At 46.6% G+C, this 104,349-nt stretch overlaps 1 protein-coding gene across 1 annotated transcript; it reads left to right on the top strand.

Moving 5' to 3' along the window:
• The first annotated feature begins 15,688 nt into the window (after window positions 1–15,688).
• Window positions 15,689–88,545, top strand: ONECUT3 (one cut homeobox 3). Its single transcript, XM_066636390.1, has 2 exons — window positions 15,689–16,778; window positions 88,253–88,545. The coding sequence occupies exons 1-2, from the start codon at window positions 15,689–15,691 to the stop codon at window positions 88,543–88,545; spliced, it is 1,383 nt and encodes a 460-aa protein (XP_066492487.1).
• The last annotated feature ends 15,804 nt before the right edge of the window (window positions 88,546–104,349 follow it).

The following is a 104,349-nucleotide window of genomic DNA, read 5'->3' on the forward strand; positions in this document are numbered from 1 at the left end:
TTGAGGGCCCAATCCTCTCCAATTTTCCAGCTCTGGTGTAGCTACGTTGCAGTCCCGTAGTAAGGGAATACATGTTCCCACACCTTGACAAGCTTCCAGTGACTGCCCCTCCACAAAAAGGATGCGGGGCACACCCCACTGACACACCAGCAACGGAAAATTGGGGAGAATTGGGCCGTTAATTGGCGAGCACCATATGGATCAAGTTCTTCTATTCGTACATTAAAAAAAAAAAAGTAGCAAAAAAAAAAAAAAAAAAAAGAGAGAGAGAGAGAGAGGTCCTACTTAGCACAAATAGTACTCTAAGGCCGCTTACTTAAGAGTAAAGTCCCACTGGAGAGCATAACATGCCTAGGAAGGGGTTAGGAGGCTGGGATGCTGCGTTTGTTTTCATCGGAGTCTGTTCCCTCACCACTCGGCTTCTGCGTGGCTTGCTCCTGAGTAAATGTGTAGAGGAGGATAGGGCTGCGGGAAGGGAAAGGAGGGGGAAAAGGAAACGGGGGGGGAGGAAGGGAGGGAGACCACGAAAAATGACCGAGAGAAAGGAAAACTAGAAGGAAGAATTAATGAGGAAGGAAGGAAGGAAGGAAGGAAGGAAGGAAGGAAGGGGTGGGGAGAGAAAACGTGTCTCTTGAGTGTGCAAGTTTACTCAGAAGTAAATCCCCTCCAGGGGGCAACCAGGTGGACCCTCAAGTAAAACGTGCGGAGGGAATCCAGCCCGAGCCCCCTCGACCTTTCCAGTGGCAAAGAGGGTGTGAAAAGTCTGGAAAGCCCCGCCTGCCCCTCTTGGCCAAGATCGACTGGACTTTCTCAAAAGAAAGCGCCCCACGAAGAGGCGCCTGGACCTGGGTCGGCAGCCCTGGAAGGGGGGGGGAAGGTCTCCTTGTTCCCAAACTTCCTCTAAATCCTCCACACAACTTTTTTTTGGGGGGGGGGAAGGCTTGGGGTTTACACACAGCAGTGAACAGCGAGCTCGTGAGAAGGCGAGAAGTGGTGGGAAGCGACAGCAGATTTAGAGCCCAATCCAATGCCTGTCTAACTCATGAGCCCCATAAGAGTCAAAGGGGCTTACTCCCTGGAAAGCGTGGGTAGAACCGCAGACTTAGATTTCTGGTCTGGGTGGACTCTTTTTTTTAAATGCAGCCCGCGTCTCCCCGGGGTTGGAAGGCCCCACCAAACCCGACTGCGATCTTCCAGTTTCTTCACCGCTCTGTTCTGAAACAAAGTTCCAGAGCTCTGGGAAGGGGGACAAGGCATCGACCCCCAGATTTGGGGGGGGGGGGGAGATCAGTCAGATCTGAAGGAAAGAAAAGGACTAACGTGGCAATGCCTCCCTCCCAGGGGCTGTGTGAACCTGTCGCTCCAGTCCCACCCCAGACAAAGAACCCAGGACAGAACCGTGAAGGGGGGGGGGGCGTGTGGGACGAAGGCCGAATCGGGTCCCACGATAGACCTGGAGATGGATCGCGACTCTGGGGAGCTTTTGGGGAACTCCTTGGGGGGGAGTCTGTCTGTACTCTCTCGACTGGGAAAATTTCTGGTGCTTGCCCACCAGTGGGACGAAAACCACACTGACCAGTTCGATCTGAGTTGTTTCTCTCTTCCCCCCCCCCACCAAATGGAACCCCACGAGGTTTCCCCACCGACTGAGAAGCGACCACACCGAACGCGTGTCCTGCCAGAGCCCCTGATGTCGTGTGAACGAGTCCGGATCTCTGCCTAGTTCTCCAGCGACCGTCCAAGGGCCGGTTCCCGAGAAGGGAGCCGCAACTGGGCGACTTTGGAAGAAGCCAAGCGGGGATCGGGCTCTTCCAGGGAGGGAGACCCCCACTTGCCGTGTACTTTTCAAGTACTGCAGCACTTTTCTGGGGGTGGTTGGGAAGCCCTCGGTGGAGACGCACAGCGGGGCGAGTCCTTCTGGATCTCCCTGCCTGGCGTCCAGGTACCACCCTCCATGGTCTTCCCAAACTCATTTTGATGGAAGCGAGAGGAAAAGGACATGGAAAGGGCCTTGCTCCTATTTGGTGACGCTCTGCTGCACCAAGAGAGGGGGAGCAAGGCGCTCAGGCTACAATCCCACGCCCACTTTCTTGGGAGTAAGCACCATTGACTATAATGGCCCGAGTAGACATGCCCAGGGTTGGGCAATAAGGGCCCGATCCTATCCAATTTTCCAGTGCTGCTGCAGTTGTGCGTATGGGCTGCGTCCTCCCTTCCTTTCGGAACCATGGGGGGGGGGGCACAAAACGAATGCCTAGAATGGCTCCTAAGGGGAAGGGCCGCTTGCACGCCGCGGTAAGGCTCCCCGCAAGACTTAGAGCTTTGCACCCCCTCTAGCTACGCCACTCTGAGAAGGAAACTTGACGTGTTTGCAAATTGGGAAGCCGCTTTGCTCGTCCCAGAAGCGGCCCAGGAGTACCCCACTAATATCGTATTAAAGGGAGGAGATTCTGTATCTTTACTCCTTGAGGAGGCGAAGGGTCGGACTCCCGGACTTTGTTGTGTAGGGGCGGGAAAAGCTCCCACCCCCGCGGCAGAAATGTCAACTTTTGCAGAGCAAGGAGCAGGGCCCTGCCTCGTTTATGAGGACATTCAGGCTGCAATCCTATTCTCACTTACCTGGGAGGAAGGCCCATAGACTATAACGAGGCTTACTTCTGAGTTGACATGGCTAGGATTGGGCTCTCAATCATATATAGATGGGGCGGATCCAGCCATATTTGGGTCCCAATTCCAGTTGTTTTGACTAGGGAGTGAGCCCTGTTGGTCTTCCTTCTGAGCCCAGTGTTTTAAGAGGGCAGCGAAACTCATGTTCATTTCATCCCCGTCGCAGCCACGGGGAGAGGGAGACCTTCTTCCCCTGGTCCGGATCGTGCCCTGTTGCCATTTCTGCTTCAGAGTGAAAGTGGCCCCCCCTCCCCACCGGCCCTGAATCATTTCTGACATCTACATTGTGTCCTCCTCCTTATGGGGGGCGCTTCTACAACATAAGGGGTGGGAAAAAACGGAGGGAAAGGGGATAGATCTCCGCCCCGAAGCAGTTTACAATCTACAAAATTGTTTTTAATTGTGTTTATGTTTTTGTATTCTTTTTTTATGGGTCCCATGGGAGGGGAGAGTCGGGATACAAATGTAGTCAATAATAAAATAAAATAAATTAAAGAATGGAAAGCAAGGGCAAAACTCTTCCACGTGAATCATCTTCCACTCCTGGCACCCCTAGGAGTGGCCACGCTGGCTCCAGTCTCGGGTGGGGAATTTCGCACATATCTGTCTGTCTGTCTGTCTGTCTGTCTGTCTGTCTGTCTGTCTCCCTCTTTCTTTCTTTCTTTCTTTCTTTCTTTCTTTCTTTCTTTCTTTCTTTCTTTCTTTCTTTCTTTCTTTCTAAACAATTTCGACCACTTTTCTGCAGAGCAACTTCAGATTCTGGGCTCCAGTCTCACTATCCATCAGCACCCCCGCCCCCATCCTGGTCTAAGGCTTTCGCCATTACCTGCATCTGAGGTTCATTTGGCTCAGAAAGGGGGCGGCGGGAGGTCTTCGTGTTGAGACCCCCCCATCCCAGCTCAGAGACAGCCGCACTATTTAGAGGGGGGGGGGAAACACCTTCGCCACGGTTTTCTCTCCAGAATTCGAACCCGATTCCAAGACACGGGTCTCCTCCAAAGGAGCTTCCACCCCCGCGTTTCACGGGCTGAATTCTTGCGTTCTGCGTGTTCGCTCCGGGGTGAACCCGGCTGCGCTTAGTGGCACTGAAGCCCAGGGACTGCGGCGGGTGGGGAGGCAGGTGAGGCAGTGCCTCCCTAGCGGAGTCCTTCGAAAAGCGCCCCAGCCCTTGGAGGTGCTCAAGCACTCACAACCCACAGGCAAAGGGGAATGGGTGGGAGTAAAGTAAGTGGGTTATGAGTGCTTGAGCACCTCCCACGGCGGCAGCGCTTTTCGAAGGACTCCGCTGGGGAGGCACTGCCTCACCTGCCTCCCCACCCGCTGCACGTCCCTGCTGAAGCCGTAAAGGAGACCGCAACTTTCTCCCGTCAATGACCTGTTCGTGGACGAAAAGACCTGCACGAATCCCCCCACCCCCAGTTTGCAAATGTGGAAAAAACAAAAGTGGAAGCCAAGCCCAGCAAACAGAATTAAAAAAAAAACAAACATCCACAGAAATTCAGAGCTGCCCCATCCTAGGCTGCCTGTCCAGAGGAGCATCATTGAGGGCTTCTGTAGGGAGCCCAATGACTCCTGGTCATGGGGGCTGGTTGTCACATCGGCAGGTCCAGAATCGTTCCAGTTTTCTCAGAACCACAGCCTTCCCAAGAAGAGATGCTGGGACGTGAATGGCACGAAATCCCCAGACTTCTCGGGCTCTTCTTCATCTCCAAAAAGTAATTGCATGGAAAAGTTTGAGAGGGAGAGGGGGAGGGGGGAAAGCTGGCGTTTTCTCTTGTCTTGATATACCCCACAAAATTAGATATAATGGAGAGCTGTGATGCCCCACATTCATTGTATGAACACTCGTGTGCTGACACTCATGTGCCCGTGAGAACTGTAACATGGATAGCTGTGTATATAGATCTAGGCAGGTTAAAATCTAACACGTCCATATTATTGGTAATGCACTATGAACATTCATGAACATACATGCTTAGGCATGTTCACGTTAATTATTCCACCGAGACACATATAAGTAGATAGGCTCTAAAAGACTATTTGAAGGGCGACGCCCAGAGAGAAAGTCAGGCATGCTAGATTTGCACCCAGAGGAAAAAATTCGACTTTATTCCGGTTTTAAGTCAACAAAGACAGACCTGACTGCGCTCTTGGCCCGCCTCATTGCTTTCGATGAGAATTAAGTACCCTTTGATTCCCCCCTCCCCCCATTGTGTCTTACTTATTCTCTCTCTGGTCGATCCATAACCAACTTTTTGCATCTTTTTAGATTGTGAGCCCTTTTGGGACAGGGAGCCATTTAGTTAGTTGATTTTTTTTTTTCCTGTAAACCGCTTTGTGAACTTTTAGTTGAAAAGCGGTATATAAATACTGTTAATAATAACTTAAGCCGAAATCCTAGAATTTAAAAAGTCTTACACCACCAGCCCAACTATAGTCACTGAAATTTTAAAAGTCTTACATCACCAGCCTAGCCACGTTTACTTAGAAGTAAATCCCACGAATGTCAATTGGGTTGAGCCTCTTGCAAGTGTGGGTAGGGGCAACTTTGGATAGGGTCTTAAAATTCCCCATCTGGAAAGCAATGGATTTGTTAACTCGACTTTTTATAACCAAACTCACACTCCTGTATTTACATGGAAATAAGACACCCCCGTAGACACTCCCCCCCCAGGTCCCAGAGCACGTTTATGAGGAAGTAAGTCCCCTTGGAATTCAGCGAGACTTGCTTCGGAGTACGCATAGATCAAACCAGGGTTCACACTTTTGGGAAAGCAATTCGGTTTTGAAGTCCCAATACTCCAGTTTTAAGCCGTTTCTGCCCAACGTTGCGCATACGCAACGCCGTCAAATGTATACACCTGTGGGCTGGGCAAAAGAGGGTTTAACTCGAGGATAGAGTACATTTGGCTGCGAAGCCCCGCCTATCATTAACTTGACACACCCTTAACAGCTTCCTTTGTTAGTCATTCCTGCAAATATCACAATGATATCCCTCTCTCTGGTCCCTTTTTGTAAATACCCAAGACCCCTACCCTAATTCCCGACCTAATTAAACCTACCTTGAATGTTCTGGTTCAATTTAAATACTTATCTTTAAAATAATTGGGTGGGGGTGAAGTATTACAAGAGAATCCTACTTAATCCAGTTAGATCCACGCCCATTCGACGAGAAAGTTTCAAGGCTCTAAGTATTCCTATTTAGCTCTGTTGCTATAATAATAATAAAATTTATGTGGTACTTTAAAGCATGCCATTAACAATAAAAGGTGCCTGCCCCGAGGAAACTGCAATTGCAAGAAACTTCACGCGATAGATATGTTTTACGCCTTTTTTTTCTGATCTTGTCTTTTGGGGATTGTTGGAGTGTTCAGCAGCCGCGTGTACCCTATTGCACCCATTTCTGCCCGGTCCATAGGAGTACGCATTTATCTCTGTTGCGTATACGCAACGTTGGGCAGAAATGGCTCAAGGGGGCGTATTCACCAATTTTTTTTCCATCTTGGCTTTGAAAGTTTAATCCCCCGAATGTTCTGCATGGAGGCAGAGACTCTGAAACTGCTGAAAGTATAATCTACTTCTTGTTGCTGCTGCTTAATGCTACTAGTGATTATAGTTGTCGTCTGGGTATTATTTTATTATTATTAATTCTAAGAGCAAAATAAACTCCAGAGGCTGGAGGATCTCCCTCGACTAATTCCACCCCCAAAGTATTTCGGCCACCTTCAAGCTTCTCCAAATAATTCCCAGCCACTTGGAGAAGCTGCCCTCCAGCCCACTTGACTCTTTGGCCCTGGGCTGCGGTTTCCTCGAGTAAGCAGAGGCGCCGAAAGATATTTTCCCAGAGCATCTATCGATTGCCCCAGCAGAGAAAACAAATCTTTATGTGTCGGGAGGTGAAGTGTTTATGATAAATCTGTGGAGTAGAGGAAGGAGATGAAGAAGGTAGAGAAGGTCAGGAGCTCAAAGAGCTCCTTGCGTCTTGTCTTGTTCTTAAACCTCCTTGTTCCCCTATTATTTCCATCTTCCTCTTTTTTTCCTTCCTTTTTCTTTTCTTTCACCTGCCATTTATATCTTCCTTGTTTCTTTCTACTTCTTTAAGTTATCTTGATTCCCCCCCCTCCCCTTTCCTTAAGGCATCCCAACTCTGCCATCTTTTGGATACCAGCCTGTCCTCAGATGAAAATGGTGAAAAATTGTGGGGGGTGGAGGGGGAAGTGTCTTTTTCACTTTCCTGTGAAAGTGTGACCTTTCCTGTAAGGAGGACAGGTGGTGTACACAGCCCCCCTCTAGAGATGAGTTCTTGGAACACACTAGAGACAATATGATCTCAGATATAAACAAGTTCAAGGCTCATCAGTTTTGTGGAAAGGCTGGTTTTAGGGAATATACCCAAGATTAAAGGTGGCCAACCTTTCAACTGGAGGATCTCCTGGATCTTTAACGACAGTGTAGAGAATTTCAGCAGGTTCAGCTTGTCATTTGTGAGACGACAAGCTGCACCTGCTGAAATTTCCTCTTCTACCCAATTGTAAAAAGGACCAGAAGCCCTAAAGTTAAAAAGATTTGGCCACCCCTGCCAAACCCCTGCAAGATGATTGCAGCCAGTTCTATGATGCAATTGATAGGCAGAAAATTGTAGTTATTTCTCTTTAAAATCTGAAATATCTACAAACTCTGGGCACAAGCTGGAAAGAGAAACCCAAAGATTGAAATCTTTTCAATCTCAATTAGCACAGAGATAAAAGAGCCAGTTTATCTATCTTAGACCCTGAAATGTATTGAGTCTGGACTGGAGGGAATTCTCAAAGTACACCAAAATGACAACTCTCCAACATAATAATAATAAAATAAAATAGCTCAATGCAACCTGATCCTTATGCTTTACTCAGAAGAAAGTCTCATTTAATTCAGCAGAAGTAGCTCACAGGTAAGGATGCATACAATTTCAGGATTACCTGGACAGTTAAAATTTGAGCTGATTAGCAATTAAAGCTTGCAGGCATTGTAGTAGTAAAACAAATTACGCTTTGAGACTGTACAGTTAAAAAAAGAGTAAAACAAACTCTGAGCATGTGCAGAATTCCTTTCCCCAGACTACTGAGTGACCACAGCCAGTTTCCATTCCACTGCTTGAAAGTGGGGGGCCTTAATGAAATCCATGACCCTCAACCCTTCCAATTTCACTCAAATTGTGGCTAATTCAGAGTCTTCTAGAAACAGTAGCTAAGGGGGCTGTTTCAAAAAGCGGAGACCCCTGGTCCCTCTATAATTCATACAGGTGTTTCATCTATCTTGGCTGATGGCCCAAGGCCCTTCAAGAAGTTGAAGTATGGGGCTGCAGCAATAGAAGTACTTCCAGGCAGAGAATTCTGGGAAATGTTTTAGCTCCAATGGGGTGTGATCATTTCCCTGCTGAGTTAATCCCCTACCACCACTATTGCTGCTGCTCTGACTCTAGACAACAATATGGTGGTGTTTAATTTGAAATGTTAACCATTGTTATTTCTCGTTATAATTTGAGTGGTTGGTTTTGATGATGTTGTGAGCTACCTTGGGCCTTTTGGGGCGGGGGCTGAAAGGTGAGATTTACATTAAATTAAATTTAAATGGGTAGATCAGAGGTGAAAGAGGTTGTTTTCTTAACAAAGTCAAACACAAGGCCCAGCAGCACAAGAGACAGCAGTAGGTGTGTCATGGTACAATGCAGAAAGTGAATGAGTACAAGATCCGAAGAGATGAATACGATCAACTGAATACAATCCAATCAGTCCAGAGGAAGAAATTGCAGGAGAAGAAGGTGGGATATTTGCCATGCATGAGGACTTGGCCCCACATGTGTATGGGTTGGATGCAGGGAGCTGTCCAGCAAGAGCTACTGTATAGAGCTGTCCACCTCCAGGCTGAAGCCCAGATTTCTACAGAGCACAGTCACAAGGAGGTTGCACCAGAAACAATCAAATCCTGACCAAGTGCTTTTATGCTCACTGATTTAGGCTTAGCAAATAATGCATGATACAGAAACCATGGAGAGACAGGCTTGTGTTTGGGGATCTAATGATGGCCAGTACATTCAAGGCACTTAAAACAGGAATTTGCCTTATACTGAATCAGACCGTTTCTCCATCTAGGTCAGTAAGAACACTAACACAGACTGTGTTGGGAAATGAGGCTTCTCCAACTCATGACCCTGAGCATCCCAGCCCAAGACAGTAGCCCATAGTCACCTGTCCAGCTTCACACAAGTCCTAAAACAATGCCTAATTCATGAAAGAGAATCTCTCTCACATGATGTAATGGTGGTGCCTGTTGGCTTAGATGGCTTTAAAACAGGTTTAAGCAAAAGTCATGCAGGGGAGAAGGCTATCAATGGCTATTAGTGATGAGAGTTAAATGGAACCTCCACGTCCAGAGGAAGTACACCTCTGAATTTGCCGGGGAACAAACTATAGGGGAAGTTTGCTGGTTCCATACTCTGCTTGTGGGCTTCCCAAAAAACACTGGCTGGCCACAGTGGGAAACAGGATACCAGGCTAGCTAAATGTTGGAGCCAGCAGGGCTTTTTATTCTGTTCTTTGTCCTCCCCATCTCTCAATCAGAGCCCCTCGGGGATTTTCCCAGCATGCACTACATCTTGCATTTGAGTCTTACCTGTTCCTGGAGTTGAAGTTGGGCAAGATTGTGGGTTCTGCTAGCCGTAGCCTCGCAATAGAGACATTTTTGGAAAATGGTCAGGTAGGACGCACTTCCTGCACCTGGGTTGTTAGAGATCCTGGATGCCCCATCATCTGCTTCCAAGCCAGGCTGACATCAGGCCCGTATGACAGGGAGTCTCATAACACTTTCCAGGTCAGAGGGCATGGCTTCCAGGTCAGAGGGCATGACCTCCAGGCCATTCTGTGGCCTGTTGTTTTTTTTCTTGTTTTTTTTTTTTTTTTTTTTAAGAAAAACGAAGTATTGCCCAGTTCTGACTAGAAAGCACAGTGTCTAATGTGTGGGACAAAAGGTTGTGACTCAGTGCAGAGGGATGTTTGTGTGCACGAGATTCTTGATGTCACATACTCTAGAGTGGAGCCTTGATATTCAAAACAAAGAACAGAATAAACATAAATATTATTCTGTTAATAAACAAAGAACAGAAGCAAAAAGATGTGTGTATGTGTATTTGAGACAAAGGGGGATAGTGTCAGAATAACTCTTGGAAGTTTAGTTTCCAACTTCCCAACTGGAGTACTTTTTTGCATACCCAGTTGGTGGTCAAACTGATGCTGGACTGTCTGTCTCTAAAAGTACCCCCTCTTTTTACAGCTGCACTGCAGTGTTCATTTTGCTATTGCCGGAACTGCCGTTGATACAAAATCAGGGCAGTGATCCCTATGGTGCAGTATTGTTTACATTGAGTGGCAGTGGCTCTCCAGGGTTTGGGACAAGGACCTTTTCCACCCTACTTACAGATACTACCAAGGATTGATGCTGGGACCAAGCACACAAGGAAGGGACACTTCCACTTACCTACAGCTGCATGAAGCTGCTTTCCACGGCCTCAGCCCAGTGGGCCTTCCAGCTTAGTATCCTTTGTATGACATTGACTCTCTGTGGTCTCTCTCTGTATTCTGTCTGGAGCTGCTAGGGAAGGAACCTGGGACCTTCTGCATACAAAATAGGTACTCTATAATACTGCTGTCCATTGTTGCTCCCTCACCCACAGTGTACAGGTAATATCACTTGAGGCAATCTGCAGACTCAAGTGGGAATAGATTTTTCTTAGTATCACTTTGACGTGTAGTTGCTCCCAAAAGGTTCTGTGAATTGTGTATGGTGACGATGGCCAGCATAGGTGCCTAGAAAGGGATCTGAACAATTCATGGAGGGTCTATCAATGACTATTCGTCATGTTGATTGACATTTGGCTTCCACCAAATGCCTGTTTCTAGGGAGTAATAGTGGGAGAAGGCTATTGGTGAATGTATGCTGCTTGTGGGTTTCTTGGAAGCCTGTGGGATGCAGGATGCTGGGTAAGCCAGACTTTTGATCAAATCCAGATGGGCTCTTATTCTGTATTGTAGCTAAATGAAACTGAGAGGACTGCTACCTTCAGATCTGCTTTCTGGAGACATTTTTGGTTGACCACTGTGGGAAGCTGGATGCTGGTCTAATAGGCCATTTGTCTAATCCAGCAGGGCTTTTATTATGTTCTTAATGTTTCATGGAAGAAGAGTAAACCATCCATTCACACAGAAACCAGGTGTGTTAGGAGAAGGGCTGAAGGGTCTTCTTCTTGATGCACTAGATAGCATTTGCAAGGAAGCTTTTCTGATGGAGTGGGACTGTGCAACTGAGCTGGCCTGAAGATCAGGGGAAACTTTAGCACTTGATCCTGCTAAGGGGTTTGTAGATGCAAGAGCACAAACATTACCGTGTAATATATGAATAGGATGGGAGCTTTAATGGTGGCTAACAGACACAACCCTGTGTCCTACCTCATCAAGAAAACCCCACTTCCTTAGAGAACCACAGTTAACCCCTTCCATCCTCCATTGTTCTATCTGAGCTTGATCTCCTCTTCTGTGAGAGAGCTCCCCCCACAGCATCAATCCAGCCCTCTCCACCCCCACCCCCAAAGCTTTAGCACATTTCCTTGCCTTTGCGTAATGACATTTTATTGATTGAACTGGAGCAACGGGGTGTCGCTGCCCAGTGGAAAAGTGAACGAGCAAGCATGGCTCAATTATATTTTATTAATTACAGAGCCGATGGTCTTCTCAGCAGAGTGGCATATGCAGGCGTGTGCACACTCACATGGGGGGGGGGGTTCAGCCAACACCATAGAGAATGAAAGATATGAAAGATGTACTGAAGAACCAGCACTACCTCAGCATAAAAAAGGAGGCAGCGGTGGTTGTTTTTGCACTAAAACAAGGTCTTTGTTTCTCTTCAGGGAAAAGGAGAATACTACGACTTTATTTCTCAAATGAGAAGTTGCCTCATCCAGACAAGACCCTCATGCTGTAGCTAAGGGCTGAGATAGACCTACATTTCCTGCTGCTTGATTTTTCCACACATGATCATTTATAGGCAAAGGAGAGCCAGAATGGTGTACTGGTTCAGGAGTTAGACCTGAAAGATCCAGGTTTAAAATCTCTGCTCAGTCACAAAGCTTCCTGGGAGACCCTGGGCCAGTCACTATCTCTCAGCCTACCTACCTCACAGGGTTGTTGTTAGTGATGAAAATAAATTTTGGTTCTTGCCCTGACACACTTATTGACTAAAATCAAAAGGCAGGAATCTCTGGAGTTTTTACCTTTTCTTATAGATGTTACAAACAGATCATTACTTCCTTGCTGTCCTGGAGTGACTCCACCCAATCAGGTGAGGTTTAAATGCCCTTAGAACATGTTACAAAAGCAAATTAAGAACAGCACCTCTTGGGTTCTTGGCCCTGTCTTTCCCAAGTCATTCCCTAATTAGGAGATCACTCTGCCCTGATCATCTTGTGCCCCAGCATCCTCCCTTATCTGGAACGTTCCTGGAATGTTCTTGGCCCACAGCCAGCTGAGGCCTTGTTCATAAACATGTTTATCATAAAACCATTCTTCCACGCAAGCAGGCTGAAGCCACGGGCTGCAGCCATGACACAAGGCCTCCATTTCATGCCTGCATAGTTATGTTTATTCCTGGCCCTTTAAATGGGCCCAACTAGCCTCCATTAAATGAATATAAGATTGTGACTAGAAGGTTGCCATCCAACCATAAGAGTGTATGGACACAAGTGAAAACCACTTATTTTTCCCACATGACAAAAGGAGGGAACTATGTACACCACCCCTGAACTCTTTGGATGAAGGATAGTATAAAAACGTGGAAAATAAATCAATAAATGAGGCAGAGGAGGGAACTGGAGACAGGGTAAACAAAGGAGGGGTCTGTTATTATTTCATGAACATGTATTAAAGCTTTGTTGTGGTATGTAAGATCTGGCAAGACCTGGAGAGGCCCAATCTTCTGCTGGAGTCATCCAGAAGCATATGGCAACAGCAGAGATGATCAATGGCTAGAATGGCTGCATGGAACTTATATCAGAGGCAATATGCCACTAAACTCCAGCTAATGTGGAAGAGCAGCAGGCAAGGGTTATTGCCTTCCTGTCCTTTTCTTACTTGTGGGCATCCTCAAGCCTACTTGTTGACATCATCATCCTCAACCCTCCTCCCTCACTGGAATAAATGGATTTTCAGTTTGATTCAATAGGGTAAGATTCTTCAGGACCTGTGACAGTTCCTAGGGAAGGCAGAAGTTGTTCTGCTAAACCCCTGACCACCGCTGGGCCCTTATATCCTAGAGCAAGGCCTAATGGTGAATCTCTCTCTCTCTCTCTCTCTCTCTCTCTCTCTCTCTCCCCTCCAAAACATTTTAATCCTGATGTCCACAACATTTCTGATTTGTAAATATTTCTTCTAGAGCAGTGTTCCTCAACATTTATCCCCTGCCATACAACTTTGCCTGGTCCACCAACTGGAAGTACCACTGGTAGTAACTGGCAATGATGACGTTGCCAGTTTCTTCTAGATTGAGAGGCCAGACACCATATGACAAACACTAGTAAGAGGGCTTTTTCAAGTATAGGAGGAGTGCATGCTGGAGCTCTGCCCACTGGGTCTCAAGTACCACCAGACACCACCTGAAGTACCACCACTTGTATAAGTACCACTGGTTGAGAAACACTGTTTAGAGAAACAATTTAAACCAGGGGGTATTGGAGGAAAGAGAGAACTTCTGGATATGCAGATTGAGAACCCAATCTTATCCAGTTTTCCATGGCAGGTGCAGTGGTCCCAATGGGCGTGTGCTGCATCCTTTGGTGGGGTAGCAGTCAGAGAGGCCATCTGTTTGCTTATCTGTGGGCTGCATTGCAGCTGCACTGGTGCTGGAAAGCTGGATAGGATTGGGCCCTTAATGGGCTCAGTCTTGAAGATCATACTCCCAGTGTATTTTCTGACCAGGGCCCCTCTGCAGTGTTCATTCAATTATACCTGTGACTTACTGAGGAAGGTACTGAGGAAGGCCAAAGTGTCTCACTGAAAGAATGTAGAAGTGATCTGTGTTTTGTCACTTATTTATATGGTATTTGTTTGTGGGGACCCTCACACACAGAGATCTTGGTCTGGCCTGAATGGGTGATCATTTGGGAGCCCCCTGTATCTTGTCTTGAATTCACTATGGGGGAAAGGTGAGAGATGATTGTAATAAATAAATAAATAAATAAATAAAATATCTCCATATTTAAATGGGACAAGAGATGTGTGTGATTATTTTTTTCTGAAATAATGGAGGAATGGGTGGGAATTGCAATGGATGTGAGGCCAAGCTGTGGCTTGCTTACATTCAAGATGCTAGAAATCAGAGTGGTGAAAGCCACCAAATATCTTACATGACAATGACTGCTGGACTGTCATTTATTTGCATAAGCCTTAAGAATGAAGGGGACGATGAGGTCTCAAAGGAAATGATGCTTCAGTCTGCCAGGGTGTAGAAATATATACAGAAATGTCATGGTGCAGATGCTTTTCCCCTGCTGGAAATGGTTACAGAGATTGCCTCTGAGCATGGGCAGAGATTGAAGCTCAGGTAGAATGAAGCTTCGGATCTCTTGGGTCAACAAGGTGGAGTGAGCTGTCCAATTCAGCTCCACCAGAGCAACCTCTTCTATCAGGTTCTCCTGGAAGTTTTCCATACAGCGTCTGCAGTCCATAGGAAAAGGGTTAGCTCCCCCTCCTCCAGCCCTGTGAGCCGGGAGATCGATGATGGGGGGGGGGGGGGAGCTGTGGTGGAGCGGGAGCCATCTCTCTCTCTCTCTGCGCCCCCTAGGCTAGTTGCAAAGCAGGGGTGGGGGAGGGGGGTCGGTTTGGACCACTGGAGAGACGGGGCGGGAGGGGGCGATCCCCACAAAGACAGGCGCAGTAGCAGACCGAGGTGTGTGTGTGTGTGTGTGTGTGTACTGAGGGGCGCTCAGCCTCCAGGGTGGACCTGCACAGGCACTGCCCCCCCGTTTCCTTGCCTGGATGGATAGACCAATAAAGCAGAAAGGCCCGTGATAGATGGAGGGAGAGATTAGAGGCGATGGAGTGTCGTGATGCATCGCTCGGTGATACAGTCCCGGGCAGAGTCCGGTCGTGGAGGGGGGGGCGAGGTGGGCGCGGACGGACAGGGCTCCGGGCGTCCACGTCGGGGCAACCTGCCTGGTTTCAGAGGAGACCCCCCTTGCACCCTACGATCTCTGCCCCCCGAGCTTCCTTCCCTTGCCCCCCCCGCCTTTGTCCTCCCTCCCTCCCCAGGCAGTGCTCCTTCCTCCTCCTCTCTTGCTCCGACAGAGCGCCCCCCCCCCAAGGCTCCTGCTGAGCTCAGCCTCCAGCCACCATCGATTCACGGTCGCGGTTTGCTCGCCCCCTCCCGCTCCCTCGCCCTCCTGCCAGGGCTCCCTCCGGCCTTCCCGGGAGCGGGGAGGAGGAAGCCTCGTCGCTGGGGTGGGGGGGGGGTCAGAAAAGACCCTGTGCCTGCCCAACCACCTCCTCAGGCAGGGCTGGCACTGCAGGGCTGCCTGGCTGGCTGCTGGGACCACGTTGCCCCGGCCGGTCGTGGTGGTGGTTGTGGGGGGGCGGGGGAGAACAAGGCAGCTCCGGGAGCCGTGACGTCAGGGCGAGCGGGCGGGAGGCAGAGCGGAGAGGCAGAGCCGCGATTCGCAGCAGCCCCGCTGAACGTCGGAGGAGGAGGAGAGCGAGCGGGGGAAGCGGAGCCAGCCAGCCAGCCAGGCAGCCAGGGCGCCCATCCCCGCCAGCCCGGACAGGAGGCGACTGGCCGGGGAGGCAGCTGCCGGGGCTGCGCGTCGGGGATCGCGGGGTCTCCGGAGATGGCTGGCGGCCGGGACTAGGGAAGGAGGAGGAGGAGGAGGAGGCAGGAGGGAGGCGGAGACCAGGAGGAGGCGGGCGGGCGGGGAGAGCGCCTGGCAGGGGGCGAGCGAGCAGCGATGGAGCTGAGCCTCGACGGACTGGGCAGCCTCCACCAGGCGGGCGAGCTGCTGAGCCCCGCGGGGGCGCACGGCCGGCAGGCGCCCCCTCCTCCTCCCCCGCCGGCCTCGACGGCGCACCGCAGCCTGGTCTCCTCGCACGGCCGGCCGGTGTCGAGCATGGTGTCCAGCATGGCCTCGATCCTGGACGGGGCGGGCGACTACCGGGCGGCGGAGCACCCGCTGGGCGCGCCGGCGGCGCTGCACCCGGCCATGAGCATGGCCTGCGAGTCGCCCTCGGGGATGAGCACCTACACCACGCTGACGCCGCTGCAGCACCTGCCGCCCATCTCGTCGGAGAAGTTCCACGCGGCGCACCACCCGCACCACGCGCACCCGCACCACCCGCACCCGCACCAGCGCCTGGCCGCGGGCAACGTGGGCGGCGGCTTCGCCCTCATGCACCGCGAGGAGCGCGGCCTGGCCGCCTCCATGGGCAACCTGTACGGCCACTACCCCAAGGACATGCCCGGCGCCATGGGGCAGCCCCTGTCTCCGCTGGCCAACGGCCTGGGCCCGCTGCACGGCGCCCAGCAGCCCCCGCTGGCGCCCTACGGCCCCGCCGGGCACCTGCCGGCGGACAAGCTGCTCTCGCCCGGCGGGGGCTTCGAGGGCCACCTGCTGTCCCGCGGAGAGGAGCACCTGGCCCGCGGGCTGGGCGCGCCGGGCATGCTGCCGCCCCTGAACGGCCTGCACGGCCACGGGGGCGCCCCGCACGGCCACGGCCACGGCCACGGCCCCCAGGCCAACGGGGCGCTGCTGGGCGCCGAGCGGGAGCGCAGAGAGGCGGCGGCGGGGGGCGCGCAGGCGGCGGAGGAGATCAACACCAAGGAGGTGGCGCAGCGCATCACGGCCGAGCTGAAGCGCTACAGCATCCCGCAGGCCATCTTCGCGCAGCGCATCCTCTGCCGCTCGCAGGGCACCCTCTCCGACCTGCTGCGCAACCCCAAGCCCTGGAGCAAGCTCAAGTCCGGCCGCGAGACCTTCCGCAGGATGTGGAAGTGGCTGCAGGAGCCCGAGTTCCAGCGCATGTCCGCCCTCCGCCTGGCAGGTAGGAGCCGCCGGCACCGGGGCTCGGGGGGGGGGGGGAGGCAAGCAACAGCTCCGCACGACAGACACGTGTCCAGGCGGGCCAGCGCCTCTGCGGGGCCAGAGCCAGGGGGTGTGCCTGGGAGACACGGGTGTGCCTGGGGGGCGCGAGCACCGGCCCCGGAACTCTCCCATCGGCCCCAGAGACGCTTTCCAAGGCCGCCCGTCCACACGTGCGCGTGTCCGTCATCCGTGTGAGTAAAGCAGGCGAGAGGAGAGATCCGCACGGAGCACACAGGCCCCGCGCACCGTTCTGGCGGGTCGATTCTTATTAGATTACTCCCACCTTCTCACTCTCTTTCTCTGTCCCTTTCGCAATGATGTGTTGTAGAATTTTTTTATTACTGTAGCACGAGTGTTTTAGTATGAGTATTTATTACTAGCGGGAAGATGAATATAGTAAAACTGCTCGTTAACGTAGAGCTGGAGGAATGAACACAGCCCCTGCCCCCCACCCCAGGATTTCAGTCTAATTCTCTCTCTCTCTCTCTCTCTCTCTCTCTCTCTCTCTCTCTCTCTCTCTCTCTCTGCCCTCTTTCGGGGGTCCCAAAGACAGGTGTAAACACGGAGGTGGCAACTCTCAAAAGCAGAGAGTTGACTAAGGGGTGACCCGGTATGACCTGGTTTTGTTAGCTAAGCTCCCTGCTGAGGTTGGTGAGGCTCACAGACAGATCCGTCCCAGTCTCTGGGTTTGGAATGCCATATCCCCAGACGTATTCGTATGTATGTATGTATGGACATAGTCGAGTTTCACATTAAACGAACAAAATTTGATATCCTGCCCCAAGGAGTTTACAGTGGGAGATGACAAAAGAAAGAGGGAAGGGAGAGAGAACGGTGGCAAGGAATCAGTGTGTTTCTGGAGCTATAGACCTCTGTATAGGCAGAATGCCTCTATAGACAGTCTCTCTCTCTCTCTCTCTCTCTCTCTCTCTCTCTCTCTCTCTCTCTCTCTCCTTTGCCCTCCTTCCCCAGCTCTCTCTGTGTACAGGTGCACGGTATAGATAGATGTCTCTCTGTCTGTCGGGCACCAGCCCCTTAAAGGCGAACTGTCCCACTTTCAAATGGATTAACCCATTCATTAATCCAATTAATAAATAAAGCAACAAGGAGACCGATCCCCGTCCTACGAACCTGCAGCATCTAGATCTGGGATTTAAGTCAGTTTCATGGTGTGTGTGCCTGTGTGTGTGTGTGAGAGAGAGAGAGACAGAGAGAGAGAGAACCGATGACACAGGAAAACTGCAGTTCAGGGAGCCAGGCTTCTTCTTCACAACCGATTAGTCGATTAGTCCGTGTGGAAGGATTAGTCTGGCAGCAGGTGTGGGGGGGGGGGGTCTTTCAGAAGGTATTTCAAAGAGAATACAGTATAATTATTTTTTTAAGAAACCAATAACCTATTTAAAATCTCGCAGGGCTTCTTACAAATGGGGGTTGACCCCCCCTTTTCCTTTTGAAAGCAGGTTACGATATTGATGTGGATTCTGCAGCTGTTTTCTGCAAGACTAAGTGAACACAGTTCACTGACGACACCCTCTTTAATGTCTGTAGTTGGGGGGAATTGATGAGCCTTGTGTTATCAAGCCCCTTGGAAAAACTGTATGTGTGTGTGGGAGGGGGGGTCAAAGCCTGTTCATTCAACAGATCTTGTCTCTTGACACGCAGGATCCATTGAAACCCCCAAGGCAAGTTTCATCTGGCTTCCCCATGCACCCCGTGGGGCTTTTCGCGTTCAATGCACCCCGCGGGGTTCTCTTGTTTACCTGTGGGGTTTCCCACCCATTCAGGGAAGAGTTCCCATAAGAAATGGTCTTTTCAAAGCCCTGGTGGGCCGGAACAAGCGTGGCCTAGTCATCTACCGGCCTTCCAACAGCGACCCAGTGGGGAGGCTTCTGGAAAGCCCAGAGGTACCGCTCGGAGGTGAAGGCCTTCTCCTGTGGTTTGTCCAAAGCTCTGAGGTATATTGCCGCTGAGCGTGGAGGTTCAATTAACCCTCTCCTCTTGCTTGTTTTTGTATCACACCTTTGAAGCTGGTGGCCACCTCCACCTCTTGAGATCCAGAACTTACTGACTGAGTTAGGGCCCAATTCTATCCAACTTTCCAGCACCGGTCCAGCTGCATTGCAGTCCCCAGGTAAGGGAACAACTTTTCCCATACCATGAGGGGGCCTCTGCGGCTGCCTCCCCACCACAGGATGCGGTACACCCTCCATTGGCAGCATTAGGCCCTTCCTTCCTTCCTTTCTTTCTTTCACACACACACACACACATCCCACCCTGCGTTGGCTGAATAGGTCAGAATCAGCTGAGCTCGCTGACCCCTTCCCCGCCTCCCCCTTCCGCGCAGATCAATATTATAGCTCCTTCATTTTACAAATGGCGGCGCTGATCAATTATCTCTAACCAAGGCGACGCTTTCCATGAAGGGCGACGATCAGGCCAGGGGAACATCGTTTTCCGAGTGTGAGGCAGCCCATTGGAACTCCCTGCCCTGTTAAGAAGCTGGGAGAGAGTCGGAGGGACCGGTCGTGCTTAATTCGAATCCGAAGGAACGAATCCGAATTAAAACCTCACTCAGCTGCGATTTTCTGGTAATTTCGAAGCGATCAGAGTCCATCTAGCCTTATGGATGTGGGGAAAAAATTCCTGGAAAGAAACTGACACGCTGGAGTGACGCCCCGAAGCCCCCAGATCCCAAATCCGGTTTTGTTTTGAAATACCAGTTTGCCTGGCACCGGAGTAACTGGAGAGGAGAGATTCCGATTCCTGAGTTGCTCCCTGTTATCTGCTCAGGAAAAAGATGAATTGCTCTGCCGGGTGGGAGCAAAGTCCAACCTTACCTTCCGTTTCCAACGGGTGGTGAAGGCCACAGCCCTGGCCTATTGTTCGTTCCCAGCATTTAACATTCGGGGATAGGCTGCCTCTGAACGTGGAGGTTCTGCCTTGAATTATCTGGCCAGTGTCTGGCTCCTTAGACCTCTTTTCTCCCTGGCTTTGCCACATTCCCCCCCCCCCAGCTTCCTGAGCGAGGAGTCGCATCTTGAGGCAGTGAGTTCCACAAGTCATTTTTCCTGCCGGAAAGACGCGCTCCTTTTGACTGCCAGAACGTTTTGCCTGGTTCATCCTGAGTTCACCCGCAAGCGAGAGGGAGACACATTTGCTCCACATCACGGATCTCAGGCATGCCCAGGGAACCTCACAGGCTTCAGCCGTGTCGACCGTGCTAAAAGGACCACAATCGTCTTAAAGAATAACACAAAAATAACGGTGGCGACACGTGTGCTGAAACGATCGACAGCGCAGGTGGTGGGACGAAGGGACCTGAAAACTGCACCTCCGTCTTCTAGGGTGATCGCTAGTATTCGTGTGTTGGCATCAGACGCGGGCCAACTCTGCAGGAGTGTCGCGCAGGGTCCAATGCCCACACAGACGATCTAAGACACGTGTGCATCGCATCACCTTCCGAGCAGACCGTGGTATCCGTTTTGGATCTGCGGGTCTTGGTAGGTCTGGGGACCCGAACATCGGCTGGCGCGGAGGTGATCGTGAGATCGGTGCTGACAAGTGGGCGCTGGGCGTGTAAGTGCGATGTGTAGCCCGTCCTACTCGGATGTTAAACGTGCTTCTGAAAGAGTCTCGCGGGGAGAATGGGTCCTTTCTCCCCAGCTCCCTGTCTTTTCTTTTCATTCTCTTTCATATTCTCTTGACCATCCATCCATCTTATTCCTTCTCTCTTTCTCTCTATGCGTTTATCGCCCACACCCACCCGGTTCCCCCCCTGCACTTCTCTCGGTCCCACGTGGCTATATCAAGGTGTACACATCGATTTCCCCAGCCCCATTAGAACCGTGCGGACAACCACACATGGCTTCATTAGAATGAAATGCGGCAGCTTCTCATCCCTCAGTAGGCTTGCCTCTGTCTCTCTTCTCTTTGGTCTCACTAAAAACTGTAGTGTCCTCCGGGCAAGGGGCTACCTGCTGCTGATCTTGCTAAGTACAGCACCGTGCACGAAAAGGCCACCAGAATGTAGAATTCTAGGCAGGATTGTCACTCAGTCTATCCTATCTATTGCCTCCACATCATACATACCTCCATTGAACAGGAAGATAGCAATGGTTCCTATGATCCTCAGCTGGCCTGAATCTTCACCACAGGTGTTTATTATGATTATTGCTATTGTGATATCATCATCATCATCAGTGGTTTGCAGGGGGGTTGTTGTTAATAACAATAACAATAATAATAATTTAGCAACTACATAGTCTTTAGTCAGGTGGTTTTAGAAAGTAGTAGTAGTAGTAGTAGTAGTAGTAGTAGTAGTAGTAATTTCATAGACATGATAACAGTTGAACAACTGAAATGAGCCACACTGTTAGAAACATATTATACAGCAATATGTTACCAGTTCTTAAACCCTTAGGTAGATTTCAAACTAGTGAGCACCAAAAAATCCCAGTCTAAATATCTGGTGGGTTGTGCACCAAAAAATCCCAATCTGGTGGGCTGTGACACCATGATGATGACGATGGTGATGAAGGTGATGATTCATGTGGAAATCCTTACTCAGTTCAGGGCTATGTAAACTATTGTTACAATAATATTAATATTAGTGTTAATAAAATGTGTTAGTCACCTTTCCACAGGAATTTAAAAAAAAATCAATACTCAAGACTAGGGGTCTCTAAACCCTAGCCCAGGGGCCAAATGTGGCCCGCAGCAAGCCTCTTTCTGGCCCACCTCTTGTCCCTTGAAAGCCTCTGGCCCACTCAACTGAACATGACCAGAACTGTGCTCTGATTGTGCCTGGAGGGTATTCTGAGGGCCAGAGAGGTTGAATGATGGAGCCCATTTATTCATCTGTTCCATCTCTAATTTATTTATTTAAATTTTATATTTAAATTTTTTTTCCAGCCCTCAACACCATACCAGATATTTGATGTGACCCTCTAGCCAAAAAGTTTGGAGACCCCCTGCATAAGACAATTCAAAATGAAAAATATACAAAGCTACACCCAGTCACAAAAGTCCCATCAGTTTCAATGGCAGAGTTAAATACCTGCTGACATATTTTCCATGGAAGTGAATGGGCTGCCCAAGTCCTGCACTTTTGTGTAGAACAGGCTTAGAACAAACCAAAACAAATGGAAAATGGGGGTGCGGGGTCCCTAAAACCCTAAAACCCAACCACTCCACCGTTTGTCCCAAGCATGCTTACTTGGAAGTAAATTTTGGTGCATTCAACAGGATTTGCTCCTTGGAAAGTGTGTTTAGGACAGCAGGCCTTTAATCTGATTTTAATAGTCTCGGTCTATCTATCCATCTTCAACAATCACTTAAGCGGATCAATTCTTGTTGGCAACCTTCAGTCTCTAAAGACTATGGTATCGCGATTCGGGAGTGACAATCCCTTCCACACTGGGAGCAAGTGTAGTGTGTCCCTGGTCTGTCTCCTTTCTTTGCCTTCCTTCTTTGCCTCAATCTGTTGGCAAAGTGTCTCTTCAAACTGGGAAAGGCCATGCTGGACGCTCAGAGGCCAAGGCTTCCCATCTGTTGAGGTTCATTCCTAAGGCTTTCAGATCCCTCTTGCAGATATCCTTGTAGCGCAGCTGTGGTCTATCAGTAGGGCGCTTTCCCTGCAGAAGTTCTCCATAGAGGAGATCCTTTGGGATCCGACCATCGCAGGCGTCTCTGTTTCAGCAGTGTATACACGCTGGGGATTCCAGCTCATTCCAGGACTGTGTTGTTTGGAACTTTGTCCTGCCAGGTGATACCGAGGATGCAGTCGGAGGCAGCGCTTGTGGAAAGTGGATCAATTACCTTTCAGTATCCTTTCTTTAATTACCTCGTCATCGGTGCAATCGGGGTTGGTTAATGCTGGGATCCTCACCGTTTCAGTGCAGATTTATGGGCAAAAGATGGGGCTAGCTTGGCTCCGTGCAGGTGTGAGAGCAGCAGATGGCTATGGAAAAACCAGGCTTTTAATGCTGTTTGCCTTTACACCAGCTGACAGTTTGGGGCATGGGTAAGACAGACGTAGCTGGGGAATACATATCTCTGTGTCTTGTATGGTGCTCTGTGATTCTTACCAAATATGGGCCATGTTCACTGTGTGAGACAGGGCATCATTGTGTTACTGAATGTGCAATCGGCAAGCTGAAGGGTGCTTTACCAAGCAGGGCTCTAGTCCTTCCCCCTCTCATGTTTCTCCACTGCAATGGATTATCTTCTTCTCCCTCCCAAGGACATATCCAAGGTTGTGGGGAAGCAGAAATGCATCTTTGTGGGGGAGAAGGGGAAGCAAATGTATATTTAGTGTGCTCCTTAACTTTTGACTGGATTCACACAAGTACATCCATCCCATTCTATTCTTGATGTCTGGCAAAGGAGTACATTGAAAAGCATGATACCACACTCATACACACATGGGTGTGAACCAACGATGTAGCCGTGGCATATAGTGCAGGTATACGTGTATGTACATGTGCACATACATAGAGCCTTCCTGCTCTCTCCCTCCTCCCAACTATTTTCCTCCCAAGAAGATATCATGGGAATTAAACCCATGGAACTCTCTGCCTCAAGATGTGATGATGACCACCAGTTTAGATGGTTTTAAAGGGAGGATATGACAATTCAGAGAGAGAGAGAGAGAGAGAGAGAGAGAGAGAGAGAGAGAGAGAGAGAGAGAGAGAGAGAGATCTCATAAAAAATAGAGAAACTAGAATGATATAATTCTTGTACCTGCTTTCCAGTGACAAAAATATGTATCTGCTGGTGGGAAAAGGTGAATACACAGGACTACCAAGCACCCAGACTTGCTTTTTCTTACACCGGTAGTATCTTCTTACACCTAGTGTGGAGACAGATCTGCTGCCCCCAGACTCCCAGGAGTCCAGAGCAGTGATTTCTCTACAGCCAATATGTCTGGAAGGTTTCTGGGTTAGGTGGTGTATTACATTGGTATTTTGTTCTGAATTAAAGAGGGTCCAGTAGCATGCTTACACTTGGAAAAATGGTACTTTTAATTTCCCATTTTCAGAGAAGGCCACATCTTGCATCTCTGCATGAGTCAGAAATCCAGGCATACGTCCTGATTGGAAGGAGCCCAATTTATCCTGGTAAGCCAAGATTTAAACAAAATAGCTGGCTAAATCCCCCCCCCCCATTGTTCACTTTTGTTGAACCTTGTTGTATTTGATGTCTGATGCCTACATAAATTATAATTGAAAAAAAGAACACCATAACTCAGTGTCTCCTGCAGAGATGAAAGAGGCAGGCTTCTCTGAGAACAGGTTATGGTGTTGCATCTCTATATTGGAAGTAACTGAATGACTAACAATGCAATCCTGTACCCATCTACTCAGAAGTAAGTCCCATTCAGTTGCATGGGGTCTACTTTCAAGTAAATGTGTATTGGATTTCAGCCTGAGTCACACCCAAGGACACAACAGAATCCCTTTCTCCAGGGCAGACTGTTTGGAAGGAAGTCAGAACACTGACTCACACAGAGATGGCAAGAGCATTTTCTTTACTCTACTGCATCTCTGCACTGTGGGTAACTGAATGATCCAATGCCACCCAATACAGAAAAAAAGACACCAGGCCTGGCTGGTTGGAAGGAGTTCAGGTCAGAGCAGTAACTCAGGCAGAGATGCAATGAGCATCCTTCTCTATGGGCGGGTCAGTGGGAGATTGCTAGGTTGTAATATCAAGCACGCATTTGTTTGGAGGTTAGTCCCAGTAATTTTGGATTAAAAGGAATTCACTGGGTTTCTATAGGAAGCAGCCTTATATGGAGTCAGATCTTTGATCTATCCATTCCTCATAATCTCCACCCAGTAAATCTTTCCAGGTTTTCAGAGGAATCTTTCTCTACCTGGAGATGAAAGGGGTTGGCCCTTCAACTTTTTCTCTCTGTATTTCAGTTGAGCTATGGTTTCTTGGTATAAAGAGGTTTATACTGAATCAACTGATTGTCTCATGCAATCTAGTATCACTCACTCTGAATGGCTGGGGATCTCCAGGGTTTCAGGGGAGAGTGATCTTTCACTGTCCTGCGTATTTCAGTCTGGGGCCTTCTGAATGCAAAGCAGCAGGCCCCCTGCTCCTCAGCAATGACTTTGCCCACTTCCTTAGCACTTGTGCAACTTCTCCATTTCAAGCAATTTCAGCAGCCAAGCCTTGGATTGAAGCCCATGAGTTCATCAAGAAGTCCAGGGGATTGGCACATCCAAAAGGCATTTACTCCTTTCTAATTACAATTGGGCGTGGGCCATCTTCCCATCTAGGAGGCCAATGGCACCCATCCAATTGGCCTCTTTCAACATAGCTGGCATGGAGACACAATAGAGGCATTGAGAAGGCTTTCCCCAGCCTCTGAAAATCCCTTTGCAAACTCCTGTAAGAGGACCTGGTACCCCTGCCCTGCATATAGGACACATCCCTGTGACAGGAAAAATGTAACATATGAACAGGATCACCCCCCACCCCATTTGATTGCGAAAGGATTTGCAAGGAATTGAGGTGGGAGGGTGAGCAACAGCAGGAAGGAGCCAGCAGCCCTAAGAGCAAAATGGAACCTGCTTCCCCAAGAGAAAAGCTTCTGGGGATTGTAGGATGAGGGACCAGAGAGGAATAAATATGCAAAAAATAAATGCTACCTGGCATTTCAGGCCATTAGTTATTTAATTTTTCTCTGTAAACTGCTTTGTGAATTTTTAGTTGAAAAGTGGTACATAAATATGGTTGTAGTAGTAGTAGTAGTAGTAGTAGTAGTAGTAGTAGTAGTAGTAGTAATATTATAATAATAATACTGTAATAATAACAATAATGACCATATTTCTATACCACTTCCAGCTATATTATTATTATTATTATTATTATTATTATTATTATTAAAAGCTGTATATATATATGGTCATCATCATCATCATCATCATCATCATCATCAATAATAATAATAATAATAATAATAATAATAATAATAATAATAATAATAATAATAATAATAATATGGTGGTCATAAAGTAAGAGCATGACCCCACTGTCCTAGCACAGAATTCACGAGCACCTTGTACACACCTGCACACACAAATGCACACCGTATTTGTGTAGGAAATTAGGTGAGCTTTTAAAAACGGATATCCCGCACTGTCCATGCTGTCGGTGGGTTGGGGGGACGTGGTCTTGGCGACATCAGAGGGTCTTTCTTCTAAGTGTTCGTGGGCCACATCGGGGCGACGGTGGCTGAGGGGGGCGAGTGAGTGACAGCCGTGGGTCAGCCGCAGGAGGCAGGGAGGCTGGAGAGCTACCGCGAGGGTGGGAGGCTTTTCCTGGGTGCTTTCCACGTGCTTTTCCCGGGTGCGTGTGTGGGAAGGGTCCCTGTTGCCCCACTGCACCCTCTGGGGGGCTCCTATCCCCGATCACGGCCCCCCCGCGCTCCCGCCAGGTGCCTGGGAGATTATTTATGGGGTCCGGGCGGTCCTCCTATGTATTGAGAGTCGTTCGGCGGGTGTTTAATTAGGGAGGGCGAGCGGCGTCCTTTCGTTCCAGTCGATGCCCTATTGAAAAGCCGTTAATAGCATGCAAATGGTCCCCTCTGCCTTTACAAGGCTCGCGAAATAAAGATTTAAGCGCTCGCCACAATTGGCTCCTTAAGTGCCCCCGTTGTTCGCTCTAATTGAGCCGTCCCCGTTTTATTTCCCACTCCACCAAATAAATAATAATTTAAATGGGGGCTGGGGGAAGGGGGGGGGAGAGAGAGAGACCCAAAAGAAGGCAGGGCGGGGGGGGGGAATCCTATGGTCACCACTGGAAATCCTGGCTGGTTCCTCTGGGCTTGTCCCAGATCTCAAGACCCAGTCCATTTCCCAAACAGACTGGAGCTCTCCTGCGTTCGCAAACTGCTGCTGTCTTCTAGAAATCTCCCCCCCCCCAACATCCTGTCTAGTTACTCTGAGCAATTTACACTGTTCCACTGAGTAACTATTACACTGAGGGCCCGATCCTATCCAACTTTCCAGCTCCGGGGTAGCCACAATGCAGACTCTTGTTAAGGGGACACATGTTCCCATTCGTTGAGAAGGCCCCAGTGACTGCCCCACGGCCACAACTGCACCAGCACTGGAAAACTGGAAAGGATTGGGCCTTGAGAGCCTAATCCCATGCATGTCTACTCAGAAGTAAGTCCCATTAGAATCAATGGGGCTTACTCCCAGGAAAATTTGGATAGGATTGGGCTTTGAGTCACTTACTCAGTGGTGCAGCTCCGTGTTGTTCCGCGCCGTCCACCCTGAGTAGATACGGATTCAAGGCTGTTTTGACCAGAGTCAAAACCCGAAATTCCTTCCTGAAAGGTCTCCACTGCGACCCTAAACGGGTCTGATCGTAAAGACAGGGCGAGGCTCGCAGCCCGAAGGAAAAATAAGCGAGTGCGTTCAGTAGAAGTGAAGCCCCACCGGTTTTGCTGGAAACGGGGGCAGAACAGCGCGGGAAGGTCCGCTGGATCCCGCCCCAAAACCCGTCTAAGCGGAGAAATCGTTTGAAGATCTTATTTCCTCCCTCACGAACAGAAGCAGCCACACTTCTGAGTAGAACCCCTGAGTAGTTCTACTGAGTAGAACTGAACCCCTGAGTAGATTGTGGGGAGGCTTCGTTTTAGATCCTGAAAATCAATCATGTGAAATTGATTGCAATTCTTCTTTCTTTCTTTCTTTCTTTCTTTCTTTCTTTCTTTCTTTCTTTCTTTCTTTCTTTCTTTCTTTCTTTCTTTCTTTCGGACATTTACAAAATCTTTTTGGGCCTTGACTGAAAGTGCAGGGATGAAAATAAATCACATAGCATTAAATAACACTGGAGTAAAAATGTGTGCATTTGGCTTAAAAAATAGACATATATACGGTAATTAAGCCTTCAAGTATATGAAATATCATGACAGGCTTCCTGTATAAGAATTATTAATTTCTAGATAGATAGATAGATAGATAGATAGATAGATAGATAGATAGATAGATAGATAGATAGATAGATAGATAGATAGATAGATGCTAAAACAAGCTTTTTGTACTGTCCAATTCAATGCTTCTTTACACTGTTCTATGGGATCTACTCCTAAGTAAGTGTTGATACACTTGAAGACTGAAATGTTAGCGTTTATTATTACGAAAGTCGAATTTATTTTTAATCCGGGCTGTTTTGGCATTGTGAATTAAAACTACAACCCAACACGAGTTCAAAGAAAGAGAATGTATGGGAAATCCGCAGAAATTTGGCAGAGCGCCCGAACCCCATTTCTAGATCTCCCTGCCCTCCTTTACACTACAGTGCAAAGAGAGATACCGTCCCTCAGAAGGGATGGTCTCTTTCTTGCTTGCTTGCTTGTCAGGCACAAGATTTCCATTGTGGTTGCAGATACTTTTCCACGATCTCCAGTCACCTGAATTGGCCAAACCTATCCAGCAGCCCCCCACCCCAAATACTAGGCGTGGTAAAAGGCAGCAAGTCCGTCTGAAATGCGAGGGAATGGGGACTCTGCTGAAGTGTTGCATTCAGAAACAATCCGCGTGGACTTCAGCCGGACCTGAATCCCATTCTGGCGGTGCTGTGGCTTTTCAGTTGGCTGAGTCCTCTCGCATTCTGACTTGGCTTCTCATGTTCTCTGCTAGCCTTAAAACGATGACATTTCTGTGGGAGTCCAAAGGAACGTTAAACTCACTTGTTGGCAATTATGGCAAAGGGCAATCAGTGGGTGTTCCCCCCCCCCCGGCATGTGGGGTGGGGTGAGGGTTGGCGACACCGTTCTCAGTGCGTCCTGGGTGCAGAGGGTCAAATGTCCTGAGTTCTAGTCTCAGCCATAAAGTCACCAAGTGGTCTGGTAGGCTGTCGTCTAATCTCACACAAACGCAACAATCTGAGAGAGAGAGAGAGAGAGAGAGAGAGAGAGAGATTCCTCCCTCCCTCTTATGCAAAGGCTGCCATGCTATGCACACTTACCTGGGAGTAAGCCTCATTGACTCGAATGTGACTGACTTCTGAGTAGAAAGGCATATAGTGGTCTGTGACTTCCCTTACAAGACTGGAGTACTTCCGGATCGCATACTCTGTTATGTGGCTTTTTATGGACTTCAGCAGTAACAAACCCATAATGACAATGACGGAGCCAACTACGTTGAGACTACTCTTGACAGGACGAGATTCGGATCCAAAGTGGTACCCAAGGAAATCAGATAGATGTCTTTCTTGGTTAATGAAACCTGTCTGTCTGCATCTTAAGCAGGCCTGTGAGTAAGCCAGAGGAAGACCATCTCTCTGCGTCCCCGGGACACTTCACACGTGCGCACGTGTCACTTGGTGACCCAGCTGGGAACGTGTGAACTCAGAGAGCGATGGGGGGGGGAGGTCAATATGAACGGAGAGGGGTGGGAAGAAAAGGAGAGGACAGAAAGGCTAACGGAGGGGAGGGAAGACTTTGGGAGACGGTGGATAGATGGACAGAGTCCGACAGACAGCGAGGAGCTAGATGTCCAGATGCGGGGGGGGGGGGAGAGTCGGGACGGGGACGGACACGAACAGATAATTCCTGTGTGTTTTCTCAGAGATAAAATATAGAACGGAGAAATATGGACATTTGTGGGCGCTGCAGACGGATTTTATTTCTAGACCGGCCTAGCAATATGCCTTGTGTTCGCTTCTGTTCATTGGCCCTCCCATCCCATAGCCAGGGTGACCAGATCCGATGGAGGACAGAGTGCTATGCCTTTAACCATTGTCTAGAAGAGGGAATTTGGGCAGGTGCAGCTTTTGAAACCCTACCCTGATGAGCTATACTTGCCCAAATTCCCCCTTCTAGACAATGATTGAAGGTATAGGCACCCTGTCCTCCTTTGGATCTGGTCGCCCTGCTTGGCAGTGAGTCCCACCGATCCCAATTCTACCGTTTGTTAGTGCCGGCTGAAATGCCCCCTTCTTCTCCCGCCTCCCGCCCAGATAAGTGAGCGTTTGTTCCCTGTTTCCCTGTTCGGGACTGCACTGCGGCCCCCTCGGCGCTGGAAAGTTGGCGAGGATATACACACACACACACACACACACACACACACACATGGACCCCCGACGTGACCAGAAAATAATGCCCCAGAAAAGGGCGTGAGCTGGCTCCCCAAAGGGAAATATGGTCTATTGAAAAGATCCCATAGATGGATCAAACGGGGGGGGGGAGGGTATTTTAAAATACTGATTGTCACTCCCGAATTGGCCTTTTCAGCCACATTAGACGCTGTTCCAGAACCACCTTTCGGAGCGCGATACCAGAGTCTTTCGAGACTGAAGGTTGCCAACAATGATGTTCCTTAAAAGTCGAGTATGAGTTCCTTAAAATTCTTTAAAGTATGAACTGTGATCTACTCCCCTAGGGCGCTGTTGCCTTCAACATGACTTCTCTGGAGTAAATGGGCCGTATGCTGAGTGAAAGAGAGCTTCTGTGTTGTGTTGTGTGTGTAGTAGTAGTAGTAGTAGTAGTAGTAGTAGTAGTAGTAGATTATTGCGGCTCAATATAGTCCACGAAGAGAACAGCTACCAGGCAAGCATGGCTTCTCGTGGGCAAACCCAGAGAAAGCTTCGGGTCTAAGGAACATGGGCTGCATGGATGAGGGAGGGAAGGAGAGGAAAAAGGTTAGGAAAGAAGGAAGGGGATAAGAAGCTGCTAGCCTGAGAGAAGATTAAGGGCAAGGAAGGAAACGGGAAGCCAGGGAGAAAGAGGGCAGGAGAAAAGGGGCCAGGCAGGAGAGAGAGACCCAGATCGCGAGGAGGGGACCCCAGGCTTAGAGGGAAGACACGGGGGGGGGGCGGGTGTGCCGGAGCCCCGCTTTGCTGGCTCTCCCCTCCTGCCCGCCCCCTCCTCTCCCGGTCCGGCTCCCATTCGCCTGATTGCATTTAAACGCGTCATTATGCCGAGCGGGGCTGGGAGGCGGGGCTACTGGGCCGCTCCAATCCGCATCGATCGCCATCGCCAATTCATCACCGTCTCCCGCATCGATCCTCGGCTTTCCTGGGACCGCGCTTCCATTCCTCGCTCCCTGCCCGCAACCTCTCCGAAGGCGGCTTCGGGTGCTACTCCGGAGTCAGGGCCCGAGCCTGGCCACATTTACTTGGGAGTAAGCCCCATTGACTGTACGGGGACTTACTTCTGAGTAGACAGGCATAGGATTGGGCTCTTTAGCTGCTATCCTATCCATACTTACCTGGGAGTAAGCCCCACTGACTATAAGGGGACTTACTTCTGAGTAGACAGGCATAGGATTGGGCTCTTTAGCTGCTATCATATCCATACTTACCTGGGAGTAAGCCCCGCTGACTATAAGGGGACTTACTTCTGAGTAGACAGGCATAGGATTGGGCTCTCAGACGGCTTCTGAAAGGAGGGATCAGTTGGGCAAATGCAGCAGAGGTCCGAATGGTTGTGTGCAAACTATTCCCAGTCCTGGCCACCTAGCTGCATGGCGGTGGGCCTTGGCTACTCCTTGGTGTTGGGAAATGCACTCTGCATATGCTCTGAGACTAAGCAGCAGTAGAGGAAACAGGGTCTGCAGCCAGGGTTGAGGTACTGAAAACTCAAGTGTTGCCCATCCAGAGGCCTTGGGTAGCAATCCGAAATTGGTAGGTTGTGTGTGTGCATAGAATTTCAGCTGGTGGGAAAGGACCAGAAGCATTTTCCCCGGAACAAGTAAGGGCCAAGCATTTCAGGGGCTGGACCATAAGCACACCAGTGCAAAGTCCTCCTGTCTGGGTCTGCTGGATTGTATGAGAGCCAAATCTGAATCTTCCTATGGTAGAGGTGCCCTCACCATTTTCACACTCTTCTCAGTCTGTGAGGTCCAGGCGATTTATGTACACAGAAAAATAGATACACATTAAAAATAAATACCTCAACGTTTCTCCCTTGCCAGCCGTAAGAATTCAGATGCAACCACCAGCTTCCTTCTGCAGTGAGGATTCCCCTCACGCAACTGCGTCTAATGTATTTGAGTTATTAATACACATTAGGGTATGTGTAGGTTATTAATGCATTAATACAGTTAATAATGTGTTTTTTTTCTACACGTGTGTGTGTGTATGTATGTATGAAGTCACATACACCTACTCATTGAAGGTTTGACTTCAGACATCTGCTGGACTCAGTGGCGTAGCTAGAAGGGGTGCAAAGCACTAAGTCTTGAAGGTGCCTGAATGCACCATGCCTCTTCCCTTTGGAGCCATTCTAGGCATTTACTTTCATTTTGCTCCCCCTGACTGGTATGGTTCCGAAGGGGAGGGGCTGCTTGCACAGCATGTTCAGGCACCTGCAAAACGTAGTGCTTTGCAGCCCCTCTAGCTATGCCACTGGTTGGACTAGTTAAATAGCCATGGTTGCTGAAGCAAAAATAAAGGAGAGCCCTCTGGCTCCTGAAGGCTTCATCCATTTATTTCAGTATAAGTTTTGAATTTAATGCTAGTATACGCAAACTTATTTAAAATTGCCTGATTTTGAATTGGCACAAATTTTTCAATAACAGTATTGAAATTTACATTGAAATCTCTCTCAATTAACAGTAGTGCTAGGTTACTCAGGCCGCAATCCTAACCAACTTTCCAGCACTGACATAAGGACAATGCAACTCCGAGGTAAGGGAACAAATAGTGCCTTACCCTGAGGAGGCCTCCATGACTGCTCCCCGACTGCAGGATGCAGCACATGCCCCACTGGCACAGCTATACCAGTGCTGGTAAGTTGGTTAGGATTGCACCCTCAGTCTTTCTTGGCTTATTTTAGATCTCTGATACTTTTTGATTAATTAAAGTTTTGAGAAACTTCTGTCCTAACTGGCAGTTGAAACAGTGATAGTTAAAAAGATTCTAAATGCCCAAACAAAATTTTCCGCCGCTAAGAATTTTATGCCCAGGGCAACCACCCCTCTGCCCCCCCACACTATGCCACTGAACGTTCTGGATCCCAAAATGATACTGTCAAATACAAGACAGCAATAAGTAAATGTCAAACAGAGATCAAGGTAAAACTTTTAAAGTCAGACTTTCAGCTTCTGTCTTCCTTGGCAATGCACCATTGTGATTGAAATGAACACTGCAGGCCAAGGTGACAATTCCAAGAATGCTGAGGGTGGTGGAATTCTCCATGCAGTGACAGAGGCCAGAGAATTAAACACTCCTCTGGGAATATGATCTTTGAGACTGAGCCCATGGAACGTTCAGGTCTTAAGTCTATATATATCCAGAAGCTCTCGTTTTTGTCTAATATCTCCAGGTTAGAGGTTTCTAGAAGAAATATTTGCCAATCAAAAAGGTTGTGGCCATCAGAATTAGCATGTTTTACAACACGCCATTGAAGCATCTTTGTTGTTGACTTGTGGTTTCTAAAGCCTGTCATCGTTTCCCCTCAGTGTACTGGACGTGGGTGGCATCCAGGGGTGCTTGCATTCGATAATGTCTACAATAGATCTTGCATGAGATGTTATATTGAATAGAGAAGGTTTTACCAGTTATTCTGCAGACTCTTTGGAATAGGGCAGAAAAAGTGGGTAGGCATTTTCCCAATTTGACACAGCAAGTCTGAGGCATTTCTTCAATGCTAAAATGGGGAAACAATTTCATCAATGATGGGAAGGGCATCCATATTTCCCTGTTTGTGGTGTTCAAGTTCTGCATATGCTACAAGGGCCACTGTTTGTCTAGGTGTGCGTGTTTCTTTGTGCGGTAGTTCAATGACAGAGCACATGGTTCGCAAGCAAAAGGCCTGAAATTCAATTCCAGTTATCACCAGTTAAATGGATCTTAGGTGGCTGGCCTGGGAAATGGACCTCTGTCTTTGCCAGAAACCTTGCAGAACTGCTGCCAGGCAGAGGAAGTGATATTGGGCTGATCAGTGGTTTTTGACCATTTTCATGCGACGGCACCCAAAAAACAAATAAAACATGAGGCTGGGGACCCAATGCTGGTCCTGTCACCCTCCCAGGAAACAATCCACCACACAGGCTTCAGAAGGTTGCAGGATGCAGATAACATGAAACATGCATGGTGCAGATACATGAAAGCACCCTGCAAATGGTGTGAGGTGTCAGTCCTGCTGCCCGTGGATAAGCAAATCCTCAGGTAGCAGGAATGGACTGTATCAAGACTCAGTTTTGTTTAGGCAGTACCGTTATTGGATTGGATCCAAGTCCTCTCTTGCACAGGCTTTCAAAGGTTGCTGTCACTCCCTCCCGACAAAAGAGGCTTCATGACCCCACTGGGGTCCTGAATCACAGGTTGAAGAACACTGGGGTAGATGAACCAATGTGAGGACTCCGCAGAAGGCAGCAAGATGTATTCACGGGGACATCCATGACTCAGTGGCAGTGCATGTGCTTTGCATGGAGAAGGTCTTAGATTCTATTGTTGTCATTGCTAGTCAAAGGAACTCAGGCTGGGAAAGACCTCTTTCTATCTGTGGTTTGGAGGATCTGCTCTTTGTCCAAGGAGGACACATAGCTCAGTGGGAGGGCATCTGTTTTACTTATTTTTCACATTTTTATACCACCCTTCTTCTATGGATTTCAGGGTGGTATACATAGTTTCTCCCCTCCTTTTGTCCTCACAACAACCCTGTGAGGTAGGTGAGGCTGAGAGGCAGAGACTGGCCCAAGGGCACCCAGGAAGCTTCATGGCTAAGCAGGGATTTGAATCTGAATTTTCCAGGTCTAAGTTCAATTCCCAAATCGCTACACCATCTTGGCTCTCTGTTTTGCAAATTCCAGGTTCATATGGATCTAGCAAGACCAAGGGTCTCTTGAGAAGGCAGTATCATGTTGTATGGCAATCTGTGGTAGCAGTCAAAGAAACTTGATCTGATGTTGTGGGGATCCACTCAGTCTGGATGGGAACTGGCTGAGAACCCCATCCCCTTGGGGGTTTATACCTGAAGATCCCCCAACACCGACCTTCATAGTCAGGACCAGCTCAAAGCTTTCTGGTGCCTGCGGTTCTGTTTCAAATGCTGCCCCACTTTTAACCTGGTGATGGACCAGCCTCTTCTCCCCAGTTCCTCTTCTACTCTGTTCCTCTTTTGCTCAGGGGGCAGGGGGTCAGAATCCCCAGGGCCTGGGCTTCCAGGGTGTTTGGGCCATGACAAACTATGCAGTGCAAATCTATTACAAAATAATGTAGGTACCTCAGTCTCAGGGCTGCCTTTCTACTACAGCTTTAAACAATTTTCAGTATACATTTAAATTTAGGAAGGGGGGAACCCCATCAGGCATCTTGCCCTGGGCCCAGTGCTAGGCGTTGGTGGCCCGGCCTCCTTTTTCCAGACAAGGGAGTGGGGGGAGGAGAAGGAGCAATGGGTGAATGGAGGTGGGCATCCCCAGCCAATCTGCTGCCTGAGGTGATTGCTTCAGGTGACCTCATGGATGGGCCAGTTGTGTTCACAGTGCTCAGTGGTGGAGAGTTTGCAAGGAGTGTTGCTGCCTTCCAAAGCAGGATCAGCAGGGGTGGGAGGGGTAAGGGAAATCCCACCACAGTCAATCTGACAACCTGGCAAGTAATTTTGAGACAGGGGAGCCATCACATGTAACTCTGGGACAAATGTTCTCTGGGACACCTCTGGGGAATGAGGCCTGGGACACTCAGCCATCTGTCTTGCTGAAAACCTGCCTCACCTAGATAGGAATGGTTTTGCCCAGTTCATTGTTTAATATGGTTCATCTGGCTTGCCCTGTGCTAAATTCCATTCCTCCTGAATCCTGCTTAATTGATTTCACAATTAGACCATGCATGTGCATTTTGCCACAGTTTTCTGTTCATTCAGGTCTGCTTAGTAGCATGCGCATGATGTGCATTGATAAAATACGGCAAAAAAAACCAATCTGGAGCACTCAAGAGACTTTTTGCATTGTGCTTGATCAATGCACACAGGTGCTCCTGAGCATCTGTAAAAATAACATACATGCGAGTGAACACACACACAGTCGTGAGACAACCATATGTTCAATAGCACTGAGATGGCCTCCAACAATGCAGAGGAAGGTGAAGTTACCCAAGTATTTCAATTGAACAAGCAGTGTAGGGTTCAGCCAAGACAGAAGTATTATGCTTGTTTTCCCAACCTGACCAGACTCTGTGCCACACTGGAGCCAAGATGGTTGGCTCCATCTTGGTTGGCCGTCTCACATTGGGTCTGGCCCCCAGCTTCAGTTACACCAATCTTCATCACTAACTCCTATTGCCAATTTGGTTGAGTGTCTAGGGCAGCCAGTTTCAACCTTTTTCATCTCACAGTGCACTGACAAGGCACTAAAATAGTCAAGGCATGCCACCAGTTTTTTTTGACAATTGACAAGGCACATCACACTGTGGGTGGGGAGGGCTCACATCCCCCAATGGCCCTACTCATAACGTACCCTCCCCCAAACTCCTGCAGCACACTTGTAGACCATTTGTGGCACACCAACCAGCAGCAGTGGTGTAGCTAGGTCATTTGACATCCAAGGCCCATACATTTTTGACACCCCCATCCCCAAATGACAAAATTAATCTGGGCTTCAAGTCTGGGCAGGAGTCCAGGTCTTCCCACCTGGAAGAGATGGCTCCAGAGGGCAATCAGAATGGGAACCCAGGTCTACCCAGTAGAACCCAGGTCTACCTGTCCAGCAAACCTCAGCCCCAGAGGCTAAAGTTCAACCAGGATCCCAGGTCTACCCACCTGGACCCTGGAGTTAAGAGCACTCATGCCTCTCTCCAAACACAAACACGAGATCTGTCCCTGACTCAGTGACATACTGCACCTGCATCTGGAGGTTCAATGTAGCCATCATCGTTAATAACCACTGATAGACTATAATCTATGATGGAAGCTTAACATTCACTTTAAAAGTCAGTTAAGCCAGTGACCAAAAACACCAAACCTTCTAGTGTCATTACTAGGGTGGGTGTCACCCCCATTTATTTATATATTTGTTTTACTATAGAACAGTACAGGTCACCCAACCAATCAGTAACCAACCAAAATACAGTGGCCAACTGGATGACACTCACAAAGCTGAATAGGAGTTTATTAGCTCTGATACATGGAAAAGGGAGCTGACATCTTATTGGTTCCATGCTGTGTCATCATATCACCTGATTAGCTCTCAAACACTCAGACTTATTGGTCAGTTTTGAGTTAAGGAAATCCACTTTTTGTGGCCCAAAGCAGTTGTGTTTTTATTTTCTGGTTATTTGGCTATAGCTTTAGATAGAACAGAGATATTTCAATGCAATTTATTTCATTGCATTCTACTATAAATTACGCATTGGATGGTCTATAACATGATGGTATTATTCCTCATAACTGCAATTTTGGTCACTAGTGGTGTCATCTCTCCTGAGGGTGGCACCTGGGTTGTCCTGACCTCACCCCCACTAGCTACACCACTGACCAGCTGCACACTGGTTGAAAATGCTGGTCTAGGGGCATTTAGTGAGAAGATGCATACAGATCTTACACAAGAAGAGCCCTGCTGGATCAGGCCAAGGGTCCATCTATCCTGCTTTGTGGATCTCATCGTGGGAGCACACAAGACAACATGATACCTTTATCTTGTTGCTATTCTCTTGCATATGGCATTCAGGGATACACAATCTCCACAGACAAAGCTGGCTCCAGGTTTCAGGGACCCCTTAGCAAGGTGGTCTATGATGGGCACCACCCTCTGTGAATAGGTGCTCCTAAGGTTCATGAGGGGTGTTGTCAGGGTAGCAACTGCAGTTGTGAGTCTTCCTTGGCTTGGTGATTCCCCCCCTCCCCACGCCAACAATGCCCTGGTTGTAAGGGCATTGTTGGGAGAATGAATCATCTCACTGCTGGCTGCTGGTTTTCCCCCATAATCCCCTGAAATGATGCTAGAGCCAGACCTAGTCTGCTCTGTGCCATATGCTGACCCCAGGCCTGTGAATAGGGGAGGTTCCAGAAATGTGGGAATAGACTAGTTAGTATATTGGTAACTGGAGACACTGGTTTTGCCCATGTAGCCTTGGCAGTGAATTTAGCCAACAGGAATAAGGATGTTTTCACACTCCCAGCCATGCATGAATATAGGACAGAAGGCAGAAGACTTGGGGGGGGGCGGGCGGGCTGATGTTTAGTGGTAAAGTTCCTGTTTTTCAAGTGCCAGTTCAATCCCTGGCATCTCCAGGTACAGGCCAAAAAACACTAGTTCATGTTGATTACTGAGCTAGGCAGAAGAATTTTCTGGCTAAGGCAGCTGGCATAAACCAGGCATTTTGACCGTGAAAAATACCCTTTATTGGGTTAGTTTACATTCATAATTTAACATCCTAGCGGGAAAAGGTCCAAAGATTTGCTGTGGCAGGGGATAAAGCAAAAAAAAAAAAAAAAAAAAATCCCTTCCTCATCTTGAGGACTAGCGTCATGTCAGGCAAATAATTCATATATAAATATGTCTTTAAATGCTAGTCTTAAAGACTACATAAACCATGATGCAGCATGATGACAAGTGACACCGAATGCCACTGGTGGACAACTGTTCTTCAAAACTGATGCCTGCTTTAGAGCAGGCAGGGAAGCATTGTTACAATAGCTTTTTCAGTATGTTTTCAAAATGAGATGGGAATAATCTTTAATTGGCAGGATCAATGGGGATGTATGTGGTACCAGGCTGATATAGATTTGGACAAAGGAGTTTGGGTGGATAGGGGATGAAATTCTGCTATTGAGCCAGGACGGTGTAGCCATTCAGCAGTTGGACTTAAGACCTGGAAAATCCAGGTTCAAATCCCTGCTCAGTTTCCTGGAAGGCCTTGGGCCAGTCAGTATCTCTCAGCATCAGCTACCTTACAGGGTTGTTGTGAGGACAAAAGGAGGGAAGGAACCATGTACACCACCCTGAGCTCCTTGGAGGAAGGCAATATAAAAATGTGAAATAATAAACAAGCATACATAAAATATTGGTTTAAGAAAATAAGGAGCAGCCTCCAAATCTTCAGGCACCTGAGGTGGTGTGCCAAACGTTGTCTGCTCCTATATAAGCATCCTCCCACCCCATGTCACCCCTGCCTACCACCACCACCTCACAAATTTGAGGAGGAGGAGGGACTGGGGTCAAAGAGGAAGTGGAGGAGAGGTGAGTGATGGGCTCTAGAGCATCTCCTCTCACACATCACTTCCTCTTGCTGTGTTTCCTTCTGTTCAAATCTTAGTGAAGTGGCAGCAGTGGGCAAGTGGGTGGTGCCATCATGCTACAGAGCCAGAGGGCAGAGGTGAGGTCAGCTGGTGGGGCAGATGCCACTCTCTGACAATCCACTATCTGATTACCTCACTTTACCTTATTGTGTGCCCAGCCCTAATTGGAAGGAACACAGAAGTAGTGATAGAATTCCTTGTGGCTTCTGCACCTGCCAACATAGCAGCAACTGGTTTCATTGATATATCCCAAGGAGGCACCTTCCAGATGTTGGAGGAAATCTTAAAAAATTGGTTTCCTCTTTAGGGGGGAAAGCAGAGTAGCTTCAGCAGCAGACCCCCCCCCCCCTTGCTGGGAATCAACCCCAGGGAGCCTCCCACACCCAGCTGACTGCTAATCAAGAAAGACAAACGACAATGGCTGGTTGAAGTTGCAAAAGAAAGTCATTTACTCACGGTTCCATAGAAGCATATGTTACAGCATCTGATTATGATCAGAGGTTACACTAACTTAAGATAACAAGGCCATAAAGCTGCCTCGTCCTGCGTGCCATGTGGTCAAGATGGCGTCGCCAGCAGAGCCTTGCTATGACCCATCTTGTCAGGTCAGTGTTCAGTGAGGAAGAGGAGGGCAGGAGGGAAGGGAAGGATATAGGGTCTGGGCCACACCCCCACATAGGTCATCCAAAGGGGACAGGTAAAAGTGTAGGGTCACTGGGCCATGGCTTAACCCTTTCAGGACAGTATCCTGCCACCTCTGGACAGCAGACAGAGTTGCACCAAACTCCAACACCAGACACCAGGATACTCTCCACCACTCCTCCACTGGAGGTAAAACGGTCTTCTTCAAAGTATGGATGCCACTGTGTCTTCTCACAGTAGAATAATAGAATCATGGAAGGGGCCAAATAGGTCATAAGAACAGGGCCCGCTGGATCAGGCCATAGGCCCACCTAGTCCAGCTTCCTGTATCCCACAGCAGCCCACCAAATGCCCCAGGAAGAACACCAGATAACAAGAGACCTGCATCCTGGTGCCCTCCCTTGCATCTGGCATTCTGACATAACCCATTTCTAAAATCAGGATGTTACACATTAAAAGAGGTCATCTAGTCCAACCCTCTGCCTTAGGCAGGAAATCCTCTTAGAGCATCTCCAGAGGTATTTGTCCAGCCTCTGCTTGAATATCTCTAGTGAGGGAGAGTCCAGCACCAGTATTTCAATGGGAGGAGAGGAATTGTGCTGTCTTCACATGCTCAGAGGCACTCTCACCTCCAATGGATGTGCCTGCACTTCCCACAATCCATGGTATGGGTTCAGGTTCCCAAATCTGGCTTTTAAAAGAGAGCTTGTACCTTGAGAGGGGTCAATTTTCCACAAAATACAGGTTTGAGGTATAGGAAGAAGGATTTTTAGGAAGAAGGCTTTTTGGGTCACTATTATCCTCCTTGTTCCCTCCTCCCTTCCTCTCCACCTCTCCTTTTCCCTCCCCCTCCCTCAGTGTGGCAATTTTAGCTGCAGGATGCCTGCTTCCTCCCCTCTGCCTCTCCAGTTAGTTAGGCTATTTTCCCACCAACAGGCATTTTTTTAAAGTGCATTCTCCAGAGGGTGTGTGTGTGTGTGTGTGTGTTGCATTATTTGTTTGTTTCTGTATTTCCCATTTTAAAGCAAGGGAATGGGGGGGGGGACGGTTTGGAGAGAAAGTGGGGGGGGGGAATCAAACCTATATACTGCTAGATGAATGAATAGACCAGAAATCTAAAAATCAGCCAAGCGATCGATTCCAAGCACAAAACAGCAAGCAGGGATATTGACAAACACGTCTCCTCGACCCCCAGTCTGGGAAGGAATAAAACGGGGGGGGGGGAGAGAATGGCTGTTCGGAAAAGGACAAAAGGAAAAAGAAAGAGAGAGAGGGGCTATGGTGGGGGGATTTTAACACAAACACACATAATATACACACATGTATCTCCTATGTGGGTTTGTGTGTGTGCATAATTTTAGGTGTACACACACACACACAGGGAGAGAGAGAATGTGTATGTGTATATGAAATAATGGTTTCTGTTTGCATTTATATGTTATTAAAGAGTCAGTAATATATTGTGTATATGTATGTGTGTGTGTATTTATGAATATATTTGTTTGCATATTATATATCTGTATGTGTGCGTGTTGATATATGACTGCATCTTACGGATGCTTATGTGAGGGTGACTGGCACTGAACAAAGTGGGACATTTCTCAGTAAACATGCACAACATTGTGCTCGCCCGCTCTCTCTCTCCGTATGTGTGTGTGTGTGTGTGTGTGTGTGTGTGTGTGAGAGAGAGAGAGAGAGAGAGAGAGGGCGCAGTATGATGTAAGAAAGTTGCTTGAATAAGGTCCAAGTAAAAGATGCAGCATTAAATAAGAGGGAGGGAGAGTAAGCTTGTCCACCCTCCAGAGCTTTCCTGTTAGGCAGGTAAAATAAATTCCAAGGATATCCACATCCATAATTCTCTCTCTCTCTCTCTCTCTCTCTGCTAAAGTTCTTTATGGGGTACACTGGGAGAGCGCAGAAGAGATAGGAGGGCCAGTGACAGAATGCCAAGCCATTCTGTTGGTTTTATTTCCTTCTGATCCGTGCAGAAAGACACAAAGAGAGAAAATCCAGTGTATATAATATATGGTGGTATATTTAAAAATAGCAGTGTGGTATTAGATGCCCTCATTTCTTCCTCCCAAACATTATCTGGTGTGCTCCCTGGGGCTATCTGGTGTGCTCCCTGGGGCATTTGGTGGGCCGCTGTGAGATACAGGAGGCTGGACTGGATGGGCCTATGGCCTGATCCAGTGGGGCTGTTCTTATGTTCTTAACATTCACTCGTTCATTTCTCTCTCCCCCCCTCCCTCTCCTCCTCTGTCTCTCCAGTTCCACTCCCCCCCCCCCAGTTAATTTATGTTCAGCTTCACGAGAGCTACAGTCCTACGGACTTTATTGCATTACACATAGTCTTAGCTTCTTTTATATGTTGGATAGTTTTATACAGAATGGGTGGACGTTTCTAGCCCTAAATTCAAGAACAATAGAAGCTTCTGCCAGCAACTCTCCCGGTTTCCTTGCCTTAGTACCCTCAGCCACTTGACCAGTTTTATTGGAGAACAAATTTTTTTTAAGCTGTATGGACTCTAAGGAGATGCTCCTCTCTTCTATGTTATACGCCTGCCTTTCTCCTGCTTGAAAGAGAGAGAGAGAGAGAGAGAGAGAGAGAGAGAGAGAATGTACAGTTTCTACCGTAAATGCCCATATAGAGGAGCCCTAACTGGGGGATCCCTTTATTGCTTGAAATAGGAACTACTAAACCAAACTTCAGGAACCACCAGTTCTTACCTGTCACGAGTGGGGGTGGGGTGAGGGAGTCTTAGAAACAAGAAGCAGATACAGGTAGAACTGTGGAGCCCAAATCCTGGAATTGATGTCGAATTTTTTTTAATAGTTCCATAAGTCAAGGGACCGCAAATTCTCCCTCCCTCCAGACCCACGCCGTGTTCTTACAAGCACACTGACTCGAAAGAAAGCCCCACTGAAATCAATGAGGAATTAACTTCCAAATCCGAAATGAAGTGGTAGAGACCTGAGCTGTAGAGAGGACTGTACCACTTTCTGCTGCGCGGGAGAGCATAGAGTGGAAGGATATTTTGGGCAAAGACTCTGACCCTGCAAAGCAGCAGATTAGGGAGGAAGGTTCGACCCCAACCCAATCCTTGCTGTACTCGTTTTCATTTTGAGACTGCCATCTAAACGGGTAGGGGGTCCACTCTGCCCCCTTCCCAAGATGCTCGTCTACCGCTTTATTGCCCTCAGATGTCGCCATACCCAAGTAAAGCTGCAATCCTCGGTAGGGATTCTTTCACGTAAACCCCATGAAGTTCATGAGCCTTACTTCCGAGGAAGACCTAAAATGCCTAGGTTGTGGCCGGTTGTGACTAGTATCAACGCACACTTCGTTTTGCAAAATTGACGGTCTCTGCCCCGAGGAGCTTCAGGATCAATAACAATGACAAATACAATTAAATGAACCCACTACAAACCCACCAAGTGGGGAGGCTGGAAGGATCAGACAGCGGACAAGACCAAAATGGGTCGGCTACTATTTTATCCACACTTTCCTGGGAGTAAGCCCTGTTAACGACAATGGGACTTACTTCTGAGTAGATGTGCATAGATCGGGCTCTCAGTCTCTCGCACTGCTTTCGCACGAATTGCCCCAGATTAAAAGTTTTCTCCTGGGTTTTCCCTGCTGTGGCTTTTGGCAACCTGAGGACCTTCTGATGTGGAACCAAAGGGCAGGCGTGAGAAATCTGTGCATTCTGGGACATGGGTTGTATGGACAGACCATCAACCTTGTGATAATAGCTCCTTAAGCAAGGAACCCATTTCTTCCCAGCCCACAGGGGTACACATTTGATCCCTGTTGCGTATATGCAACATTGGGCAGAAATGGCTTAAGGAGGACATAGAATTGCAGCTGTACAGTAGAATTTATGACCTGGTCGATCCTCCCAGCCAAGCACCCCACTTGGTGGGGATTTGGTCTATAATGGGAGCTATGGAGAGTGGGTTTGCCCTGGGTTCCTTTAATTTTAATCGTTATTATTATTGATTTAGATTTTTTTTAGCCTAAAACTGGGGTACACTGGGAAATGTTGCATGTGTACAACATTTCCAGGAAGGGCAGAAAGACAGGGGCATTTTGAAAACAGTAACACATAAGTTTGTGACACCTTGAGGATTAACATACTGTATATATTGTGGAATAAAATGGTACCCTTGTCTTGGGAGTGGGCTTTGGCAAAACACCATAAAACAACAACAAAGAAATAGAGAAATAAGATGAAATGGATTAGAGCTGGTCCAGTTCAATGTGTGAAATGATCTCCTCCGCATGAGAGGTGGGTATATACTCTCACTTCAGAGGGAACAATACAATCAGGCCTGCTACAATCTGGAGTCCATTAATCCACCAGATTACTCATCACAGAGGAAAATTTGATTTTATTTTGCTTTAATTAAGTTTGCGTTTGCCTTATATTTAGGCCCTTCTCTCCCATCAATTAAAACGTTTCCATCAATTCAAGGAAGGTGTCCCCAGACTAGGTGGACAGCAGAGGAAAATTTTTTAAAGTTACATTTTGTTATTAGGGTGCTTATGAAAGCCCCCCCCCCCAAGCAACATCTCAGAAGAGGCATTCCCTCTTGAGTGTGCAAAAGGAGGAGCGAAATTGGCCAATGCTGTGTCAGAGAAGGCATGCCCTCTTGTGAGTGAGAAAAGGGGGAATGCCTCTTCTAAGATGATGCCAGTTTGAAAAATATATGAAAAATCATTAGTACTGTTACTTGATTGAGGAAATGTTAATTAATTTGAGTATTGGTTATCATTCAATATACATAATTACCTTTCTTTCCTTGATTTTTAAAACAACACATCTACAGCATGTGTTGTGGCCAGCATCATGTTAGAAGAGGCATTCTCTCCTGTGTGTAAGAGAAAAGATGTGGGTGGCAACCATCTTGGAAGAGGCATTGCCCCCTGAGAAAGAGAGAGAGAGAGAGCGCACATACCATCTATTTCAGTGATTCTCAGTGGGGCACATTGAGCCCCAGGACCCACTTTTTAGAATGAGAATCTGTCAGGACCCACTGGAAATGATGTCATGACCAGGAGTGACATCATGAAGCAGGAAAATTTTTTAACCATCCTAGGCTGCAATCCTGCCCACACTTACCCAGGAGTAAGACCCATTGACTATCATTGTTAAAAGAATATACATAGCTTGTTAAAAGTACAGGTCTGTAACATTTCCCCAAATGCAGTCACATACCATGGTAGCATCAAGTCTAATATGTTAAAAATAAAATATTGAAATGAATGGGGACCCACCTGGAATGGGCTTGAGACCCACCTAGTGGGTTTGAGAAGCACTGGTCTATTTTATTGCATGTCATTTTTAGTGAAACCAAATAATTCCATATCATTTGGAAAGGGAAAAAAAGAAAAATAAAGAAATTAGATTTTGGACCTACAGTTTGTTCTGTTCTGTTCTCCGTATATCACAACAGAAATATGGTCAGCAATTTAATGGATCACCCATATTTCTTAAATACGAGTACCCCAAATTTCTGCAGGGAATTTTTCCCAACTAGAATACAGCGCTCTCTCTGCGAATATAGCATTGGCCACTCTATTTATTTATTTATTTAATTTATTTATTTATTTATTGCGTGGATGTAAAGAGATCTTGTTTCATGTGCATCTTGCAATTCATCAGAAAAACGGCCTCTTTCTAAACAAGCAGAGCCAGAACGGGAGATCCGCTTGAACGTGTGAAGGCTGCAACCCTATCCTTGCTTTCCGGGGAGTAAGCTCCATTGACTATCATGGGACTTACTTCTGAGGAGACAGGCATGGGATTGGGCTCTCAACCCGCTCCTCCAGCGAACCACAGAAACCGAAGTACTTAACTGTAATAAACAGATTTCCTGGTTACAGAAGGAGGGGGGAGGGCTCGTCCGTCCGTTTCAATCCCCAGTCTTCGGTTTCATTGGGTCGTTGGTGGGATCAAGGGATTTCTGAACGGTTTGGTAATTTGAGTTTAGGGATGGCTTAAAGGCGCAATGGATTCATACGTGCGTTTTTTCATGGGACTTTTCATCGTCGTGGGAGTAGGGACAGGGGAAAAAAGAGAGGGATTTCTGATCCCCCCCCTCCCCGTAACAAACAGAAGACTTCACTTTCCAGATTGATGAAGAACAGGGAAGGGAAAGGAAGTTTAAATGGATGGCAGAACAGAGAAAGAGATAAGTTAATAAACACGGGAGATGAAGTTTCTCTGCGTTTTACGTGTTTACTTCGCTCTCTCTCAATCCAACAGTATGCCAATGTACTTCTACAAGAAATTGACAACTATACTTTTTTTTTTTTTTTTAAGGGTAATTACCTTTACCTTGTTGAACCAATGTGTATGGGGGGGTGGTTATGTTGGATTAGGGCAAAGGGTTATTGCTCTTCCACCCAGGCTGCTGGCAAACCAAGGCACAGAATAAAATTCAGGCCAAAAATTATGACTGAAAAAGGAGTTTACTTACAATCTGATGCAAACTTACACTTTTTTACTCACATCAAGAGTCTGAACACTGAAAGACCAGGAGCCCTAAACAGCTGCAGATGCATGCAGGTATGGTAAAAACAATAGCTAAAAACAGAGACTAAGATACACTCTTCTGTAATGCAAAAGTCAGCAAACAGGAAGCTATATATACACAAAGAGGAATCAGCAGAAGACACAGGCTTTACAATGACCATTAAACGGACCGCATACAATTTCACGTCAAAGAACTAAATGCTCCCTCAACTGATGAATACTGCCCAGTGCTGCTGTTCCCCAACAGGTTGCTGTCAGCGCTGGTCATGTATGGAGTACAGCAAGGACTTTCAGTGGTTGGAATCCCAACAGTCCCAAGTCGAGAAGGCTCTGCCTCCCCAACCATCCCACATCCCTTACAGCCCAATTGATTTTAATGGGACTTACTTCTGAGTAGACATGTATAGGATTGGGCTTTTAGGCAGGGACTTTCCTAAGCAGTGCTTGTGGGGTTATTTAATCAGCATTAATCCTACAATGTAGATGCTGAACCTTCTTTTTATAGGCAGGGGTAGGGCCAGCGTGGCCAGTCCTTTTGAGGTTACTATTTCCCCCCCCCCCCCAAATCAGGTCGAAAAGTTATTCCACTTGTGGCGATTTCGGGCCCCACCAAAATAGTTCTGGAAGCAAAAACCCCCCCAGGCAGGGCCTAGGAGAGGAATTTTCTCAGGGGGTACAAAGTTTCTTCTGGGCCCCTTCCCAAGGGGGGAGGGGCAATGAGAGCAGGCAGACCAGGGAGACAAAATAGGGCAGGGGGAGGGTGCTGGCAGCCAGGTTTTGGAGCCCAGGTCTACCAGGCTTCTTGATGCAGAGCCCAGGTCTACCAGACCATGCGGCAATGGCAGCTAGATAAAGTAATATGGAAAACCAAACACACTCCTAAGTCTCTCTTAAATCTTTGGAAATATAGAAAATCTGCTGGAAATATAAAAAATCAACCGCAGAAAATTAGCATCATATTTAGACTCACACTAGAACAGACCAAAATGAACTTCTGCAGCAGCTGTAGCCCCACAGCTGGGTCGCCGAGCTTCTGTACACTCCTTCATGGTTATGGGATCCACCAGCCAGAGGGCTACTTTAGCAGGCCAGTTTCCTCCCAGATCTGACACTGTGTGAAGGAGGGTCATGGATACAATCCTAGGCCCAGCCTGGCTTGCAGCAGCAGTTGACACTGCATGCTGGTAGTGCACAAACATCAAGCGCAAGCGCAGTTCAGGTAAGATAGGAAAATGTCAGATCCCAGAAAATTCTGAGCCCCCTTTCTGACTCTGGGCCCGGGTACAAATTACCCCCTTTACCTAGGCCCTGCCCCCAGGCCATATATACTGGCACAAACAGCAGGCTAGATTACCTTAATCTTTCTATTATCTGCCCACTCATTCACACCCCCTACCCCTTGAGTAGCTGCTTGCTCAAAGCGGTGGTGTTGCCCACGCCTCTGTATCTGAGTAGCCATTTGGTGGTGAGTAAAAACCAGTTTTCTTGTAAAAAGAAACGGGCACCAGACCAGTCAAAAGATGCTCAGAAGTCCTTTCCGCTTCCCAGAGCCCAATCCGAGGCACGTCTACTCGGAAGTAAATCCCATTAGAGACAATGAGGTTTACTCCCACCCAGGTAACTGTGGATTGGAGGATTGCAGCCTTGCAGGAGGAGCCTGGGCGTGTCCACACGGGTGGGGCCTCCTCACCCATGCATAGAACTGCTGGAGGAGGTCCCACGGAGTTCAGTGGGTCTTGCTGCCTGTGGGTTTAGGAGAGCCGCCTTGCAAGAATTCGATCAGGAGTTATTCTTAAAATTAGTAGTATTTGTATTGCTGCTGTTCACCTTTAATATATACGACCAGTAGTATTCGTAGTAGTAGCGATAGTATCAACTCTTCTTGCAACTAGTAGAGGAGGAGTAGTGGTCTTGATCACGTACTAGCAATTAATAGTAAGGTCATCTTCTATTGGCCTCTTCTGGCCTCTTCTCACTCATCTGTCTCGTACTTTAAACCTTTTCTGCCCCGCCTTGCTCAGGGCTCCGAGGAGGCTGAGATCGTGCTAAGAGCCCAAGTCTATGCATGTCTACTCAGACGTAAGCCCCATTATAGTCAATGGTGCTTACTCTCAGGTAAATGCGGATAGGATGGCAGCCACAGAGCCCAAGCCTATGCGTATCTACTCAGAAGTAAGTTCCATTATAGTCAGTAGGGCTTACTCCCAGGTGAGTGTGGAGAGGATTGCAACCTAAGTGTTCAAAAGGTTGCAGGCCTTTCAGGAGCGACTAAAGAAGGGGATTCCAGCCCGAGATCACTGCGGTGGTTGGTGACATGGGCCAGTCTGCAAGAATACAGCGCCGAGCACCGTCAGAGTAGCAAGAAGGGCAGTTGCAGGCGAGCGCCGCGAGGCAGTGGCGTAGCTAGAGGGGGAGAAGAGCCTTAAGTCTTGCAGGGGGCCTCAGCGCAGCGTGCAAGAGGCCCCTCTCCTTTGGAGCCACTCCAGGCGGGGGGAGCAAAACGAAGGGGCAGGTAGGAATGGCCCCGAAGGGGAGGGGCCCCTTGCACGCTACGGGGAGGCTCCCTGCAAGACTTAGGGCTTTGCTCCCCCTCTAGCTACGCCACTGGCACCAGTCGTGGTCATTACGGCCGTAGACCTTCAGATCCTGATATTTCAGAAAGCAGAGGGATCTGCGTTGGTTTGATTTATGTCCAGACGCATTGAATGAGCGGAACGAGTCTCCGCCCTGAGGAACTTACACAGTGGAGAACACAAACCGCCTTTCAACGTAAGGGAGGCAACAGAGGGAGATGGAGGCTGGGAGGAAAGGATGAGTCGGATGGGGGGGGGGAGTGCGCTTTGGCTTGGATAAGGGGCCAAGATCTGATGTCATTTGGGCTGGTCCTGGGAAAATGGTGTGATGCCCACCCCAAGCTGATGCCCACCACGTCGTGCGCCGTGTTTTCTTGGGAGTCCAGGGGGGCTCCTTTCCTCATAAAAGGCAGGGAGAGGATCGCAGCCTTTTCTCGCCGGCTTTCGGAAGGGCCGTTCAGACGTGCAGGGAAAGCAGGAAGAAACTGTGAAAGGCCACCGAGCAATCAGTGAGGGCTGCTCTCCTCTGCAGCCTGCCCCCGGCAGCCGCCCAGGCTTACTCGCGAGTAGACACGCTGGGACCTCTGCCAGTGGGTCGTGTCGTGTCTGCCGGCGCTGGCTTGGCTTTCCTTCTCGATCCTCTGCCTGCAGATTTTGAGTTGGTGGGAAGGGGGCTGGAGGGGGGGGGCGGTTTCTAGGTAAATATTTCCACCTGGGTCGTCGAGCAGTCCAAAGAAAAAACCAGACAAGGCAGGACGACTCTCTCAAGAAGTGTGTGTTGCTTTTGAAACCGCTTTAAGAAAATGTGTCCTTTCCCCAAGACTGGAAACCGATCCGGATTAAATCGAGGAGTGCCTCCAAATTAGTTTTTTCTGTTTACACCACCGCCCCAGGGATTTAAAATAGCCACCGGCACCGAACTTCCGTGGGCTGCTGCTTCTCTGCGACCCACCGGACTTGCCCTTCCAAAAAATGGGGATTTTTTTAAGCTAAAGAATTAGTCATGGTACAGACCAGGGACCGCACTCCCTCCTTCCTCGCTCTGCGCGTGGGTTGTGGGTGCCTTACAGGTGGTGGCGCTTTTCGAAAGACTCTGGTGGGGAGGCACTGCCTCACCTGCCTCCCACCCACCGCACGTCCCTGATACAGACTTGCACCGAGGAGAGAGAAAAAACAAACCCTCGCCATCCTGGGCTAATTTACTTCCAGGCGCATTAATTATAAATAGAAATCTCCCCCCCCCTTTCAGCAGCCCCATCTATTAGCGGGACTTAATTATGATAAATAATTAACGGATAAATCTTTGCGCGGCGATTCCAGAGGGCTTGTCAAATTCATATCAGGAGTTTCCATTTAATTCTCTCCGGGCGAAGTAAGAGGCCGGTTTTCTGCCTGCTTGATCCGGTTAGTTTCAAGTCAGAGCTCTGTCCACCCTCCCTCCCTACTCCCCATCCATCTTTCGTTCTTATATATATAGCAGCCTCATCCAGGCTCCTTACTATTCCATTTAACCTTTCAGTCGAATACTACACTACTACTATTACTGCTGCTACTACCACCACTACTACTAGTAGTATTAATATTACTTCTTAAGGACCTTAAAAGATAAGATGCTGTATGAGCTAAATACAAGGAAAAAAGAACACTGTTCAAAAATCTTGCAACCTCCTTTCATTTTTTTCATACTCTGTTCTTATCCTCTTTTCTTGCCTTACAAACTTTTCTTTCTCTCTCTCTCTCTCTCCCCCTCCCTCCACCACTTTCCAGCTTCCGCATAGCCAGTTGCCCCTGGAACCTTAAGGGAGAGATAACAGAGATGTGAAAACTTCTCTGGGTGACCTTTGAATCAATTCGAAAAAGCTCATTTAACTGATAAGTCCTGAAAGCCCCAGAACTAATTTGAACATACATCTATTAAAATCCCATTGCTGGTGCCGGAATGGGGCTGGAAAGGCTGGCGCAAGGTTTAGGCCCCGTCAGCCTGTCTGCTGCTCCTGGCCCAGGCCTTTGGGCAGAAACAGTCAACAAAGAAATGACACTTTTACTTTGCAAAAGGGGGGGAAAAAGAGAAAAAGAAAATTATGAGGGTTAAAGGAAACGCAGGGGCCTCTCTCCTGTTCCAACTTAATGGAGTAGGTTGGGCCAGGGACCATTCATTTTCCCCAGAATCAGAGAGACAGAATATTGGATTTTAAGTAAATCCAATACGTTATTATTTAAATAAGTTTTAACGGGGAGGCTGGGTGCAGCTGAACCGAAAGCGGTGATGTAAGGAGGATCTTTCTAGAAAAAATGTTTCCTCTCAGGCAATGGTCAGATAGTTTTATCCTACTTAGCATTTAGAGGAACATGTGTGGAGTACTTTTACTGACTCAAACCTCAGGTCCAGCTAGCCATCAGGGGTCTCCAAAAAGCCCACAAGCAGGGCACAAAGGCAACAAACCCTCCCCTCCCCACTTTTTCTCTGCATCTGAACACAGAACTTCCAGGAAGCTACCAGAAGAACACAGAAGAGCCCTCTGAACCAGATCTAGTGCAAAATTCTGCACCAGTGCTCTGATGAAGGCTTCTAGTGAGCTCACAAATACAACATGAACAGCCCTCCCCTGTTATTGGATCCATGTCAATTGGTATTCTCAGGTAGACTGGCTCTGAACATGGAGGTTTCATCTTCATAGGCCAACATACATTTTGCCGTCTTAAAGGTGAAATCAATTCCTGGGAATATTTGGGTGCAGATTCCAAAAATGACATCTGTTTTGCCCTGTCATGTCTAGTTTAGGAGATATAGCATACTTGGTTGGCAACCTTCAGTCTCGAAAGACTATGGTATAAGCCTACAGCACCTGGTATTCCCAGGCAGTCTCCCATATAAATATGGGATATAGCATAGCCTTGTTAGTAAATTGTTCAAGCAGCTTCCAGCTGCTTGAACCATTCACTAATGAGGCTATGCCATATTGCCAAAACTAGATGTGATGGGGCAGGGGTCTCCAAACCCTGGCCCAGGGGCCAGATGCAGCCCACAGCAAGCCTCTATCCGGCCCACGGCCAACCTCCTGTCCCCTGAAAGCCTCTGGTCCACTCAACTGAACATGACCAGAGCTGTTCTCTGATTGCATCTGGAGGGTGTTCTGAGGGTTAGAGAGGCTAAGTGAATGAGCCCACTCATTCATTTATTCATTCATCTAAGTTCCATTGTTAGGTGAAAATCCCCTTTTGCCTTTTACACCATCTAGTAATACAATCTCTAATTTATTTATTTAAATTTTATATTTAAATTTTTTTCCGGCCCTCAGCACTGCACCAGATATTTCATGCGGCCCTCTGGCCAAAACATTTGTACACCCCTGTGATAGGGCAAAACTGATTCACCCCAATCTGAATAAAGCCACCATACATTTTGAAAAAAGTTTTTCTGACCCTGTTTTGCAGGCCTGTGTTATCATTACCCAAACTTAAGAAGGATCCTGCTGGATCTGACCAAAGACCTAATCTAGTCCCCTCAGTGTTCCAACATAGTAGCTAACTAGGTTCCTCTAGGAAGCCCACAAACAGGACATGAAGTCCACCACCCACCCCTACTGTTTGCACCAAAAAGATTATGTTTCCAAGGTAGACTGTCTCTGTGCACAGAGGCTCAATACAGCCATCACAAAAGGAGCTCTGTTGGATCAGGCCAAAACACTTCAGACATTTTCTCAGAAATCCACACCACAACCCTACAAGGTAGGCCAATATTACAGTCAACCATACTGTAGACAGGAAGTTGAAAGATTACAGTGGTTGGCTGAACTTAAACCAGAGAGATCTGTTTCCAAATCTCTACTAAGCTATGACCATTTAAGTAGGTGACCTTGGGCTAGTCTTTCTTTCAGTCTAACCTACCTCACCGGAAGGATAAAAAGGATAAAATAGAATAAATAGAATACACATCACCCAGAGCTCTTTGGATGAAGGGTTGAATCTCAAGGTGATTCATTCATCTTTATAACTAATAATGATAATCAATGAATAATAATAGCAACCTGTAATTATTAATTACATATTGTATTTAAGAGGATAACTACCCTAATATTATAATACACTCTGGACACCCCACTTCCTAGACATGCATTCTTGAGAGGCCCACATTGTAGCTGTTCACAATGAGGCAGATATAGGTCAATAGCAAGGTAAGACAAGTAATTTCCCCAACAAAGGCAAGCATCTCAACCAGACAACCTAAGAAGAGCCCTGCTGGATCTCGCCAAAGGCCCATCTAGTCCAGCTTCTTATATCTCTCAGTGGCCCACCTGATGCCTTTGGGAGCCTACAATGTACCTGTATCCAGTTGCTATTCCCCTGCATCTGGCATTCAGAGATAGTCTACCTCTGAAACCTGGTGGTTGCACACAGTCATTGTGGGCCCAATCCTATCCAACTTTCCAGCAATGATGCAGCCGCAATGCAGCCCTGAGGTAAGGGAGCAAACATTCCCTTACACTGAGGAGGCCTCAGTGACTGCCTCTTCACCACAGGATGCAGCGCACACCCCATTGGCACAGCGTCACCCCTGGAAAGTTGGATAGAATTGGGCTTGTGACTTATAAAGGTGTTTGGAAGTAGTGGGGTTTTTTTTACTCAGAAGTAAGCCCATTGTGTTCAGTAAGGTTCTGATCCTATCTTATTCACCAGAAACAAACACCTCTACTTATAAACTGTGATGCACTTTTCCTCCGCAAATCCATCCAATCCCATTTTAAGGGCACTTAGGCCAGCTGCCATCACATCATGCTGTGGCAAGGAGTTCCACAGATCAACAACCCAATCCAATACACAATTAGGATGCCGATAGTAATATTTTAGTATGGAGGAACAGGAATTCTGCTATTGCAAAACGTCTTCAAACAGTGCATGGAGCACTCTGTCGATGGCCATTTTGAGAGCACCGCTACAAGAGGCAGCTGTGCTCCCCATTTGTCACCAGACCCTATTGAGGTTGCCAGAGCAAGTAGGGCAGTGACAGAGGAGGGGAGGGGTGACACTGGGTGGGGGAGAGGGGGAGGAATGAAGGCAGGGAGGCTATGGAAGGGGGTGGATCCATCAGCAATGGTGTGTGCCAGATCCAATCCCCTCCATCAGCAGCCTCCCTGCCCCCTTTCTGTTTTCGAACATGCACCAGATAAAGAGGTGGCGCAAGTCCAAAGAGACCGATTGTGAAGCAGGAGGCTTATGGAGGGATAAGGGGATTTAAATCTCCTTTCCTCTTCAAAGCTGCCTCCTGATTTGCCCCTCCCATCCCTCCCCACTGCAGCACAGCTCCTTTTTGGTGCACCAGTGGGGTTGTGTGCATGTGGAGGATAGGATTGGCATTTACATGGCAGGTTAGGTCAGCTATAGTAGAACAAACCAGCTGTGGGGAAGGGAGTTGGAGCCAAGCTGGAAGCTGAAAATGGAAAAAGCCTCTCTTTTTCCTGTGGTCTGAAAACCTCTTGTGGTTGACCACAAGGGGGATCAGCATTCAGCCAGGAGGGTTCACTGTTTGTTTCTGCAGATTCGAACACTTTTCAAAAGTCTCTTAGGGCGCAATCCTAACCCCTTATGTCAGTGCTTTCCAGCACTGACATAAGGGCAATGCAGCTCAGAGGTAACAGAGAAAACATTCCCTTACTTTGAGAAGGTCTTCGTGAGTGACACCCGACAGCAGGACGCAGCACATGTCCCATTGGCACTGCTATGCCAGTGCTGGAAAGCACTGACATAAGGGGTTAGGATTGTGTCCTTAGTGAGTTTGGGTGACACTTCCACCAGGATGTCTTAGCATCTGTGCTGTTCCTGATCTTTGTGAAGGATCAGGGCAAGCACAAGAACGGGAACGCTTGCCTGGAAAATGATGTTTTCCCATCAACAAAACCACAACTTTCAGCCGCTAGGAAAATGTGGTTTGATCCCACTCACTGTAGCTTGCACATCCTCAATGGTGACATTGTGTTATAGGGAACCCAGTGGTGTCTCTAGAACAGCGCCTGTCACATCAGGGGCAGGGAGTGAGACAAATCTCCCTATCTCATGTTCCCAATTCTTGTGCCATCTTCTGATTGCTTATGAAACACTTGCTGTGCGGTCCAATGCATGCATGTTGAGAAGCAAGGCCTACTTAGTTCTATGGGATATACTGTACTCCCAAGGCATTGTGAACAAGATACAATGTTGATAACGAAAGGTGTAATAAAATGTAGCATTCAAACAGCATCTGTTCAACATTCCAACCTTGGATGCTGTAGTAGACAAAGGAATTTGACATGGGACTGCCATTTGCAGGGGCAAGTATTTTTGATAGCAGGTAATTTTGCCCAGATAGGCAGTATTGGATATACTGCCTGTACACTTGATCACAAACCAGGGTTCATTTGTCACATAACATGTGGACTGGCCATAGGGATGCTTCTAAAATTCTCTTTGTCTGAATTTCTTCTTGGGTTTTAGAGCTTCAAATCACACTGAAGTGGAGCTGATGAATTAGGAATGCTTCACTTTTTTTAAATTTTACACCCTAAGTCTTACGGAACATAATAGGCTTACTTCTGAATAAGGTAAATAGCACCATTTTCAAACACCTCCAACAATAAGCAATCCAGATTGCTTTTTTGCAGTGTTTTATCAGTGGGCATGTGTATACTGGTAACATAGAGGAGAAGAAATTCATAAAACCTGCAGGCAATTACACACAATCCAATTCTAGAATTCATTTTTAAAAATTATCCTAGTTAAATCAGAATTGAGGAGAAGTGGAATGCAGAGCAGGGCTACATACCTAGACAAGCCAGGAATGGAATGGGAGCAATCTGGCTTTCCTGACTTTTAATAGACCAGCTGTAATGGGTGCAAGGGGAAATTGCATTGTACGAGTCATAGCGCTGGGATGTGTGTATATATGGTGTGTGTGTGTGGGGGGTGTTTCCGTGGCCACTGCCTTCCACTGCAATTATTAATGACCTAACACAGAGTCTGTGCCAGGAGACGGGCAGGATTTGCTGATTGAATGAAAATTGGAAAACCCGTTAATACCTCAAGCGATATAGATCATCTCGAAGAAGATTTAAGCTCAGTCAGGGAGTGACTGATGTGTTTTAACACCTTTTGGATCTTTAAATTATATCTATCATAAAGCCAAAATGGAACTTGCCTTTTTGAGGAGGGGGTGTGGAATCCAAGATGGTCAAATTCATATACAGGCTTAGGCCTGAATCTGTTACTGTGAGGGTGGGTAGAAGGTAGATTGGGATCCACTGATAGATACCTAGGAGAGTTGTAATAGATCCAGACTGGATTTGAGACTTAAATGGCCTCTGTGGATGATCTATGCTGAGAGTCAGAAGAATAGTCCATCCCTCTTGGACCATTCAGCTGCTTTCTATATGGTTGATCATGGTATCTTCCTGAACTACCTGACTGGGATGGAACTGGCAGACTCCATTTTGCACTGCCTGCAGTCCTTTGTGTAGAGGAGATTTCAGAAGATGGTTCTTAGAGACTGTTGTTCAGCTCCTTGGCCATGATTCATGAGGTCCCACAAGGGTCTGTTTCCCATCCTTTATAACATCTTCATGAAACTGCTGGAGGGGGTCATCTGGGGATTTGGCATTGAGAGCCATCAATATGCAGATGACACCAAGCTTTATATATTTATTTTACTTATTACATTTTTTAATCCTGCTTTTCTCCAGGGTGGGCATCCAAAGTGGCTATCTGTGCCTTCTCTGGCTTGGGGTGTGTGTGTGTGTGTGTGTGTGAGGAATCTTGAACCAGAGCCTGGGGTCAGTGAAGGACTTGATGTAGGCAAACAAACTGAAATGAAATCCAGTCAAAGCAGAGATAGCCCAGCTGGCCTCCAGGATGATATGTCACCCTGTCCTGGATGCAGTTGTGCTCCCTTTGAAAGATATGATATGCAGTTCTCCTATACTCCTATTTGCTCCTAGCTGTCTACATGGTGGCTGTTCTCAGAGTGCTTTTGCCCAGCTTTGATCCACCAGCTGTAGATGTTGCTGCCTGAGACAGATCTGACCATGGCAGTCCATGGCTTATAACAGGGGTATCAAACTCATTTCATACAGAAGGCTGAATAGTGCTCATTGCACCTGCTGAGAGCTGAAAGTGACATCTTTAAACAGGAAGTGACATCATTAAGTAGATGATGTCAAGGAATAAGCACTTTGTTCTCAAGTAGGAACTCATCAGTTGCATATGATAGAAGGAAAAATATGCAAATCTTGATCATATTTGCAAGGTATGGAAGAGCTTGGAGACAGCTTGGTCACCTTATCAGCAGCACTGCTTCTACCAATGTCACTTTGCAGCTCAGCAGCTGAGGGATGCTGTATGAAGTGCCTTTGCAGAAGCCACACTGCTAAAAGGGTTGCTCTGGGAGACCCCAATTATAAAGGGTGGCACTTAAAGCCTGCAAGCTTTGTTTGACCGTGCCCTTGAACCTCTCCATTGGAATATTACAATGCATTCCACATGGGGCTGCCCTTCAAGACCACTTGGAAACAGCATCTAGTACAAAACACAGCTACTTGGGGAATCAGTGGGGAGGGAAGGGTTTATTCCCTCCTCCCTGTGCCACAGCTGAAGTCTGAGTTGAACCCTGCCCTTACTACCTATGGCTATTTTGGAGGGGGGGGCACTTGCAAAATTCCAAGGATGAAACTCTGAACAATGTCTCGCTAGGCCTTGAGTACCAGCTATCCTACCTGTTTGGTGAAGGGGAAGGAGCCTCCCCATATCAAAAATACTAAATTCCTTTTGGATGGATCATACAGTGCATTAGAGAAAGGAGCCTTAGTGTTGCCTTTAAAAATGACCCTCATATGGAGCTTTTTTTTCTGGTAAAGGAGCCATAAATCATGGGAAGTAGGTGATAGATTTCCAATCAAATTTCTCTTTCCCTCCCCCTGACTCCTGCTCCAGGATTTGTCCTCTTCCCCCCCCCCCCATCTCAACTTCTGGTGGGTGGAGAAAAAAACCAGGACGGATCATTGATCCCTGAAGCTGTCGATTTTATTGAAACCCCCAGGAGTAGCTTTTAAGTACGTGTTGGATGTTGCTGCTGGGCTGCTTTGATTGCAACGTGACCGGCTGCGTGAAAACTCTGCGGGGGGGGGGGAGGAAGCTGATGGAATTGAGGGTGAGGGTCCTCTGCATGAATGATGTGGAATGACGAGGCTCCAGTATGCTTGTGGGAGAATTGCTGGATCAGACAGCAAAAGGGAGGGTCTGTCGCTGAGTGACAGAGCATCCTCTTTCTATGCTGAAGGTCTCTGGTCTTAGTGCCTCACATCATCTGGGAAAGACCAATGGAGAGAGCTTCTGCTGGTTCAGTATTGGCAATGCTGGACAGACTCAGTGCAAGTCAGCTTCATAGGTAGCATCCATAGCTCAGTGGAAGAGCTCCTGCTTTTTGTGTAGAAGCATGTCCTTGGCAGCATGTCCAGGTAGGGCAGAGAAAGGCTTCTGTCTGACTGGCAGCAGGAGAGCTGCTCCCAGTCAGTGCCTGACAATCCTAAACTAGATGGACCAAAGAGACTGACTGAATAGAAAAGAGCTTCATGTGTTCATTTGTTCCTTCAGCTCTTCCAACAGCTGAAGGCCTCCCCATCTGTTGTAGGACTGTAGTAGAATTGAGGTGCAGTTCGGAGGTTCAGTTCAGAAGTTCTGTTCTGTACTTCATAAACAGAAGTAGAGCTGGCCCGTCCACGAGGCCGACTGAGGTGGTTGTCTTAGGCAGCAGACTGTCAGGGGTGCTCAGCTCCATCCACTGGACCGGACGCATCCATGAGGCAAACTTGAAGCGGCTGCTTCAGGTGGTGGATTGGCAGGAGATGGTGCTTGCTTCCACCAGTCCTCCTCCTTCCATGCTCTGGATTTGAAAGAAGGAATGGAACAGAATAGGAAGTGTGAAGGAGAAGAAAGTGTTGGGATAAAACATTCCTTCCTTTTTGAATCGAAGGAGCAGAAGGAGGAACAACAGCGGTGAGAATGGCTGTCACAGTAGCCGTCACCGCCCAGAGTGGCTCCAGTGATGAGTGGGAGGGCCGGCTTACATGGCACATTGCAGCACCTGCAATACTTACCACACTGCCCCCTCTATAGCTACGTCATTGGGCTGTTACCCCACCAGGTTAGGGAGGCGGTATTTGGTGCAGTACTTCAGGCACCTGGAGATCTTGTGCCAGCCCAGGACAGAAGTCCCCACTTTTCAATTCCACCTAAAAGGATCTCCGGTGGCAGGGCTGCGAAAGGCCCCTCATAGCTGGAGACCCTGGAGAGTTACTGTCAGTTGGAGTAGACAGCACTGGGCTAGATGGGCCATGGGTCTGACTCAGCAGAATGCTGCCTATACCCGCATTAGCTCAGTGATACAGCACGTGTTTTGTGTGGAACGGACCCCTATTCAATCCCTGGCATCTCCACTTAAAACATTTGCAGTCCGCAGAGCTGGGAAGGGCTCTGGAGGCAGCTGCTTGATGCTGAAGCCGCTTGATGTTCCACTGTAGGACATACACTTTGCATGCAGGGGGTCCCAGGTCCAATCCTTCGCAGCTCCTGTCTGAGAAAGGCCTTGTTGTATTTGAGACACTGGAGGGCTCTTACCGTTCAGCAAGGCTTTGCTGTGGGGTAAAGGCTCCCTTGGGGTCTTTCTGCACATGTACATGCTTGCTGCCCCTGCCCTTACTCCTGGGCTCAGTTAACTGCAGACTGGGCAGCAGCGATGGGAGTTCTTTCCTATCCTGCTCTTCCTATTCAGGCTTAATGGCTGTCAGCAGTTGGCCACATGGGCCTCTGGGAGGGGAGCCAACTGGGAGGCTCACAAGTAGTGGACACCCTGGCCGCCTGGGAGTATCCCATGGTCATATTGACCTCTGGTGAGGGGAGAGAAGAGGAAGCTTCCAGAGGTCAATCAGCTGCGAGCACAAGTCATGGCAGCTCTTTAAGTCTCATTTTGAAAGTCTGGAATTCCATTTTGACTCCTGATTTTTAGAAGTCTACATGCAACACATGGAGTCAGAACACAATTTTCAAAACAAGATTAGAGGCACTGCTGTAACTCATGCAGGAGCTGCTTATGGGTGTAAATCATCAGGGGGTCAACCAGGTGGGCAGTAAGGAGCCAATGGGCTGTTAGCCAGTTCCTGACCTGGTCAACCTCTGACTGGTCAACCCTGCCAGTCACAATTGACAATTATGGACTGATTCAGTGGAAGAGGAACTTTGTGCGTTCATGAGCAATAACCCTCAGCTACGAGCTTCTTTTATATGAAGGGTCCATAGCTCAGTGATAGAGCACATGCTTTGCAAGCAGAAAGGGTCAACTCTTATCATCTGTGTTTCAAAAGGACTCATATGGAAGCTGGCTGGGGTATCTGGGAACCAGGGATGCTGCCTTCTATTGCATCTGACCATTGATCCATCTAGCTAGGTATTGTCTATAACAGGGGTGCCCAAACCCTGGCCCGGGGACCACTTGTGGCCCTCGGGGACTCCCAATGCAGCCCTCGGGGAGCCCCCAGACTCCAATGAGACTCTGGCCCCCCAGAGACTTGCTGGAGCCCTTGCTGGCCCGAAGCAACTGCTCTCAGCATGAGGACGACTGTTCAACCTCTCACCTGAGCTGTGGAACAAGGGCTCCCTCCACTACTTGCTGTTTCACATTTGTGATGCAGCAGTGGCAGCAAAGGAAAGACCGGCCTTGATTTGCGAAAGGCCTTTTATAGGCCTTGAGCTATTGCAAGACCTTCATTCATTCATATAAGTTCCATTTCTAATATATTAATTTATGTACATTTATTCAAATTTGAAATTTAAATTAATTCTTTCCCCCCCCAGCCCCCAACGCAGTGTCAGAGAGATGATGTGGCCCTCCTGCCAAAAAGTTTGGGCACCCCTGTTCTATAATGACTAGCAGAGGTCAGGCACTGGCTGAGGTTCACGTTCATCAGAGGGCCCACCTGGCTGGGTTGATCCTGAATCCACACCAGTAGGAATGCCCAGCATGTCACCAGGAGGTGGATGGGTGGTGCCACAGGAGCTCAGTACAGGGTTATGCACTGGGACCCCATGACCTGATGCTGGCATTATCTGCCAGTTACTGAGCTGACCTATCTTCAAAGTGCTTGAGGTAATTGACTCAGGTGGGTTTGTTTATTCATTTATTTACACATCTTTATAGCACCCTTCTTTGAAGGACCTCAGGGTAGTGTACGTGGTTCCTTTCCCCCTTTTGTCCTCACAACAACCCTGTGAGGTAGGTTAGGCTGAAACCCTGACATTTGCTTGGCCATTGCTTTTACTTAGTTTTCATTTTAAGAGTCCTATATCACCTCTTGCTCACACAAGCCCAGGAGAAGGTGGTTAATAAAAATTTCCTAAAGCCCTATAGTGCAAGATCAAATAAATTAATAGAGATAAAAAACATGTCAAAATTAATCTCAGACTGAAAGTGAACAATATAAAAATTGCAGGTGTAGAAGTAAATTGAAACCAAGAGCAGGGTCAGTAACACAAATATTGCCTCTCAGGCAACTCTTGTGAAAGACAATGCACAGTATAGAAATCCTCAAGAAACAAGCAACCAGCACAGCTCAAAGGTTTGACAAGGCAAAATGGTCTCCACTACTTTCCTTAATGTGAGAGACAGGAAGTTTCTTACCCCTCAGGTAGCTGTTTTTCAAGGTTCTGCTTCCCACACTGAGAAACTGGAGCATGTCACTAACACAGGAGCCTATATTTTGACCGAGAATATTGTTCCCCTGATGACAGTAAACAAAGAATAGGGTTTCTGGACATGCACAGAATAACATTGAAAGGATTTGTCTATCCAGTGTTTCTCAAACTGTGGGTTGGCACCCACTAGGTGGGTCACCAGCCAATTTCAGGTCCCATTTGTTTCAATATTTTATTTTTAATATATTAGATTTGATGCTACCATGGTACGTGACTGCATTTGGGAAAATGTTACAGATCTGTACTTTTATGGGACTTACTCCTGGGTAAGAGTGGGTAGGATTGCAACTTAGGATTCTTAAAACTCTTTCTGCTTGATGATGTCAAATCTGGTCATGACATCACTTCTGGTGGTTCCTGACAGATTCTCATTCTAAAAAGTGGGTCCCGATGCTTAAAGCTTGAAAACCACTGATCTGTACTATAGGCAGAGCTGGTCAAAGCCCTTCAGCACCTGAGACCAAGCTCCCCTGCTGTGCAAAGCATGCCACATTCAACTTTCCCTGATCTTTGTCTTCTCTTTTTCCAGGCACCACTCTTGTCTTCCTGCCAGTTCCCTTCCCATCAGCCCTTCAAAGACCAGAGAGGCTGGAAAAAAGGGAGAAGAAGTGGAGAGAGGAGCCAAGACTATGGCCCAGAGTGACTCCTCTCTCACTCCCCCCCCCATCAGGATGGCAAGCAGGAAGCTGAGCATGCCAGGGGGATGAGGGCAGCACATCCTCCCCATCACACTTGCCCTCCTGGCTTTTCCAAAGGCAGGGAGAGGAAGGGGAAGAGAAGTCACCCTGTGCAATTAGCCTTGGCTTCTCTCCCCATGGGCCACCTTAATGGACTGCTGCAGGTTTACAGGGTCTCATTGTAGGACCAGGCTTGTCAATAGGTCCGAAAATGTTGCAGAAAGGAAGAATTCCAGGGTTCTTCCCAAGGTGAAATGTCTGAATATTCTCATGGGAATTCAAATGAGTTAGATGATGAAATGGCATGGGGGGAGGGGGGTTCCTGCCCATCCATAAGGCAGATTTGAACAGGTTGAACAGGAATTAATTGCTTCCCAGAGTAGCTTTAGGTTATCTTTATAAGCCCCTTTCTTTTTAATTTAAATACCACAAATGGTATCACAGGAATTCTGGGAACAGTTGCTGGGGGAGGGGGGAAGGAGAGAGAGAGAGAGAGAGAGAGCCTACCTTCCCACAATGTGGCACAATGTAACTTTCTGTACATTAGGCATAAATTCCACAAAACCAAATTTTCAAAAATGGCAGATTGAAATGGCATAGCATAAAATCTCATAGAGCTTCCCCTCACCCACTACTGTTCCTTTCACATCAAATACAATATCTTTTAAGAGAGGGAGTTGAGTTACCCATGAGCCCTACTGAAGCAATCACCATAGGTAGCACATTGATGGAGGGTGCCCACCTCTGTCTGCCCATCTGCCTCCACTGGCATTCCTCCTCTGCTTCTCACTTCCTGGATTGGAAGGAAAGAGGGGGAATGGATCATAAGAGGAAGTGTGGAGGAGAGGAGAGTGGTGGGTTAGAGCAGGGGTGCCCAAACCCTGGCCCTGGGGCCACATGCGGCCCTCGAGCCCTCTCAATGTGGCCCTCAGGGAGCCCCCAGTCTCCAATGAGCCTTTGGCCCTTTAGAGATTTGTTGACGCCTGCACTGACCCGACGCAACTGCTGTCAGCTTGAGGGCAACTGTTTGACTTCTTGTGTGAGTTGTGGGGTGAGGGCTCCCTCCACTGCTTGCTGTTTCATGTCTGAGATGCAGTAGTGGCAGCAAAGGAAAGGCCAGCCTTGCTTTGTACAAGGCCTTTTATAGACCTTGAGCTATTGCAAGACCTTCATTCATTCATATAAGTTCATCTTTAATATATTCATTTATGTAAATTTATTCAAATTTATTCAAATTATAAATGTAAATTAATTCTTTCCCCCCCCCAGCCCCCAACACAGTGTCAGAGAGATTATGTGGCCCTCCTGCCAAAAACTTTGGACACCCCTGGGTTAGAGCATCTCAGTCTTCTAGCCCACCTCTCACCTCTCCTCCATACTCCTCCTCTCCCACTTTGTTTCCTGCTTCCTTTTCCAATCCAGGGTGTGGGAGGAACAGAAGCGGATACATCACCAAGTAAGGGGGGGTAGCTTGCAGCACATCATGTCAGATGCCAAGGGGTCTTAGGCCAGCATTGCATTCAGTTTAAGTCCTGCTGGATCAGACCAGCTTTCTAACTACATTGTTAGGACAATCGGTGATGAAATGTGAATGGTGATCTCAACAAATCAATAGGCAGAAGCTTTGGGGCAAACCCTCAGTGTCTCATTTTGGGGAAATCTTGTGTTGTTTGTCCTTGTTTCTGTACTTTTGTAAGCCACCTTGGATATCTTTTCTGATAGAAAGGCAGGGTTAAAGTGCTCAAAAGAAACAAATAAATGAATATCAAGTGATGCTGAGGAACCAACAACCTCCCACATACTCCTATATATACACCTGCCCATTTACTTCGTTGCTCTGCCAGGCCCTGTTTTGCCAAGATCCTGGCACCAAACCCTGGCCAGCAAGCTTCGAGGAATGCTCCTCATTTGCATTGCTCTTGTGAAACAATCTGTGTCATTTTTCTTTCTGGCTGGCGGTCGAGGTTCTCCCTCGCCCATTAGCTGTAATATCTGTTAAATATTTCGACAGCTTAACAGGGAAATTGATTGTTCCTTGTGCCAGAGAGGATTTTGATGGGGTTGAGAAGATGTCAGCCACGCCAGACTGTGCCAAAGCACCTGGAAAATGAAATTAGAGTATATTTGAAATCCCATTCCAGGCAGGGGACTTGCACTGGGTTTATGGATTTTTTTTCCTGCAATCACTCTTCCTCAGGAATTGTGGGAACTGTAGTTCTCTGAAGGTGTCTGGTTCAGTACTGGGCTAAAAGAACCAATGAGCTGATTTGGGCAAAGGCAGTTTTATATGTTGACCATCCTTCAATTCATCAGATGAATTACAAAGGATTAACAAACTACAAATAATCTATGACACCTTCATTCTTCTTCTTATTAGTCCCAGAAATGATCATTATTAGGTCATTTTCTGACCTTTAAAGGTGTCATCATCATTCCCTGCAATCTGCCTCCTCCATCATTGTTGGTAAAACTGGTTCTCCCAGCGCGCTCCCATAATGACTGTGTGTAACCTCTGGGTTTTAGAGGTAGCCTATCTCTGAATGCCAGATGCAAAGGAGAGGCAACAGCATACAGTTGTCTTGTGTGCTCCCGGAGGCATCTGGTGGGCTACTGTGAGATACAGGAACCTGGACTAGATGGGCCTGATCCAGCAGGGCTCTTATTAAATTCTTATGTACTCATATGATTCAGTTTGCTGACATTCCAGGCTGTTAACCTTGATGCTGATTTACCAAATACAGTGGAGGACAGAGTGACTATAACTTTAACCATTGCATGGAAGTGGGTACGATGGCATGTTGAGGTGCTCAACATGGAAGGGTTTAAAAAGCTGCATCTGCCAAAGTTCCCTCTTCTATTCAATGGTTAAAAGTATAGGCCCTCTGTCCTCCGTGGCATCTGGTCACCCTGCTTGTTTAGCACAGCGGTTATGAAACTGGCAGCCCAATCCAATACATGTTTACTTAGAAGTAGGTTCCATTGTGTTCAATTGGGCTTATTCTCAGGAAAGTGATCTTGAGTTGTGGATCAAGACTTCCCACACTCATATCTTGCTTCTTAATTTAAAAAAAAAAAATCAAATACTATGTTTCTATCCAAGTATAATTGTTTACTATTAAATAAACTGAATATAGGCATGTAGCCCTAAAATAAAACTCCAAAATGGATCAGTGATCTACCAGACACACTGAGTTATAAGAGACTTTTCTCTTTAAAAAGACACAGAGAGAATATGTCTTTCATTTCAGATTGTTCATCTGAAGTTAAGAAATTTACCCAGCCCAAGCTGGCCCAATAGTGACCTCCATCCAAGTATAATTGTTTACTATTAAATAAACTGAATATAGGCATGTAGCCCTAAAATAAAATTCCAAAATGGATCAGTGATCTACCAGACACACTGAGTTATAAGAGGCTTTTCTCTTTAAAAAGACACAGAGAGAATATGTCTTTCATTTCAGATTGTTCATCTGAAGTTAAGAAATTTACCTGGCCCAAGCTGGCCCAATAGTGACCTCCATCACCTTCCCAACCTGCAGGGCAGCCACTGTGGTTTGGCTATACCAGCGCAGGTTAGGATTGTGCTCTTAAGATTGTTTAATTTAATAAAGTATATTTTGCTTTGTTTTATGCAAAATTTACTTCTAACATGTTGGTGTATGATTAATATTCCTTAAGGAGCCATGGCTTGCTTGACGTAAGTAACCAGCAAAGATGTCCATCAAGCAGTATTCTGTAACATGGTCTAAAATTATTTATTTATTAAAAGTAAAGTTGTATAAGTGTGGTCTGGTGGTTGAGCAGTAAGGCTACTGGAAGAGTGCTAAGCAGGAATGGTTGTGGTTGGTTTATGGATGGGAGACTGAAAGCTGATAAAAGGCTAGAGTCTCAGAAGGTATACCCAGATGCTGGGTATGATGACTACCAGGTGAAGGATTCCATCTGGAAGAAAAGGGTTCTATGAGCTTCCCGTAGAACAATTATTGTAAAAACTCATTTGTACTCTACTATACAGCTTTGTAAGCCACCTTGGGCATTTGCTTCAGCATGGGAAAGGCGGAATATAAATCTCTCAAATAAATAAAAATAAAATAAATTATACAAAGTATCCCCCTCCTACATACTGTAAATTGTTTTGCTTTAAATGATGTGGTTCTGTGGTCAGATTTGCACCGTTGTTTAGGAAATATATGAAGAAGCATCAATGGGAACTTGATTTCAATCATTGATTTAAATCAGCCTTCCATTTTTTTATTTCAGTCATTGATTGAAATCAGGTTTTCCTTCTTCTGGTTTAAGTAATTGATTTAAATTGCCTTGCTTTAAATTAATTAACTCTGGTGCTGCTCCTCCTTAATTTCAGTTTTAAGGAAACAAATTTGTAAAACACTGGAATTTGATCATGCATAGTTGGGGATGGCTTTAAGTTCCTTCAGCCCCCCTGTCTTCTTCCTTCTACCTATGTTACCCGAACACTCCTACCTATGTTACAGGTGCAAATGGATCAATCCAATGTGCTGCATGTGACTTTTAAAGCTTAAAGAGCTTAGGGTTGATTCACCCTAAAGTTTCCAGGCAATTACTTTTATATTAAAATTTGTTGGCCAGATCACAGTGGAGCCTCCTCGTTTAGATGCAGTCTATTTCTAAAGGCTAAAGACTAGGGGCAAGCAATAGGGAGGGCTATAGCCATTGGTCAGTGGCAGAGCACAAGTTTTACATGCAGATGGTATCTGTTCAGCCTCCAGCTAAAGGTTCTTGAGTAGCCAGGATAGGAAAGAGGAAACCTGAGGAGATGGTCAGAGAGGACAATATTTAGCCAATAAGGTAGCAGTCATAGTCTGTGAAAAGTGTCTCATCCTCCTGTCCAGGTTAGGCAGGCAAAACCATTTTGGCCAAGTGCAAAAGTCTATTTAGAGGTTTCTAACTAGCAGTAGCAGCTGTCTGGATTTTGAGTGTTGATGCTGCCTTGGCACTGGTGCTGTCTAGTTTGTGCCTGTTCCACAGTCCATAATACTTGCTGAGTTGTAATCTGAAAGTCAACAGCTTATTATCCACAGCTCCAGGGTTTTTCTCTCCTCCAGAAGAGAGGAGGAGACTGCATGACTGGGCATGTGTGAATTTTATACTGAGGTCTACAAACCTGAATTAGTCAAATGAGAAAACATGGACTACTATAATTACACTCATACAGTATGTCAAAAATCAACAGCGAAGAGGCTCAGCCATTTAACAGCCCAATCCTGAACTTCCTGGTGCCTGCTGGAGCAGCAGCACCAAAGCAGCTACTGCTATATCCAGTGGGTGCTGGGAAGTAGCCGGAGGTCTCCTCGGGGGAAGCCAGTGGGGCTTTTCAACTCTGCACTGGGTATTTTGTTGGCGCAAACTTGAGAGACTCTGTATTGAGTCTTCTGGCTCTACATGGAATTCAGAATATGGTGGAACAGATCTCTGCTGATCCCACCCCCCCCTCCTACCCCAGTTTCTCCCCCTGCCCTCATTCCCTCTCCCTTCACCCCCCAGAGGCCACACCACTGCCTGGTGGTTGCACTTACCCCCGACAGCGGTGTGTCCTTTTCCTGATGGCACTGTGACTGGTACCTGACTGGCGCGGGTCCAGTGCCAGTGCTTCTTAGTTGCTGGGTGCCGTAAACATGCTTTATAGCACATTTATGGCACCCAACACTGGTGCTAGGATTGGGCCCTAAGGCTGCCCATAGTTTTGGGAATTGCACAGTTGTGGTGCCATCCCTGAAAAGGCCCTGTCCTTGATACCCACCAGCTGATTTGGAATAAGTGGTAGGTCAGGCAGCAGGCCGAGATGTAATGCTTTGTAGATTCATGTAACATGATTATTGTGCATGTGCTCATGGTAGATGGGCTGAAGCTCAGTGATAGTGCACTTGCTCTGCATGTGGACGATCCCAGCTGCAATTTTTGGCAGTATCTCCAGGTAGTGCTCAGAAACATCTCTTCTGGAAACCTCAGACACTGAGCTAGGTGGACCAATGGTCTGGTACAAGGCAGCTTCCTCAGGGCCTATGAGAGGGATTTTATCAGGGGGTACAAAGTTTATTTTGGGCCCCTTTGCAAAAGGGGAGGGGTGAAACAGAGCAGGGGAGGGTGGAGATGGGTGAGCAGAGTAGGGGCAGGGAGGGGTGAAGCAGGGTGAGAGGAGGGTACAGACAGCTGGAAAAGTCTTTGGAGCCCAGAACTACCCACCCATGTAGCATCTGTCCCAAGCACCCCCAGTCATGGTAGTGTCCCCAGAATCCCATATGGACAACAAGTCTGAGTAGATAGGAAAATGTCAGATCCCAGGAAATTTCTGGGGGCCCTCCTTTGGCTCCTGGGCCCCCCTTTTGACCCTGGGCCTGGATACAAATTACCCCCTTTACCCCCCTCTCCTAGGCCCTGAGCTTCCTATATACTCATCTTACCAGTTGGAAGAAAACTCCTGGAAAAATGGGTGTTTTCCCCAGTGCCAGTCTTCTCTAAGGAAGTTTATAATTAGTGAGCCAATACAGGTCTGAGCTGAGAGGAGTTCGGCCATTGCTGCAGGCCATTAGCTTAAATGCAAGGCCTCTTCCGCAGAGCAGCCAAGTTGAAAAAGACGCATTTAATGTTCCTTAACGATCAGTTAAATACCAATAATTCTGCATATGTATTCATATATGAGATCAAAAATAGTCCAGCGTGGGGACGGAGGCTGCATTTCAAAGTGCCTCTCCTTGCCTCTAATTACACTGACATATTTGCAGCACTTGGCCTTGGGATGCACTTGGTAGATGAATAATAAAAAAACCCCATCGATCGGCCCCTCTAATGAATAGCTTTGGCTGAGGGTATTTCTAGCTGGAGCCCTGTGCCATGCGCAGATTTATTGGGAAGACCCAGCGTCTGGGGCTCACACTCTCCCTTGCGCCAAGAGGAAATGTTTTCCCATCAATCTCGCTTGTGGGGTTTTGAGCCAGGCACCCGGGGACAGTATGAAACCTCACCCAGCCCGCCAGCGGCTCGTTATGTGGTCGAAGTGCTTGTTAGGAGGCGTGAATGCACGGCAGGCATTTTCCATGCCAATCCTTGTCAAGTTTATTGTTTCTGGACACCAGCAAAGGTTGACGGTGCCAGCTCTAATCACACTCATTTCCTGCACCTGTTATACAGCAAACAGCCAGTGAGCCAATTTAGCCAATCTTTTTTTTTTTTTGGCCAACTGGAGCACCCCAGGATGTGATTTGTGAACAAGCCCATTCTGGAACAAGATTCTGCAAAAGCACCCAACATGTGAGAGGGATAGTATGGCTCTTTTGTAACATTTCAAGGATCACTGCCTCTTCAAATGCTTTTTAAGATGCAACACCTCATCAGGATGTGGTGGAAGGGGTGGTTGTCCTAAGCTCTTGAGATTCCTCAGTGGTTTGCAAGAAAAAAGTGGGTCTACTGGCCAGGGGTGTTGGAGCTTCTAAGAGGAAAGATGAACATGTTGGAGACAGTGATTTCGATGACATGTGGGTGTCACAATGGCGTTTAGAAAATGGTGCGCAGTAGAAGGAAAGTAGTTAGAGAGACAATGTTCCCCCACTCTTAAAACTCTAGAACTTGGGATCATCCAATAAAAGTGATTGGTGGGAAATTCAGGGTGAGTGAAAGAAAGGCCTCCTTCATTTATGAATGTGCTGCTAGAAGATGTTGCGATAGCTGCTTACTGGGCAAAATCCCCCGCTAACTGAGTCACTTTTTTGAGTGGTGCACCTCTTATGTTCATCGGGGGAGAGTAGCTATCCCTTTTCACCCCAGCACAAGGTCTTTTCTAGTGGCTGTCTGCTGGTGTTCCTCAGCAACTTTTTAGACTGTGAGCCCTTTCAGGACAGGGAGCCATTTAATGACTTGTTTTTCTCTGTGAACTGCCTTGAGAATGTTTTTGTTGAAAAGTGGTATATAAATACTGTTGTTGATGATGATGATGATGATGATGATGATAATAGCTGTTATCTTGGTTGGCCTCGATAGAGGATCACTTAAATCGATAGAGGAAGAGAGAGTTACTGAGGGCAATTTGTGATGATAGCTTGTGACGATAGCACCTCCATGACCAGAAGCAGACTATCTCTGAATACCAGATGCTAGGGACGAAGGCTGTTGCCTTTGTGCCCTGTTTCCCTGAGCCATCTGGTTGAAACTGTGCAAGAAGTAGGAATGAATGCCAGACTCGATGTATCTACAGTCAGATCCAGCCATGCTCTTCTTATGTTTGTATATTCTTGACCTTTTGTTGAGCTGTGCTCTGCATCCTTCAAACCGTTTGCCTTGAGAAGTGCTTCAAAATTCGCTCTGAATTTCTCATGAGGCAGAATTTTGGTCTTCCACTCTACAGAGGAATATGTCCTGAGTGTGCCCTGTGCAAAAATGCCCTCATTTGTAGGATACACGCTCCAATGTTTAAAGGGAGCAGGCAATCTGCAGGGGAGCAACTGTGTCATTTTTTTTGACCCTGAACATGAGCAAAACGGCACGGCCAGACCGTGTATCGACCCAGAGCATTTTTCCATAGTGCATCCCAGCTTTTCTTCCCGCTCCCTACAAGCCAGTCACCCATTTGCATCTGCAGCAGTCCCCCCCCCCATTTGCTCTCTCACCTCGTGCCAGGTATAAATTGAGCTGTCACACAGATCTCCAGGTACCCTCTGGCACCCGATGTGGACTTCGCCTGCCATGCTGTGTTACTCTGGTAGTTTATTAGAAGCAATTGGCTCTTGTCGTATTAGCTGGTGCTGACTCTGAAGAAGATATTGGGAGTGAAGGGAGAAAACAAGAAAAGGGGATGGATGAGAAAGAAAGAAGTCCTGTCTTTTTTCCTTCATTAGACTCTTCTCCTTCCTTGTTTGCTTGAATCCACTATCCCTTCCTTCCTTCTCTGTATCCGTTAGCATGTCCTTCCTTCTCCTACCAATTACTGTTTCCTTCCTTCCTTCCTTGTATCCATCTCCATTTCCTTCCTTCCTTCCTTCCTTCCTTCCTTCCTTCCTTTTTCGTGGATGGCTAAGTTGCTTTCAAAAGAGGTGAAAATAGATTCACAGACAGACTCAGAAGCATTTTGTATTGTCTTACATCCTAATTTGCAGAGTTCAGAGGAAGATTTAATTTGCCTTGCTGCAGACAGTCTGCTTGGGAGAGCACGCTTATTCAGGACACGCCGGCTGCATACCAATAACCTGGGAACTGACATTGCCGGTTTCCACTGCTCCGAGGGAATCAATTCCCACAGCCAGACTCATGGGTCTCTCTACCCCAGTTCCCTGTTCCCGACAGAGGCCACTAAAGAGGATCAGAGTCATCAGGACTCCACCTTGAGATCCTACTTTCAAAAGAGGTCAGTTCCTCTGCCTGAAACTTCTTTCCACACGTTCCTCTGTTGGGCATTGAGAATCCAAAAGCTTTTGAGTAGTTCTGCAGTGTTATCTGGCTGGCTGGCTATAAACACAACTGGTTTGGAAATGATGTGATGCTGCCTACATTGTGGCTTCAATGTCCAGACCAGGGTCAGGCAAAGACTTCTCACACCTCAGGCAATTGATGTGCTAAATGCTGCCCCCTTTCCCAGATTCCAATGGTGAACAGAAGGCATCAGGTTCAGAGAAGCCAGAAGGACCCTCTACAGACTCCAGATAGGCTCCAGGGTAATGTGGAGGCCAGGAACCTGTCCCCGTTTGATAACCCAGAGTGCCTTCAGGCAGGGCAGGAGGAAAAATCCAGCTCCAGTAAGGGAGGAAAAAAACACCTTCTTTCATGCCATGGGAGTTTCTACAGCTTCCTTAAGGAGGCAGGAAGGTGTAGTGATTCAGGAGTTGGATGTAGACCTGGAAGATCCAGATTCAAGTTCTCGCTCAGCCATGAAGCTTCCTGGGTGACCTTGCATTTAGTCACTATTTCTCAACCTAACCTACCTCACAGGGTTGTTGTGAGGACAGAAGGAGGGGAGGAACTATGTACACCACCCTGAGCTCTTTGGAGGAAGGGTGATATAAAGATGTGAAAAATGCAATAAATGATGAGCAAGGCACAGAAGCTGGAGGGAGCCTGTAAGTCTGCTGAGAAAAAAGGAGAGCCCTGACCTGTATAATGGAAAGCTAGAAAGGAAGTCTATCTCCCCCCCCCAGGTGTTGAAATAGGTGTAGAGGCCACCCCTGCTGGGTACTGAGACTGTGATACCCCCTGCCAGCAAAGGGGCATAGGTTCTGCTTGCTCCAGCAGGTGGGCAGTAGGACTGGGGAGAGGCAGAACCAGAGGAAGGAGAGATCTGCAGGGTCAACTCATCTGCAAAGCAACTCTTCTCTGTGGTTCACCTCCAGCAACCAATATTCAGAAGCACACAGCCTTTGTACATCGGGAGTCCGTTCAGCTTTTGTGGCTAGCACCACTGCTAGACCTCCCAAAGCCTTGCTGAATTGAACCAGTAAGGTCCATTTTGACCAGCACCCTGTTTCCAGAAGGGGCTGGCAGATGCTTTCAGAGACCCTATAAGCAAGAAGTGAAGGCCACAGCCTCCTCCTGCATTCAGAGGTAGACTGCCTCTGAACATGGAGGTTCCATTTAGCTATCCTGTTGCTAGACTTACTTCCATGAGTCTGTCAAATCCCTTTATAACAAGAACCAGTGGGGTACCTAATGATAGTGTAGCCCAGTGCCAAGCTCAAAATGTTGCCCTGGAAGTGATGTCACAACTGGAAGTGACATCACGCCTGGGTTTTTTAAAAAGGTGAAAATTGGGAGGAACCTCCCTCAAGCAGTTCACCACCCACTTGCACTGCTGCCTTCCCCCAGTCAATGGCATAGCTAAGGCTGCTACCTGGGCTCAAAGAAGATTTTGTAAACCCCCCCCCCCGCATGATAAAATCAATTTAGTTAAGTAAATAAATAAAAAATTATTGGTTCCATGTTGTATCATAATAGCATTTCATTGGCACTCAGAACCATCACTCATATGTCAGTTAGGAGTTAAGCAAATCCACTTTTTGTTCCACAAGACAGTTGTGTTTTCATTTTCTGGTTAATTGGCCATAACTTTTGATAGAATACAGATATTCCAGTGCAGTTTATTTCATTGCATTCTGCATTAAATTACCTTTCCAAAGATATATAACATGATGGTATTATTCATACATACCAAGATTTTCACAATTTTGGTCACTAGTGTCAAGTTCAGCTTGTTGCCCCCCTAAAGCTTGATGCCCAGTGCAACTGCTACCCCATGCCCCCATTAGCTATGCCACTGACAAGAACACCATACCTCTCTGATGAGTGGACTTTTCCTCTTAGTTTTGCCCTGTGGGTTACACATGTAATTCCCCCGCAAGACCCCCCATTCTAAACATAGATGGACCGGCTCACAAGAGCTGCTTGTGCCAGCTATGCAGCCACCTCTTGCATCTGTAATCAAGAAAGGCATCCAGGGGGATCAGCTGCATGGTGGTTTTCAAGTCCCTTGCTCTGAACAAGCTCGTAAGAAGTGTTTATGTTAACCACAAGCAGAATGCAGCAATGCCATAAAATACCCACAAGATGCTCTCTGGAGACGACCATCACTGTCTCTAGCACAAATATATCAGGAAGCCAAGGGAACAGAAATAAATACATGAAAACAGTTCTTTTCCCTTTCATGGCATCTTTAGAGGTGCTCTCAAAATTTTCCTCATCCAAATGCCTCCCTGGATTTTGAAGGTTCAGATTATCAGGTCTTGTTTCCTAAGTGGAGCCAAAAAATTTGAAATCAGCCATTGTTTCCGCTTTGAAGATGTCTGAATGTTATCCCCTGTGCTGAGCACACACAGTCTGTCACAGCTTTCAGTTCCTTCCATTCTTATGCATTCTTCCCCCTCATTGATAAAACACAGCAAAAAAGCTACAGTGATAGGACTGTATGCACTGAATTGATCAGATTCTTTTTGGGTGGTGTTTTGCTGATGTTCAGGCTCTCATTTAGTGTTAGATTTTTGTTTTTTACTTGCATTTTAAAGTGAATTTGTATATTCTTACACCATTTTTGTATTGCATTTTTAATTAATTGTTTTCATTTTTAAAAGCTGAAACAGTGGAGGCTTCTGAATGAATCAGTTCCACTTAGGAAATGAGACCTTGTTGGCCACCCTTGGGCTGTGTCTTACAGGAAAGGCAGCATATTTAAACAGACAGACAGACAGATGTGCGCACTGGTAAAGCACCATGTGCAAAGGCTTGATATGAGACACAGGATCACATCAAGATTTCTGTGTGTGTGTGTGTGTGTGTGTGTGTGTGTGTTTAAGCCATTTCTGCCCAACATTGCATTATATGCAACTGGGACCAAATGTGTATACCTGTGGGTCAGGCAAAAATGCGTTAAACCAATGCTCATGTGAGCACCAGTACTTGATAAAGGAGGGGGAAATGTGTGAAAGAATCAAGGCAAACTGCATATAAGCAGCACACTATGCAAAATATAGAAATAAAAAAACAAAACAATGGAGGATGCCCAATTTATAGGTTTCGTGGAGGAAAGATCAGGTTATTTGAAACTCTAGAAGCCAGGGAGATATTTAGAAGAAGGGAACTGCAGAAGCATCTGTATTCATTTACACCAGGAGTCTCCAAACCCCGATCTGGGGGCCAGATGCGGCCCACAGCAAGCCTCTTTCCGGCCCATGGCCAACCTCTTGTCCCCTGAAAGCCTCTGGCCCACTCAATTGAACAAGACCAGAACTGTGCTCTGATCTTGTCTGGAGGGTGTTCTGAGGGCCAGAGGGGTTGAATGAATGAGCCCATTCATTCATTTATTCACTCATCTAAGTTCCATCTCTAATTTATTTATTTAAATTTTATATTTAAATTTTTTTTCCGGCCCTCCACACCACATCAGATATTTGATGCGGCCCTCTGGTCAAAAGGTTTGGCGACCCCTGATTTACACAAAGATAGTGGTTTATTTTCATTTTTTTTTAAAGGTCTTAATATGGATACTTCTTTGTACTTCATAAGATCTAAAGCAACGTTGTCAACATAGATCAAAGCTGGCACTCACTTCACCTATTAGGTCCCTTCCATGATTCTATGATGCAGTGACAGCCACTAGCTCAAACGACCATTACTGCAAGAGGTAGTATCCCCAGACTTTCCACAACATGTACCTTACAGAACTACCGTATCATAGAGCTTGAGGGAATCCTGGAGGTCTTGTAGCCCAACCCCTTTGCTCAATGCAGGCACCTGCGACAGTATCCCTGACATTGGCCCTGCAGCCTCTGCTTGAAAACCTCCAGCATACAATGTGATGGTGATAATTAGCATGAGTGGCAAATTTGTGGAAGATAACAGGCCTATCAACAGTTATGAAAGCTGAATGGAGTTTCCATACTGAAGATAGTGCGCCGTTGAAGACTGGAAGCTGGGAATCAAGGGACAAAATGGGGGCGATTGTTTCCTTCATGGTTGTGACCATCCCAGAGGCATCTGGTGGGCCAGGATTGGAAACAGGATGCTGGACTAGATGGATGAATCCTCAAGCCAATGCAACAAACCTATACTGCTGTTTTTGAATATTAGTGTGGAGAATGGTTCTATCAATTGCTGTAAACTGGGATAATTAAATAAAGCCTCCACATGCAGGTGCTGTCTACACTTAGTTTATAGCTGGGGAACAAGGGTCTTAGGAAGACTGTGGCATTCATGCCTTCCTAGTGCACTTCCCTGAAATTGGTGGTGGCTCCAGCTTTTGGGGGATCCTGAGGTAAAAGCCCTGTGAGGACCCCTAATGGCATGCCCCTCCCCATTCTTTGAAAAGCACATGTGCACACCATCTAACCTTGGGGGGCAGAGGGCCTGGGTGTGTGCCTGTGGGCCTCTGGCACATGTCCCACACAGCCTCACCTGTGGAGCGATCTCTGCTAGAGGTATCAAGCTCAGCAACGTTGATAACAAAATGCTGGACAAGCTGGACCCTTGTCTCATTTCTGCAAGACAATTCTTATGTTCATCTCCCAGGCAACCTGAGCAGTGCTTGAGTGAGTGTGTACATGATGTTGGCACATGAAACCATAGTGCCACCCAGTGGCCAGCAGAAATTACCAGGAGGGTGATTTTTTGCACAGATTTTTTGCACATTCATGACACCTGGAGGGCGATTTTTCGCACAGGTGTTTTCATTTTATTTTTGTGTGATGAGGTGTTGGCATGTGCTTAAAAAGTGTTGGCCAAACTATATGTGACATTAAAAGCCTATCAATCACAGATGAGTATCAATCAGGAAATGGACTGGTGGTGTCCCTTTTTGATGCCCAAAGCTAGTCGGGGGGGGGGGGGTTTGGGGGTGGAATTTGGCTCAAAATTTGTGTAGAGCTGACAATTCTGATTGAAGCTGTTCCTGGATATTCCCCCCTCCCCTGCAACATGTTGCAATGTCATTTAGGTTGCAGTCTTACACACTCTTACCTGGGCAGAAATCCCCATGAACAAAACAAATCTTATTTCTGAATAGACATGCATAGGATTGTACTGTAAGTCAAGGAGGCCTTGTAAAATCTCCAGGAGTGCCTTCAGTAGTCAACTGGAGTTCAGTGCAGATTTCTGGAATCTCCAGGCCAGCCTCTGAGTGTTGGCAACTCTAAATTTGTGCCTGATGATGAGGTGATGGATTGAACACTTTCCCCAGTGCTGTTTTTGGACCTCACATTCCAGAAGTAATTATTTGCCCCCATGTAGCTATTTGAGAAAATAAAGGGGGGGGGGCAAATAGCTGCTGTGGGGAGATGCCTCTTCTAAGACGGCATTCACCCTTTGCAGTTTGTAGATCTTATTCTGAATAACATTTCTTAAATATGATTTAAATACCATTTCACTGTTATTTTAAAACACCATTTTAAGTATTGTCAGCATTGAACAAAATGGTTTGGTTTTTGCCCAAAACAAAAGTTGCCTGATTAACTGAGGGCCCTTTTAACCAACCAAACTGGTTTTTAATCAGTTAATCTAACAATTGATTATACAGCATGTCAATCCATGGCTCTGCCCACTGATGATTAAAATCATGTTAGCAATACTATTAATTAGGAAGGTGACTTAGGGCCCAATCCTATGTGAACCTAACGCTGGCACTGACCTCCAACGCTGGTGCTGCAAATGTGCTGCAAGGCACATTCATGACACCCGGAGAAGGCCCAGTGCCAGATGGAAGCCGCTTGGAGCAAGTTAAGAGCTCTAGGTGGTGATAAGGGCTTGGTGGTGGGGGGAGGTGTTCTGGGGAGGGAGGGAGAGGGCAGGGAAGAGGGAGTGACCAGCCCAGGAGGAGAAAGTCCCCTTCCCCCCCAGGAGACCTCTGGCAGCCTCGGCAGTGCCACTGGATACAACAATAGCCATTTTGGCACTGCTGCACCCGGCTGCTGCGCTGGGTATAGGATTGGGCTGCCACATGGCTACACATTTCCTCTCTTGGCTGCTTTTATTTCCTGTTTTTAGCCAAAGTCAAGGATTGCAGCCATGCCACAGGGTCCCAGTCTTGGGTTTATGATCCACTTCTGTTTTGGGAAGGGCAGATCTCCTCCATTATCTTCCTTTATTATTTTATAATTTTGTTGAGTCCTTTTAAATTATGGTTCAACTAGGAAAATCCCTAATTTAATTCCAGAATTAGAGCACAAAGAGCTTGCTGCAATATTCAGTTCATTCAAAGCCCCTCTCCCCATGCGCACTGTTCCTGTGCGCATGGATAAAATGCTGCACCAAAGCCGTATTGATGTGAGCATCTGGATGACTGCATTAAGCGTTTTTTGTTTTGTTTTGGTTCAACTGATAAGCACTCCTGAATGCTGGAAAAAACACCACACAAAAAGACTTCTGATGCTGTCCTACAGACGATCCCTTGAAGATTCCTTTTTTGTGGTGTTTTACCAATGGACAGAGTTGTGCATCATTCAAGCTGAGAAGGAAAAAATTGCACTGGACATCGAGTGCCCTGTTCTGTGCTCTAAGGCAGTGGTTCTCACATATTTAGCACCTGGACCCACTTTTTAGAATAAGAATCTATCAGGACCTGCTGGAAATTATGCCACAACTGGAAGTAACATCATCAAGCAGGAAAATTTTTAACCATCCTAGGCTGCAATCCTGCCCACACTTACCCAGAAGTAAGTCCCTATCATTGACTATCATTGTTAAAAGAATATACATAATAGCTTGTTTAAAGTATAGTTCTGTAACATTTTTCCAAATTCAGACACAAACCATGGTAGCATCAAGTCTAATATATTAAAAATAAAATAGTGAAATGAATGGGGAACCACCTGAAATTGGCTCGTGACCCACCTAGTCGGTCCCAACCCACAGTTTGAGAAACACTGCTGTAAGGGTTTGATTCTTCACATGCTCACTGCAGCACTGACTTTCTTTGTCAACACAAAGAAAACCTTTGCCATGTGTGTTCCCTTTGTCCCACTTACAGGACAGGCTGTGTGTAATGAAATCCCCCCACAATCTTTTGTGCTTGTTCCAAATCACCAGCACTTACGTGAAAGGGGCGAGTGGAGGGGGGAGAGAAAATTACAGGTTGTGTAGCAAGAAGGTTGAGAAAAACAGGAAGGTTTGCAGACAATGGAGGCATTGCTTGCCTTCCAATCCTCCAGCATGTGGAGAGTGATCAGGTATATTTAGTGAGATGTTAGGAAGAGCTCACGCAGGGAGAGATAATCGCCCCCTCTCCACAGCAAGCCCCTTGATTGTCCCTATTATACACTCCTTCTTTTAGAGGTGATTCAGTAGGGACTTTTTCTTCTTTTTTTTGTATCTTTGGTTTTTCTTTTGAGACACCAGGCTGCCAAGGGAATTGTGTGTGTGTGTGGGGGGGGGGAATCATTACTCGTCCCAGGAGATTTTGCAAAAGCACACCCAAGAAGGTCATGCACATACATGCACTTGTCCAGAGAGCTAGTTTGGCTTTGTGGCCAGCTAAAGGATGCAACTGTACCTCCTATGAGAAGGGGTCAAGCAGCTTCATTGCTTGGAGAAAGTCCCAGGTTCAAAAGAGGTGAGCACCAGGACCCCAGGTTTTCTACCTTTCAGCTTGGAGGGCATGTTCTTAATCACAAAGTCCAAGAAGGTAATGACTTAATCTGAGGGACAGTATGAAGCTGACTCCCACTGAGTCAGATCATTGTTCCAGCCATGTCAGTATTGTCCAGACCGATTGGTAGATGCTGTCCAAGGTCTCAGGTAGAGAGAAACCTTTTACACCCCTGCTACCCTGAGACCCTTTTCAACAGGAAATTGAGTTGCCCACCTTCTAGGAATCATCATCGACCTCTAGGTAAGTACTGACCACAATCCTGAAGAGTTTAAGAGGCTCTTCTTGGCTTAGCTTATAGCACAATCTTATATATGTTATCTTGGAAATAAGTTCCACTGTGTTCAGTCAGGTAAATTAGAATTGACACTTCCATGACATGATATCATGTTGGGGGAAAACAGAGCAACCAGGAACAGCAATAGTCAGAGTTGGCTGTCTTAAGAGGAGAGTAGACCTGAGTCTACAGGCAGAGCAGGGGGTCTACCACTGACCTAATAGCATTAAATGGATTGCACAGATGTGCAACTATATTTACCAGGCTAAGGCTGAACTTCTAGCACATGCTTCAGGTCTGACCAATTGAAAGGTTTCAGATTATCAGCCAATCACAGAAGTTGATGTTTCATACCCCTCAGGTCTCTGAGCACATGCAGTTCACAGCAGCTTAAGTGCCTTGGGCCCAGCCCAACCTCTTATATCCCAGGCACCTCCCAAGCTGGCATAAAAACCACCATTTCCATTATCACCATAATGGAATGGCCCTTTCCATTACTAGCTCAGTTTTGCCTACTCTGACAGGCAGTGGCTCTCCAAGGTTTCCGACAGGGGTCTCCAGCCGTACCTGGAGATTCCAGGAAACAGGCATGAGATTTCTGCAAGGTAAGCGTGTGCTCTACTACTGAGCATGTGCTATTCCATACCCCAAGGCTATGTGGCAGTGATATCATGCAGAACCTGACAAAGAAAAATTATCCTAACTCAGTGGGCTGGGCTGCTGTCAAGACTGCTAAACAAATGCGTTGAAAAGTTTGGAATGCTATCGGCCTTTGGCATGCAGCAATGATATCATCCACACTTGCCAGGGCCTAGTGCAGCCAGACTGGCTTAAGAAAAGCTGCCACATGGGCCTACCTTATCCGGTTGTTGTTTTATTGTACTAATGTATTAGAGGTTTATTGTATGTATTGATTTGATTTTGAAAATTTAGGTGGACTTAGACCTGGATGATCCAGGTTCAAATCTCCCCTCAGCCACAAAGCTTCCTGGGTGACCTTGGGCCAGTCACTTTCTCTCAGCCTCACCTACCTCACAGGGTTGTTGTGAGGACAGGAAGGAGGGGAGGAGCAGCTGTGTAAACCGCTCTGAGCTCTTTGGAGGAAGGGCGGTATAAAAATGTGAATAAATAAATAAAAAATCAAAGCAGTTAACAACAATGTTAAAATGACACGTTTGTAAATATGGATTTATGACATAGATGTAGCATGTATTGGACATTAGGCTCCTGGATGAGGTCATGGCGCCACTGGAACATGGTAGGATTTAGCATGGCTTGGTCTAATGTAGCACCCATCCAGATTCGGCCAGAATCCACCTTTGGACAACTTGACTGGGTTTTTGTATAACTTCTACACTCATGTAAGTGAAGTGGCTGGAATGCAATTTTGAAAGAATACCGTATAAATGCTACTTATTATTACATTTCTCTAAAGAGGGTAGCCTTTGGCGTGCATGTAGAGAGGAGAGATGCGGTCATTTCCAACATGCACACCCCCAGATGATGGCTGCTGTTGCAAGATCAAGCCTGCCGGGGCAATCATCTATGGGGGATGAGAAATATGAAAGAGCCCCATCAGTTGTGGCTTTGGAGAGTCTCTGTCTATAGATCCAACTACAGCTGCTATTGATTCCTGCTCTGTGGAACTGTAATTATATTGAATAGCAAAGGGGCATGTTAAGCTGCTTCTGCATGAAGGATGCTTAAATAAATAAATAAATAAATCAGAACTGAAGATTTTCTTTCAGATTTGCTGTCATCCTGCTTAATTTCCAGATTGAGAGGAATTCACAGCCTCTTCTTCCTCTAGAAAGCTTTGGTCGTGCCAGATGTTTGGGAAGTGGCAATGGTTTTTCAGTGGTATGGGGAAAATGCTTCGTGAAACTCACTTGTTATTACCTTGGGGGCTCGATCTTAGCTTCCCCAACGAAATATAGCCCTTTCCCAATTTCATAGTTTTAACAATGTCCATTTAATAGTACATTATTTTAAATATTTTAACAATAAAGGCCAGAGAGGCCTTAATGATTCCGTGGTAGAATGTGCATTTTGCATGTCAAATGTCTCTTTGAGTGTAAAGGAACCACAGCAGGAAAGATCTGTACCTGCTCGAGACCCTGGAGAATCTCTGCCAGTCAGAGTGTAGGCAACATTGGATTTTATTGACTAATAGCCTGATTTGGCATAAATAATATTCATCATCTAAAGCTTTGCATGTAGAAGATGCCAGGTTCCATGGCACCCCCAGTTTAAAGAAATTCAGGTAGCAGCTCCAGGATTACTGGAGAGATGTTGCAGCTCAGAGGAGAAAATATTGGTCTAGACCAGTGATTCTCAACCAGTGTGCTGCAAATGATCCACAGGTATGCCATGGGAGTTTGAGGGAGGGCCATTTATTAGTAGGGTCATTGGGGGATGTGAGCCCCTCACCAGCAGTGCAGCATGCCTTGTCAATTGTCAACAAACGGATGGTGCGCCCTGTCAAATTTAGTGCCTTATTGGTGTGCTGCGAGTTGAAAAAGATGGAAAATCATTAGCTAGACCAATGATCAGGCCTTATATTAGGCAGATTCAGACACAGTGCTTGCTGGAGGAGGGCCCGCAGCTCAGTGGCGGAGTGCCTGCTTTGCATGCAAAAGGTTGCAGGTTCAGTCCCTGGCATCTCCTGGGAAAGGGGTCAGGAAAGGCATTTCTTTAGTTAGGACCTTGGAGAGCCGCTGCTGGTTGGGGAAGAGGAGAATCAATGGTAATGCCAGTGCACATCCAAAAAGGAAATCTGGGAGCAGGGCTGGAAAAGACCTTTGTCCGCCTTAGTTAGGACAATACTGCGCTAGAAGGTATTTTCCAATAGATATTTAAAAGATTGTTACTAAGAATAATGGGTTCATTCTCCGCAGACTTCAGAGGCAGACATGTGTGTGTGTGTGTGTGTGTGTGTGAGAAATCTCAGCAGGCATCCATGAAAGAAGCCTTAGCTTAGTGATCAAGCATATGCTTTGCACTGAGGGGTAGCTTCAATGTAGCTTCATTCATTCTGTGTAGCTTCATTCCCCACACCTGCTTAAAGTTCCTATCCATCATAGAACTCTTGTATCACATCTGGTCAGGCCCTTTGTTGTAGGCAGCTGGAAGGATGAGGATTTGAACCAAGGTCTTCATGGAAAAGGTGTCTTTTGAGAGGAGATTTCAAGAGTTCAAGCGGTGGTGTCACATCGGTGTTCTTGGAGGGGAGTTTCAGGCATAAGGGAAGCATAATAGAAAAGGCATTTCCCCTGGGGGCTGGGGATAAGAATAGGCCCTCCGTTTGGCTGTACTTGTCGTAAGAGGCGACTAAACAGCCACCGGGTAGATGGGACTCTTGAGCCTGGTAAGGCAGCTCATCTGAGAGAAGGAAAACTCTGATCCCAAACCTCCACTGCCTTGTGGCTACATCCAGTTATGGAAAAGGCTTCAGGAGTCAACCTCGAGGCAAAATCCAGAGCCGGAGTCCCTGAGGCAGTTCATGGCTGAACACAGTCATGTTCTGACAACTCCTGCGACGCCGCTGCAACCAACCGTATTGGCTTCTGCCTTTCCATTGGACCATTTCAGCGACGTGGAGAGGGAGGATTTGCTGCATGTGGATTTGCATGTGGATTTGCACAGCCTATCCTCCATACCTACTTTACCCAGGCTTTGCGCACTGGAGAGGACACTCTGTTCCAGAACCACCATTCAGAGCACGATACCAGAGTCTTCCGAGACTGAAGGATGCCAACAACAATAGAAAAGGCAGTTAACCAAGTATGAGATCTATGGGACTGTGGAAGAGGGGAGTTCCAGAATAAGGGAGAAGCAAAGGAGAAAGGGTGGAATCAGTTAAAGGAGCAGGAAATCTGTGGGGCTCTGGGGAGATGTTTCAGACACAGGGCAGTAGATGGTCATTTAAGGGCATGGGAGATCTGGGGGCTCTGGGAGGATTGCAGGTTTAGGGGACAGAAAGAGAGAGAGAGAGAGAGAGAGAGAGAGAGAGAGTCATTTGAGGAAGCAGAAGACCTTTGAATGACTGAGGGTGGTGGAACCTGAATGTTATAGGCAGGGATGTGTTGGGATAAGGGGTGCAAAACCATGGAGGGATGGCTCAGAGACTTAAAAGGGGCTGAACATTGCCACAAGGCACTTTTCAAAATGGGCCCTAACACTGTGGAGCACATTCAGCCACTGAACACTGGCGAGTGGGAGCTGGTGACGACCCCACGTATCATTCACACATATGCGACGGTAAGAGGATCTCAGACACAGCCATGTGACAATGCGCCTTGGGTCGGTGCAGCACATTCCATGCATGGAATTTGTTTGGGGAGATTTGTGCCTATGACATCAATGCATTAGCAGAAGATCAATGAGCAAATCAATGGTGTGGGGGGAGTTGATGGGAAACTGGGGGAGGAGGGAGAAGGGAGGAATGAAAGTTTGTGATCTGTAGCAAATGCTTTTGTTCCAGGTTCTGATTTGCAAACTTGTCTTTGTTTTTCTTTCCTACTTTTTGTTTTTTAAAATGTTGGTATCTCTATTTTTTTTTAACGTTGCCATTGTGTGCCAAAAAGGTTTATTTTTGTTTGTTTCCTTTGCAAGCATCTGATGGTCATAGGGTAGGTTTTCCATTCATCTGCCGGGGGTTTTGTTTGAGTTAATGTAGGCTGCATCCAAAGTCACAATGAATTAACATTCAGTAGTCTGTAAAGGAGACTTGATGTGAACTCTCTTTGTGAGAATGTAAAGTGTGTTGAGAGGAGCTGCACTTCTCATGGTGTATGCACAGATTGCCCTGTTCCTTCTGTCACCTCTGGGCAAACAGGTCATGCAGGTTCCTCTTCTCCCATTATCAGCTCTGATCAAACAGGTTGCCAGGGTTCTAAACCAATTCACCAGAAGGGAAAAGGGATGAGTGGTGGATAGCTCAATGGAAACATCAACCCATTGTGTGACATCTGAGAACAAGGCCAATAGGGATTTTTAGGAGAAGTTCAAAATAAAAACAGTATCATCATGCTTGTATACAAATGTTTGAAGTGGCCAGACTTGGAATACTGGTTACAAGTACGGTTGCCCCATCTAAACGAAGGATTTTGTAGAGCTGGAAAAGATGCAGCTTGATGGCTAAGTTTCTCTGATTCAGCTCTGTTGAATGGCACTGACTTCTAGTAAACATGCACTAAGATTATGTTGTAAGGCTGCATTCATTTATACAGGACCGGATTAAACTAGTGCAGGGTCTGTAGCATATGTTATAAAGAGGCCCTTACCCACCCCGCCGCTGGCCTACACAGAGCTTACCTGCTTCCGTGTGCGCTGGGCTTCCTTGGCGTCAGAAGGCTGGTGCAAGGCCTTTCCACCAGCACCTCAAATTACTTCACCATCACAACATACTTTCTGGCATCAACCAGTGCTGGTGGAGTTCCCGTAATAAAGTTAAATTTGTATGAAGTATTTTTTTTTTGTGGTTGGCAACCTTCAGTCTCGAAAGACTATGGTATAAGCCTACAGTGCCCGGTATTCCCTGGCGGTCTCCCATCCAAGTACTAACCAGGCCTGACTCTGCTTAGCTTCCGAGATCAGACAAGATTGCACATGCTGGATCTTGTCTGATCTCGGAAGCTAAGCAGGGTCAGGCCTGGTTAGTACTTGGAGGGGAGACCGCCAGGGAATACCGGGCGCTGTAGGCGTATACCATAGTCTTTCGAGACTGAAGGTTGCCAACCATTTTTTTTGGTATCATGCTATTAATGACATCTGTAATGATTACGTACCATCCAGCTTCACCAACGCATAAACAACAGGGTTGCCAGATGATTGTGAGATACTGATTTAACTAGATTGCAAGCATTTAGTGTGTGGCCCTCAAAAATGTGGGGCCTGTAGCATATGCTACTTTTGCTATTAGGTTAATCCAGCCCTGTATGTATATATATAAGTGAAAAGAGGTAAGTTTTTCCTTGCTCTCACATAGTGCTAGAACATAGCGTAACCCAATGACCCTGAAGGGCCTGGGATTCAGAGCAGGCAGGTGAAAGGGCTTCACAAAAGGCAGAATTAATTGACAAGCTTTGCTACCACAAAATGTAGTATGGCCACTGGCTTGGGGGGCTTGAAAGGGTGATTAGACAAGTGGGTCGAGGAGGAGAGATCTATCAATGGCTATTAGCAGTGAAGAAATAGAGGGAACCTGATGAAATAGAGGGAACCTCCATGGTCAGGAGAAGTGTATTGCTGAATTGCAGGTGCTTGGGAGCAACACCTGGGAGGTCAGCAGCCTGCATGCCCTACTTGTAGGCTCTCCAGAGGCATTTGGTTGGCCTTTGTGGGAAGCAGAATACTTGTCTTGATGGGCATTTTGGTTCAATCTCAGGGATCATCTGACAATCTTATGAGTGCACACAGCACAATTAGCTGCCACCCCCCTCTTTCAAGCTGCCTGGTATCAGTTTTCTGTCACCTGGCTGTAGCCAAAGGCAACCCTAAACTTATTTACAAGAGAGCAAGCCCCATATAAGTCTGCCGGTTTCACTTGCACTATTCATTTCCAGACCTGGGTAGAACAAAAAGTCATCCTGCCCAGTCCCTGCCCCCATTCCCTTTAGGAACCAACACAACCAGAGGGAAAAACAGTGTCAGCTGAATATTTGATTTTTGTATTATACTATCTAGGATTTAGGCCGAAATCCTAACCAATTTTCCAGCAATGACATAAGGGCAATGCAACTCCGAGGTAAGAGAACAAACATTGCCCTACCTTGAGGAGGCCTCCCTGACTGCCCCCCAACTGCAGGATGCAGCACATGCCCCACTGACACAGCTATGCCAGTGTTGGAAAGTTGGTTAGGATTGTGCCCTTAATCTCCTTAGTCCTTTGTAACTGACATGGTGGCCAATTAGAGCGCGACTAGGACACCATGGGCGCAATCCTAACCCCTGCTGGAGCAGGCAAGCCAAGAGGCTTGCGCTGTATCCAATGCAGGATTGCAGCAAGCAGCGGCTCAGCCACGGGCAAGGGAAGCCTTTCCCCTTACCCGTGGGTAAGGGCTGCGCGCCCCTATGGGTCTCCTCAGACCTGCACAAGTTCGAGGAGAGTGGAGTGGCTTGAAGTCACTCTGTTTGCCCTGGGGACGGGGGTTGGGATCTGGCATAACTGCTGGGTACCAGCCCCGCCCAGGCTCCCTGTGCACCCACCCCCGGGCCCTCCCTCCCCCCACCCAGTAACACCCCCTCCCCACGCCCCCATGCCTACCTTTGCCGCTTATCCGCTTCTGCCTCCGTCCGTGCGTCGGCGCATCTGAATGCGCCGATGCAGCTCCCGCCTAAGGAGGAGCAAACGTGCTTTATGGCACATTTGCGACCCTCCAGGGCCACCTATACCGGAATAACTACCGGTTAGCATTACGCCTTATGTGGCTTATGTCTGTTTCCAGAGCTGATGGATGCTGTGAAACTCAAACAAACCTCCATGATCATGACAAAATGATAATAATCATCCTGGGCATGTTGATAATCATCCTGGGCAAAATGATAATAATAATCCTGGGCAAAATGAGAATAATCATCCTGGGCATAATAACTGTTCATGCAGGATTCTAGCCCTTCTGAACATGAAAGTGCCTAGATATAAATATCTGCTGAATTCCTTATAGTCAAGACAGGGTTTATTAGAAGTTCCGCTGGTCACAGAGCAGGGCATGAGCGCTCCATAAGTCAGTATGTGCATTCATTTCAGAATGTATGGAAATAGATTAGAATAGGTTCCATTTGTTTTCATTGCCATTCGTTTGGAAACCATACAACCTGGGATGAATGAAACAAATAGCAACGAATGGGATTCTATTTTTTGGAACCCCTCTAAGTTGCTCACTTTGGGGGATTATTATTATTATTATTTTAGCCCCAAGATAACACTGCAGTCTTCCTTTAATGATAGGCTCCAGAAAAGAGCTCCAGCACACAACAGCCTTCTCCTGGTGACCATCTTATTTGACCATATGCCACAGAATGCAGTACTGTCATCGTGGGGCAAGCATTGTGTAAAAATCTTCACCCTAGTTGTGGCTGTGTTGCAGGACCTGTGATAAAACAAAATGACCTCTGGAAGGAGGCATCTGTGCACTGGATCTTCACTCAGGAGCTGATGATTAAAGTAGGATTATGCTGTTGTTTGGGGGTTAAAAAAATGGAAGTCAACAAAAATGAAAGAAAAGAAAATTGACTTGAAAAATGAACAAAATAAAAATGAATGAAATGGGTGAAAAATGAATGAAATGCACACAATTAAATGAACCTGAGAACCAAATGCAAATGAGATAAAAAAAAAATGTGCACACCCCTACCTGTGAGTCACAGAAGCAGAATAAAAATTTTGCAAATGGTTGCAAGTCTGCATTGTACGTGCAAGAGCATAAACTGGGTTAGTTTGAGGAAGAATTATTTTTTGACAAAAGGAATGTGCAGCCCCTGTAAAGAACCCTAGAAGTGACGTGAGTGACACACTCCCACTGGGGCAGGGCCTGTTACTGGGAAGGGAGTACAGCTGAGGTTTTGCTGGGGAGGGGGAGCCATCTGAATATTGGAAGCTGCCCCAGTCGTCTGCCTCTGTGTAACGGCTGTGTTTTTGTTCCTTCTTCTTTTTAAAACGTGTAGCGTGCAAACGTAAAGAGCAAGAGCAGCAGAAAGACAGGAATCTACAACCCAAGAAACAGCGCCTGGTCTTCACAGACCTCCAGCGTCGGACCCTGATTGCCATCTTCAAAGAGAACAAGCGACCTTCCAAAGAGATGCAGATGACCATTTCCCAACAGCTGGGCCTGGAACTCAACACCGTCAGCAACTTCTTCATGAATGCACGCCGACGATGTATGAACCGCTGGCAGGAAGAGCCAGGTGCCAATCCCGGAGTCCCATCTTCATCTACAAGCACTTTTTCCAAAGCATGATCTTTCACTCCACACACCACCCCCCCTACATCCCTCTGACTCCACACAGCAAAGCACTCATCCCTTTCTTCATGCGTGCAATGCACACACCCCTTGCACATACACACACATCATGCAAAGACAAACTGCGGACACCTCACCGCACCATCTGCGGTGGATGCTCTGAGATGCCACAGAGTCCCAGGGGAAGGGTCCAGCTCAGACCTCTATCTGAAACTCTGTGGAGATTCCCAATCAGTTTATGGAGAGCCGTTTCCACAATTCATCTCATGAGCAACTCTCAAACCTGTGGAAGTGGATGGGTTAGTGGTGCGACAGCATCTTCCCCCTTCTTTCCCCTAAGAATTCCCCTAAGACAGAGAGTGTTAGATTGATTTCACAGTGTGGGTGGGGTGGGGGGAGGAAGAGGCAGTTCTAATTGCAGAGGTTTTAAAGGAAGCATGTTTCATATTCCAAAGTTATCATTATGGCAAAGAAAGCTTTGTCACTGATGACTGATGTCTGCCTTAAAAACAGCCAAGCACCAAAAAGTTGCTGGGGGGGGGGACGGCGGGGGAGCAAGAAAGTTTCTTGTTAAACTAGTATAGCTCACTGAATGCAGATATATCAAACCCCAGATTCTTGGATGTTAATTCCAACTTGTACACTTTTCCCACTGTTGTGTTAACATCAGCAAGATGCATTCTGGGCCAACAGGGCAATGGGGATTTAGTTCAGTGAGTACACTTTGTATGCTTAAGGTTCCAGGTTCAGTTCTGGCATCATCTGGTATAGATCTGGGGAAGGCTCCTCCCTGAAACCACTGGAGAGCCACAGCCAGTCAGTGTAGACAACACTGATCCAGACAGACCACTCGTCTGACTCAGTAGAAGACAAACTCGTATGTTCAGATGCAGATCTTAGACCTGCAGTATCAGGTTACCAATCCCTTATTTCAAATGAATACCATCACTGCTGAACTGGAAAAATTTCCAGTGTGGGAAAAGGCACTTGACAGGTTGCATGGGAATCGTTTGCAGCTCGTCTGGGGGCAAGCTGCAGCCACTTTTAAGTGGGAACAAGAATCAATTTCAGAATATGTTCAGAGGGGTTTCTGTAAGTCGAGAATGGAGCTTCAGTGGTGATTTTTTTTTTTTAAAGAAAGCTTTGCTGGTAGCATTCATGGTACCAAGAAGGAAAAGGCATGGAAATTCATCAAAGAAAACATCTGCCATACATCATCAAGCCATCCTCATGAACATCTTCCCCAGTTCAATGCCCTTTCGCCATCCCATGCTCTATAGTCCACCAGAAGATGGCTTCTCTGTGCAGCCAACCACCCCATGAGAACCCACCACAACTACCGCCGAGTGCACAAACATGGTCAACCAAAAGCCACCCAGGAGAAGACTTGTTCTTTGATGATTCCTCTCAAAGAAATTCCGAGCCAAAGTGTGTGTGGGGGGAAATGCAGACACTCTTGGAAATCAACCCCCTTTCCTCTCCCCTGGAATCAGTAATGGGGAATCCAAGCTAAGTTGCACTGTGTCACCTAGAATTAAAGCGGGTCATGAAGCACATTTTAGGTACATAAATCGGGTATTTAAAAAAAAGCTTTAGAGAAATAAAGCTTTAGAGAAATCAGAGGGAAGAAGACCTCTGACTAGGGGGAGCTGAATTTTCTTTCCCAGGCACTGGATTGGCAGCTGACCTTCCATTTGACTTTGATTTCATTCCGTTCTCTGAGCACTCCCAGCCCGAAGCTGGATTGATTCTATCTCCTCTCAGAAAACCCACCAACCCCGCTTTTCTGCCTCCTTTCCTTGTCCTTGTTACCAATGAAAAGGGTGGAAAAAGAACGCATACCAATTATGAATTCAATGGCATCCATATTGGGAAGGTTGGGGTGGGGGGGCAGGACCTCAAATCTGATTGCAAAAATAGATATATAGATATATAAGTATAGATCTACACCGAGTGTGCGGGGGAGAGTGATGGGAGATGGCATCGCCACCCCGGCCCCTTCCCGGCATAATAAACTGCAGGAGAAGCTCAAATGGATCACTGGCAATGTACGAACGACAACCGACTTTTTTGTGTGTGCCAATTAACAGCCTGCCTTAAAAATACAAAATGGATATGTGATGGTACTCCTCTTTGGTTCTGAAAAGAGCATTTTCTCTATGTTCTCTCCATGGTGATTGGCACCATAAATTGTGAGTGATTGCAAGGCAAGCAAAAGAAAGCAAAATACAAAACGAACAACCAACACGATCCAACACCAAACAAGAAATGCCTCCATCAATCAAGCCTCCTGAGTCTGGCTGGCAATGTTTTAGTACCTTCTTTGTCCCAGAGGGCAGGAGGTCAAGAAGACGCAGGAGTGGAAAGATATCACCTTTTCCACCTCCCTGGCAATTTGGGATTCTTTTTTTTTTTTTTTTAAATGGGACAATATCAAATAGATGCGGGTAAAAGAGCACCATCCATACGCAAGGGTTTCTTGCGTTCACTTTACATTGAAGACAATGTGTTGAGCGACTGTTAGGCACCTTCTGGAATGAGAGGAGAAAGGAAACAAAGAAGAGAAGAAAAGAAAATGCCACCAAACTGTATTCTTTCAGCGGAAAGGAGAAAGAAAGAAAAAATAATCATAAATGAACTGACTCTACCAATATATCCTAGCAAAACAAAAATCATGTCCCAATCTAGGCTATTGGGTGCGGCCATCAGGGTGAGGGAAGCGGAGGGTCAGATGGTTGGACCAATCAAAAGACAGCAGCTTCAGAAGAGAGAATGGAGCCGGGATAGGGAATGTAGCAATGCCAAGGTATGTTTGCCAAAAGGAAAAGAGGAGAACAAGGGAGGAAACCAAAGAAAAATTCTTCCCTCCCTCCCAGTATCTGTCCCTCTCTGGTGTTCCCACCCTCCCATGTCTTCTTGTCTTGTTGTGATGTGTCGATGCTAATTAACGATAGAGGAGGACAATGGTGGATTCCCTGACCTGATTTTCTGAAGTATTGAAGGGCTGAGAAGCCACCAAAATATATATATATATTATAATATGGGGCCTGCCCTCGGCGAGAAGAGCGCCATAAGGAAGAGAAAAAGAATGGGATCGTCCTAACATATGAGAGGCCCTGAACATGCAAAGACATTTTTAGTGAGAACCCAAGAATATAGGCTACCTCACTTGAGTTTTCAATTTTTGTGATTTGAAAATCACGTCTGATACCAAAGATTTTGTTCCCCTTGCCTGGTTTGTGCTGGAGAATGTGAACACCCCACCCCCCACCCCGTGCATCGCAACCCTTCCTAATTCCTTGCTGGTGATGTAACCATTCGTTAATGTCTCCCCTTCTTCCTTTTCCAACATCTTCCTGCTCTTTTAGCCCTTTCAAATTCCCAGAGAGAGAAAGAGAGCGCGAGAGAGAGAAAGAGAGAGAGAGAGAACATGATCTTAAGAATGATAGATGAGTGCCTTTTTCTTGTACCAAAGGAGTAAAACCATTTCTTTCCACTTGTTTGCCCGAAAAAACTCATGTAAAATTACCTCAGTTCTCTTAATCAGATGGATTCTAGCGACTCTTGATGCCTTTGGGTGATGGGACAGAAAGCCACTTCCCCCACCCTTACCCTCTTTCTCCCGTATTTACCTCCCTTTTCACCCATCCAGAGATGAATCCCCACCACACCAATGCAGTAGGGGCACTCAAATGCACACATAGGTCATCCATCCACAGGTGAGAACTGGGTTTGGTGCTTACTAGATTGGAGCAAGATCTTGGAGTCCCAGTGCAAGCTGGAATAGAAAACAATGGGCCAGATGAACTAGCCTTCTGATTCAGCTTCCAAAGTGAATGACAAAACAATCCTAGACATGCCTTCTCAGACATAAGCCCCACTGAGTTCATTGGAACTTACTCCCAGGTAAGTGTGCGTAGGATTGCAGTCTGAGGCAATTCTTTCAGGCAGTGTAGAACACTGAATGCATTCTGACAGTCTCACTACCCCAAAGAAGCACTAGGTTGGGTAGTGCGGCCACAATCAGGATAGGTGCATGGCTAGCTAATAAAATGGGATTGTCTCATCTGCCACCCTAAGTTCTGTAAAGATAGGAGGCAAATATAATATAGAGTTAAACCAGAACTAGGGAAATGTTTCAAGAATTAAAATAAAATTTAAAAAATTCTCCTCTGTTAAATGCATTCTCTGTTTTTGTAATAATTCAGTTATATACTCGTAATTTTGCATGAATGCAGCCACAAAACATGTCCCTCTATTCCAAGTGAGACTGGAAAACATGATCTGCCCTCTGATTTTACTTGGTGATGTCACCATGTACTGGAATCTGGTTGGTTACATGGCATCATGGTATTATTATGCTGGCTACATGCTCCCTGGTGGACTCGAATATGTGGCCAGCAGAAATGAAGAGCCCCCCTCTTTAAAAAAAAGCCCTGAAGTAGCTGTGGAGAGTGGCAGTGAATAGGAGTGAAACTGGAAAAGGCAAGGTTTGGAGGGCTGTCTCAGAAAAGTTTTCCCCAACTTTCATTTGCCTATTAAAATATGGCTCAGTTCCAGAGAGATGAAATAACACCATGTACTGTATTTCCCCCATTTAATATCATTGTCAAGACACTAATATTAATGTCATCACCACCACTGCTCCGTACTGCCAAGTTAGTTTCAAACTAGTGGGAGCTTCAGATGTAGCTTGCAATGCACTATGGGATATGACAAGTAGGGAACTTATTTGGAAATTGGCTAGATTGCAGTTTGTGAACCTAGAATGAATTTCACCAGGTCTTTCAGCAGATGAACCAAATTTATCTCCTCCAAACTCACTCAATTCCGACAGTGAACATTCTCCCAGTAGTTTCTAAATTCACAGATATTTTGTCAATCTTTGGCAGTCAACCTTGGCATCTGACAAAAAAAGGATTTTCCAGTAGCAGCCTTCAGTATCCACTGATTTGGGCATCCACTAATTTGACTCACCACTGATAGGGCCACCTTTAAATGCCTTGTAACAAGGGAAAAAAAGCACCAAAATCCAATTTCCTATCTTCTTGCTGTTAAACCACACTGGTTGCAAGCTTCTCAGGGTTAGAGCTAGCTTTAAAGACCCACTTTTGGGTTTCTTGCTCCTCCATTGTCACTTTCGAATGTATTGGTATAGACTCTATACCTCATTCAGCCACTAGTTAGGCAACCCATCTAGTGGCTGAATGTGGTCTAGCGTCTATACCAGTGATTTTCAACCTTTTTCATCTTGTGGCACACTGACAAGGCACTAAAATTGTCAAGGCACACCATCAGGCTTTTGACAATTGACAAGGCACACCATGCTGCCAGTGGGGGGCTAACATCCCCATTGGCCCTACTAATAAATGATCTTCCCCCCAACTTCCTATGGCACACCTGTGGACCTCTTGCGGCACACTAGTGTGCCACGGCACAGTGGTTGAAAATGGCTGGTCTATACCAGTGCATCCTAGGGTGACAACAGGGGAGCAAGAAACCTGGAAGTGGGTCTTTAAAGCAATTATTTAAAGATTTGGTATCCACTGTGTTTGCTTTTTTTAATCCACCAGCCGTTCCAGTATAGAACAGTTAGCAGCAGCAGTTAGCATTTGGTCATCTCTTACATGCAATGGTGACTATCTGTGGATATTTTACAGCTGGCAGGTCAGCTGTTGGACCCAAAATTTGATTGGGTCCAACAGCTGACATACATTAAAATTAAAGTAAGTTTTTTATTCATTTGTTCATTTAACTCCAAACATGTATATGTTAATGACAAAGTTCTCCTGGGATTTTGGACTTTCAAAAAACCTGGTTTTGTTTATAAAATGGAACCAAAGTATTAGAAATTCTCCGTTGTTCCATTTTTTTAATTTCCCACTTTTGTGCTGAGAACTGTGCACCTTTGATTATCACTGCTTTCACTTCCTTGAGTTCATTTATGCATTTTCCTCTGAGTGATGCTCACATGTGCATTGATAGAATACAACAAAATCAATCCACATCCAAAAAACAATTGTGCTGTGTTCTTTCACGGTTCTTTTTGCGTCCTGTTTTACCAGTGCTCAGCAGGTGTGCATCCATAAAAGACCATCCAAAAAAAAGGAGTTTGATGCAATCGCTCGGAGAATCACATCAAGATTGTGGCTTAGCAATGCTTCATCAATGCACACAGGCACATAAGTAACACAAAGGGAGAGAAAGGTGCACTTGAACTGAAAACTGTAGCAAGCCAAGCATATGACAATTCCAGCATGAATTTTAGAAATCATTCTAGTTAGATTGGATTTAAGGAGAAATCAAATGCAGGACAGAGCAACCAGGAACAAGGAGTGTGCAAGAACAATTTCATTTGCTTTTGTTTTTTACAATATAGTTTGTTAAGTGATGCATTTATTACTATTAGCTTCAGGTGTCATTTCATCCACTTCTGTTTTCTCCATTTGTTTTCTTTCCTCATTGTTTTCAATGCTGGTTATGCTATGCTGCTGCTTGTAACATCTGGATTTTCTAGCTCATTGGTTTGAAGTGGTCAAGTGCAGAGAGTCTTCTGAACTTCCCTACAGATTTCAATGGGGCAATCTCACATTCAGACCTGTGGCTCTCCACCTATAGTACAGGTAGGGCTGTAGCAAATGCTTTCTCTTAACATGTGGATCACTCCTCAAAGGGTTTCTTCCACTCTGACAAGTGTTCAAGAATATATGGGGAACTCAGCAAAGATGGGGCAACTTTTTGAAAGACTAGCTCAAGCCATATTGTTTCTATAAGCAAACCATAATTTTATTCTGTTCTCCACAGCATCCTGTTGTACATGTGTCCCTATTTTTCCCAGCTGTGGTCCTGATTGCTCTATAAGTCTGCTCCCTGCCCCAAATGTTTTCTTTCCAGGTTGCAGGGAAGGAGTCTGTGATGTTTCCCAGCTGAGGCTTTCTGGAGTTAGGGATGCTTCTGAAATTCTCTTCTCAATTATTCCTCCAGTTTTGGAATTAACCTGGTCTTGTATCTGAAGTGGAACTGACTCACTACAGATCTTCCATTCCTTTTTCCCCCCAGTTCAAAATGATATAAAAAGCACTGTGCATCTCTACTTTTCTACAACTTTTAATCCTTGCCTTATTTTCCCTGAATGATGTGCATTGATAAAACACTACAAAAAAGCACTACAATAATTCTTGTTGTATGGTGTTTTACCAACCCTCAAGAGCAGATACTCATGTGTAACAATACTGCACAAAAAATGCCCTTGATGCAATCCTTGTCACATCCAGACCACTTTTTTTTGCATTGTTTTATCATTGTGCACCTGGACACTAGTAACAGAGAAGTAGGGAAAATGAACTGCAGTGGCAAACTACAAATGCTTCAGTTCCAGGATGAATTGGATGGGGCAATCCTAATCCTGTTTATTCAAAAGTCCTTCTGCATTCAACAGGGTTCATTCTTGAGGGATTGTGTTTAAGATTGCAGCCTTGAAACTCTTATCAAATTGGGATTCAGGAGACTGGAAAACTCTTATTCAAATTGGGATTTGGGAGGCCTGGGACAGAGCGAAATGTCAAAATAATAAAAGAACAAAATGGGGAATATCATTGATCCCAATTCCAGTATCAAATGGGGAATATCATGATCCCAATTCCAGAGTAGACCAGGATCTCTTTCAGTCAAGCAGCCACCTTAATTACCTAGTGGGTTTGAGTTGAACCACCCCACGCATTTGTCTAAACTACCAGTGATTAATCCATTTCTCCACTGCAATGCCCCTTCCCCAATGGAATCATCCCAATCTTTTGTCCCACCACCCAATTGGCTCGTTGATACCAAAGATAATTCTCCCTTCCAGGAGAAAACAATGACAACCACCCAACCCTTTCTCTCCAGTACAAACCTGGCAAGTCTTCGACAATGTTCTCTGAAATACCTCAAAAATATTTAATGTATAGTTTATGTGACAAAAATAAAAAAAAATAAAAATAATTACTTAGCTAGTTTTTGGAATTTGCAACTTGAAGCTTTATACTGTTAAATTATAATTTTGCAGAAGACGGCATGTTACTTCGTTGATGTGCTCAATGGGAGACGTATTGAATGTTTGGAAAGGAAAGGAATACTGGTTAGTTTCATGATTTTTTTTAAAAAAGAGAGCGAGAGAAAGAGCGAGAGAGCGAGAGAAAGAGAGAGCGCGCAAATGAAGGATCCTTGGAGTTTACAGATTTCATATTTAAACAAGTCCTTTTAAAAAAAAAATCACAAAATAAGACAAATGCCCTTTGCTTTGGGGATGTGTTACTTTTTCCGCTGAGTCATGTCTTACAAGAGTATTTAATATATGTGTTTACGTGTTCAAATGTAATTTAAGAAGAAAAAAAAAGACCAAAAAAAGAGGTGACGATGAAACGAAAATTTGATTTGTGCATGAAAAAAAAATATACTCTTTCTTGAAGTAATGTAATAATTATTGGGGGCTGGGGTGGGGAGGGAGGATTGGGGTGACGTGTTGTTTGTCTGACAAGGTTTCATTTTAATGCGGAAGTCTGTGCATGGGCCAGGCTCTTTTCATGTGATTGTGGATGTTCCTTTGTCGATTCTTTTTTGTTCCATTCTTCCACTGTCTTTTTTTTTTTTTGTATATTAGTGTGTTGTTAAAAAACCAAACAAATAAACAAACGGCGGGAGTTGGGAGATGCTTATCCAAAAGCTGATTGAGGGGCAGCTATAATCATGAAAGACTGAGATGGTTTGGACCTCTTTTGGTGGTGCCTACAGCCTACCAAACAAGAGGATCACGTCCTGGCGGGAGCCAACCCACTCTATTTCCCACCATCCCGCCTTTCCAACCAACTCAACTAATGAACCCTGGTGTCTTCTTTCAGATCTGCGTGTTCCATTTTAGCAACCAATCACAAGTGTCTTTATACTGAAGAGAGAAAGAGAGACAATCATTTGCAAAAATGCAATTAATATGGCAGCTCCATTGATAGAAGCCCCCCTCCCCCATGGCCTTTGAGACAAGGGGAAAGAGCGGCCATAGGTCACTAGTCCCCAGAAACATTGAACAACCTATACTTTGAACAATCCCTTGGGCTCTTGAACCAAAATCAAACCAGTATGGGGGGTGGGGGAGATGCAAGCTGTTCTTCATTTGTTTTTTTTTTATATCCACGTGTGATGGCTTCAAAAGCTCTAATAATGGAAAACTAAAAAGAGAGCACAGCTTCAGTTCAGAAAACATTCTTTGATTGATTGCAGTGGCACTGTTCCCTCTTTCACCTCCAAGGGACAATTCAATTCCACTGTTTTAGAGGACCCCAAGGTTCACAAAATATGCACTGTATACAGTATATAAATAATCAAGCATGTTTCAGGGCAAGACATCATGAATCCTAAAATGATGAGTCCATTGAGGTTGCACACATATACGCAGGAGTAAGTCCCACTGAATTCAATGGAGCTTCCTTCTGCATAGAGATGACTAGGACTGTAATGTGCGCTACCATTCATAGAATAATGAAAACATTTTTTTTTCTCCATCCAATTTTCCACTCCACCCAGATGGCTGTTATTTGCCTATCATCTATTCAGTTCCCAAACTGATTTCAGGAACAATCTCCTCCGCATACCAAAGATTTATCCTTTTCCTCCTTTTTTTAACATTGGGGTGTCGACAATCCAAGCTCTTGTGCTACAGACAATTCTCTCAACCCCCAGAGGGTGACTAGTTCCTCAGGTACATTTTTGGAACTGAAGAAAGAAATCCATTTTTTATTAAGAATGTTGCCAACAGCCATGGGATGGAATTTTATCACTACCTGACTGGAGGCAGCAGATTGCAAACTTAGAATGCCAACAGATTGCAAAGATAGAATGCCAACACAATAAAATATTTTGATCTTTTTTTTTGGAGGGGTGAAAAGGTTGACTTCAGCCAACGCTGTGTGTAATTTTTTTCCACTCTTCCATTAGATATCCATCTTGCCTCATATAATAATTTTATTACTACACAAGTCTACAATCACAAATGTAATGAAAGGGGGGTAATGTGGGCTGTTATGTATATTAACCCTGATCTGACCAAGAAGGTCAGACTTCACTGTATTCATCTAGTCTGGATGGAAACATATGTAGCTAGGCCCCACCAAATGATTGGTTGTGTCTCTTCATGTTGATTTGAAGGAATATCCCCATTTAAGGCTACTAGTCCATGAGTTGGATCCACCTCCTCTGGTTTCTAGGCAACAAGCAATGACTGTACTTGTGCAAATATGTTGGTCTGAGCTGTACACCAGTTGCCCACCAAAAACCACAGCCACACACCACGCATTCCCAGCCCATGTATGTAGAGTTGATCCAGATAATGTAAAATCTGGTCCACAGTCAAAAATAAGAACATAAGAACATAAGAACAGCCCCACTGGATCAGGCCATAGGCCCATCTAGTCCAGTTTCCTGTATCTCACAGCGGCCCACCAAATGCCCCAGGGAGCACACCAGATAATTCCAAGGCTAGCAGGCAGTAGAATCTCCAGAACTTTGCTTCACCCTTGACACAGCTTGTTCAGAGAGAGGGCTTGGCATCTGAGAGTTTCTACCTCTGGATCTTCAGAACTCATCCTTTTGGAAAGAATTCATTTCCCCTTGTCTCAGAGGACACAAAGTCAATCCACAATGGGCCAGGGAGCCAGGAAGTGGAATTCTGTAGGATGAGATGTGATGAAGAGCAATGGGCTGCTGCCCCCCCACAAACTGGCAGCCCCACACTGTGTCTCCCCTTCTCCTTTCATATTATGCCACCACATCATGTCTCCATTATGGCCATTCTACATTACTGATGGTTGCTGGGGAGGACATGATATGCTGGAAATGCAAGACATTGTGACATCTTGCCACAGGTTTCCATAACTACACGTTATGTCCGAAGAGGTGGACTCAACTCTGGGTTACTGTTTCCAGTTGGTCAATGCCACAATTCCCATAATGTTTAGTCCCAGCCGGAGTCTGCCTTTGGCATTTTACAGAAGAAGAAAAACTTGAAATATTTCTTAGGAAACAAGGATAAAGAAAACAACTTTAACAGTGGTTGAAGGGAACCCATGGGGATTCCTCACCTCCAACCCTCCAGTGAGTAGGGGTGCTGAGAGAATAGAAAACTCAGCAATTAATGTTCAGCGATAGCAACAGGTACCATCCATTCTGGATTGTCCAACTTTGTATGGGGGGAGAAGGGGAGAAATTGTACCTGTTAAGAGTTCATAGTTAGCCCACCTTAGAAATCAAAAAAATATTCCAATTTTAAACTATCCAAATTCGAATATAACTGAATGTTGTATATGCATTCCATGTAGGAACCAAGAGCTGAGCTCTATTTATGGGCTGTGAAAGTGGGGAACAGCAGTTTGGTGTTTGGGGGGGGGGTGTTAGGGGAACTCACTGGTTCACATCCTAGCTTCTTACTCCTGGTGGTTGCTCTTTTCCCTCTCTGACTCCCCCTCCCCAAAATGCCATGGAATGATGCAACATCATGCTGTGGTTTCATTCTGGGGGATGGGCAAGATGGCAGCCATCAGCTGGGAGGTACCAGTGAGTTTTGCTCCCCACCCTCAAAAATGCAAGAGACAAGGCAGTTTCACCCCTTCTTTTGCCAGCAACTCTCTAAATTTGGCTGTACGTTCTCAGGTGAGAACTAAGAGGTTAAGAGATTTGATTATGGCCAGCATTGGGGGCTCACTAAAACTCATGTCACTGGTGTAGCCTGAGATGTTCCTACTGGAATTCATCTGCATCACCCAAGTCAAGGTTCCAAGTTGGGGGGAAAAAAAATTGGATTGAGCAACACGGATGCCCAAATTTCAATCTCCAAATTTTGGATTCACTGTGGCTGTTGTTCCAATACAAATTCCGAGTTTCATTCTGGTTTCTCATTGTGTGATTCAGGGTGCTTTTTTGTTTTGTTTTTTTGTTTTTAATGGAAATACATGATTGCTATTCTTCTGTGTCCTTGCAATTCTATATTTAAGTTATTTGAAAAAAATCTCAGTTTACTTTTTAGCTATTTTTAAAAAAAGAATTCTTCTGTGTTGGGCACTTTATCCACAAAGAAAAGGAAAAGAAAAAAGAAAAAAAATGTGTCATTTGGAGCTGGATTCCAGCACCAAGGCTCTCCTGCTCCATCCTCTTGACAAATTTTTGAAAGGGGGAAAAATCTATTTGTTCATGTTGTTATCAACTGTTCCATGACTGTGTTGTATGTTCCTACAGCTTTTTGGTTTCTTCAATAAATTATTTTTTTGTCATTCACTTTTGATCCTACAACTTATTCACATTGTAAACACACTACAGATCAGCGGTTCACAAAGTGTGGGTCTAGGACCCACCAATTTTTGGTGATTCGAAGAACAAACAGGGCAGATTAGGCTATGTGCATCAGGATTAAACAAGCTGCTACTCGGGGAGGGAGGAGCACTGCTGCCCAATCACCATTATAGCCACACCCCCTGGTATGTATAAATCAGACAGCAGCCTCTAGGCCTCTAAAAAGTTTGGGAACCACTGCTATAGATTATTCATTTAGGCTGCTATCTACATTTTCCTAGTAGTATGTACCATTAAATTCAATAAGATTTACTTCTGATAGGACTGTACACTTGAAGAGTTTCTTGACTTTCTGAAAAGTTAAGGCACATGTTACATAAACACTTAAAAAAAAATCAAAAATTCCAGAGTCTGGAAGTGTTAAGGATCACCCACTCTCAAAGAAGACTTTCTGCTGTGTCACTACATGAGTACGCTGTTTTGAGAGTGCCTTCTGATTGGAAGGAGACAGATCCAGAAAGGAGGGCACAATTCTAGGTCACCCTTGGGCCAGTGCAAATCCCTTGCACTGGCCCAGGAGGGTTGCAAACGTTCTGTAAGTCACACTTGTGCCTGCTCAAGAGTTGGCTAGGCTGGCGCGCAGAGGCTGAATTCAACCTCCGCGCCGATGGAGGGACTGAGCCTTGCGTTGGCCAAGATTAGCCGACGCAAGACTCTGGGTGGGCAAGGAGGAGGTAGGTGTTCCAGAGCAGGGGGAGGGCGGGCGGAGGGTGGCCCCAGGGGCAAGTAGGTGGGGAGTTGAAGGCAGGGCATAACTACCAGATCCCAACCCCGCTCCCCAAGCAGTGCAGAGCGGCTTGAAGCCGCTCCGCTCTTCTGGGACTTGTGCCACCTCAGGAGGTGGTGCAAATCTGAGGAGACCCATAGGGGCTGTAGTGGTTTACCCAGAGGTAAGGGGAAGAGTTTCCACTTACCTTCAGTTGAGCCACTTTGCAGCCCTATCTCACACTGGATACAGCACAAGCTTCTTGGCTTGCCTGTTCCAGCGCAAGATAGGATTGCACTGCACTGCAGATATCCCACTGGCAGAATTCAGAGAAACTGAATTATCCAATGGCACTCTACAAGACTAGCTCGGAACAGTGACTTATGTAGTGATGTGATGGGGGAAACCCCTCTGCATTAGGAAGGACTGTAGGGTCGGTTCAAGACCTCTGGGTGCCTGAGGTGGACACCAATGCCACTACTGCCTCACCTGGCAGTGTGCCAGCCTCCACAGCTGCTCCTCTTCTAACTCCCTGGATTGAAAGAGGCAGGGAGCAGAGAGGAAGAAATGTGGGGAGAAGAAAGTGGTGGGCTAGAGAGTCAGTTGCATGCCTACAATAGACTTCCCAGGCGCTGGCTGCTAGGACCCCACAGAAGCCTCTCTGAGTTTCTGGTTTGCCAGAAGCAGTTTACAGTGCTGGGGAACCTCACGAGGTTTCTCCGGCATGGGCTGTGGTCGCGTGAGGCTCCGTGAGCAGGGGGGGGCAGATATCTGTGCGGGGGGCAGTGATAGCCCATGGGGGGCGCCATCGCAGAGCTTTGCCCCAGGTGCCGGGCTGTGGATGTCCGTGGCTGTAGAGAGTCAATGCCACTCTAGCCCACCACTCTCCTCTCCTCCATACTTTCTCTTCTGCTCAACTCCTCTCTTCCTTTTTAATCCAGGGAGGAGGAGGAGGAGAAGAGGGTCCCCATGACCAATCCATCCCCAAGATGACTGCCTCAGCCAATCTCACTGACAGGCTAGCTTGTAGAGACTGAATGATCTGATCACACTAGAAACTGAGGAGCCATAGAAGGGAATATTCAAGATCTGTGGAGAAATTGGGTGAACTTCCCCCCCCCCCAATCATTCTGTGCTTTGCCATTACTCTGCAAGAGTTTAGTTTAAGAGTGTGCCATGGAACATGCCCAAAGTTTCCCTGGAGTGGTGCATGCTAGATGAACAGGGGTGATGAGCAGCCTGCTGTAGAGGTGAGCATGTCTGCTATTATGGACCTTCTCCTTGAGGAGCCCTAATTAGGTTCTGAGCAATTCCAGCATCCCTCAAAACACAAATTGAAAGCCACTGCTGTAGATGACGGTTTCCACTCAGCCCCTCTCTGCCATGCTGCCCCGGCTCCCCAAAAACACACCAGACCACCCTGAATTTTTCCAAAATCGCTGAATCAACTTTATTCCAAAACTTAGGAGGGAGTGAGAACCTTGGGATCTTTATGAACAGAAATCTAGTTTTAGTAGAAGCCCCAACGCCTGAAAAAACACTGCTGTCATGTAACCTTTCCCTTCCCCACTGCTCAGTGGGAACTTCTGCAGTTCATTTCATGAGCCACAACTGCAGCAATCCTGTAGGTAAGGTTAGCCTCACAGCAGTACTGCATCTGTCCAGCAGGTGGCAGCTGTACGCACAACAGCAGGCAAGCTTTTCAGCAAGCTTTATCATTTGTGGTGCCCTCTGGAGTATCTATTCCACAACTACAGTTCATTACCAACATCAGCTTTTCTTTCAGATTGAATCCAAAACCTATACCACTGAATCTTATGACTTAAGTTATTCTGGGGAGTTGGCCTTTGTTCATAAATTATTGAATTTAAAAAATACTTCTCATTTATCTTATGGGAGGAAATTCAAAGTGGCTCATACTATAGAGCAGCAATTTTCAACCTTTTTCATCTCACGGTTCACTAACAAGGTGCTGAAATTGTCAAGGCACACCATTGGTTTTTTGACAATTGACCAGGTGCACTGCACTGCCAGCCAGGGGCTTACATGCCCCAATGGCCCTATTAATAAATGACTCTCCCCCAAACTCCCATTGCACACCTTCGGACCATTTGTGACACACCAATGTCGCAGCACAGTGGTTGAAAATTGCTGATTCAGAGGCAAGAACAAAACTGCTAATGATACATAGAGCATAAAAGCCACCTGAAAATATTTTAAAGTGTGTGTTTGATTCTTCAGGTCAGGATTGTCAAGAGCTATTAGCCATGCTAGCTAAATGGAATGTCCTTGTACACTGGTAGTTTACCTCTGTGTATTGGTACCAGGAGCAAACAGGGAAAGGTCTTCACTCCTTGCTTGTAAGCATCCACAGACCTCTGCCAGGCTGCTACTTGAAAGACAGCATTGGGTATAATGGACCATTGTTCTAATGTAGTAAAGCCAACATTTATGCTCTTAAGGACCATTGGCACAGTAGCCTCAGGACTCAACTTTGGAAATTAGTTTGATGGCCAAGGCTCACTTCTGAAATATGGGAAATAATGGTGGAAGGCAAGCGTGCCCATGAGCATATGCAGATTGCATCTCTCCCACTGCCTGCCCCGCTACAACTGGGATCAGAGAACAGGGATGCAGATGCCTAAGATGTGGCTTGCAGGAAGCTAGAATCCAAAAGACTCTCATGAAAAACAAAAAAAGTATCAGCACTAAACTGCACATTC

Source organism: Tiliqua scincoides, chromosome 8 (assembly GCF_035046505.1).
Source record: "Tiliqua scincoides isolate rTilSci1 chromosome 8, rTilSci1.hap2, whole genome shotgun sequence".
Classification (NCBI taxonomy): domain Eukaryota; kingdom Metazoa; phylum Chordata; class Lepidosauria; order Squamata; family Scincidae; genus Tiliqua; species Tiliqua scincoides.

What these genes read in the sequence shown, in the direction of transcription:
- ONECUT3 (XM_066636390.1), top strand. Translation starts at nt 15,689, where the DNA reads ATGGAGCTGAGCCTCGACGGACTGGGCAGCCTCCACCAGGCGGGCGAG. An exon ending in GTCCGCCCTCCGCCTGGCAG is followed by an intron (nt 16,779 to 88,252) that starts GTAGGAGCCGCC and finishes TAAAACGTGTAG; the next exon opens with CGTGCAAACGTAAAGAGCAA.